The sequence below is a fragment of the Ipomoea nil genome, unplaced genomic scaffold (genome assembly GCF_001879475.1).
Source record: "Ipomoea nil cultivar Tokyo-kokei standard unplaced genomic scaffold, Asagao_1.1 scaffold0146, whole genome shotgun sequence".
Taxonomy (NCBI): Eukaryota; Viridiplantae; Streptophyta; class Magnoliopsida; order Solanales; family Convolvulaceae; genus Ipomoea; species Ipomoea nil.
In genome coordinates this window covers 3513362-3657540 of record NW_017616574.1, presented here as the reverse complement: position 1 = coordinate 3657540, position 144179 = coordinate 3513362, and the positions used below count along the sequence as shown (strand labels likewise).

The 144179-nt window shown below is 39.0% G+C and overlaps 1 protein-coding gene and 1 pseudogene across 1 annotated transcript; both read left to right on the top strand.

Annotated features, from left to right (window-relative positions):
• The first annotated feature begins 40645 nt into the window (after positions 1–40645).
• On the top strand, positions 40646–82065 carry LOC109174401 (annotated as a pseudogene).
• A 1503-nt stretch (positions 82066–83568) lies between these two features.
• Positions 83569–84186, top strand: LOC109174392 (beta-glucosidase 47-like). The gene is made up of 3 exons (XM_019323632.1): positions 83569–83817; positions 83996–84073; positions 84148–84186. Exons 1-3 carry the CDS (start codon positions 83590–83592, stop codon positions 84184–84186), a joined length of 345 nt encoding a protein of 114 aa, XP_019179177.1. The 5' UTR covers positions 83569–83589.
• Positions 84187–144179: the final 59993 nt, after the last annotated feature.

Sequence of the window (144179 nt, the reverse complement as noted above, 5' to 3'; positions counted from 1 at the left end):
TGAAGGCCGCCCAAGACCGCCAGAAGTCGTACGCCGACCTAAAAAGGAAGCGAGCCGAATTCAGCCTCGGGGACAAGATCTGGCTAAGGATCTCGCCCACTCGAGGGTAATGAGGTTCGGGAGGAAAGGAAAACTCAGCCCCCGGTTCATCGGCCCGTACGAAATCGTGGAGAGAATCGGAGACTTGGCCTACCGTCTCGCCTTACCCGCCGAGCTAGAACGAGTACACAACGTGTTCCACGTATCTCAGCTAAAGAAATACATACACGATCCAAGCCACGTACTCCAACACGAGACCGTGGACCTCGACGAGTCCCTAGTATACGAAGAGAAACCCGTAAGAATCCTGGACACCAAAACAAGAAATACCCGGAACCGAGTCGTGGAAATGGTAAAGGTTCTCTGGACCAACCATGGGACCGAGGAAGCCACATGGGAACTTAAAGACACAATGAAGGAGCGGTACCCCGAGCTGTTCACTCCAGGTAACTAAGGGAAAACTTTCCTTTCTTTTTGTCACCCAGGGCCAAGCTTCGGGGACGAAGCTTCCTATTAAGGGGGGGAGAGTGTAACACCCCGTGTTACGGACCCTAAAACCAACTGATTAATTAATTAATTAATTAATAACCCAGGAGAAAGAATAAATTATAATGGTTAATTAGGGAAAAAGGCCACCATAGCCCATGTGCCCAATTATATAAACCCAACCCCTAAACCCAATAGGAATAAACTCTAAATAAACCCTTGGATCTATAAATAGGGAACTTAGGGAGCACCTAAAACCCCCTCCCACACGCCTAGACGCCCCATCACCCCAAGAGAGCTCCAAGAATTCCCTTAGAAGAAATCAAGAAAGCAAGAAAGCTTAAAGAAAGATCCTTCATAGCCAAGGAATTAATTAAGGCTAAGAGGTAACCCATGTCTCAACAAAACCTATTTTCATAGTTATGATTCCCCCTTAGGGTTTCCCCATATTATTGTGTATTAATGATTGGTGATGATTATTATTAATGATTGATATAATGATTCCATGAGGAATCTTGATAACCTTGATATTGAGAGATTCTTGATAATTATGATGTTCTTGATGATTAATTGGGATTTTGATGATTATGTGTTGTTCTTGATGATTATGATGTTCTTGATGATTAATTGACATCCTTGATGTTTGTGTGTTATTCTTACCGAATCTTGCAATTAGAAGATGAATCGTATTCTTGTTGATATAAAAGTGATTAGAACCCTAGGTTGTATCGTATGATCTTATTCTTGGATTATCGGGAGGGAATTCGCATGTTTGGGTGTTGATTATGTTTAGAAAAGCATGATAGGTTATGTGCCGTTCGTTTCTCGTATTTGATCCGTTAATGGTCTATGTGTTGTCGTAATTGCGTTGTAAAGTGTCTAAGCATGGTTTCGGGTTCCACAAAGGTTCCCGGGACGTTATTGTGTGAAAAGAGTCAGTGGGGGGTAGGTGGGGGGTAGGGGACCCGCCACCTACCCATAGCCGTAAACCACCGCCTGGCAGCGGGTGGCCGGCGGGCGGGCAGCTGCCCGCCGGCGACCCGCTGCCCGGAACAGTAGAAACTGGCGGGTGGCCCACCACCCACCGGCTACCCGCTGGAATTTGTCCCCCCTCGGGACCCCGGCTTCCCCGTTTGATGTTTCCCCGATCCCCGTGGTGTCCCAACGGACCCCGTTTGTCGTGCCTATGTCTAGTTTGATATTTCGGGTACCGTTCGTAGGTTTATGAGTCTATTATATTGCATGCTAGTTGAATTGGTATCCCGTTGACCTAGGAGGAAGAAGTATGATCCCCTTAGGACTATTCTTAGTACGTGATGAATCACGCATAAGGTTGTTATACGCTTTATCCCCCTTCCCAATGTGTACTGTGGGTTGCATGTGCTTGCTATGTGTTATGTGTGCGTGTTGCCCCAATTCGGTTGCGATCGGATTGGTTATCCTGAGCTGCGGTTCAGAAGCCGGCTACAGTCAGATGGGAATTCCTGGCTGCAGTCGGATGACGGTATCCTGGGCTGCGGTCCAGAAGCTGGTTGTAGTCAGATGGGAATTCCTGGCTGCAATCAGATGACATTTTCCTGAGCTGCGGTTCAGAGGCTGGCTGTAGTCAGATGGGAATTCCTGGCTACAGTCAGATGACACACTCTCTTGGGCTGCGGTCCACTGTTTGGTTGCGATCAAACATTATGATGAGCTGCGGTTCATCGGTCGGTTGCGATCGACCTCCCCGTGTTGCGATACGGGGCATGGTGCTGCGGGGCTGTGTCAGAGCTATATGCGCTGACCCTCATGTATGGGCATGCGATCGGTCCTGTGGCGCCAACAATGTGCGTTATGTGTGTGATATGGGCGAGATTGTGATTATGTGTGTCTTGGGATGTGACTATGGGATTTATATTGGGGATTGTTTATGATGGGTGGTGATTATTGTTTATGCCTTGCCTTATCTGCCTTATCTATTGTGAACTGCATATGACTGTTATAACTATTGCTTGCATATGACCTTATCTGTCGAGTCATTCCCGGTTTTAAAAGCTAGAGTTCGTAGGATATATCTTCATGCTCACAATGGTTTTCGTATATCTATATATATATATCTCTATATGTATTGTATTTCAACGCGTTGGAGTGGGTTACCAGCATCTCTCGCTGAACAGATATATTTGGCTTTCAGGCACAGAGGATTAGAGCACTGGAGCGCGCTAGAACTGGAGCGTAGAAGTAGTATAGTTTCCCTTTCGGCCTGCGTGCCATGTTATGCCTTTACATTTCAGAGGATAGTAGTTAGACAGCCTGTGCACCTGGGTTCTCTAGCCCAGGTGTGGCATAGCACCCCGTACTCTTATGTTACGCTTTGGGATTTAATGAGATGCTACCTTTATTATTAAGTTTTAAATGTCTTGAAAATCAGGGGTGTTACAGCGGTCCAATGTTTGGTTGCGATCAAACATTATGATGAGCTGCGGTTCATCGGTCGGTTGCGATCGACCTCCCCGTGTTGCGATACGGGGCATGGTGCTGTGGGGCCGTGTCAGAGCTATATGCGCTGACCCGCATGTATGGGCATGCGAGTGGTCCTGTGGCGCCAACAATGTGTGTTATGTGCTGTGATATGGACGAATCGTGATTATGAGTGCTTTGAGATGTGACTATGGGTTTCATATTGGGGATTGTTCATGTTGGGTTATGATCATTGATTATGCTTTGCCTTATCTGCCTTATCTGTTGTGAACTGCATATGCTCGTTATAATTATTGCTTGTGTCTGACCTTATCTGTCGAGTCATTCCCGGTTTTAAAAGCTAGAGTTCGTAGGATATATCTTCATGCTCACAATGGTTTTCGTATATCTATATATATCTCTATATGTATTGTATTTCAACGCGTTGGAGTGGGTTACCAGCATCTCTCGCTGAACAGATATATTTGGCTTTCAGGCACAGAGGATTAGAGCACTGGAGCGCGCTAGAACTGGAGCATAGAAGTAGTATAGTTTCCCTTTCGGCCTGCGTGCCATGTTATGCATTTATATTTCAGAGGACAGTAGTTAGACAGCCTGTGCACCTGGGTTCTCTAGCCGAGGTGTGGCATAGCACCCCGTACACTTATGTTACGCTTTGGGATTTAATGAGATGTTACCTTTATTATTAAGTTTTAAATGTCTCGAAAATCAGGGGTGTTACAGTTGGTATCAGAGCTTAAGTTTGACCCTAGGATAAGACTCTTAAGACCGGACTTTAGGACACTAGGCTTGAACTCTAGGTACTTAGGAACATAGGATCCAGGAATCTTAGGACGCGCAGTGAGATTGTGAAACCTACACATAACCTCCCCTCACCTCATCCCTCTCTAACTTAAAGGAACCTCCCCCTACGCTTACCACACCAGGTAAGGGTGCGAATAGATAAATTTACTTCCACAACTGGGTAACGTACACTTACCCGATAAATCGCCTCGTCCTAACTCCCGTCAAAAGACTTGACAAAGACCTTGACCAAAGAAAAGGAAGATTTGGATGACTACTAAGAAGAGGCGTTACAGTCAGGACTGCTAAAAGGGACGGACTGCAAAACGCACCAACCCAGGATAACCACGATAACCCCCGAGTCAGACAAATGACATGCACCTTCCGACAAGTTGCCTTATCTCGGCAAACCCGGGTTGCGGCTACAACAAACAGGAAGGAGAACTAGGACACCTATTAAAGTAGCAAAGGAACGACACCATTTGTCGAATCCTTGGGTGCAAGGTAAGTACATCGCGACACCTTGCGACCCCACCACCCCAATTTAAAATATCATCCGCCCTGAAACCCCAGCATCCTGATACCCCTATTTGTTGAAAACTCCCACCCCGAATCCTTAATTACCTTAAGAGAAAATTCGCAACCGTCATGACCTTGCTCACCCTTTGTTGCGCTTAACCCAAACCCTCGGAAACCCTAAATTGTTATTGCCCTTACTCTAAGTTCATATCCCCACTCCGTTTGGAAACCCTGTTAAAAACGTAGAGCAGCATAAGGCCCTTACCCTGCCCAGGGGCGTGAAGAACCGACATTCATTGATTCCATATTAAAATAAGTTGTTAGATAGGAATCGGCGAAGTAGGTGGAGGTTACGAATACGTATCACCCCACCCTTGCACGAAAACCGTGAAGGCTTCACGAGAAACCATAGCCTGTACGTACGCCACCGAAGAACGCCATGCGTTGACAAGAGCGGGCAAACAAATACGTTCAATGTGTCAGTGGCCCTCGCTACAGAAAACATCGTCAAATAAGTGCAACAGGCCGAACCTCGAGGAGGACATAAATCCTTGCTAAGAATTTCATCCACCAAGGAAGGGATGAAACCCAATAGAACAAGAAAGACTAACCCGAAACCCCCCTTACCCTTAAGTACCCTCGGCAAGGATTAGGAGTCAAGACCTAGGGGTTTGACCCACTAAACCGACTGGGTCCAGACTCCTGGACATCCGAGGGGAACGTGCACGGAAACCATCATGAGAATTCCCCTGGAAGCCATAGAAACGAAGGGGACTTCGACACGGGAAGAGAAGATCAAACGAAAATCTTAGAATCAAACAAAGCCAAGGAAAAGGGATCACCAGTTCGACTGCACGCCACAACCAAGCCCCAAACAGGCATAATCACTCAAAGCCAAGAGTCCTTAGCCCCTTTCCCTCCCCTTGCCAATCAAGTACCATTTCGTTAAAGAACCCGTCCTATCACTCCAAACCTCGCTCTTGATCCCTCATTACAGACGAACCCGTACAAGGTGGCAACCTTCCTTCCTGTATTACGACCTTGAGACATCGACCCTACCCGCCCCTCGACTTTGAAACCTAGCCCTTGCACTCCTTACACCCCTTTAAACCCAGACCAAGAAAACATAGATATATATATGTATGTATATCTACCTCTAGAACTCGTGCTTAAGGATCAATGAACATTGTACGATGGGTCGTCCTATGTATCCAAGTCCCTTTTATTGTGCACAAGGGCATGGGACTTGTCAGGACATGAATCTGTGCATTTTTGGGGTCTTTTCCGAAGGAATTGACTATTCCTAGTCACTTTCCCGCGGGTCCCCAACGGGTCCTTGACGGGACCTTGGCGGGTCCTTGGCAGGAGCTTGGCAGGCGGACGACCGCCCACCCCGCGCCCACTGGTACAATGTGCTGATTTCTTAACCCCTCATTTTATTGATTTGTGGCGCACTTGTGTGCCTCGATTGAGGAATGTGAGTCTTGGGTAAGGAACCATGGACCACCTAAACATAGTGTCCTACGTAAAAGACCTTGACGCACGAGACACCATCGGGAAATCACAATCAATTACATTGCACGAGTAATTGAAATCGGATCCTACGATACAACCGACTAGGGATGTTTGGCGTAAGGGATTGCGCAAACCAAGGAGGCGAGTTGGGAACTCGTACTAAGAACCCACGAAAACCTTAAAAGTCAAAATGCTAAGGAGGGACCGGGACTCCTCCAAACCATGGACATCGTTCGAGCAAATCAGAGGACTCCTTACAAGTTGTATGGAATCAAGAACTACGTAGCCCATGGTGCTAAGCAAAAGGGTGAAGAACACATTCGCGCCAAAACTTCAAGGGTCATTAAGGACCTACAAGGAGATGAGGTGACTCGTAAATTCGCCGAGTCATCCCACAACGAGATTTGGTAATCGACTGCGCTTTAAAAGAAAAAGGGGACGCAAGGACACCTTCATCATTAAAAATAACACAAACAGGGCACAACAATGCCGAACCTCGGGTAAGACATGAAGTCTTACTAAGAATTTCATCCACTAAAGAGGAGATGAAATTCAATAAGAAGAGAAATTCAACCCAAAATCCATCGACTCCCAAAGACTTTGGGAAGAATTTGGGAAATGCGCCCTAAGAGATTGGCTTGGTTGACCCAACTCGGTCAAGACCTTGGGCGCATTAAAGAAGTAAGTGTTGAATCACCACGGGAAATTCCCTCAAGAAAGAAGAGAAGGATGAAACCTTAGCCTGGGAGGCAAGGTCTAACAAGGATCTTAAAGTCAAGCAAGCACCAACACCAAGGAAGGAGGATCATCAGCTCGTCGGCGCATCGTGATCAAAGCATCTAACCAGATTATTCACTTGGGATCGAGAAACCTTAATCCATCCTAGCCGAATTCCTTTCCCTCCCTCGGAAAATCGGCCCCTTCCTTATTTCAAAACCCTTTCTACCCTTCAGACCCCATTCTCAATCCCATGTTTTAACGATTCCATACAAGTGGCAACCTCACAACCTAAGTTGCAACCTCGAAAACTTGATCCTAATTCCTGAATTCACCGTGTCCTCAAGTTTGAAACCCACTCTCTTAACCCTGTAAAACCTAATCGCTCCCAAAAACCCAACACACATAGGCGTGCACGTATACAATTTCCCCGTGGAATACCTTCTCTATAGAACCACGGTTCTTCTCTTGACTTGTTAACCCTGCAATGATTTCCAAGCTTCGGGGACGAAGCTTCTCATAAGGGGGGGGGGGGGGGGGGAGAGTGTAACACCCCGTGTTACGGCCTTCAATCCCGGATTAATTATTAAATTAATCCCGTTAATAATAATTAAATATGATTTAATTCGGTTAGGTTTCCTTTAATTAATTAATAAAGGTCCACCATGAACCGTGGACCCTTGCCTAAATTAGAGTCCTAAGCCTATTAGGAATAAAGAAAGTAAACCCTTTACTATTCAGATTCTAATTAGGAATCCTAGACCTAGTTATCTATTAGGAATAAAGGAAGTAGGCCTTTTACTATTCAGACTACGATTAGGATTCCCTTTAATTAATTAATATGGTCCACTATGGACCATGGACCCTTATCCCTAAACCCAATCCTTAGTTCCAAAAGGAATAGAATTAGCAAGCCTATAATATTAGTTCCTAACCAGGACTCCTAAATATATAAATAGGGGACTTAAGAGGCACCTAGAACCCCCCACCACAATAAACGTTCCACCACCCCAAAGTGCTCCAAGAATCCCTTAGAAGAAGTCAAGAAAGCAAGAAAGCTTAAGGAAAGACCCTTCATAGCCAAGGAATTAATTAAGGCTAAGAGGTAACCCATGTCTCAACAAAACCTATTTTCATAGCTATGATTTCCCCTTAGGGTTTCCCCCATATGATTGTAAATGGCGAATTACTATGATTATTATTGATGTTGATTTAATGATTCCATGGGGAAATCTTGATAATCTTGATAATTGGGAGTTTCTTGATAATGATGATATTCTTGATGATTAATTCGGGATCCTTGATGATTACGTGTTGTTCTTGATGATTATGATGTTCTTGATGATTAATTGGCATCCTTGATGTTTATGTGTTATTCTTACCGAATCTTGCAATTAGAAGATGAATCGTATTCTTGTGATATAAAAGTGATTAGAACCCTAGGTTGTATCGTATGTTATTATTCTTGGATTATCGGGTGGGGAAATCGCATGTTTGGGTGTTGATTATGTTTAGAAAAGCATGATAGGATAAGTGTCGCTCGTTTCTCGTATTTGATCCGTTAATTGTCTACGTGTTGCCGTGAATTACGTTGTAAAGTGTCTAAGTATGGTTTCGGGTTCCACAACGGTTCCCGGGGCGAAAAGTTGATGAAAAGAGTCAGTGGGGGGTAGGTGGGGGGTAGGGGACCCGCCACCTACCCACGGCCGAGAACACTGTTCCGGCAGCGGGCAGCCGGCGGGCGGGCAGCTACCCGTCGGCGACCTGCTGCCCGGAACAGTATTGTCCGGCGGGCAGCCGGCGGGTGACCCCCACCCACCGGCTACCCGCTGGAATCTTCCCCCCCTCGGGACCCCGGCTTCCCCGTTTGATGTTTCCCCGATCCCCGTGGTGTCCCAACGGACCCCGTTTGTCGTGCCTATGTCTAGTTTGATGTTTCGGGTACCGTTCGTAGGTTTATGAGTCTATTGTATTGCATGCTAGTTGAATTGGTATCCCGTTGACCTAGGTGGAAGAAGTATGATCCCCTTAGAACTATTCTTAGTACGTGATGGATCACGCTTAAGGTTGTTATACGCTTTACTCCCCTTCCCAATATGTAATGTGGGTTGCATGTGCTTGCTACGTGTTATGTGTGCGTGTTGCCCCAATTCGGTTGCGATCGGATTGGTTATCCTGAGCTGCGGTTCAGAAGCCGGCTACAGTCAGATGGGAATTCCTGGCTGCAGTCGGATGACGGTATCCTGGGCTGCGGTCCAGAAGCTGGTTGTAGTCAGATGGGAATTCCTGGCTGCAATCAGGTGACATCTTTCCTGAGCTGCGGTTCAGAGGCTGGCTGTAGTCAGATGGGAATTCCTGGCTACAGTCAGATGACACACTCTCTTGGGCTGCGGTCCACTGTTTGGTTGCGATCAAACATTATGATGAGCTGCGGTTCATCGGTCGGTTGCGATCGACCTCCCCGTGTTGCGATACGGGGCATGGTGCTGTGGGGCCGTGTCAGAGCTATATGCGCTGACCCGCATGTATGGGCATGCGAGTGGTCCTGTGGCGCCAACAATGTGTGTTATGTGCTGTGATATGGACGAATCGTGATTATGAGTGCTTTGAGATGTGACTATGGGTTTCATATTGGGGATTGTTCATGTTGGGTTATGATCATTGATTATGCTTTGCCTTATCTGCCTTATCTGTTGTGAACTGCATATGCTCGTTATAATTATTGCTTGTGTCTGACCTTATCTGTCGAGTCATTCCCGGTTTTAAAAGCTAGAGTTCGTAGGATATATCTTCATGCTCACAATGGTTTTCGTATATCTATATATATCTCTATATGTATTGTATTTCAACGCGTTGGAGTGGGTTACCAGCATCTCTCGCTGAACAAATATATTTGGCTTTCAGGCACAGAGGATTAGAGCACTGGAGCGCGCTAGAACTGGAGCATAGAAGTAGTATAGTTTCCCTTTCGGCCTGCGTGCCATGTTATGCATTTATATTTCAGAGGACAGTAGTTAGACAGCCTGTGCACCTGGGTTCTCTAGCCCAGGTGTGGCATAGCACCCCGTACACTTATGTTACGCTTTGGGATTTAATGAGATTTTACCTTTATTATTAAGTTTTAAATGTCTCGAAAATCAGGGGTGTTACAAGAACGATAAGAATAAGAGAAGTAACAAAGAAACTTTGAGTTAGTGAATTCTAGCAGTTAGATTAAGTTTAGCGCCTTAGTTGCTTCGGTGCTTGTTTGGAACTCAGAGATTCCATTTCTTCTTTGTATTCCAAGAGAAACTTCTAAGCCAATTCTTGAGATTCTTACCATCTTTTCAAAAGCTTCCGTTTTGAGAAAATCGATCCGTTCGTTCTAATTTTTGGGACGAAACTTCTTTTAAGGGGGATAGAGTGTAACAACTCAAAATTTTATTTTATAAATCCAATTTTAAGAAATCCCAAAATAGCCTTTTTCACTCCATTAAATTTTTTTTCGATCAATTGGTGTTTGAATAAAATATTTTCGGCACATTTTAAATTAATTCGACACCAAAATTTGATTCTATTCGAAAATTCCTAAGTTTTCGGGTACTTCGCGTACCAAGATTTAAATCGAGAAATTTATCAGAGTGAGACCGGGAGAATTCAAAAAGATTTTAAACAAGTGTTCATCCAAATAGCTTTTTGAGAAAATTCATTTTCAACCCCAAAGTATTTAAAGTTAGCATTTCTAGCCTTGGTCCATGATACAAGGTGAACCATTTCATTCCAAAAGACTTTGCTGAGAAACACTTTGTATGCAAGCTTTTACCATTTTGCTCTCAACCAATCATTGGCCTTCTACCTAGGTTTTGGACCCTATATAAACTCCACTATTCCATCTTGATCCCCTGATCTCTTTCTTTGCCTCTCCACACACTTTGTCTGCCAAGAGAAAGGGATAAAACAACATCACAGTAAGCTCATTTCCTTCTTCAATCCTAGCCTTCATTTCTCTTCTAGTTTCTTTTAATCTTTGAGGTTCTAGGCTAAGGTTGTATGGTGTGTTTGGGAAGTATAGGTGGTGAATGAGGCACTAGCTAGATAGAGAGGAAGAAGAGATCCAAGCTAGAAGAAGAACAACAAGAGGTATAATCCCATGGATTCCTCTTTAAAATTGGGCTCTGTGAAGCCTTAGTATTGAGTAGAAATGAGTAGAAAATATGAGATTTGGTTTTGTTCATGCTTAGAAGTGATCTAGTATTTGTTTGTGAGTTGTTTGAGATTGTTTTGGACTTGTTTGGTTGAGTTTTGCAGATGAGAAAACCTTCTGGTGCACACATAGTGTACACCAGGTCAGACTCACGGCCCTAGCCGCGGCCCATCAAGAGGGCCGCTGGCTAGAGCCGTAGTGGCACGGGACTAGGGCACGGCCCTAGAGGAGGGCCGCCGCCTAGTCCCGGTGGAGTAGCGGGGTACATGGGGCGGACCATGAGGAGTCCCGCCCTAGGTCCCTGACTTTGATTCAAGAAGAATCTGTGCAGTGGCCGGGCCGTTGTGGCTCAGCTATGTGTCGTTTCGAGCCGAGTGTTATGGGCCCTTGTGGCTCGGCTTTTCGGAACCGTCTCGACGCACGTTTTGGCTTTGATTTCGTTGAATTTGGATTAAAAACGAGTATGTTATGAAGGTTTTATTGAAGATTTGCTACATAGAGTATATATTTGCTAGTTTACTGTGTATGAAGAATTATTTGACTATGTGATCTGATGATGTTTTTGTTGATAGAATGTATAGAATTTGCTATGTTGCAAACCGAGCATGACGTTACATTCTTAAGTATTTCATGTTATTTTATACATGGTTTAGAAGCATGTTATAGAGCATTTTGACATTTCACATGTATCATATTTCAAAAATGCATAAGGGGCCAACGTGAGCCCAAGAATACTTTCAAAAACCATAAGCATGTGGCATATCATCCTTTGATGCATTGAGAAGTAGTAGAGTTGTTGCATGCAAGAGATTGATGCATGAGAGATATTGTAACACCCCGTGTTACGGCCTCTAACCCAAACTAATTATTTAATTACTTACCCTTAAAAGAGAATAAAATTCCCTTAATTAATTAAGAAGGGTCCACCATGGATCATGGACCCTTACCCCTAAACCAAACCCTTAGTCCTATAAGGAATATGATAAGTAAATCATTACCATTCAGACCTTAGTTAGGACTCTTAAAGTATATATAAGGACCTAGGAGGCACCTAGAAATCACACCACAATAGATTCCACCACACAAGAATTCCCAAGAGTTCCCCTATCACCAAACGTAGGAGAAATCACAAAGAGAAGATCTTAGAGAAAGAACCTTAGTAGCCAAGGATTCTAATTAAGGCTAAGAGGTAACCCATGCCTCAACAAAATCTATTTTCCTTGCTATAATCTCCTCCATTGGCTCCTTCGATATATGATTCTGTGTTTGCATCTTGATAAGGCTTTTCTTGAGATAGATATGATGATTATGAGATAATCTTGATGTTTATGAGATGATCTTGATGTTTATATGCTAATCTTGATACTTAGGTGATAATCTTGATGTTCTTGATTCTAAGATAAATTATATCAATGATCTTGTGTTTTAATTATGACTAGAGCCCTAGGGTTAAAACGTGGATTTCGTATTGTGTTATTCTTGGTATGTTTGGGTGAGATTTTGCATGTTCGGGTATTGAGTCTTGATACGATTAGAAGTCAGGTTAGGATGTATTTAATGTGATTCTTGGTTTTAATCCATTACTTGATTACGTGGTGTCGTCGTTTGGGTTTAATGTGTTTGGACATGGTTTCGGGTTCCACGAGGGATCCCGTGACCGAATTATTACATAAGAGTCAGTGGGGGGTAGGTGCGGGCAGGGGTAACCGCCACCTACCCGCTGCCCCATGAGGCCACCCCGGCAGCGGGCAGCCGGCGGGCAGAGGGCACCCGCTGTCCCATGTTGTGCCGCCGGCGGGTGGCCTCCACCCGCCGGCCACCCGCTGGAATTCCAGTGTGGAACGTGGTGGTTTTCCCCGTTTGATGTTTCCCCGTGTCCCGTGGTGTCCCATTGGACCCCGTTTATCGTGCCTGAGTCTAGTTTGATGTTTCGGGTACCATTCGTAGGATAAGAGAGTCTTGTGTATTGCATGCTAGTCGAATTGGTATCCCATTGACCTAGGAGAAAGGAGCATGAACCCCTTAGGCGTATCTCTAGTAATGTGGTTGACCACGCATAGGTTATATAAGTATGATTTCCCCTTCTTATGTGTTAATGTGGGTTGCATGTGCTTGACTATGTGTTATTTGTGCATGATACCCCAATTGGTTGCGATTAATTGGCTATACAGGCAGTTGGATGGGTTGAGAACCATCGGCTGTTAACCCGGCCGGTTGCGATCGGACGGGTATATAAATATATATAGGGCTGCAGTCCATAATCTGGGTGCGATCAGATATACATACTATTCGGGCTGCGGTCCACCGTTTGGTTGCGATCAAACGTTATAAATGAGCTGCGGTTCATTGATTGGTTGTGATCAATCCCCTTGTGCTGCGGTACAAGGCAGGGTGCTTCGGGGCCGTGTCAGAGCTATATGCACTGACCCTCATGTATGGGCATGCGATTGGTCCTGCGGCACCACCAAATGTGTTTACATGTTGAGATAATGATTATATATTGATATGAATGATGTGAAATAGTCTTGTGACCTTAGGGTGTATGATAATATCTTCATATGCGTGATTATATCTGATGAATGTGCCTACCCTTACCTGTTGAGTCTATTCTCGGTTTTAAATTAGAGTTTCATAAGTATATATCTATTTCGGCTGAACAGATATATTTGGCTTTCAGGCACGGATGAGTAACTTCGGAGCGCGCTAGAGGACCCGAGGCTTAGCTAGTTAGTTCCTTATCTGACTGCGTGCCATGATGATGTACTTAACATTGATTTGAGGATTTATGATGTTTAGTTAGATTAGCCTGTGCGTCAGAGTTCTCCAGCTCAAACGTGGCATAGCACCCCAACAATTATGTTTAGTTAGCTCTGTTTTGGGATTTAATGATAGTATTACCTTTATTTCATAAGTATTCAAAGTTTTAAATTTTAGGGGTGTTACAGGTATATTTATGTATTATTTATATCGGTGAGGTTTTGGAGGATACCGTTTGGACTATGTCCTCTCGGGAGATATTTATGGACATTGCGGTCCCAGTATATGTAACGCGGCGTATTCCCACATTACGAGGTTGGAAACTGCCCGCCAAGCTTGGAATCCTGGTTAGGGGGTGTGCACACTAATAGTTCGATACCTGATTCCACAGAGATAGAACCACGAGATTGGTTCCTTCGACGGTAGGAGATATTGGGTCGGATTTATGCCGTTCCCGATGGGGTAATTCACGCGTCGGTGAAACCCTAAGCCGTCTACGAGTAAATGAAAGAATAGAGTCAAAAGAGACTCAAGAGAAAGAAAGCGAGGCAAAAAAGACTCAAGAGAAAGAAAGCAAGGCAAAAGAGACTCAAGAGAAAGAAAGCGAGTCAAAAGACACTCAAGAGAAAGAAAGTGAGTCAAGAGAAACTCAAGAGAAAGAAAGCGAGTCAAGAGAGACTCAAAAGTAATAAAGAGACCTCCACAGAAAGTACTCTATTTTTATAATGAGTGATTGAGTATATATATATATATATATATATATATATATATATATATATATATATATATATATATATATATATATATATATATATAGTATTGCACGAGATTGCATATGGGTTTGATGTATAAGTATTGCACGAGATTGCATATGGGTTTGATGTATAAGTATTGCACGAGATTGCATATGAGTATGTTATAGTATACTACGAGATTGCATATGAGTATGAGTATATTGTTGCACGAGATTGTATATGAGTATGTTTATAGTATTGCACGAGATTGCATATGAGTATGAGTATATTGTTGCACGAGATTGCATATGAGTATGTTTATAGTATTGCACGAGATTGCATATGAGTATGATGTATAAGTATTGCACGAGATTGCATATGAGTATGTTTATAGTATTGCACGAGATTGCATATGAGTATGAGTATATTGTTGCACGAGATTGCATATGAGTATGTTTATAGTATTGCACGAGATTGAATATGAGTGTGAGTATATTGTTGCACGAGATTGCATATGAGTATGTTTATAGTATTGCACGAGATTGCATATGAGTATGATGTGTAAGTATTACACGAGATTGCATATGAGTATGTTTATAGTATTGCACGAGATTGCATATGAGTATGTTTATAGTATTGCACGAGATTGCATATGAGTATGATGTATAAATATTGCACAAGATAGCATATGAGTATGATGTATAAGTGTTGCGCGAGATTGCATATGAGTATGACTATAGTATTGCACGAGATTGCATATGATTACAACTTTGCACAAGGTTGCACATGAATATGATTATAGCATTGCACAATATTGCATTTGAGTAAAGTATCGCATGGGAGTACATAATGAGAATGTTGATTTATAATCGTTATGTTGTATTAGAAGTCTTGTTTATCGAATTATGAGATGAGAATATGAAAGCATGAGAATACCTGTTATATGGTTTATTAGCATGATCCTACCTGTAAGCATGAATTGCTTGTTAAGTTATTTGATAAGTTTATATGCTGATGAATTTAAGTGAACAGTTTTATATAAATATGAGCATGCCAGATGATATAATAGGGTGCAAACATCTAGAAAGTATGTGTTAGATCTAAAGATGATTCGAGATGAGTTTATTGTTTATAAAGAAATCAAATGTTTTTCAAAGTAAATGCTAGAATGCTTTACAGGGTTGAGTGTGGTTATACTTAGCTTCGTGCTAACGAGTGTTTTCCTATTTGTCTATGTGTTGCTTGCAAAACCCCTTTCAGGTGGGCCCAGCAATGAGAAGAGATCGAGTTAGATTAGTTTCTAAGTTTGAGATGTCTAAACTCTAGTTTTATTGATGATCATGTTATGGATTTTAGACTTATTGACTCTATGTTTTTTGAGGATGATGTAGACTTTTGGGGTGACGTTTTTCCCCCTTTTGTTTCCAGTATTTTATTTTATTTATTTATTTTTTTTAAAGAAAAGGAAACTTTATTAAAAACCAACTTGCCAAGGCCCAAAAGTGACCAAAGCTACAAGATACAAATGAATAAAGTAAGGCCTAAGGCTAACTAGCAAAGGAGATTAACTGTAAACCGCAAAGTGAGCCCAACACCCATACTGCATACCATCTGTACCATATGCAAAGCTGGACAATTCCTGGGCGTCATGCCCTACACAAAGGGTAGGAACGGTGCTCCAAAGCCAACAAAGACTAGTTTCACCCTCAAGCGTCAGGTCGGTCCCCTGCGGTACAGAGCTCTGCATTTTTATCCGAGGGAACCTATATGACCATCCACAGAAGCAATGAAACCAGCCTCCAGAAACCCCACCACCCTCATGCGTTGGACAGATCCCCTCCGGTACAGATCTCTGCATTTTATCCGGAAATAGTCCGCCACATGAGCAATGGTTCTCGCCTCCACCCACCCTTGGAACCCAGGCCACCCCCGTACGTACAGAGCTCTGCATTTTATCGCAGAGGGCTTCAACGGCCCAAAGTCCCAAGCGATGGCTCCCTAACCACTGATGCCAACATATATACCACCCTTAAGCGTTAGACTAGCTCCCTCGGTACATCGTACTGTATTTTAACCCGGGGAACTTGTACGGCCATCCACAAAAGCAATAGTATATATGCTAAGCACCAGAAGCCCACCTCACACCCAGCCAGTATTTTATTTGGATGCTAGATTTTTATCTTATTTCTAGTTTTACCCCTTAGCCTGTGCAATAACCACGGAGTGGTGGTTGTGGCTGTGACACTCCCACTAATTACCTTTTTAGTTATTATTTCCGCTGCTTAGTTATGTAAATGGCTGTTTAGAATTACAATTAAGAGTTAGAAAAGTGGGGTGTTATATATATATATATATATATATATATATATATATATATATATATATATATATATATATATATATATATATATATATATATATATATATATATATATGGATGCACTCAGGTGCGAATAAGTGTCCAGGAAGGAATATGCGAACGAATCAGCGCGCGACACGTGTCCAGATCTAATAACTCAAAAAAAATACGGTGGTATTTTCGTAAATAATTGAACATCGAAGTGCAAGTAAAATCACTTACAAGTGCACCTACTTTCACCTATAAGTGCATGTAATTTTGTCTTGTTAGCATTCACTTCCCGCAAACATTCATGCACCTGGGTGTGCTTATAACTATAGATGCAACTATTTATAACTATAGGTGCAACTACTTATAACTATAGGTGCACCTACTTTCACCTATAAGTGCATGTAATTTTGCCTTGTTAACATTTATTGATCTGAGTTCAGCGGGTAATAATACCCCTGAAAACTACCCGCAAACATTCATGCATATAGGTGCAACTACTTATAACTATGTGTGCAACTACTTAGAACTATAGGTACAACTACTTATAACTACAGGTGCACTTCGTATTGATGCTCAGTGTAAATTTTTACTTGCACCTATAATACATTTTACATGCACTTGTAATACATTTTACTTGCACTTGTAATACATTTTACTTGCACTTCGATGTTCAATTATTTACGAAAATGCCACCGCGCTTTTTTAAAAAAATCAGTGTTTCTCATCCATTAGATCTGGACACGTGGACGGACAGAATCCATTCCTATTTCGCGCCGGGGCGAAGCATTCGCACCTGAGTGCGATTATATATATATATATATATATATATATATATATATATGCGCTGTGAGTTAAAGTCTCAATGCTTGGATGCTTCTCTCATTGTACCGGTCTGTAATTAACAGAGCAAGGTATGTTTACCCTCCTTCTCTTTTAGTGCTTCTTATTGATGCGGCCCAATATAATGAGGATCCATTAAGATTACAAATTGGGCCAATCACAAGATCCGAGGCTCAAATTAGCTTTATTATTTGTGGTCATCATTATTTTAAATTGTTTAGAATTAAAGAGAAAGCACTAGTTTATATTTAGAAAGGATTCCTTAAATCGCTTTCTAAATGAAACTCTATTTACTTGTTTTCTAGATTAGGTTTAGGACTCTTTTTCCCATTGTATTTAGCATTATAAATAGGGCACATCCATATCAGTTTCGATCAGGCTTTAATTCAATAAAACTCTTTAAGTTTTTCTTTACACTTGTGTAAGAAACCTTATGGCTAATTGTGGACTCAATTAGTGGCTAGTCGTGGACTCGACTAGCAAATTGATTCGTGGACTCGAATCAATCTTACTTTCTTCAACCTTAGATTTAGGTTCGTGGACTCGTTCTTGAATCGAAGGAAACTAGATCCGACTCTAGTTGATAGAAGATTGCAACATCGAGGTACTTGAAGCTACATGGGATTCTTCCAAGTCTTTGAGGATTCGAGACAAAGGGTTTCTCGTGAGGTTTAAGGTATTTTGATCCATCTCTATCTTTAGTTTTGAGAGCATTCTTGGGACAATATTTCATTTTATTTGAACCTTGGACTAGGTTCATATCAATTTGGTATTCAGAGCCTAGGTTTATCTCATTCTTATCTTACATACTACATTTTTTTTTTCGTGTCTTATTCATAAAAAACCATAAAAAAAAATTTCCTTTGCATTCTTGATTGTGTTGTTGAATCTTGATACATGTTCTTTAGTTTCTTGAAAACAATCCCGAAATAGTTTTCCATTTTTCCCGTCCAATATCAACGAGACCTCACACCTCCTAAGCACCATATTACCACATATTCTGTCAAGAAAACAACCTCATCTCACCCATACCTATATCCAACGCGCATTTACGCGCAATCACGTCGCAATCACACCCTGTCCAGATTTCCGCATTCTGTGACCAGTTTCAAAGAATGACCTATATCTCGAGATCAACTAGTTAGTTTTATCTAAATTTTGGATATGTTTTAGAACTCTTCTGGAGCGTTCTATTGATATATTATACACTTGCTAATTCCTTACTGTTATTGAGATATTGATCTTCGAAGTAAGGGCAGCGTTTCTGTTTTTCTGGGTGATTCTTGAAATTCTTTATTCTGTTTTGAAGTGCTTGTGTGGAATCACTTGGTCCGAAATTTTTGGTGATATTTACAGTAATTATTTGGAGGTTATTTATCAAAAAATCAAAAAAAAAAATAAATAAAGAAAGTTGAAAAAAGAAAAAGAAAAAAAAGGAGAAAGCAATAAAGAAGAAGAATAAGGTTGGGGAAAGAATTTGGCTGGTAGGAGAATTTTGGAGGGACAAGGAAGGGGAAAAGTATAAGGTTGGAAGGAGTTCTTAATATATTTTTATTTGGTTGTGGTACACTTGCACCCCTATTGCATTCTATTTGTGTCTATCTTCTGATATTGGTCTTGCATATCTTTCTGCCATACTTCTTTCTTTGTTTCCATTTTTTCTTTCAAATCTTGTTTAGTTTCTTTGCTTGTATTGTCCTTTTTCTTTGCTTCTTGCTCTCAATTTCATTACCGACCTCACGATGCACCTTACTCTCAAAGGCTTGTGAAGTTTTCCAAGGTACGTTTTCTTGAACTTAGAGGTTGAATCCAAATCAACTTGAGTTCCGGACTAGAATTTTCCTTTTTGTAAAAAGGCTTGTGAGAGTATTTGCCACCTTGAGCGATACACGAGTGGAGTGTGTGTTTGTAAGAGTGTGTAGTGCACCCCAGAGCCATATAATCCACCTATTACCTGCGAGCTGAGAATAGAGAGGGAGCGAGCCAACTTTTTGGTTTCACTAACATGAATACTCACATATCTTCTTGTTTTTAGTTTTTGTTTCTCATCTACAGATGGCTGAAGAGGCTCCAAACACACGTAAGAGATTAGAGCAGAAAATAGATGCTCTAGCCTTTGCCATGGAAGGTTTAAGCACTCGAATGACTAATCTGGAGCAACACCCTAAGCGAGTGCAACTTCCACTCTATACTAGGGGAAACATTCATGGAAAGGGATGCATTATCGTTATCAATTCGGATCATTGTATGAATTTAGCTAGTGCAGCCATGGTGGACTACCTTAATGATATGAACCTAGTCCAAGGTTCAAATAAGATGGAATATTGTCCCAAGAATGCTCTCAAAGTAAAGATAGAGATGGATCAAAATACCTTAAACCTCACGAGAAACCCTTTGTCTCGAATCCTCAAAGACTTGGAAGAATCCCATGTAGCTTCAAGTACCTCGATGTTGCAATCTTCAATCAACTAGAGTCGGATCTAGTTTCCTTCGATTCAAGAACGAGTCCACGAACCTAAATCTAAGGTTGAAGAAAGTAAGATTGATTCGAGTCCACGAATCAATTTGCTAGTCGAGTCCACGACTAGCCACTAATTGAGTCCACAATTAGCCATAATGTTTCTTACACAAGTGTAAAGAAAAACTTAAGAATTTTATTGAATTAAAGCCTGCCTGAAACTGATATGGATGCACCCTATTTATAGGTATAGGGGCAGCATTATAATTCTAAATACAATGGAAAAAAGAGTCCTAAACCTAATCTAGAAAACAAGTAAATAGAGTTTTATTTAGAAAAGGATTTAAGGAATCCTTTCTAAATACAACTAGTGTTTTCTCTTTAATACCAAACAATTTAAATTAATGATGACCAAAAATAATAGGGCTGATTTGGGCCTAATTTAATCACCAAAATCAGCACTTAAACAATTATAAAAAAGCCTTGAGTTCTTCTTCATATTTTGCAAATAGGCTTGACTTGGATTTCCACCATCTTTGAACATCACCAATGAAGAGTTGCCTTAATTGTTTGGACTTGGGCCTTGTGATTGACCCAATTAGTACTCTTAATGGATCTTCATATGTTGGGCCGCATCATCCTCCCCTTCTTGAAAATGATTCGACCTCGAATCTTGTAAGCATTGTCTTCGATCCATGATATCACTTGAAATTGACCACTATAATATTTTCCTCTATCGAATGGACTTATTAATGGTCTTTGTTGTTTCTTCCACCAATGATGTTTTAAGGTCGTAGTTATGGGCCTTGTGATGAGCCCACTATTTACCCTTACTGGATTCCATGAGTACTGGTTCCTATTATTCTCCCATTCTTGAAAAGGATTCGTCCTCGAATCCAAATCTTCAGTGAAAGACAAAGTAGCAAGCTCACTTTCTGTTTTATCACGCTCATGGAACTTTTTCTTGGGATGCATGACACGAGTCGTTCCAATCATCATCCTACAATCAACAAGTAAGGCAATTAAGTCTAATGACACATCATGAAATTTAAACATTCTGAACGGTAATAATTCATCAAAATGAGACATATTAAATTTAGGCATCTTGTTTGAATTGTCAACAAGCACAAAATCTTTCCTCCTAGAGCTTAAGGGTAAACCAAACACAAAATCCATGGAAATATCAAGTAATGATTTAGATGCATTGTGGTGGTAAGCAGCACAATTATGAACATAAGATTCAACATCTTTTTTCTTCTTTGGCCAATGAAAATATCCATGCAAAACATCATCACTCTTTGGAAAACCATTGCTCAAATCCAAGCAAAAAAAGCCAATCCCATTGACTTTGAACGAAAACCCCTTGAGCAAGTAGTATTTCACATAAGAAGTTTTCAAATGTGCCTTATAACTTCCTAGTGGTTCCTTATCTCTATCAAATAAAGTTTTAGTAAAATCAAAATTAAGGAATCTTGGATGTATGGAGGCAAACAAATTTCTAACACATCTAGCAAGTAGCTCATTAATAGAAACATGACAAACAAATCTAGAGAATTTTAATGCATGCTTTTGAAATAAAAATGAGTAAATAGTTACTCCCCTTTTCTCTCGCTTACTATCCTTTTTTGTTACCAAGCGAGGCTGCACTTTGATAGGTATGGCTGGTTCTTTGCACTGTACCACTGATAGCGGTTCCTTTGTTTGGCTACAAACTAAGTTAGAGGACTGGAGTGGTGACTCCAATTCTAAACGTGGAGGTTCCAGTTTGCTCTCTTTGATTTCTTCTTTCTTCAAGGCTGGTTTGAGAGCTTGCTTCGATCTCTGTTGAATTTCTTCTACTTGTTTTGGAAGTAGAGGCTTAAGCACATGTATAAATCTATTATAGGTGACATTGCATGTGTTGTTGAGTGCATTATAATAAAAATGTCTATCATGTTGCCATGACCTTCCAAGTGAAACATGTGCAGTACGCATTGGCACAATATCACATAGAACCTCATCATAATACTTGCCAATACAAAAAGGAATAAAAGCTTGTTTAGTCACTCTCACATCCCCTGAATCAATAAGATTATACGGTTGGGGGTGATTGATAAGAGGTAACTTAAGGTAGTCCACCATGGCTGTACTAGCTAAATTCATACATCGATCCGAATTGATAACGATAATGCATCCCTTTCCATGAATGTTTCCCCTAGTATAGAGTGGCGGTTGCACTTGCTTAGGGTGTTGCTCTAGATTAGTCATTCGAGTGCTTAAACCTTTCATGGCAAAGGCTAGAGCATCTATTTTCTGCTCTAACCTCCTACGTGTGTTTGGAACCTCTTCAGTCATCTGTAGATGAGAAACAAAATCTAAAAACAAGAAGATATGTGAGTATTCATGTTAGTGAAACAAAAAAGTTGGCTCGCTCCCTCACTATTCTCAGCTCGCAGGTAAGAGGTGGATTATATAGCTATGGGGGTGCACTACACACTCTTACAAACACACACTCCACTCGTGTATCGCTCAAGGTGGCAGATACTCTCACAAGCCTTTTTCCAAAAAGGAAAATTCTAGTCCGGTACTCAAGTTGATATGGATTCAACCTCAAAGTTTAAGAAAACGTACCTTGGAAGACTTCACAAGCCTGTGAGAGTAAGGGTGTATCGCGAGATAGGTAATAAAATTGAGAGCAAGAAGCAAAGAAAAAGGACAATACGAGCAAAGAAACTAAATAAGATTTGAAAGAAAAAGGAAACCAAAGAAGGAAGTATGGCAGAAAGATGTGCAAGACCAATATCAAAAGATAGAGACCAATTAGGAATCTATCCAGAACTCCTTCCAACCTTATACTTTTCCCCTTCCTTGTCCCTCCAAAATTCTCCTACCAGCCAAATTCTTTCCCCAACCTTATTCTTCTTCTTTATTGCTTTTTTTTTTTTTTCAACTTTCTTGATTTTTTTTTGATTTTTTTGATAAATATCCTCCAAATAATTACTGTAAATATCACCAAAAATTTCAGACCTAGTGGTTCCACACAAGCACTTCAAAACAGAATCAAGAATTTCAAGAATCACCCAGAAAAACAGAAACGTTGTCCTTACTTCGAAAATCAATATCTCAATGACCATAAGGAATTAGCAAGTGTATAATATATCAATAGAACGCCCTAGAAGAGATCTAAAACATATCCAAATTTCAGATAAAACTAACCAGTGGATCTCGAGATATAGGTCATTCTTTGAAACTGGTCACAGAATGTGGAAATCTGGACAGGGTGTGATTGCGACGTGATTGCGCGTAAATGCGCTTTGGATATAGGTAAGAGTGAGATGGGGTTGTTTTCTTGACAGAATATATGGTAATATGGTGCTTAGGAGGTGTGAGGTCTCGTTGATATTGGACGGGAAAAAGGGAAAACTCTTTCGGGATTGTTTTTCAAGAAACTGGAGAACATGTATAAAGATTCAAGAACACAATCAAGAATGCAAAGGAAATTTTTTTAGGGTTTTTTATGAATAAGACACGAAAAAAAAGTAGTTGTAAGATAAAAACGAGATAAACCTAGAAAAACAAAGAAACCAAATTTCTAATGATAATGAGATAAACCTAGGCTCTGAATACCAAATTGATATGAACCTAATCCAAGGTTCAAATAAGATGGAATATTGTCCCAAGATTACTCTCAATGTAAAGATAGAGATGGATCAAAATACCTTAAACCTCACGAGAAACCCTTTGTCTCGAATCCTCAAAGACTTGGAAGAATCCCATGTAGCTTCAAGTACCTCGATGTTGCAATCTTCAATCAACTAGAGTCGGATCTAGTTTCCTTCGATTCAAGAACGAGTCCACGAACCTAAATCTAAGGTTGAAGAAAGTAAGATTGATTCGAGTCCACGAATCAATTTGCTAGTCGAGTCCACGACTAGCCACTAATTGAGTCCACAATTAGCCATAAGGTTTCTTACACAAGTGTAAAGAAAAACTTAAGAATTTTATTGAATTAAAGCCTGCCTGAAACTGATATGGATGCACCCTATTTATAGGTATAGGGGCAGCATTATAATTCTAAATACAATGGAAAAAAGAGTCCTAAACCTAATCTAGAAAACAAGTAAATAGAGTTTTATTTAGAAAAGGATTTAAGGAATCCTTTCTAAATACAACTAGTGTTTTCTCTTTAATTCCAAACAATTTAAATTAATGATGACCAAAAATAATAGGGCTGATTTGGGCCTAATTTAATCACCAAAATCAGCACTTAAACAATTATAAAAAAGCCTTGAGTTCTTCTTCATATTTTGCAAATAGGCTTGACTTGGATTTCCACCATCTTTGAACATCACCAATGAATAGTTGCCTTAATTGTTTGGACTTGGGCCTTGTGATTGGCCCAATTAGTACTCTTAATGGATCTTCATATGTTGGGCCGCATCACTTAAGTTACCTCTTATCAATCACCCCCAATCATATAATCTTATTGATTCTGGGGATTTGAGAGTGACTAAACAAGTTTTTATTCCTTTTTGTATTGGCAAGTATTATGATGAGGTTCTATGCGATATTGTGCCAATGCGTACTGCACATGTTTCACTTGGAAGGTCATGGCAAAATAATAGACATTTTTATTATAATGCACTCAACAACACATGCAATGTCACCTATAATAGATTTATACATGTGCTTAAGCCTCTACTTCCAAAACAAGTAGAAGAAATTCAATTGAGATCGAAGCAAGTTCTCAAACCAGCCTTGAAGAAAGAAGAAATCAAAGAGAGCAAACTGGAACCTCCACGTTTAGAATTGGAGTCACCACTCCAGTCCTCTAACTTAGTTTGTAGCCAAACAAAGGAACCGCTATCAGTGGTACAGTGCAAAGAACCAGCCATACCTATCAAAGTGCAGCCTCGCTTGCTAACAAAAAAGGATAATAAGCAAGAGAAAAGAAGGGGAGTAACTATTTACTCACTTTTATTTCAAAAGCATGCATTAAAATTCTCTAGATTTGTTTGCCATGTTTCTATTAATGACCTACTTGCCAGATGTGTTAGAAATTTGTTTGCCTCCATACATCCAAGATTCCTTAATTTTGATTTTACTAAAACTTTATTTGATAGAGATAAGGAATCACTTGGAAGTTATAAGGCACATTTGAAAACTTCTTATGGCAAATACTACTTGCACAAGGGGTTTTGGTTCAAAGTCAACGGGATTGGCACTTTTTGCTTTGATTTGAGCAATGGTTTAACTGTTGATTCACATGAGGGACAATTTGGTTTTCCAAAGAGTGATGATGTTTTGCATGGATATTTTCATTGGCCAAAGAAGAAAAAAGATGTAGAATCTTATGTTCATAATTGTGCTACTTACCACCACAATGCATCTAAATCATTACTTGATATTTCCATGGATTTTGTGTTTGGTTTAGCCTTAAGCTCTAGAAGGAAAGATGTTGTGCTTGTTGAAAATTCAAACAAGATGGCTAAATTTAATATGTCTCGTTTTGCTGATCTATTACTATCCAGAATGTTTAAATTCCATGATGTGTCATTAGACTTAATTGCCTTACTTGTTGATTGTAGGATGATGATTGGAGCGACTCGTGTCAAGCATCCCAAGAAAAAGTTCCATGAGCGTGCTAAAACAGAAAGTGAGCTTGCTACTTTGTCTTTCATTGAAGATTTGGATTCAAGGACGAATCCTTTTCAAGAATGGGAGAATAATAGGAACCAGCACACATGGAATCCAAGGAAATCCTCAAGTGGGCTCATCACAAGGCCAAAAAGTAAATCCTTAAAGCATCATTGGTGGAAAAATCAAGGAATTCCAATAATAATTCCATTCGATAGAGGAAAGTATTATAGTGGCCCGTTTCAAGTGATGTCACGGATCGAAGACAATGTTTATAAGATTCGAGGTCGAATCATTTTTCAAGAAGGGGAGGATGATGCGGCCCAACATAATGAGGATCCATTAAGATTACAAATTGGGCCAATCACAAGATCCGAGGCTCAAATTAGCTTTATTATTTGTGGTCATCATGATTTTAAATTGTTTAGAATTAAAGAGAAAGCACTAGTTTATATTTAGAAAGGATTCCTTAAATCCCTTTCTAAATGAAACTCTATTTACTTGTTTTCTAGATTAGGTTTAGGACTCTTTTCCCCATTGTATTTAGAATTATAATGCTGCCCCTATACCTATAAATAGGGCACATCCATATCAGTTTCGATCAGGCTTTAATTCAATAAAACTCTTTAAGTTTTTCTTTACACTTGTGTAAGAAACCTTATGGCTAATTGTGGACTCAATTAGTGGCTAGTCGTGGACTCGACTAGCAAATTGATTCGTGGACTCGAATCAATCTTACTTTCTTCAACCTTAGATTTAGGTTCGTGGACTCGTTCTTGAATCGAAGGAAACTAGATCCGACTCTAGTTGATAGAAGATTGCAACATCGAGGTACTTGAAGCTACATGGGATTCTTCCAAGTCTTTGAGGATTCGAGACAAAGGGTTTCTCGTGAGGTTTAAGGTATTTTGATCCATCTCTATCTTTAGTTTTGAGAGCATTCTTGGGACAATATTCCATTTTATTTGAACCTTGGACTAGGTTCATATCAATTACGCTGCTGGATCCTTCGACATATAAGATCCACTCTTCCTACTGGTGGCAGGTGTCGCTCATCATTGTGTGGTGGTTGCACTTGCTGTGAGCGTTGCTCCAAATTATTCATTCGTTTGAGTAACCTGTCTATCTTTTGTTCTAATGTCTGGGGAAAGTTTGGAACTTGATCAGCCATCTGTATAGGAAAAAAAATATCTAAAAAAAACAAGAAGATGTGTGAGTAATCACGTTAGTGAAACCAAAAAGTTGGCTCGCTCCCTCACTATTCTCAGCTCACAGGTAAGAGGTGGATTATATGGCTCTGGGGGTGCACTACACACTCTTACAAATACACACTCCACTCGTGTATCGCTCAAGGTGGCAGATACTCTCACAAGCCTTTTTCCAAAAAGGAAAATTCATGTCCGGAACTCAAGTTGGTATGGATTAAACCTCAAAGTTCAAGAAAACGTACCTTGGAAAACTTCACAAGCCTTTGAGAGTAAGGTGTATCGCGAGGTAGGTAATAAAATTGAGAGCAAGAAGCAAAGAAAAAGGACAATACAAGCAAAAAAAACTAAGCAAGATTTGAAAGAAAAAAAAGGGAAGCAAAGAAAGAAGTATGGCAGAAAGATATGCAAGACCAATATCAGAAGATAGACACAAATAGAATGTAATAGGGGTACAAGTGTACCACAACCAAATAAGAATATATCAAGAACTCCTTCCAACCTTATACTTTTCCCCTTCCTTATCCCTCCAAATTTCTCCTACCAACCAGATTCTTTCCCCAACCTTATTCTTCTTCTTTATTGCTTTCTCATTTTTTTTGGTTTTTTTTTTCAACTTTCTTGATTTTTTTTATAAGTAACCTCCAAATAACTACTGTAAATATCAACAAAAATTTCGGACCAAGAGGATCCTCACAACCCCTTCAAAACAAAACCAAGAATTTCAAGAATCACCCAGAAAAACAGAAACGCTGCCCTTACTTCGAAGATCAATATCTCAATGACCGTAAGGAATTAGCAAGTTTATAATATATCAATAGAACGCCCCAGAAGAGATCTAAAACATATCAAAATTTCAGATAAAACTAATTAGTGGATCTCGAGATATAGGTCATTCTTTGAAACTGGTCACAGAACGCGGAAATCTGGACAGGGTGTGATTGCTACGCGATTGCGCGTAAATGCGCTTTGGATATAGGTAAGGGTGAGATGGGGTTGTTTTCCTGATAGAAGTTTTGGTAATATGGTTCTTAGGAGGTGTGAGGTCTCGTTGATATTGGATGGGAAAAAGGGAAAACACTTTCGGGATTGTTTTTCAAGAAACTGGAGAACATGTATCAAGATTCAAGAACACAATCAAGAATGCGAAGGAATTTTTTTAAGGGTTTTTTTTATGAATAAGACACGAAAAAAAAGGTTCACATAAAGATAAGAACGAGATAAACCTAGGGAACCAAAGAAACCAAATTTCTAATGATAATAAGATAAACCTAGGCTCTGAATACCAAATTGATATGAACCTAGTCCAAGATTCAAATAAGATGAGTATTGTCCCAAGAATTGCTCTCAATGTAAAAATAGAGATGGATCGAAATACCTTAAACCTCACGAGAAGCCCTTTGTCTCGAATCCTCAAAGACTTGGAAGAATCCCATTGTAGCTTCAAGTACCTCGATGATGCAATCTTCAATCAACTAGAGTCGGATCTAGTTTCCTTCGATTCAAGAACGAGTCCACGAACCTAAATCTAAGGTTGAAGAAAGTAAGATTGATTCGAGTCCACGAATCAATTTGCTCCTGCTTTCATCATTTATGGTACACTTTCGCCCTTTCTTTTCTTGTTTTTTTTTCTTCTATGTACTGTATTCGACTTCATTTATTGCTGTATTCAGGCTTCGTCTTTCTGTGGTTCAGTGATGATGTATATTAAATGCCGACGGCTTTCGCTTCGTGTCGTTAGCCTCTGTTGACATGTGTTATGCGCGTTTTCTAGGTTTGGTCGGTGGTGCATGCTGTTCGTGCTATCTCAGCATATGCCCTTACTTTGGTCGATCTCGTAAACTCTGCCGCTTGTGTTTTTTGCTCAAACATATTTGATTATCTTTTTTTACGTGCACCGCACGTTTACGTTAATCTTTCCAAACTGACCGTCACTTGTTCTGTCAGTCGGCGCCTGCTCGCTTGTTATACGGTCCGTGCTTTTCATTTCTCCTTCACGTGGCTTCTGCACGGTCGTCTATGCCATTCACGGCGTGCGTTTTTTTCCCATGTATTGTGCCTGGTACTTCGACTGTCCTTGTCTTCTCATGGACACCGTCGTTCTATTCGCATGTTGTGTTCTTTGTTCGTGATGATTCCCTTTACTCCCTTTACTTTTCGTCTTACTTTTAGTGAGTGGTTATTGTTCGGTGTTGGAGGCTGTCTGCGCGTTCTGACCCCGGTGGATGGTCGTTGCACTGTCGCTGTGAGACAAGCATGATTCGTTTATGTATACCCAGTATTTTGCATGTCGCTTGTGTACTTGTGTTTCGGTATGGTTATAGCATGCCTCATCCGGTGTGTTGTAAATGGTTTTTCGTTACTAATACATGGCTGTTTTGGGCAGCAGTTTTGTACTTATGCCGGTGCGGTTTCTACAAATGGTTCGAACTACTACGTTCCCATACTTGCGGCGAACTTTTGCTGTGCCGTTTTGGACCGGCGGGATTTCGGCCCGGCATACAGTTTGTTGTTGTCTGTTGGTTTGATCGTGTGTGCCGTCAGAATGCTTACTTTGCATGCGTTTGCGTCTTTATTTTCCGTTATTGGTTATGTTCAAATTAAATCGTTGACCAAAACGAACCCGTTGTTCTGTTTGTGCTTTTTCCAATAAATAATTGATTGGGTCTGTTTCGTGCTTGGTTGTGTAAAAATTTTGGGTGCTGTTTAATAACGTAGTTATTGCTGCCAATTGTTACTTATACGTTCAACACTGTGCAATTACGGTTTACAACATTTGTTTTTTTTTTGTTTGTTTTTTGTTTTGTTTTTTGTTTTTTTTGTTTTTTTTTTTGTTTTTTTACCTTAAATGACGACTGATTCTTGAGTGTACCGTATGTTTCTGTCATTTGTGCGGGAAATTCTACTGTTAGCCGAATCGATGTGGGTCGCTTCTGCCGTAGCATTTTTTTTATTCCGCCTTCGGTTGCTTGTTTACCTTGCCCGAATTTTTCTTTACTGCGACAAATTTATTTTGGAGCTCTTTGCTGATTGTCCGATTTCGTTTTTCGTTGGCCGCCACTTTTCGCAAGGTGTCCGCTTTACGATCGCGTTTATTTTCTACTGTTATTGATTTTCTTTTTGTCGGTTTCTTTTGACGAAGCCGGTTTTTTCTACTGAGGTCCGCTTTTTCCCATCTGCGTACGTCTCTCTTGGTGACGTCGCAGTTGACTCATTGTCGTCGTGGACTGCTAATCGATTGCTGAAAACGCCGCGAGTCTGATAACGCGTCAATTCGATTGCTCGAGCTAATGTCTTCGTTCGAAATATGGTTGCGCTGCATACATCAGTCAGTGTAATTGACCTGCACACTTGTTTCCTACGGAATATTATACGTTAAGCCATGAAAAAAAATGTCACTTTTAAATATACGTCGCTTACATGACATCAATGGACATGTGCATGACATTTATTACAAGTAAGTTTGTCTGCAACTTCAGCAACTCAGTTACTCATTTTTTTTGTTCCTTTATAATTGTGTTTCTGCTTTTGTAGGCAATGGATGGTTTGGTGTTGATACCGGATGTTACTCCTCAGCTGATGAATTGGAGATGCAAAGTTTTAGTCATGAAAAAATAACACTCGTGAATCAAAGTCAACGCCGGGAAAAAAGTACATGCCCATTATTCTTCGGGATAGTACAGTAAGCCACAATTATATTATCAAGAAAACAGTGTCCCGTTCAACAGTTCGGTTTGGCTCTTGCTTACTCAGTGAAAATATTTGATAATTATCTTGTCTTTCTGTTTGTAGGGGAATAAAGTGCAGGCAATGTCGTACGATAACGAGATTGATGTGCTTGATGAAAGGCTTAAACTGTTTGGCACCTACGTTATTTCAAACGCGTCTGTGAGGCCATCCAAAGACCTGTCGAATTTTCCTGACCTTAAATATAGCTACCTTTGGAGCATAACAAGATGTACAATGATACAAGATGTTGATCCTGCTTAAGAACTTGAAATGGACCAGGTTGTTGCGCCAAAGTTGACTCCGTTTTCGCGGTTTTTTGAGTGTTTGCTGTCTCGTGAAATGATAAGTATGGTGCAACCCTTGTTCATTTTTTCTTTGCTTTATTAGCCGTGCTTAGTTTATAGTTTCTTATTCATACTTGCTTTCTAACACGGTTATTTTAATGTCATTATTGTAACACCCCACTTTTCTAACTCTTAATTTCAATTCTAAACAGTCATTTATATCACTAAGCAGCGGAAATAAAATAACTAATTTGATAACTAGTGGGAGTGTCACCGCCACAACCACCACTCCGTGGTGATTACACAGGCTAAGGGGTAGAACTATAAATAAGATAAAAATCTAGCATCCAAATAAAATACTGGAAACATAAGGGGGAAAAACGTCACTCCAATAGTCTACATCATCCTCAAAAACATAGAGTCAAAAAGTCTAAAATCCATAACATGATCATCAATAAAACTAGAGTTTATACATCTCAAACTAAGAGACTAATCTAGCTCAATCTCTTCTCACTGCTGGGCCCACCTGAAAGGGGTTTTGCAAGCAACACATAGACAAATAGGAAAACACTCGTTAGCACGAAGCTAAGTATAACCACACTCAACCCTGTAAAGCATTCTAGCGTTTACTTTGAAAACATTTGATTTCTTTATAAACAATAAACTCATCTCAAATCATCTTTAGATCTAACACATACTTTCTAGATGCTTGCACCCTATTATATCAGCTGGCATGCTCATATATATACATATATATATATATATATATAAGACTGTTCACTTTAATGCATCAGCATATAAACTTCTCAAATAATTAACAAGCAATTCATGCTTACAGATAGGATCATGCTAATAAACCATATAACAGGTATTCTCATGGTTTCATATTCTCATATCATAATTCGATAAACAAGACTTCTAATACAACAAAATGATTATAAATCAACATTCTCATTATGTACTCTCATGCAATACTTTACTCAAATGCAATCTTGTGCAATGCTATAATCATACTCATGTGCAACCTTGTGCAAAGCTGTAATCATATGCAATCTCGTGCAATACTATAGTCATAATCATATGCAATCTCGTGCAACACTTATACATCATGCTCATATGCAATCTCGTGCAATACTATGAACATACTCATATGCAATCTCATGCAACAATATACTCTTATTCTTATGCAATCTAGTGCAATACTATAAACATACTCATATGCAATCTCGTGCAACAATATAATCTTATTCTTATGCAATCTCGGGCAATAATATACTCATACTCATATGCAATCTCATGCAATAATATACTCATACTCTTATGCAATCTCGTGCAACAATATATACTCATACTCTTATGCAATCTCATGCAATAATATACTCATACTCTTATGCAATCTCATGCAATAATATACTCATACTCTTATGCAATCTCATGCAACAATATACTCATACTCTTATGCAATCTCATGCAATAATATACTCATACTCTTATGCAATCTCGTGCAATACTATAAATACTCATACAATCTTTATAAAAATAGAGTACCTTCTGTGGAGGTCTCTTTCTTACTCTCTTGATTCTCTCTTGACTCTCTTTCTTTCTCTTGAGTCTCTTTTGACTCTCTTTCTTTCTCTTGAGTCTATTTTGACTCTCTTTCTTTTTCTTTACTCGTAGACGGCTTAGGGTTTCACCGAAGCGTGAATTACCCCATCGGGAATGGCATAAATCCGACCCAATATCTCCTACCGTCTACAGAACCAATCTCGTGGTTCAAACTCTGTGGAATCAGGTATCGAACTACTAGTGTGCACACCCCCTAACCAGGATTCCAAGCCTGGCGGGAAGTTTCCAACCTCGTAACGTGGGAATACGCCTCATTACATATACTGGGACCGCAATGTCCATACATATCTCCTGAGAGGACATAGTCCAAACGGTATCCTCCAGAACCTCACCGATATAGATAATACATAAATATATATCTCATGCATCAAACTCATACATGCAACAACTCTACTACTTCTCAATGCATCAAAGAATGATATACCACATGCTTATGATTTTTGAAAGTATTTTTGGACTCACGTTGGCCCCTTATGCATTTTTGAAATATGACACATGTAAAATGTCAAAATGCCTTATAACATGCTTCTAAACCATGTATAAAATAACATGAAATACTTAAGAATATAACGTCATGATCGGGTTGCAAAATAGCAAATCTACACATTCTATCAACAAAATATGCTTCATTTCTCATTGATCAAATATCACCTTCTAGTCATGCTTTCATAATAAATCATATTCTCAAATGATCATGCTTCTTTACTCAATAAAACATCATAAGATCACATAGTCAAATAATTCTTCATACACAGTAAACTTAGCAAATATATACTCTGTGTAGCAAATCTTCAATAAACCCTTCATAACATACTCGTTTTTAATTCAAATTTAACGAAATCAAAGCCAAAACGTGCGTCGAGACGGTCCCGAAGAGCCGAGCCATAAGGGCCCGTAACACTCGGCTCGAAACGACACGTAGCTGAGCCACAAGGGCCGGGCCATTGCACAGATTCTTCTCAGAATCAAAGTCAGGGACCTGGGGCGGGACTTCTCATGGTCCGCCCCATGTACCCCACTACTCCACCGGGACTAGGCGGCGGCCCTCCTCTAGGACCGTGCCCTAGTCCCGTGCTACTACGGCTCTAGCCGGCGTGTAACACCCCAGATTTTTGAAACTTTTAAAACTTATATAATAAAGGTAATTTCTCATTAAATCCCAAAACAGAGTATTACTAAACGTAAGTGTTCGGGGTGTTATGCCACATCTGAGCTGGAGAACTCAGATGCACAGGCTACTTAACTAAATATCCTCAAAGCAATGTCAATACATCATCATGGCACGCAGGCCGAAAGGAAAACTAACTACCTACGCTTTGGATCTCTAGCGCGCTCTTGAGTCTACTCATTTGTGCCTTAAAGCCAAATATATCTGTTCAGCGAATAATGCCGGAAACCCACTCTAACGCGTTAAAATACAATATAGGTATATATATATATATATATATATATATATATATATATATATATATATATATATATATATATATATATATATATATATATATACACATAGATATAGGAAAAATCGTTTTGAAGCAGGAAGATATATTCTTAGGAGACTCTAGCTTTAAAACCAGGAATAGACTCGACAGATAGGGATAAACACATTCAACAATGATAATCAACTATATAGAGACAACATCATATATATATATATATATATATATATATATATATATATATATATATATATATATATATATATATATGCATCTAAGGTCACAGTTTACTTTTATGTCATTCACATCATCATTCAATCCATATCTTTGTCACACAAGCATGCTTTGGTGGCACCATGGGACCAATCGCATGCCCCAAACATGAGGGTTAGCGCATATAGCGCTAACACGGCCCCGCAGCACCCTGCCTCATACCGCAGCATGAAGGAATTGGCCGCAGCCAATTGTATAGACCGTCGATGAATTCAACGGCGGACCCCAATCCTACACACCGCTGACGCGTTCAGTCGGTGGACTGTGATCTTCTTTTGGGGACTATGATCCTATACACCGCTGGCGAGCTCAGTCGGTGAATCGTAGCTGATCATAGCCCTACACACCGCTGAGGGATTTAGTCGGTGGATAATGCAACCCAAACTACTGAAGATCCACTAAGAGTACAAGTTGGGCCAATCACAAGGTCTAAGTCCAAACAATTAAGACAACTCTTTATTGGTTATGTTCAAAAATGGTGGAAATCCAATTCAAGCCCAATTGCAAATGATGGCGAAGAACTCAAGGCTTTTTATAATTGTTTAAGTGCTGATTTTGGTGATTAAATTAGGTCCAAATCAGCCCAATTATTTTTGGTCATCATTAATTTAAATTGTTTGGCATAAAAGAGAAAACACTAGTTGTATTTAGAAAGGATTCCTTAAATCCTGTTCTAAATAAAACTCTATTTACTTGTTTTCTAGATTAGGTTTAGCACTCTTTTTCCCATTGTATTTAGATTACAATGCTGCCCTATACCTATAAATAGGGCACATCCATATCAGTTTTGAGAGGCTTTAATTCAATAAAATTCTTAAGTTTTTCTTTACACTTGTGTAAGAAACCTTATGGCTAATTGTGGACTCAATTAGTGGCTAGTCGTGGACTCGACTAGAAAATTGATTCGTGGACTCGAATCAATCTTCCTTTCTTCAACCTTAGATTTAGGTTCGTGGACTCGTTCTTGAATCGAAGGAAACTAGATCCGACTCTAGTTGATTGAAGATTGCATCATCGAGGTACTTGAAGCTACATGGGATTCTTCTAAGTCTTTGAGGATTCGAGACAAAGGGTTTCTCGTGAGGTCTAAGGTATTTTGATCCATCTCTATCCTTGCATTGATAGTAATCTTGGGACAATATTCCATCTTTATTTGAACCTTGGACTAGGTTCATATCAATTTGGTATTCAGAGCCTAGGTTTGTCTCATTATCATTTGAAATTTGGTTTCTTTGGTTCCCTAGGTTTATCTCGTTATTATCTTACATACTACTTTTTTTTAAAAAAAAAAAAAACCCCAAAAAATTTTCTTTTGCATTCTTGATTGTGTTCTTGAATCTTGATACATGTTCTCCAGTTTCTTGAAAAACAATCCCGAAAGTGTTTTCCCTTTTTCCCGTCCAATATCAACGAGACCTCACACCTCCTAAGCACCATATTACCACATATTCTGTCAAGAAAACAACCCCATCTCACCCTTACCTATATCCAAAGCTCATTTACGCGCAATCACATCTCAATCACACCCTGTCTAGATTTCCGCAAACTGTGACCATTTTCAAAGAATTACCTATATCTCGAGATCCACTGGTTAGTTTTATCTGAAATTTGGATATGTTGTAGATCTCTTCTGGTGCGTTCGTTTTATATATTATACATTGTCTAATTCCTTATGGTTAGTGAGATATTGATCTTCAAAGTCAGGGCATTGTTTATATTTTTCTAGGCGATTCTTGAAATTCTTGATTCTGTTTTGAAGGGGTTGTGTGGATCCTCTTGGTCCGAAATTTTTGTTGATATTTACCGTAGTTATTTGGAGGTTACTTATCAAAAAATAAAAAGCAAAAAAAAAAAAAAAAAAAAGAGAAAGCAAAAGAAGAAGAAGAAGAAGAAGAAGGTTGGGGAAAGAATAAGGTTGGTAGGAGAATCTTGGTGGGAAAAGGAAGGGGAAAAGTATAAGGTTGGAAGGAGTTCTTGATAGATTCCTATTTAGTTGTGGTATACTTGAACCCCTCTTACATTCTATTTGTCTCTATTTGTTGATATTGGTCTTGCATATCTTTCTGCCATACTTCCTTCTTTGGTTTCCTTTTTCTTTCAAATCTTATTTAGTTTCTTTGCTCGTATTGTCCTTTTTCTTTGCTTCTTGCTCTCAATTTTATTACCTATCTCGCGATACACCCTTACTCTCAAAGGCTTGTGAAGTCTTCCAAGGTACGTTTTCTTGAACTTTGAGGTTGAATCCATATCAACCTGAGTATCGGACTAGAATTTTCCTTTTTGAAAAAAGGCTGGTGAGAGTATCTGCCACCTTGAGCGATACACGAGTGGAGTGTGTGTTTGTAAGAGTGTGTAGTGCACCCCCAGAGCTATATAATCCACCTCTTACCTGCGAGCTGAGAATAGTGAGGGAGCGAGCCAACTTTTTGGTTTCACTAACGTGTCTACTCACACATCTTTTTGTTTAGAATTTTTTTTTCCTGTACAGATGGATGAACAAGTTCCAAACCCACCCCAGACATTGGAAGAAAAAATAGATGCTCTAACCATCGCCATGGACAGGTTACTCACACGAATGACTAATCTGGAGCAACGCTCACAGCAAGTGCAACCACCACACAATGATGAGCGACACCTGCCACCAGCAGGGAGAGTGGATCCTAGATGTCAAAGGATCCAACATCCTAATGAGGAGTTAGGAAACATTAAACTTGAAATTCCTAACTTCTCTGGTGAGAAGGGACCAACAGAGTATATAGAATGGGAGAATGCTGTTGAAATACTTTTTGATTTAAAGCACTATTCTGATGTTACAAAAATTAGGCTAGTTGCTACATCTTTTAAGGGGTATGCAGTATCTTGGTGGAGAAAAAGAAATAGGGAGAGAGTTGCTGATTTTATTCCCTATGAATCTTGGGTTCAAGTAAGGGAAGATATGCGCCTAACCTTTCGCCCTAAATCTTTTTTCTATGATCTTGAAAGAAAATTGCAGGGAACTATTCAAGGATCAATGTCGGTTGATGACTATCACCGAACAATCAATATTTTGCTTGATCAAGGGGACATACATGAAGAAGAGGCAAGAACTATTGCTCGTTTCTTACATGGATTGAACAATGAAATCCGGTGGGGAATGAGTACACAAAGATATGACACCCTTGATGATGCCTTGTATGCCGCATGCGAATCTGAAGTAAAAATCAAAGAGATGAAGATGTACAAGCCCAACAATGGTGCATCAAGATGGAACAACACTCGTTCTACCCCTCAAAGGCGTGATGAACGCCCTCTTCCAAGAGATGATTCACGAGACAAAGGTAAGGAAAAGGTAAGTGAGGCAGTGAGGCCTCAACGTGATAGAGAATTGATTTGTTATAGATGTAATGGAAGAGGCCATATGGCTCGTGATTGTCTTTACAAGAGGGTAGTTAAGATAACATAACAATGTGAAAAGTTTGCCTCTTGTCTTGAATATGAGTCTGAGGATGAGGTTAGTGACCATTTGGAAACCCCCAATGAGCATGTTGAGGAGGAACCACCTTTACCTTTAGATTTTGATTATGAATATGCTGATAGTGAGTCTGTTCATACTCTTGTTGTTAAGAAGGTTTTGAATGTTCATCCTTTAAAAGAAGATGAGTCTCAAAGAGAAAATATATTTTATGCTAAAGGGTCAATTAGAGGGAATGCTTGTACTGTGATAATAGATTCTGGAAGTTGCACAAATGTGGCTAGTGCAGCTATGGTTAAATTTCTTCAATTACCTTTGCTTGATCACCCTAATCCATATCGTTTGCAATGGTTAACCGATGCAGGAGAAGTTAGAGTAACAAAGCAGGCTCTTATTCCTTTATCTATTAACAGTTACTCTGATGAAATTTTGTGTGATATTGTCCCAATGCAGGCTGCTCATGTGCTGTTAGGTAGACCGTGGCAATTTGATATAAAAATCACTTTTGATGGAATGATGAACACTTATGTGTTTCACATGGATGGAATTAGATATGTCTTGTCTCCTTTGACTCCTAAACAGGTGGAAGAAATACTATTGAAATCAAGGAAGGCATCAAAATAGGCGAAATCAGTGCCATATACCCCCTTATCCAAAATCAAAGCCTCCACCTCCTCCAATATCCCTTTCCACGCCATTTTCATCTCAAAACCCAGCAAAGGAATCACCACATCAGCCCTCTCTTCTTGCAACAAAAAATGACATTAAGAAGGCAATAAGAAGGGGAGACACGTTTAACTTACTTTTCATTCATAAGCTTACCACTTATCTTGATTCTTCTCTTGTGTTACACTCTGAATCTTGTTTTCGTAATGCCTCTATTGATGAATTGCTTGCTGATTTTTCAGATTTATTCCCTAAAGAGATGCCAAAAGGATTGCCACCACTTAGAGGGATTGAGCATCAAATCGACTTTGTCCCTGGATCTACCTTGCCAAACCGACCAGCCTACAAAACCAATCCCGTGGAAGCAAAGGAAATCCAGAAACAGGTTGAAGAGCTTCTTGAAATTGGACATATTCGAGAAAGCTTGAGTCCGTGTGCCGTTCCATTGCTCATTGTCCCAAAAAGAGACGGTACATGGAGAATGTGTGTTGATTGTCGTGCAATCAACAATATAACTATTAAGTATAGATTTTCTATTCCTCGACTTGATGATATGCATGATGAACTTTATGGAGCTAAGTACTTTAGCAAGGTGCATTTGAAACGAAGATATCATCAAATCAGGATGAAAGAAGGTGATGAGTGGAAAACAGCCTTTAAAACAAAGCATGGTTTATATGAGTGGTTAGTCATGCCTTTTGGCTTAACTAATGCCCCTAGCACACTCATGAGGCTTATGAACCATGTTTTGAGGAAATTTATTGGTAATTTTGTTGTTGTTTACTTTGATGATATTCTGATTTATAGCAAGTCACAAGAAAAACACTTGAAACACCTTCGATTAGTTTTTCTTGAACTTAGGGCTGCACAGTTGTATGTCAATCTTGAGAAGTGTTCTTTTATGTCTGAGAGTGTTGAGTTTTTAGGATTTCATGTTAGTTTAGAAGGTGTGACCATGGATTCAAAAAAGGTTGAAGCTATCACAAGTTGGCCAACGCCAACTAATGTATCTAACTTGCGTAGTTTTCTTGGACTGGCAGGTTTCTACAGAAAGTTTGTTCGTGATTTCAGCTCCATAGCAGCCCTTATGCATGAGTTGATTAAGAAAGACACCATCTTCAAATGGGGGCCTAAACAGGAACAAGCTTTTGCTACATTGAAAGAGAAACTCACCACCGCTCCTGTTCTAGTTTTGCCTTGTTTTGATAAAACTTTTGAACTAGAATGTGATGCTTCTGGCATTGGAATTGGTGCTGTACTGATGCAGGATAAACGCCCCATTGCCTATTTTAGTGAGAATTTGGGTGGCGCAACACTCAACTATCCCACATATGATAAAGAACTTTATGCCATTATAAGAGCCTTGGAAACTTGGCAACATTATTTATGGTTTAAAGACTTTATTTTACACACTGATCATGAAGCCTTAAAACATTTGAAAGGCCAAGGTAAGTTGAATAAGAGACATGCTAAATGGCTCGAGTTCATTGAAGCTTTTCCTTATAAAATTGCCTACAAGAAAGGTACGGAAAACAAAGTGGTTGATGCTTTATCTAGGAGATATACTTTACTTGCTACTTTACATGCTAAGTTTCTTGGTTTTGATTTCATTAAGTCTCTCTATGCTAGTGATTCAGTGTTTGGCGAGATCTACACCTCTTGTGTACGATCTCCTTTGGGAAAGTTTTACTTGTCAGATGGGTTTTTGGTTAAGGAAAATAAAGTGTGCATTCCTAATTGTTCCTTGCGTGTGAGTTTGATCACTGAATCACATGGAGGTGGTCTTATGGGACACTTCGGTATTTCTAAAACCTATGATGCGTTGCATGAACACTTCTATTGGCCTAGAATGAAAAAAGACGTTGAGACTTTTGTGAATTGTACTACATGTCACCATGCTAAGTCCAAATCACTTCCCCAAGGGCTTTACACACCACTTTCTGTTCCTAGCGGCCCGTGGCTTGATATTTCTATGGATTTTGTTCTAGGGTTACCTATGAGTTCTAAGAGAAAAGATTCTATTTTTGTTGTAGTTGATCGTTTTAGTAAGATGGCTAGATTTATTGCTTGCACCAAAACTGATGATGCAACTCATATTGCTAATCTTTTCTTTGCTGAGATTGTTAAATTGCATGGCATCCCTAAGACTATTGTTTCTGATAGAGATTCTAAATTTCTTAGCCACTTTTGGCGTGTTCTGTGGGCAAAAATTGGGACTAAGTTGCTATTTTCTACTACTTGTCATCCTCAAACTGATGGACAAACAGAAGTAGTTAATAGAACCTTATCCCAATTACTTGGAAGTGTGATCTCTAAAAATCTAAAATCATGGGAAGAATGTTTGCCTCATGTTGAATTCGCTTATAATCGTGTAATACATTCAACCACTAACATGTCTCCTTTTGAAGTTGTGTATGTTTTCAATCCGTTATCTCCCATAGACTTACTTGCTTTGCCTTACAATCCGCAGGATAGCTTAGATGGAGAAGAACGTGCCAAGAAGATCAAGGAGATGCATGTTAAAGTCAAAGAACAAATTGAGAAAAAGAACGAACAAATAGCTGCTCGAGTGAACAAGACAAGGAAAAAGATCACATTCGAGCCTGGAGATTGGGTGTGGATTCACTTGCGCAAAGACCGTTTTCCCTGCGAAAGAAAGTCAAAGCTGAACCAACGTGGAGATGGCCCATTTCAAGTTATATCACGGATTGGAGATAACGCATATAAGGTTGATCTTAGAGGAGAATACAATGTCTCTTCTACTTTCAATGTTTCAGACTTGTCTCCATATGATTGCACAGATTCGAGGACGAATCATTTTCAAGAAGGGGAGGATAATGCAACCCAAACTACTGAAGATCCATTAAGAGTACAAGTTAGGCCAATCACAAGGTCTAAGTCCAAACAATTAAGACAACTCTTTATTGGTTATGTTCAAAAATGGTGGAAATCCAATTCAAGCCCAATTGCAAATGATGGCGAAGAACTCAAGGCTTTTTATAATTGTTTAAGTGCTGATTTTGGTGATTAAATTAGGTCCAAATCAGCCCTATTATTTTTGGTCATCATTAATTTAAATTGTTTGGCATAAAAGAGAAAACACTAGTTGTATTTAGAAAGGATTCCTTAAATCCTTTTCTAAATAAAACTCTATTTACTTGTTTTCTAGATTAGGTTTAGGACTCTTTTTCCCATTGTATTTAGATTACAATGCTGCCCTATACCTATAAATAGGGCACATCCATATCAGTTTTGAGAGGCTTTAATTCAATAAAATTCTTAAGTTTTTCTTTACACTTGTGTAAGAAACCTTATGGCTAATTGTGGACTCAATTAGTTGCTAGTCGTGGACTCGACTAGCAAATTGATTCGTGGACTCGAATCAATCTTCCTTTCTTCAACCTTAGATTTAGGTTCGTGGACTCGTTCTTGAATCGAAGGAAACTAGATCCGACTCTAGTTGATTGAAGATTGCATCATCGAGGTACTTGAAGCTACATGGGATTCTTCTAAGTCTTTGAGGATTCGAGACAAAGGGTTTCTCGTGAGGTCTAAGGTATTTTGATCCATCTCTATCCTTGCATTGAGAGTAATCTTGGGACAATATTCCATCTTTATTTGAAACTTGGACTAGGTTCATATCAGTGGACTATGATTTTCCTTTGGGGACTACGACCCTACACACCGCTGTCAAGCTCAGTCGGTGGATCGCAGCCGACCATAGCCCTACACACCGCTGACGAGCTCAGTCGGTGGACTATGGCCTTCCTCGTGGCCTGTAGCCCTACGCACCGCTGACGCGTTTAGTCGGTGGACTACAACACACGAGGCCCACTTGGTGAACTGCAGCCCTACACACCGCTGACGAGCTCAGTCGGTGGACTGCAGCCTATGAGAACCGACTTGACCGCAGCCAAGAGTCATGCACACATATCACGTAGCAAGCACATGCAATTCACATTAACACATTGGGAAAGGGGAGAAAACGTATAAAGAAACCTATGTGGGTTCATCCACGTACTAGGAAATATCTTAAGGGTTCATGCATCTTTCGCCTAGGTCAACGGGGTACCAATTCAACTAGCATGCAATACACAAGACTCTTTTATCCTATGAACGGCACCCGAAACATCAAACTAGACTTAGGCACGATAAACGGAGTCCGTCGGGACACCACGAGGGTCGGGGAACATCAAACGGGGAAGCCAAAATCCCAAGGTGGGAAAAATCCAACGGGTGGAGGACCACCCGCCGGCGGCGAATCTCCGGGCAGCGGGTGCCCGGCGGGCAGACGTCTGCCCGCTGCCGGCGAGGCCAAATCGGGCAGCGGGTAGGTGGCGGGTCCCCCTACCCCCCCACTGACTCTTTTTCAATATTTTGGTCTTGGGATTTTCCGTGGAACCCGAAATCATATTTAGACACTTTTAAACATAAACGACAACACCACGTAGTCAAATAACGGATCAAAACCAAGAATCACAATGAACACATCCTAACATGACTTCTAAACATAATTAACACCCGAACATGCAAAATCCCACCCAATTATATTAAGAATATCACAATACGAAATCCCCAATTTAACCTAGGGCTCTAATCATATTCAAATCATCAAAGTCATAGTTTATCTTTTAAAATCAAGAACATCACACAATTATCAAGATCTTCTTGTAATTATCAAGACCAACACATAAGATCATCTCATCAATTATCAAGGACATATCATAATCATCATAAAAGATTTATCAAGACACAAGCATAGAGAGGAAGCCAAAGAAGAAGATTATAGCAAAGAAAATAGGTTTTGTTGAGACATGGGTTACCTCTTAGCCTTAATTAGATTCCTTGGCTATTAAGGTTCTTTCTCTAAGATCTCTTCTTCTTGATTTCTCCTACGTTGGTGATAAGAGAATTCTTGGAAATTCTTGTGTGGTGATATCTATTGTGGTGTGACTTCTAGGTGACTCTTATGTCCCTATTTATATATCTAAGAGTCCTAATTAGGGTTTGAATGGTATGGGTTTGCTAGTTCTATTTCTTATAGGACTAGGGGGTTGGTTTTAGGGATAAGGGTCCATGGACTATGGTGGACCATCCCCAGTTAATTAATGGATTTTAATTCTCTTTTTAGTGTAAGTAATTAAATATTTAGTTTGGGTTAGAGGCCGTAACACGGGGTGTTACACCCTCCCCCCCCCCCCCCCTTACGAGAGGCTTCGTCCCCGAAGCCGGTGCGTGGACCCGTTCTTTCACCCCTGGACGTCACGTATTTTGGCCTCCTGGTTAGGAAATGCGGCTCCACGTGTCGTTTTTGCTGGGGTAAATTGGATCTTTGGTGAGGTGGTGTTTGGAAAGTTTGGGGTCTACCTTGGTTTCCTGCTCCCGAGCTGGATGCCCCGAGTGTGCCCAACATGGCCTCGATTGCTGCCACCCTTTGATCTAACGCGTGTGTCGCGTGGATTAGGGATGAGAACCCTTCATCCATGATTTGGTTTTGCTGGGTAAGTTGCGCGAGGATGCGCTCATTCACAGATTCTTCATTTCGGCCCTCTGGGTTTCCCCTTTCTCGTGCGGGCGCAGGTGGGTTAGGTTCGCTATCCTCTTCTTGCTCCTCATGTCCTTCCAGTCCCCCACATTCTTGCATTGCCCGTTTTAGCTTTTTGTTGGAGATATCCAGTTGGTCAACCAACTCCCTTCGTTCCTCTTCGAGCTTAAGACAAACCTCCTCGAGGGTGATGTATTGTCTCTCCCCCCCCCCCCCCCCCCCGCGCGTGGGTGTAGTAGATGTCATTGCGGCGGAGGTTTTGGGCATTGAAAACCATACTGCTCACGGGCTTGATCTCCGTGTGGCTCAGGTCCACTCCCTTTTTCTCCATGATCCAACTTAGGATCATCCCGTAAGGTAGACTAAGCCGGTTGCTAGTCTTGTAAAACTCCATGTGTTTCAACATAAGGGCCGGTAGGTTGAACTTGATTTTGTGTTTTAGGAAGTAGGCAAATGTGCACTCTAGGCTTCCCACATCTTTGCTTTTGTTGTTCGTGGGCAACAGGCTATCAGTCACAATCATAACTAGTATCTTTTGTTTAGTGGTTAGCCATTTCCTGTTTGGCCAGGTGGCCGAGGTGAAGCCTTCTTCCTTCCCGAGTAGGTACCCGAGGTAATTCTTATACCCCGTGTCTTGGGTACCGATCCACCCTTTTCGGTCGTAATCTGACACACCCGTGGTGGTCAGTTTCAAGAGTTTGGCCAAGCGGCCTTCGGAGAGTATGATCTCCTTGCCTCGGACCTTGGCGGTGATTTCCAATTTATCACCCCGCTTGACCGTTACCAAATGGTGATAGAATTCTTTCACCAATTCGGGGTATGTATCCCCCTTGATTGCGAGATAGGCATCCAGGAGCCCTTGAAATTTAAGCATATCGACCAACTCCGGAGAGACTTGGTCGGGTTCGAGGGCTTTACCTCCGATTACCGTGTAATCGGCGTTGTTCCATTCCGGGATTCGAGTACCAACGGGCTTTTTAAGCATTTTGAGGTCTCCCTAGGTGGTGGTGTTTCTTTTCTCGGTGATGATTTTCCGGCGAAGCTCCGGCGAAGGGTTCCGGTGACGAGGCTTCTCCGGCGGTGAAGGGGGCGGCGTGGCTCGTCGTTCCGGAGTCGATGACAGGGTGTGTTGGCCTGGGCAGAGCAGGTGGTGCTGGCAGCGGGTGGAGGCCGGGCGCGGCAGTGGGCGAATGACGGGCGGCAACCGGGTTGTGGCGGCAGTGTGCGGTTTGTTGGCCGACTGTGGTGGCGGTCCGTCGGCGGGGAGCGGACGGCGAGCGTGGGCGGTGAATGGTGGTGCGGCGGCAGTTTTCTTTTGTGGAGGTGAGGGGGTGATGGCGGTTTGAGGGGGAAGGGAGAGAGAGAGTGTGTGTGAGGGGGGAGGAAGAAGAAAGAGGGTTTTTGATTTGGGGATTTTGTGGATTTTGGGGATTTGCAGTGTTTTAAGAAAGGAGTGTTCCCTTAAGGTTTCAAGAAACACTCATAGTCTAGTGGTTAAGACTTTGATCTTATATGTGAGAGGTCCAAGGTTCCATTCCTGGCAAATTATGCCATGGAAACGTGTTCACCATTAGCCCTGTTTTTACGTAAAAACAAAAATTCGCGAATTTGGTATTAACGGCGCACATTTGGTCAGATTATGAATTTTCTGTTATGAGATTATGAATGTACTGTAAATTCATAATCGCATAAAAGAAAAACATTTATTAAATTATGAATTTTCTGTTATTAGATTATGAATTTACTGTAAATTCATAATCTCATAACAAAAAATTCATAATTTCATTACAGAAAATTCATAATTTCATAACAGAAAATTCATAATTTATGAATGTTGAAGAAGCTTGCTCTACAGAGGAGCAGCCATGGTTTCGGACGAGAATGTGTAGGCATGGTTCCAAAGTGAATGTGCATGCATGGATTCATAATTTATGAATGTCCGAAATCATTGCTCACCTCAAATTAAAGTAAAACCGCGAAATGTGAAAATGAAGAAGAAAAGTCACGTGATTAATTAAGGAAAAAAAAAGATAACGGTGCACTAACACCGTTGGGACCGTGTTCACCATGGATGCTCTCAAAGTAAAGATAGAGATGGATCAAAATACCTTAAACCTCACGAGAAACCCATTGTCTCGAATCCTCAAAGACTTGGAAGAATCCCATGTAGCTTCAAGTACCTTGATATTGCAATCTTCAATCAACTAGAGTCGGATCTAGTTTCCTTCGATTCAAGAACGAGTCCACGAACCTAAATCTAAGGTTGAAGAAAGTAAGATTGATTCGAGTCCACGAATCAATTTGCTAGTCGAGTCCACGACTAGCCACTAATTGAGTCCACAATTAGCCATAAGGTTTCTTACACAAGTGTAAAGAAAAACTTAAGAATTTTATTGAATTGAAGCCTCCCTCAAAACTGATATGGATGTGCCCTATTTATAGGTATAGGGGCAGCATTATAATTCTAAATACAATGGGAAAAAGAGTCCTAACCTAATCTAGAAAACAAGTAAATAGAGTTTCATTTAGAAAGGGATTTAAGGAATCCTTTCTAAATACAAACTAGTGTTTTCTCTTTTATGTCAAACAATTTAAATTAATGATGACAAAAAATAATAGGGCTGATTTGGGCCTAATTTAATCACCAAAATCAACACTTAAAAAATTATAAAAAGCCTTGAACTCTTCTTCATCTTTTGCAAATGGGCTTGACTTGGATTTCCACCATCTTTAAATATCACCAATGAAGAGTTGTCTTAATCGTTTGGACTTGGGCCTTGTGATTGGCCCAATTGGTACTCTTGGTGGATCTTCATTATGTTGGGCCGCATCATCCTCACCTTCTTGAAAATGATTCGACCTCGAATCTTGTAAGCATTGTCTTCGATCCATGATATCACTTGAAATGGGCCACTGTAATACTTTCCTCTATCGAATGGAATTATTATTGGGCCTTCTTGTTTCTTCCACCAATGATTCTTTAAGGATGTAGTTATGGGCCTTGTGATGAGCCCACTATAGACCCTTATTGGATTCCATGTGTACTGGTTCTTATTATTCTCCCCTTCTTGAAAAGGATTCGTCCTCGAATCCAAATAAGCATTGTCTTCGATCCATGATATCACTTGAAATGGGCCACTATAATACTTTCCTCTATCGAATGGAATTATTATTGGGACTTCTTGTTTCTTCCACCAATGATTTCTTAAGGATGTAGTTATGGGCCTTGTGATGAGCCCACTATAGACCCTTATTGGATTCCATGTGTACTGGTTCTTATTACTAGTACACATGGAATCCAATAAGGGTCTATAGGGAGCATTATGCCATGGAACCGTGTTCACCATTCATGGTGAACACGGTTCCAACGGTGTTAGTACACCGTTATTTTTTTTCTTAATTAATTGCGTGACTTTTCTTCTTCATTTTCACATTTTGCGGTTTCACTTTAATTTGAGGTGAACAATGATTTCGGACATTCATAAATTATGAATTCATGCCTGCACATTCACTTTGGAACCATGCCTACACATTCCCGTCCGAAATCACGGACATTCATAAATTATGAATCCATGCCTGCACATTCACTTTGGAACCATGAGATTATTAATTTTTTGTTATAAGATTATGAAGTTTTCAGTTATGAGATTATGAATTTTCTGTTATGAAATTACGAATTTTCTGTTATGAGATTATAAATTTTCTGTTATGCGATTATGAATTTTCTGTTATGAGATTATGAATTTTCTGTTATGCGATTATGAATTTTCTGTTATGAGATTATGAATTTTATGAAAATTCATAATCTCATAACAGAAAATTCATAATTTGATCAACGCGCGCCGTTAACTCCACATCCGCGATTTTTTTTTTTTGCCTAAAAACGACGTCGTTTGGCCTTGTGTTCACCATTCTCGGTGAACACGTTTCCAGGGCATAATTTGCCGGTCTATAGTGGGTTCACCACAAGGCCCATAACTACATCCTTAAAGAATCATTGGTGGAAGAAACAAGAAGGCCCAATAATAATTCCATTCGATAGAGGAAAGTATTATAGTGGCCCATTTCAAGTGATATCATGGATCGAAGACAATGCTTACAAAATTCGAGGTCGAATCATTTTCAAGAAGGTGAGGATGATGCGGCCCAACATAATGAAGATCCATCAAGAGTACCAATTGGGCCAATCACAAGGCCCAAGTCCAAACGATTAAGACAACTCTTCATTGGTGATATTCAAAGATGGTGGAAATCCAAGTCAAGTCCATTTGCAAAAGATGAAGAATATTTCAAGGCTTTTTATAATTGTTTAAGTGATGATTTTGGTGATTAAATTAGGCCCAAATCAGCCCTATTATTTTTGGTCATCATTAATTTAAATTGTTTGGCATAAAATAGAAAACACTAGTTGTATTTAGAAAGGATTCCTTAAATCCTTTTCTAAATAAAACTCTATTTACTTGTTTTCTAGATTAGGTTTAGGACTCTTTTTCCCATTGTATTTAGATTACAATGCTGCCCTATACCTATAAATAGGGCACATCCATATCAGTTTGAGAAAGGCTTTAATTCAATAAAACTCTTAGGTTTTTCTTTACACTTGTGTAAGAAACCTTATGGCTAATTGTGGACTCAATTAGTGGCTAGTCGTGGACTCGACTAGCAAATTGATTCGTGGACTCGGATCAATCTTACTTTCTTCAACCTTAGATTTAGGTTCGTGGACTCGTTCTTGAATCGAAGGAAACTAGATCCGACTCTAGTTGATTGAAGATTGCAACATCGAGGTACTTGAAGCTACAATGGGATTCTTCCATGTCTTTGAGGATTCGGGACTAAGGGTTTCTCGTGAGGTTTAAGGTATTTTGATCCATCTCTATCTTTACTTTTGAGAGCATTCTTGAGACAATATTCCATCTTTATTTGAACCTTGGACTAGGTTCATATCAGGAGGTTCCTATACCTTGATTCTGACGTGTTCTAACGCTAAGATCTTTATCGGACCCTCTTCATGAGCTGAGATCACAAACATCTTCACCCCAAACCCTTCTTCAAACACTGGTTTCTTCTTCAACCTCGTTACAGCCGAGCGAAACTCACACGGACCAAGCAACTGTGAGTTGACTTGCTTCCCTTATCAGTTTTCATCATTGTGTCCGAAACGAAACTCTTGGCAAACTTCCCCGATCTTCTTAAAGATTCGACTTGTTGTCCGTCCTTGCTAAAACATTATCGGTTAGAGCACTGACCAACTCTTTCCTCTTTCTTTAAGCGCACCCGGTTGTCTGTTCTTGTCATCCAATGACTTTGGTAATTACAAACCAAACTTCCTTCTTTATTGCACCTGAAGAGCATCGAGGTCTAAGCACCCGCGGATCCTTTGTACCTTCCTTAGCATTGTGAACTTTGGCATCTAAGTCTCACAAAATCTTGTAAGGAGTCCTTTGAATGTTTGACAATAACCATCACTGTAAGGGAAACTTGATCCATCATAAGAGCACCATCCACGACCTTCATAAACCCATAGCGCAAGTTCCCAACTTGTCTTCTTGATCTGTATGATTCTTTCCCGTTAACCATCCAAAGCTGGTCGGATCGTAGAGCTCAACTGCAACCTTAATCCAAACGCAAACGGTAGAACTTTTTCATAATCTGAAGTCTTTACCAAAGTCACATCTGGAGACCTTACACGGTTCCTTGCCCAAAGATTTGTTCCTGTCCTTACTAGAAGCTCAGTAGGTCGAGTCTTGTTCACCGTTGATAACCTTGCAATCTTCATAAGGTAGTCGGTTACAAACCACCTTTGTCTTTTCTTGTCTTGATTTACGGTAAGTCTTCCCTGAAAACTTCGTTGCCGCACGAGCATGTCTTACTTATGAAGGTCCAACAGTAGAATTGGTCTTTAAGTTCATTCCTGACTGTCCTTCCGTTTACTGTTCAATCTTCCCATACAAGATTAGCTACTTCTCGTTCCTTCTTGGTTTTAGGTAGATCTCTTACCTGGAATCATCGGCACAGAGTCTCACTTGCAACTTAGGAACACTCGATGATCAAATCCGTCTTTTGATTCGCTCCTGTTGGTTAAGTCTTCTGACAGTCCCAACGATTGATTGCAACTCGATTACGTCTTCTTTTCTTCTTGTTGCAAAACCTTCTTACCAAAAGTCTTCATGTTAACCATAACTTTCCAGGTGTGCCGACAAGGATGAACGTTGCCCTCATATACTAACTACTACTCACCCTCTTCACGTTTCACCGGGTCAGACGACTTGCTAGCAACATGGTTCCTCTTCTCCGTGCACTATAAAGGTCCAAGCTTTTCCTGTATCGCCATCTTGATCTTTATTACTTCTAAGTTCATTGCTTCGAGCTTGCCCACTCCCGGCTTCTTCGAAGGTATGTAGAACTACTTCTGATGTGGATCTTTGGGGGATGAACTCAAGATTCGATTCACCAAAGATTCCTCCGGTTGCCCGATCTTTTCCTCACCAAAACAGCAGGAACAACAATTACGGTTTGAGGGTGTTGGAGATGGAATTGGTTGATGTAGGGGTTGGTTTGGGGGATTATTTTTGTGTTTTTCTATAAAGATATTTCCGCCACACCTTGGTCCTAGGTGATAAGGAATGGATGGCACCACAAGATTGGTATTATCTTGATAAGCCTAGAATAACATCTCTCAACACACAAGAGAGACAACAAAATGCCTAAGCATTTCTTTCATTCAACTTCATTCATCTCTCTTGAACTAGTAACATAGAAATAAAGAAAACAAAAGGTCACTAATTAAATTTAACATAAATGCATTTTAATTAACTAAAATAACTACATTTTAATTATATGACTTCATTTCAATGATGATCAAGTTCAATGAGCCTTCTAGGACCTTCTTTTTATATTTTTGGACCTACATAGTGATATTTTAATTTACTTGGGCCGTGTCCTCATCATTCCCTCACTCTTCGAGATGATTCGTCCTCGAATCACACTTGCCTCGGTCAAATGGAAATGAGTAATTATCCGACCATATGACTTTAATACCTTCACCAAGGAGAGTGACTGATCCCGCGCTTTGTAGATCATGGCATAACAATACCATTCCTTCCAATTGGTTTTCAACCCTTGTATCACATTCATTAACCTGCAAAGAACTTAAAATAAAGTTTATGGAGTTCTCAAAATCTTCTCCCTCATTCTTTTTCTCACAAAGTTCAAAAGACAATTCTTCTTCCTCACGTTCAGTTTTTTTCTCAATCTCTCCTTGTCAACACTAACTTATCCCACCATAAAGTGGCATAATCAGTGAATTCCAAGGATGCCAATTTCACCTTCTTCCTCTCCGAATAATTGTGACAATCAAACACCCTCTCTACCTTACTCTCCCACTCTAGATAGGCATCTGGATCACTCTTAAAGAAATGCTTGGGGGATGAACTCAAGATTCGATTCCAAACCTGGCTCTGATACCAAACTGATGTGGATCTTTGGGGGATGAACTCAAGATTCGATTCACCAAAGATTCCTCCGGTTGCCCGATCTTTTCCTCACCAAAACAGCAGGAACAACAATTACGGTTTGAGGGTGTTGGAGATGGAATTGGTTGATGTAGGGGTTGGTTTGGGGGATTATTTTTGTGTTTTTCTATAAAGATATTTCCGCCACACCTTGGTCCTAGGTGATAAGGAATGGATGGCACCACAAGATTGGTATTATCTTGATAAGCCTAGAATAACATCTCTCAACACACAAGAGAGACAACAAAATGCCTAAGCATTTCTTTCATTCAACTTCATTCATCTCTCTTGAACTAGTAACATAGAAATAAAGAAAACAAAAGGTCACTAATTAAATTTAACATAAATGCATTTTAATTAACTAAAATAACTACATTTTAATTATATGACTTCATTTCAATGATGATCAAGTTCAATGAGCCTTCTAGGACCTTCTTTTTATATTTTTGGACCTACATAGTGATATTTTAATTTACTTGGGCCGTGTCCTCATCAACTTCCATGTTGGATGCCTCGAACTTACACCTCAACTCCTTGTACTTGTAAAGGTCCAAGGTTGACTTGTAGCTCTTGAACTCTGGGAGGCTTTTATCGCATGGACCCACGAACGACCTCTTGGCATGAGTTGACCTCTTCTTAGAGCGTTTGCGACCGCTCTTGACTCCCCTCGAGAGTGAGGGTCTTCAAGTCTTGATCTTCGAACTTCAACGGACGTCTTGCTTCTTAACGGACTTCAGCTGCACGAGACTGAGACTTCAACTCTAGGATTAGCGTAGAACGGATGACGATGTCGTACGAGAGTCGGCGTCACTTGCTTGAACGAGGTTGGATGTAGCTGGCTCCAAGTTGCGAGTAGGGTAGTCCAACTTCTTTGTGTTGACCACGTGCCCAGCTGCAACCACCACGACTTGACTAACTTGTGTCAGCAGATCTTCTGTCTTCTTACTCTTGGACACAGTCTTCGTAAAGACTTTAACGAACCCAGAACAAGGTGACTTACCGGGAAGGTGCACACCAACCGAGAACAACAGCTACAACTACTAAAGCTAACAACAGAACAAGATAAAAGAACTACACAGATAACAAAAGCTAGCTCACAACCTCACCGCGCGTCCTAAGGATCCTATACTTAGGTACTTAAACACTTAAAGGCTTCACTAAGCAACTTAAAGTCTACACTTAGAGCACTAACCTAAGCTCAACTTAGGTTCTTAAAGTCCAACTCTTAACGTCCTAGGCTCAAACCTAGGCTCTGATACCAACTGTAACACCCCGTTTTTCATGCCAATTTAAAGCTTAATTATGCAAGGCAAACTAACCAACATAACATAAAAATGTAAACACAGCGGAAGTCTAATATTAAAAACCGGGAAAAAGGGAGTGTTATGCCACGTTCACACCGATGTGAACGCACGGGCAAGGTCACAAACCAACATTTAATGTATGTCTAACAACAGTGTCGCACAAGCCAAAACACTAATGAAACTCTCCAGGGGATCTAGTCTAACCATGTCTAACGCTCTCGCCGTCTACTCAGGACCTGTAAAGCACATAAAGAAATGGGACGACGCCCGGTCAGCGAATATTGCTGGTAACCCATCAATACGCGTTCAATAGCATATGTATAGATAGTTTAATACAAAACCATTTTCGAAATGGAATACGGTATATATCAGTTCAAAATCGTAAAGAGAGAAGTCAAGTGCAAAGACTCTATTTCACTCTCAAAAGAACAAGGGAATCAACATCCCAAGACAACATCAAGACAAGAACAACAACAGAACAACTCAACACCGCTCAAGATGTAATCTACTAATCACAAAGCAGAAACATCACGGCAAAGACAACAACCATAACAAGTACAACTCGAGGTGTATTCTACTGATCACAAAGTAGAATACCACCCGACACGCTCAACAGAAGAGGATAAACAATCACACATTAGCACGCATGCCACCGTGCCACCACATGTCACATATTACACATTCCAGCCTTATGCCCGGTTCCAACCTTATGGCTACCCCCAACCTTATAACTAGTTCCAACCTTTACCTCCAAGACCCCTGTACTCCAAAGTCCAACCTTATGCCTCCGAGGACCGTCGTCCCCACTCCGACAATCTCCAACAAGTCCACCTATTCATAGTACACGAGGGTAAAGTTCATTTCACGGCCTGAAGCCACCCAACACATGAGCCTGAAGCCCAAATCACATGAGCTTGAAGCCCAATTACAACTCCATAATCACATCATGGTCACCACGAGGACTGATGCGGCCCAACATAATGAAGATCCAACAAGAGTACCAATTGGGCCAATCACAAGGCCCAAGTCCAAACGATTAAGACAACTCTTCATTGGTGATATTCAAAGATGGTGGAAATCCAAGTGAAGCCCATTTGCAAAAGATGAAGAAGAATTCAAGGCTTTTTATAATTGTTTTAAGTGCTGATTTTGGTGATTAAATTAGGCCCAAATCAGCCCTATTATTTTTGGTCATCATTAATTTAAATTGTTTGGGATAAAAGAGAAAACACTAGTTGTATTTAGAAAGGATTCCTTAAATCCTTTTCTAAATAAAACTCTATTTACTTGTTTTCTAGATTAGGTTTAGGACTCTTTTTTCCATTGTATTTAGAATTATAATGCTGCCCCTATACTTATAAATAGGGCACATCCATATCAGTTTCAAGGAGGCTTTAATTCAATAAAATTATTAAGTTTTTCTTTACACTTGTGTAAGAAATCTTATGGCTAATTGTGGACTCAATTAGTGGCTAGTCGTGGACTCGACTAGCAAATTGATTGTGGACTCGAATCAATCTTCCTTTCTTCAACCTTAGATTTAGGTTCGTGGACTCGCTCTTGAATCAAAGGAAACTAGATCCGACTCTAGTTGATTGAAGATTGCATCATCGAGGTACTTGAAGCTACAATGAGATTCTTCCAAGTGTTTGAGGATTCGAGACAAGGGGTTTCTCGTGTGGTCTAAGGTACTTTGATCGATCTCTATCTTTGGATTGAGAGAAATCTTGGGACAGTACTCCATCTTATTTGAATCTTGGACTAGATTCATATCAATTTGGTATTCAGAGCCTAGGTTTATCTCGTGCTTATCTTACATACTATTTTTTCGTGTCTTATTTATTAAAAAAACCCCAAAAAAAATTCTTTTGCATTCTTGATTGTGTTCTTGAATCTTGATACATGTTCTCCAGTTTCTTGAAAAACAATCTCGAAAGAGTTTTCCCTTTTTCCCGTCGAATATCAACGAGACCTCACACCTCCTAAGCACCATATTACCACACATTCTGTCAAGAAAACAACCCCATCTCACCCTTACCTATATCCAAAGCGTATTTACGCGCAATTACGTCGCAATCACACCCTGTCCAGATTTTCGCGTTCTGTGACCAGTTTCAAAGAATGACCTATATCTCGAGATCTACTAGTTAGTTTTGATATGTTGTAGATCTCATCTGGGGCGTTCTTTTGATATATTATACACTTGCTAATTTCTTACGTTCATTGAGATATTGATCTTCGAAGTAAGGGGAGAGTTTCTGTTTTTTCTGGATGATTCTTGAAATTCTTGATTCTGTTTTGAAGGGGTTGTGTGGATCCTCTTGGTCCGAAATTTTTGTTGATATTTACAGTAGTTATTTGGAGGTTACATATAAAAAAAAAAATCAAGAAAGTCAAAAAAAGAAAAAAAGAAAAAAAAAGAGAAAGCAATGAAGAAGAAAAATAAGGTTGCGGAAAGAATTTGGCTGGTAGGAGAATTTTGGAGGGACAAGGAAGGGGAAAAGTATAAGGTTGGAAGCAGTTATTGATAGATTCCTAATTGGTCTCTATCTTTTGATATTGGTCTTGCACATCTTTCTGCCATACTTCCTTTTTTGGTTTCCTTTTTCTTTCAAATCTTATTTAGTTTCTTTGCTCGTATTGTCCTTTTTCTTTGCTTCTTGCTCTCAATTTTATTACCTATCTCCCGATACACCCTTACTCTCAAAGGCTTGTGAAGTCTTCCAAGGTACGTTTTCTTAAACTTTGAGGTTGAATCCATATCAACTTGAGTACCAGACTAGAATTTTCCTTTTTGGAAAAAGGCTTGTGAGAGTATCTGCCACCTTGAGCGATACACGAGTGGAGTGTGTGTTTTTAAGAGTCTGTAGTGCACCCCCATAGCTATATAATCCACCTCTTACCTGCGAGCTGAGAATAGTGAGGGAGCGAGCCAACTTTTTGGTTTCACTAACATGAATACTCACATATCTTCTTGTTTTTAGATTTTGTTTCTCATCTACAGATGGCTGAAGAGGTTCCAAACACACGTAGGAGGTTTGAGCAGAAAATAGATGCTCTAGCCTTTGCCATGAAAGGTTTAAGCACTCGAATGACTAATCTAGAGCAACACCCTAAGCAAGTGCAACTGCCACTCTATACTAGGGGAAACATTCATGGAAAGGGATGCATTATCGTTATCAATTCGGATCGTTGTATGAATTTAGCTAGTGCAGCCATGGGGGACTACCTTAAGTTACCTCTTATCAATCACCCCCAACCATACAATCTTATTGATTGAGGGGATGTGAAAGTGACTAAACAAGTTTTTATTCCTTTTTGTATTGGCAAGTATTATGATGAGGTTCTATGTGATATTGTGCCAATGCGTACTGCACATGTTTCACTTGGAAGGTCATGGCAACATGATAGACATTTTTATTATAATGCACTCAACAACACATGCAATGTCACCTATAATATATTTATACATGTGCTTAAGCCTCTACTTCCAAAACAAGTAGAAGAAATTCAACTGAGATCGAAGCAAGCTCTCAAACCAGACTTGAAGAAAGAAGAAATCAAAGAGAGAAAACTGGAACCTCCAAGTTTAGAATTGGATTCACCACTCCAGTCCTCTAACTTAGATTGTAGCCAAACAAAGGAACCGCTATCAGTGGTACAGTGGAAAGAACCAGCCAGAGCTATCAAAGTGCAGCCTCGCTTGCTAACAAAAAGGGATAATAAGCAAGAGAAAAGAAGGGGAGTAACTATTTACTCACTTTTATTTCAAAAGCATACATTAAAATTCTCTATATTTGTTTGCCATGTAACTATTAATGACCTACTTGCTAGATGTGTTAGAAATTTGTTTGCCTCCATACATCCAAGATTCCTTAATTTTGATTTTACTAAAACTTTATTTGATAGAGATAAGGAATCAGTTGGAAGTTATAAGGCACATTTGAAAACTTCTTATGGCAAATACTACTTGCACAAGGGGTTTTGGTTCAAAGTTGATATGAATCTATTCCAAGATTCAAATAAGATGAGTATTGTCCCAAGAATTGCTCTCAATGTAAAGATAGAGATGGATCGAAATACCTTAAACCTCACGAGAAACCCTTTGTCTCGAATCCTCAAAGACTTGGAAGAATCCCATTGTAGCTTCAAGTACCTCGATGATGCAATCTTCAATCAACTAGAGTTGGATCTAGTTTCCTTCGATTCAAGAACGAGTCCACGAACCTAAATCTAAGGTTGAAGAAAGTAAGATTGATTCGAGTCCACGAATCAATTTGCTAGTCGAGTCCACGACTAGTCACTAATTGAGTCCACAATTAGCTATAAGGTTTCTTACACAAGTGTAAAGAAAAACTTAAGAATTTTATTGAATTAAAGTCTCTTTGAAACTGATATGGATGTGCCCTATTTATAGGTATAGGGGCAGCATTATAATTCTAAATACAATGGGGAAAAGAGTCCTAAACCTAATCTAGAAAACAAGTAAATAGAGTTTTATTTAGAAAAGGATTTAAGGAATCCTTTCTAAATACAACTAGTGCTTTCTCTTTAATTCCAAACAATTTAAATTAATGATGACCAAAAATAATAGGGCTGATTTGGGCCTAATTTAATCACCAAATTCAGCACTTAAACAATTATAAAAAAGCCTTGAGTTCTTCTTCATATTTTGCAAATGGGCTTGACTTGGATTTCCACCATCTTTGAACATCACCAATGAAGAGTTGCCTTAATTGTTTGGACTTGGGCCTTGTGATTGGCCCAATTAGTACTCTTAATGGATCTTCATATGTTGGGCCGCATCATCCTCCCCTTCTTGAAAATGATTCGACCTCGAATCTTGTAAGCATTGTCTTCGATCCATGATATCACTTGAAATTGGTCACTATAATATTTTCCTCTATCGAATGGACTTATTATTGGTCTTTGTTGTTTCTTCCACCAATGATGTTTTAAGGTCGTAGTTATGGGCCTTGTGATGAGCCCACTATTTACCCTTACTGGATTCCATGTGTACTGGTTCCTATTATTCTCCCATTCTTGAAAAGGATTCGTCCTCGAATCCAAATCTTCAGTGAAAGACAAAGTAGCAAGCTCACTTTCTGTTTTATCACGCTCATGAAACTTTTTCTTGGGATGCTTGACACGAGTCGCTCCAATCATCATCCTACAATCAACAAGTAAGGCAATTAAGTGTAATGACACATCAGGGAATTTAAACATTCTGGATGGTAATAATTCAACAAAATGAGACTTATTAAATTTATGCATCTTGTTTGAATTGTCAACAAGCATAAAATCTTTCCTCCTAGAGCTTAAGGTAAAATCAAACAGAAAATTCATGGAAATATCAATTAATGATTTAGATGTATTATGGTGGTAAGTAGCACAATTCTGAACATAAGATTCTACATCTTTTTTCTTCTTTGGCCAATGAAAATATCCATGCAAAACATCATCAGTCTTTGGAAAATCAAAATGTCCCTTATGTAAATCAACAATTAAATCATTGTCCAAAACAAAGCAAAAAGTGCCAATCCCATTGATTTTGAACCAAAACCCCTTGTGCAAGTAGTATTTGCCATAAGAAGTTTTCAAAAGTGCCTTATAACTTCCAAGTGATTCCTTATCTCTATCAAATAAAGTTTTAGTAAAATCAAAATTAAGGAATCTTGGATGTATGGAGGCAAACAAATTTCTAACACATCTAGCAAGTAAGGCATTAATAGAAATATGGCAAAGAAATCTAGAGAATTTTAATGCATCCTTTTGAAATAAAAGTGAGTAGAAAGTGACTCCCCTTCTTTTCTCTTGCTTACTATCCTTTTTAGTTACCAAGAGAGGTTGTACTTTGACACCATGGGCTGGTCCTTTCCACTGTATCACTGACTGTGGTCCTTTTGTTTGGCTACAAACTGAGTTAGAGGATTGGAGTGGTGATTTCAATTCCAAACATGGAAGTTCCACTTTTCTCTCTTTGATTTCTTCTTTCTTCGAGGCTGGTTTGAGAGCTTGCGTCAACCTCAATTGAATTTCTTCTACTTGTTTAGGAGACAAAGAAGACAAGACATATCTAACTCCGTTCATGTGAAACACATATGTGTTCCTCATTCCATTAGAACTTATTTTTCTATCAAATTGCCATGGTCTACCTAACAAGATATGAGCAGCCTGCATTGGGATATTATCACACAAGATTTCATCAGAGTAACTATTAATAGATAAAGGAATAAGAACCTGTTTGATTACTCTAACTTCTCCTGCATCAGTTAACCATTGAAAATGATAAGGAAATCGAACAAAGGTGCCTGAAGAAATTTAACCATAGCTGCACTAGCCACATTGCAACTTCCAGAATCTATTACCACAGTACAAGCATTCCCTCTAATTGACTCTTTAGCACAAATTATATTTTCAGTTTGAGACTCATCTTCTTTTATAGGGTGAACATTCAAAACCTCCTTAACAACAAGAGTTTGACTAGACTCATTATCAGCATATTCATAATCAAAATCTAAAGGTATGCATGGTTCTCCCTCAACATGTTCACTGGGGGTTTCAAAATGGTCACATACCTTATCCTCAGATTTATATTCAAGACAAGAAGTAAAATTTTCAGATTGTGTTGTTATCTTAATTACCCTCTTGTTAGGGCAATCACAAGCTATGTGGCCTCTCCCATTACATCTATAACAAATCAATTCTCTATCATGTTGAGGCCTCATTGCCTCACTTACCTTTTCCTTACCTTTGTCTCGTGAATCATCTTTTGGAGGAGGATGTTCATCACGCCTTTGAGGGGTGGAACAAGTGTTGTTCCATCTTGATGCACCATTGTTGGACTTGTACATTTTCATCTCTTTGATTTTTGCCTCAGATTCACGTGCAGCATACAGGGCTTCATAAAGGGTGTCATATCTCTGAAAACTCATTCCACATCGAATTTCTAAGTTCAATCCCTGTACGAAACGAGCAACAGTTTTTGTCTCTTCTTCAAGTATGTCTCCCTGTTTAAGCAAAATACTTATAGTTTGGTAGTACTCATCAACTGACTTTTTTCCTTGCACTGTTTCCTGCAATTTTCTTTCAAAATCATAGAAAAAAGATTTAGGACAAAAGGTTAGGCGCATATCTTCCCTCACTTGAACCCAAGATTCATAGGGAATAAAATTAGCAACTCTCTCTCTATTTCTTTTTCGCCACCAAGATAATGCATATCCCGTAAAAGATGTAGCAACTATCCTAATTTTTGTAAGATCAGAATAGTGCTTTAAATAAAAAAGAGTTTCAATAGCATTCTCCCATTCTATGTATTCGGTAGGTCCTTTCTCACCGGTGAAGTTAGGAATTTCAAGTTTAATGTTTCCTAACTCCGCATTACGCGATTGGATCCTTTGACAAGTAGGATCCACTCTTCCTGCCGGTGGCAAATATTGCTGATCATTGTGTATCGATTGCACTTGCTGAGGGTGTTGCTCCAGATTATTTATTCGTTTGAGTAACCTGTCTATCTTTTGTTCTAATGTCTGGGGCAGGTTTGGAACTTGTTCAGCCATCTGTATAGGAAAAAAAAAATCTAAAAACAAGAAGATATGTGAGTATTTATGTTAGTGAAACCAAAAAGTTGGCTCGCTCCCTCGCTATTCTCAGCTCGCAGGTAAGAGGTGGATTATATGGCTCTAGGGGTGCACTACACACTCTTACAAACACACACTCCACTCGTGTATCGCTCAAGGTGGCAGATACTCTCACAAGCCTTTTTCCAAAAAGGAAAATTCTAGTCCGGAACTCAAGTTGATATGGATTCAACCTCAAAGTTCATGAAAACGTACCTTGGAAAACTTCACAAGCCTTTGAGAGTAAGGTGTATCGCGAGGTAGGTAATAAAATTGAGAGCAAGAAGCAAAGAAAAAGGACAATACAAGCAAAGAAACTAAACAAGATTTGAAAGAAAAAGGAAACCAAAGAAGGAAGTATGGCAGAAAGATATGCAAGACCAATATCAAAAGATAGAGACAAATAGCATATAAAAGGGGTTCACGTGTACCACAACCAATTAGGAATCTATCAAGAACTCCTTCCAACCTTATACTTTTCCCCCTTCCTTGTCCCTCCAAAATTCTCCTACCAGCCAAATTCTTTCCCCAACCTTATTCTTCTTCTTTATTGCTTTCTCTTTTCTTTTTTTATTTTTTTCAACTTTCTTGATTTTTTAAAACTTTTTTTGATAGGTAACCTCCAAATAACTACTGTAAATATCAACAAAAATTTCGGACCAAGAGGAACCACACAACCCCTTCAAAAGAGAATCAAGAATTTCAAGAATCGCCCAGAAAAACAGAAACAATGCTCTGACTTTGAAGATCAATAACTCACTAACCAGAACGAATTAGACAGTGTATAATATATCAAAAGAACGCCCCAGAAGAGATCTAAAACATATCAAAATTTCAGACAAAACTAACCGGTGGATCTCAAGATATAGGTAATTCTTTGAAACTGGTCACAGCTCGCGGAAATCTGGACAGGGTGTGATTGAGATGTGATTGCGCGTAAATGCGCTTTGGATATAGGTAAGAGTGAGATTGGGTTGTTTTCTTGACAGAATATGTGGTAATATGGTGCTTAGGACGTGTGAGGTCTCGTTGATATTGGACGGGAAAAAGGGAAAACACTTTCGGGATTGTTTTTCAAGAAACTGGAGAACATGTATCAAGATTCAAGAACACAATCAAGAATGCAAAAGAAAATTTTTGGGGTTTTTTTTTTAATGAATAAGACACGAAAAAAGTAGTATGTAAGATAAGAACGATAAACCTAGGGAACCAAAGAAACCAAATTTCAAATGATAATGAGACAAACCTAGGCTCTGAATACCAAATTGATATGAATCTATTTCAAGATTCAAATAAGATGAGTATTGTCCCAAGAATTGCTCTCAATGTAAAGATAGAGATGGATCGAAATACCTTAAACCTCACGAGAAACCCTTTGTCTCGAATCCTCAAAGACTTGGAAGAATCCCATTGTAGCTTCAAGTACCTCGATGATGCAATCTTCAATCAACTAGAGTCGGATCTAGTTTCCTTCGATTCAAGAACGAGTCCACGAACCTAAATCTAAGGTTGAAGAAAGTAAGATTGATTCGAGTCCACGAATCAATTTGCTAGTCGAGTCCACGACTAGTCACTAATTGAGTCCACAATTAGCTATAAGGTTTCTTACACAAGTGTAAAGAAAAACTTAAGAATTTTATTGAATTAAAGTCTCTTTGAAACTGATATGGATGTGCCCTATTTATAGGTATAGGGGCAGCATTATAATTCTAAATACAATGGAAAAAAGAGTCCTAAACCTAATCTAGAAAACAAGTAAATAGAGTTTTATTTAGAAAAGGATTTAAGGAATCCTTTCTAAATACAACTAGTGTTTTCTCTTTAATTCCAAACAATTTAAATTAATGATGACCAAAAATAATAGGGCTGATTTGGGCCTAATTTAATCACCAAAATCAGCACTTAAACAATTATAAAAAAGCCTTGAGTTCTTCTTCATATTTTGCAAATGGGCTTGACTTGGATTTCCACCATCTTTGAACATCACCAATGAAGAGTTGCCTTAATTGTTTGGACTTGGGCCTTGTGATTGGCCCAATTAGTACTCTTAATGGATCTTCATATGTTGGGCCGCATCAAAAGTCAATGGGATTGACACTTTTTGCTTTGATTTGGGCAATGATTTAATTGTTGATTCACATAAGGGTCATTTAGATTTTCCAAAGAGTGATGATGTTTTGCATGAATATTTTCATTGGCCAAAGAGGAAAAAAGATGTAGAATCTTATGTTCAGAGTTGTGCTACTTACCACCATAATACATCTAAATCATTGCTTGATATTTCCATGAATTTTCTGTTTGATTTTACCTTAAGCTCTAGGAGGAAAGATTTTGTGCTTGTTGACAATTCAAACAGGATGCCTAAATTTAATATGTCTCATTTTGTTGAATTTTTACCATCCAGAATGTTTATATTCCATGATGTGTCATTAGACTTAATTGTCTTACTTGTTGATTGTAGGATGATAATTGCAGCTACTCGTGTCAAGCATCCCAAGAAAAAGTTCCATGAACATGATAAAACACAAAGTGAGCTTGCTAATTTATCTTTCATTGAAGATTTGGATTCGAGGACGAATCCTTTTCAAGAAGGGGAGAATAATAAGAACCAGTACACATGGAATCCAATAAGGGTCTATAGTGGGCTCATCACAAGGCCCATAACTACATCCTTAAAGAATCATTGGTGGAAGAAACAAGAAGGCCCAATAATAATACCATTCGATAGAGGAAAGTATTATAGTGGCCCATTTCAAGTGATATCACGGATCGAAGACAATGCTTACAAGATTCGAGGTCGAATCATTTTCAAGAAGGGGAGGATGATGCGGCCCAACATAATGAAGATCCATCAAGAGTACCAATTGGGCCAATCACAAGGCTCAAGTCCAAACGATTAAGACAACTCTTCATTGGTGATATTCAAAGATGGTGGAAATCCAAGTCAAGCCCATTTGCAAAAGATGAAGAAGAATTCAAGGCTTTTTATAATTGTTTAAGTGCTAATTTTTGTGATTAAATTAGGCCCAAATCAGCCCTATTATTTTTGGTCATCATTAATTTAAATTGTTTGGCATAAAAGAGACAACACTAGTTGTATTTAGAAAGGATTCCTTCAATCCTTTTCTAAATAAACCTCTATTTTACTTGTTTTCTAGATTAGGTTTAGTACTCTTTTTTCCATTGTATTTAGAATTATAATGCTGCCCCTATACTTATAAATAGGGCACATCCATATCAGTTTCAAGGTGGCTTTAATTCAATAAAATTCTTAAGTTTTTCTTTACACTTGTGTAAGAAACCTTATGGCTAATTGTGGACTCATTTAGTGGCTAGTCGGGGACTCGACTAGCAAATTGATTCGTGGAATCGAATCAATCTTCCTTTCTTCAACCTTAGATTTAGGTTCGTGGACTCGTTCTTGAATCGAAGGAAACTAGATCCGACTCTAGTTGATTGATGATTGCAACATCGAGGTACTTAAAGCTACAATGGGATTCTTCCAAGTCTTTGAGGATTCGAGACAAAGGGTTTCTCGTGAGATTTAAGGTATTTTGATCCATCTCTATCTTTACTTTTGAGAGCATTCTTGGGACAATATTCCATCTTTATTTGAACGTTGGACTAGGTCCATATCAAGGACCACATATGTACCTTGGTGAATAATTTCCCATACCATTAATCGTGCAATCCAGGTACAGCCAATACTCACACATCATCATAGGAATCAATCAATGGATCACAACGAAGATATGAAACCATACTCAATCAAGGAAGGATCACAATCCGACTCCAACGATGATCAACACAAGTTATCATCCACAAGAGGAAAGAACAAACCACACACACACTAGCATTTCAACATCAAACTAGCATGCTTATCAAACGGCTAAACCAAACATAGTTCCGAAGAACATACAAGACTCATCATGGTTCAACGAATCACAAGGTTGAACACTTAGCACGATTCAAGACACCAAAACCTACACGGATTCCTACCATCATGTTCTAGACATACAAAACATCAAGAAGACACTCAAATAGCCCAACAAAAGAACATCGGGAAGTCAAAACATCAATTACCAAGTCAAAAGAATCATGGGGAACAAATCCCCAAACATCACCATTAGTGTACCCCGCGGGTGGGGCCACGGGTGGACCTCCACCCGTGGTTCCGCCCGCGGGAACCACCCCACAAGGTACATGTACCCCGCGGGTGGGGCGGCGGGTGGTGCATTACCCGCCTTTCCGCCCGCGGGTACAATGCTGTACCAAAAATAATCCCTTCGGGGATTTTCAACACCAAGCTCAAATTCAAGTCCAAACACCCAAAATCTAACAAAATACAACAACATGACTCGAATCAAAGGAATAGCCAAGCAATGGCATACAAGAACCCTAATAACAAGCTCTAGATATGTATTCTTACAAGACAATGCATCAAAACTCATATTTCATAGCAAAAATCATAAGTAGAAGTCAAGAAATCATCATATAGGTAAGAAAATAGATTTTGTAAAGCATGGGTTACCTCTTGTAGCCTAAAACTTCACTTATCACACCTTTACAAGCTTCTATCACGGCTCTCCTTCAACTTCTACTTCTCAAACACACCAAAAGGTAACAAAGATTTCAGCTTTAGAAAAAGACACCTTAAAAGGTACTAAAACCACTAAAGGACCAAAGATCTTACCCTCCTATATGCTCAAGAGTAAGAAAGGTTGAATCTTGGAGACCAACTTGAAGAATCTTGGAATGCCCAAACTTGGCTTGAAGAAGAAGCTAGCTAAATTCTAGAGAGAAGGAGGAGCTTTTCTTTTTAGAGTGTTAGGAAAAAGAATGAAAGATGACTCTAGGTTAGCTTGGAATACAATCATGAGGTGAAAGGTCTTTTTTACCCTTACTAAGATGGAAAAGTGTAAGGAGACAAGGGAACAATTCACAGAGCTTAAAGTACAACTCCTTGACTTGGGTTGACTAGTCAATTACTAGTCCCCGACTATTGAATTTTTAGGATTTTAGGGATAAACTATCAATTAAGCTAGGATTAATTACTTAATTAATCCTTAAATAGAATTTGGATTTACGGAGTGTCACATAGTGCTCTCCGAGGGCCGCCTGGCTAAGCTCCTAAAACTGACCACTACGGGTGTATCAGACTATGACCGGAAGGCTTGGGTTAGTACCCGAGACACGGGGTATACAGACTACCTCGGGTATTTGTTGGGAAGAGAAGGCAGTTTCACCTCGGCCACAAGGCCAAACAAGAAGTTTCTAACCGCCGAGCAGAAATTGCTGGTTATGATTGTGTCCGACAGCTTGTTGCCCACTAACAACAAAAGCAAGGATGTGGGAAGCTTGGAATGCACCTTTGCCTATTTTCTTAAGCATAAGGTCACGTTCAACTTACCCGCCCTTATGTTGAAACACATGGAGTTCTGTAAATCCAGCAACCGGCTCAGCTTACCCTACAGGATGATCCTAAGTTGGATCATGGAGAGAAAGGGAGTAGACCTTAGCCGGTCTGAAGCCAGGCCCATGGGTGGAATGGTTTTCAATGCCCAAAACCTCCGCCGCAATGACATCTACTATGTCGGAGAGGGACAATACATCACCCTCGAGGGGGTTTGCCTGAAATCCCCCGACGAACGACGAGTACTAGTAGATCAATTGGAGATCTCCAACAAGAAAATGAGGCGAGCAATGCAAGAAAGCGAAGAGCAGGAGGAGGAACAGGAAGAAGAAAGCGAGCCCAGCCAACCTGAACCCGCACAAAGAAGGGGAAACGCGGAAGCCCAAGACGAAAGAACCACCAATGAGCGCATCCTTGCGTAGCTCACAAGGCAGAATCGGATCATGGATGACGGATTCTCGTCCTTGATTCTCACAAAAAGTTCATTGGACCGGAGGGTGGCTGCAATCGCGGCCATATTAGGCACACGTGGAGCTTCAGGCTCAAGAGTAGGAAACCAAGGTATACCCAAAATCTCAAACACCACTTGACACAAACCCAGCCAAACCCCACTCTACCCTCTGCGGAAATGACACGTTTGAGACACATTTCCTTAACCAGAAGGCCAAATGCGTGACATCTAGGGGTGAAAGAGTAAATCTGTAACACCCCGTGTTACGGCCTCTAAATCAATTAATTATTTAATCATGTACCCAAAAGAAAGAATTAAATTTCATTAATTAATTAGGAAGAGTCCACCATAAGCCCATGGACCCTTATCCCTAAAACCAATCCCTTAGTCCTGATATGAACCTAGTCCAAGGTTCAAATAAAGATGAAATATTGTCTCAAGAATGCTCTCAAAAGTAAAGATAGAGATGGATCAAAATACCTTACACCTCACGAGAAACCCTTTGTCTCGAATCCTCAAAGACTTGGAAGAATCCCATGTAGCTTCAAGTACCTTGATGTTGCAATCTTCAATCAACTAGAGTCGGATTTAGTTTCCTTCGATTCAAGAACGAGTCCACGAACCTAAATCTAAAGTTGAATAAAGTAAGATTGATTCGAGTCCACGAATCAATTTTACTAGTCGAGTCCACGACTAGCCACTAATTGAGTCCACAATTAGCCATAAGGTTTCTTACACAAGTGTAAAGAAAAACTTAAGAATTTTATTGAATTTAAGCCTCCCTCAAAACTGATATGGATGTGCCCTATTTATAGGTATAGGGGCAGCATTATAATTCGAAATACAATGGGGAAAAGAGTCCTAAACCTAATCTAGGAAACAAGTAAATAGAGTTTTATTTAGAAATGGATTTAAGGAATCCTTTCTAAATACAAACTAGTGTTTTCTCTTTTATGCCAAACAATTTAAATTAATGATGACAAAAAATAATAGGGCTGATTTGGGCCTAATTTAATCACCAAAATCAGCGCTTAAACAATTATAAAAAAGCCTTCAGTTCTTCTTCATATTTTGCAAATGGGCTTGACTTGGATTTCCACCATCCGTGAACATCACCAATGAAGAGTTGCCTTAATTGTTTGGACTTGGGCCTTGTGATTGGCCCAATTAGTACTCTTAATGGATCTTCATATGTTGGGCTGCATCATCCTCCCCTTCTTGAAAATGATTCGACTTCGAATCTTGTAAGCATTGTCTTCGATCCATGATATCAATGAAATTGGCCACTATAATATTTTCCTCTATCGTATGGACTTATTATTGGTCTTTGTTGTTTCTTCCACTAATGATGTTTTAAGGTCGTAGTTATGGGCCTTGTGATGAGCCCACTATTTACCTTTACTGGATTTCATGTGTACTGGTTCCTATTATTCTCCCATTCTTGAAAAGGATTCGTCCTCGAATCCAAATCTTCAGTGACAGACAAAGTAGCAAGCTCACTTTCTGTTTTTATCACACTCATGGAACTTTTTCTTGGGATGCTTGACACGAGTCGCTCTAATCATCAACCTACAATCAACAAGGCAATTAAGTCTAATGACACATCAGGGAATTTAAACATTCTGGATGGTAATAATTCAACAAAATGAGACATATTAAATTTATGCATCTTATTTGAATTGTCAACAAGCACAAAATCTTTCCTCCTAGAGCTTAAGGTAAAATCAAACAGAAAATTCATGGAAATATCAAGTAATGATTTAGATGTATTATGGCGGTAAGTAGCACAATTCTGAACATAAGATTCTACTTCTTTTTTCTTCTTTGGCCAATGAAAATATTCATGCAAAACATAATTACTCTTTAGAAAATCAAAATGTCCCTTATGTGAATAAACAATTAAATCTTTGCCCAAAACAAAGCAAAAAGTGCCAATCCCATTGACTTTGAACCAAAACCCCTTGTGCAAGTAGTATTTGCCATAAGAACTTTTTAAATGTGCCTTATAACTTCCAAGTGATTCCTTATCTCTATCAAATAAAATTTTAGTAAAATCAAAATTAAGGAATGTTGGATGTATGGAGGCACACAAATTTCTAACACATCTAGCAAGTAGGTCATTAATCGAAACATGGCAAACAAATCTAGAGAATTTTAATGCATGCTTTTGAAATAAAAGGGAGTAAATAGTTACTCCCCTTCTTTTCTTTTGCTTATTATCCTTTTTTGTTAGCAAGCGAGACTGCACTTTGATAGCACTGGCTGGTTCTTTCCACTGTACCACTGATAGCGGTTCCTTTGTTTTGGCTACAATCTAAGTTAGAAGACTGGAGTAGTGACTCCAATTCTAAACGTGGAGGTTCCAGTTTGCTCTCTTTAATTTCTTCTTTCTTCAAGGCTGGTTTGAGAGCTTGCTTCGATCTCAGTTGAATTTCTTCTACTTGTTTTGGAAGTAGAGGCTTAAGCACATGTATAAATCTATTATAGGTGACATTGCATGTGTTGTTGAGTGCATTATAATAAAAATGTCTATCATGTTGCCATGACCTTCCAAGTGAAACATGTGCAGTACGCATTGGCACAATATCACATAGAACCTTATCATAATACTTGCCAATACAAAAAGGAATAAAAACTTGTTTAGTCACTCTCACATCCACTGAATCAATAAATTGTATGGTTGGGGGTGATTGATAAGAGGTAACTTAAGGTAGTCCACCATGGCTGCACTAGCTAAATTCATACAACGATCCGAATTGATAACGATAATGCATCCCTTTCCATGAATGTTTCCCCTAGTATAGAGTGGCAGTTGCACTCGCTTAGGGTGTTGCTCTAGATTAGTCATTCGAGTGCTTAAACCTTCCATGGCAAAGGCTAGAGCATCTATTTTCTGCTCTAATCTCTTACGTGTGTTTGGAACCTCTTCAGCCATCTGTAGATGAGAAACAAAATCTAAAAATAAGAAGATATGTGAGTAATCACGTTAGTGAAACCAAAAAGTTGGCTCGCTCCCTCACTATTCTCAGCTCGCAGGTAATAGGTGGATTATATGGCTCTGGGGATGCACTTCACACTCTTACAAACACACACTCCACTCGTGTATCACTCCAAGTGGCAGATACTCTCACAAGCCTTTTTCCAAAAAGGAAAATTCTAGTCCGGAACTCAAGTTGATATGGATTCAACCTCAAAGTTCAAGAAAACGTACCTTGTAAAACTTCACAAGCCTTTGAGAGTAAGGTGTATCGCAAGGTAGGTAATAAAATTGAGAGCAAGAAGCAAAGAAAAAGGACAATACGAGCAAAGAAACTAAACAAGATTTGAAAGAAAAAGGGTAGCAAAGAAAGAAGTATGGCCGAAAGATATGCAGGACCAATATCATAAGATAGACACAAATAGAATGTAATAGGGGTGCAAGTGTACCACAACCAAATAAGAATATATCAAGAACTCCTTCCAACCTTATACTTTTCCCCTTCCTTATCTATCCAAAATTCTCCTACCAACCAGATTCTTTCCCCAACCTTATTCTTCTTCTTTATTGCTCTCTATTTTTTTTCAACTTTCTTGATTTTTTTTTTGATTTTTTTTTTGATAACCTCCAAATAACTACTGTAAATATCAACAAAAATTTCGGACCAAGGGGATCCACACAATCTCTTCAAAACAGAACCAAGAATTTCAAGAATCACCCAGAAAAACAGAAACCCTGCCCATACTTCGAAGATCAATATCTCAATGACCGTAGGGAATTAGCAAGTGTATAATATATAAATAGAACTCCCCAGAAGATATCTAAAACATATCAAAATTTCAGATAAAACTAACCATTGGATCTCGAGATATAGGTCATTCTTTGAAACTGGTCACAGAACGCGGAAATCTGGATAGGGTGTGATTGCGACGTGATTGCGCGTATATGCGCTTTGGATATAGGTAAGGGTGAGATGGGGTTGTTTTTGTGACAGAATGTGTGGTAATATGGTGCTTAGGAGGTGTGAGGTCTCGTTGATATAGGACGGGAAAAAGGGAAAACTCTTTCGGGATTGTTTTTCAAGAAACTGGAGAACATGTATCAAGATTCAAGAGCACAATCAAGAATGCAAAGGAAATTCTTTTTAGGGTTTTTTAATGAATAAGACACGAAAAAAAAAGTAGTATGTAAGATAAGAATGAGATAAACCTAGGCTCTGAATACCAAATTGATATGAACCTAGTCCAAGATTCAAATAAGATGGAGTATTGTCCCAAGAATGCTCTCAAAAGTAAAGATAGAGATGGATCAAAATACCTTACACCTCACGAGAAACCCTTTGTCTCGAATCCTCAAAGACTTGGAAGAATCCCATGTAGCTTCAAGTACCTTGATGTTGCAATCTTCAATCAACTAGAGTCGGATCTAGTTTCCTTCGATTCAAGAACGAGTCTACGGACCTAAATCTAAGGTTGAAGAAAGTAAGATTGATTCGAGTCCACGAATCAATTTGCTAGTCAAGTCCACGACTAGCCACTAATTGAGTCCACAATTAGCCATAAGGTAAACTTAAGAATTTTATTGAATTTAAGCCTCCCTCAAAACTGATATGGATGTGCCCTATTTATAGGTATAGGGGCAGCATTATAATTCTAAATACAATGGGGAAAAGAGTCTTAAACCTAATCTAGGAAATAAGTAAATAGAGTTTTATTTAGAAAGGGATTTAAGGAATCCTTTCTAAATACAAACTAGTGTTTTCTCTTTTATGCCAAACAATTTAAATTAATGATGACAAAAAATAATAGGGCTGATTTGGGCCTAATTTAATCACCAAAATCAGCACTTAAACAATTATAAAAAAGCCTTCAGTTCTTCTTCATATTTTGCAAATGGGCTTGACTTGGATTTCCACCATCTGTGAACATCACCAATGAAGAGTTGCCTTAATTGTTTGGACTTGGGCCTTGTGATTGGCCCAATTAGTACTCTTAATGGATCTTCATATGTTGGGCCGCATCATCCTCCCCTTCTTGAAAATGATTCGACCTCGAATCTTGTAAGCATTATCTTCGATCCATGATATCACTTGAAATTGGCCACTATAATATTTTCCTCTATCGAATGGACTTATTATTGGTCTTTGTTGTTTCTTCCACCAATGATGTTTTAAGGTCGTAGTTATGGGCCTTGTGATGAGCTCACTATTTACCCTTACTGGATTCCATGTGTACTGGTTCCTATTAAGTCCTATAAGAAATAGAATTAGCAAACCCATACCATTTAGACCCTAATTGGGACTCTTAGATATAGATATATATATATATATATAGGACCACACCACAATAACTTTCACCACACAAGAATTCCCAAGAATTCCCATAGGAGAAATCAAGAAAGAAGAGATCTTATTTTAATTAAGACTAAGAGGTAACCCATGTCTCAACAAAACCTATTTTCCTTTCTATAATCTTCTTCTTTGGCTCCTTCTATATGCTTGTGTCTTGATGAAATCTTCTATGATAATTGTGATATGATCTTGATAATTTATGAGATGATTTTATGTGTGATCTTGATGATCTTGATGTTGATAAGAGGATCTTGATGATTGTGTGATGTTCTTGATAAATCTTGATGTTTCTTGATATTAAAGATGAACTATGATCTTGATGATTTAAATATGATTAGAGCCCTAGGTTGAATCTTGAATTTCGTATTGGGTTATTCTTGGTATATTTGGGTGGGAATTCACATGTTCGGGTGTTGATTATGTTTAGAAGCCATGATAGGATGTGTTCTATGTGATTCTTGCTTTTGATCCGTTAATTGTCTACGTGGTGTCATTAATTGCGTTTAAAAGTGTCTAAGCATGGTTCCGGGTTCCACGGAGGATCCCGGGACGTATATTTTGGAAAAGAGTCAGTGGGGGGTAGGTGGGGGTAGGGGGACCCGCCACCTACCCGCTGCCCGAAGTAACGCCACCGGCAGTGAGCAGCCGGCGGGCAGACGACTGCCCGCCGGGCACCCGTTGCCCGGAGGACTATCGCCGGCGGGCAGCCGGCTGGTGGCCCTCCACCCGCCGGCCACCCGCTGGAATTTGCCCACTTTGGGACTTCGGCTTCCCCGTTTGATGTTCCCCCAACCCCCGTGGTGTCCCAACGGACCCCGTTTATCGTGCATGAGTCTAGTTGATGTTTCGGGTACCGTTCATAGGATAAAAGAGTCTCGTATATTGCATGCTAGTTGAATCGGTAACCCGTTGGCGTAGGAGGAAGATGTATGAACCCCTCAGGACTATTCTTAGTATGTGGATAATCACGCATAAGTTTATTTATACGCTTTCCCCCTTCCCAATGTGCTAATATGTTGATATGAACCTAGTCCAAGGTTCAAAAAAAGATGGAATATTGTCCCAAGAATGCTCTCAAAACTAAAGATAGAGATGGATCAAAATACCTTAAACCTCACGAGAAAACCCTTTGTCTCGAATCCTCAAAGACTTGGAAGAATCCCATGTAGCTTCAAGTACCTCGATGTTGCAATCTTCAATCAACTAGAGTCGGATCTAGTTTCCTTCGATTCAAGAACGAGTCCACGAACCTAAATCTAAGGTTGAAGAAAGTAAGATTGATTCGAGTCCACGAATCAATTTGCTAGTCGAGTCCACGACTAGCCACTAATTGAGTCCACAATTAGCCATAAGGTTTCTTACACAAGTGTAAAGAAAGACTTAAGAATTTTATTGAATTAAAGCCTGTCTAAAACTGATATGGATGTGCCCTATTTATAGGTATAGGGCAGCATTGTAATCTAAATACAATGGGAAAAAGAGTCCTAAACCTAATCTAGAAAACAAGTAAATAGAGTTTTATTTAGAAAAGGATTTAAGGAATCCTTTCTAAATACAACTAGTGTTTTATGCCAAACAATTTAAATTAATGATGACCAAAAATAATAGGGCTGATTTGGGCCTAATTTAATCACCAAAATCAGCACTTAAACAATTATAAAAAAGCCTTGAGTTATTCTTCATATTTTGCAAATGGGCTTGACTTGGATTTCCACCATCTTTGAACATCACCAATGAAGAGTTGCCTTAATTGTTTGGACTTGGGCCTTGTGATTGGCCCAATTAGTATTCTTAATGGATCTTCATATGTTGGGCCGCATCATCCTCCCCTTCTTGAAAATGATTCGACCTCGAATCTTGTAAGCATTGTCTTCGATCCATGATATCACTTGAAATTGGCCACTATAACATTTTCCTCTATCGAATGGACTTATTATTGGTCTTTGTTGTTTCTTCCACCAATGATGTTTTAAGGTCGTCGTTATGGGCCTTGTGATGAGCCCACTATTTACCCTTTCTGGATTCCATGTGTATTGGTTCCTATTATATGTGTTACTATGTGTTATGTGAGCATGATACCCCAATTTGGTTGCGATCAAATTGGTTATACATGAGCTGCGGTTCATTCTCTTGGCTACGGTCAGTGACTCACTTCTTGGGCTGCGGTCCACATGGGCCTCGTGTGCTATGGTCCACCGACTGGAGGCGGTGTCTAGGGCCACTAGCCACATGGGCCTCATGTGCTATAGTCCACCGAATGAGTGATCAGGCGGTGTGTAAGGCTATGGTCGGCTGCGATCCACCGAGTGTATGTGCCAGCAGTGTGTAGGGTCGTAGTCCCCAAAGATCATCGCCCACCGAGTTTTGCTGCACAGACATATTGGTTTGAACCAGTAAACAACTCCACAGAATACAAGTTAGCAGCAGATAGAGGTCAAGCCTTCTTTTCAAACTGGTAAATTATAAACCCAAACTTTTGCATGGAAATTGAGAATTGAAAGCACATGTACTATGTTGATTAAAAACGCAACAAATACTCCTCAGCCGAAAAGAATTCGGCAATAATCACCTTTAGCCGAAACAAAATTTCCTATCAGAAGATAGAGTGAAGAATGACCGTCCGGTAAACTTTCAAGCGATAAATAATGGCTTTTATAAATCAAAACCTTCGGTAAACATCTTTACGGAAGATTTGATTTAAACTTCCAATATTTATCATTCGTAATTTTTCATTTCCGTAATTTTTTCAGACTTTCCGAAACAATATTATTGTGACACCCCGAAAATGTCATCCTTGTGGACTTTCTTATCAATTTCCAAATTGATAGTCGGAGGACTTAAATTGACCAACTCCTTGGTCAATTGATTTAAGTCAAAAAGGGGTACCTTTGGCTTTGATGGTTGTACCTAACTCTTTGGGGTCTTTCTAGGCTTTTCTAGGGAAAGTAAGGGCATTATGGTCTTTTCCCACTTGCTTGGTCTTGAATCCTTACCCTATCATGCCTGAATCTCAATTCCCCACTTTGGCAAGAAAACCTTTCTCTACCTTCTCTCTAAGAGAACTTGGCTTCTTCCCCAAGCCAAGAAGAATCTCCTCCATCCTTGCTAGGAATCATTCCAAGATTCCACCTTTCCATCTCTCAAGTTTAAGGAAGGGTAAGATCTAGGATTAGTTGGTGTTTTTAGTTAGCTTTACCTAGTCTTTATCTAAGATTAGTGTTTTTCTTGTGGTTTTGGTTGTGTAAGAGTTTTTGTTGAAGATGAGCTTCAAGGAGAAGCTTAGGAGGGAAAAGGAAGAAGTCTTTTGGTCTACAAAACCTATTTTCTACTTGCTATTGATGATTCTTGACTTCTATTGATGATTCTTAGTGTTAATGTGAGATTTGATGCATAATCTTGTGATAATGCATGTTTAGAGCTTGTATCTAGGTTTCTTAAATGCTATCTTTTGATCTATTCATGGGTTCAAGTCATTTCCTTGTTGTATGTGAGATTTGAGGTGTTTTGGACTTGAACTTGACCTTGGAGATGAAATTCCCCGAAGGGAATCGTTCTGTGCACAGGATGTTCCCCGCGGGTGGAACGGCAGGCACTTGTCCACCCGCCGCCCCACCCGCGGGTGGAGAGGTGTACCCGGCGCGCAGAGCCGCGGGTAGGGACCCACTCGCGGTTCCACCCGCGGGGTACACAGGTGGGGTCATGACGGGTGTTGTTTTCCTGTGGTTCCACCCTTTGGTTTGTGATGTTTTGGCCTCCCTTTGTTGGATTGTTGAGCTTTTGTGTGTCTCTTTGATGTTTCGTATGTCTAGAATGATGTCCTAAGTATCTATGTTAGGATTTGGCGTCTTGAATCGTGCTAATAGTCCAACTTTGTGATTCGTTGGATTTATGTGAGTCTTTGAGGTTTGTTGGAACCATTTTGGTTTACCCGTTTGATGAGCATGCTAGATTTGATATCGTTGATGCTAGTATGTGTTGGTTGTCAATTGAGGATTGGCAACTTGTGTTGCCAATCATGTTGATATTGGATTGAAGTCCATTGTTGTTGTTGAGTATCGTTTCATGTCTATCATTGAAACCTCTTGATTGATTTCTATGATGTGATATTGTACATTTGTTGTACCCGTTGTTGATACTTGATTGGGCTATTGATGAGCCTCAATCCTCTTGATGATGACTATGTGTAACTATGAATGAGATTGGTGGTATTGTGACTTGAGTTTTGCTCATGGGTTCGACGGTATGTGACTATGATATTTAATGGTACCCTCGTGTACTGATAGTGTTGTGGACAACCAAAGGCTTGGAGACCCACTTCAAATAAGAGAAGGTCCAATTACTCGTTCAAGAGCCAAAAACTTGCAAGAGGCCATGAATGGACTGATCCATACACTTTGGCAAGAAGATGGCACCAAGATACTTGATGGACTTAACATGGAAGATACCAAGTGGGTCAATATCTTAACCATGCATTTGGAGGCCTTAGAAGCTGCCATTTAAATACCAACAAAGAATCAAGGCCCAACTAGAATTTGAAGACCAAATTGTTGAAGAAATGTGCCAAGCTGGTTGTGCTGAATTGAAACAATAAGTTGGGCATAAAATAAGTGGGGAAATCCTTTAAGAGTGGTCCAATTTCGTGGCTTAAGCTTAGGAGAAGACAAAAGGAGCTAAACTCAAGTCACATGGAAGAATTAAGTGTCATTTACTTCAAAATTCAATAGTAGTAATTTTTGAATTTAAGTATTTTTATGTTACAAGCTAAGGAGTAAATGCATCTTCTTTGAACGTGTATAGCCCTTTTTAAAGGGCTAAAGAACTCATTTTTGGGTAGATTATTGAAGTTGAATTCATTTGGATATGTGCTTTGCACTTCCATTTCCTTTCTAGCATTCTAGGAAGAATTTCTGACTTATCAAGGATATTACCCTCCTTGTGGCGTCTCAATTGGCCTTATCACCCTTCAACCCGGTGTGGCGGCTTCCCAATTCATCCATACACATCCTCAACCATTTCCCATACCCCACATCAACCACAATCCACAAAAACAACCCCTACACTTCAAAATCAGTACACAGAAATTGAGAAAGCGGATCGTGACTTGAGCTGTGGAGTTCTAGGCCTTTAAATCCAATATCAAGCCGGTGGAATCCACATCATCTTGGTATCAGAGCCTTGGTTGTCATCCTCATCAAAATCAGGTCACGAAATACTTGTTCTCTTTAGTTTCTTGTGTCAATTTGTTCCATGTCAAAATCTGTGAATTGAATGCAAGTTTGCATGAAAAACTTTCTTTTCATGGTTTGTTGTCAATTTTTCTATATATATATTGCTTCCCCTATATGTCTTTTAGGTGTCTAAACTCATTCAAAAAGAGCCATATATGTTGATAGACACTGAAAGTCACATCAAACCATCCTATAGTCTAAATCTGCCAGGATTTTCCTATTTGTGCTGCTAGAAAAAAAAATCTGAAAAAATAGTTCCTCTTGTTTATTTGATCTGAATTTTTTTGTGGTAATAGATAACTCATCAATATTCCCTTCCACAAAAAAATTTTGCCGAAATAATCCATACACAAACACAGAAAATTCTGAGAAATACACTGGCAGAATCTTGTTTTCTGGGGATTATCATCTTCTAGTTCTGTCTTTTGAGTTTTGTTCATTTTTTTTTGTTGCCACACATAAAATATACTTTGTATATCCTCTATTTTTCATTCATATCCTTTCTTATTCTTATCATCCTACGTCTTTGTGTGTGGTATCTCCTTGTTTGAGTTGAAATTGTTCTTAGAATTCCAAGAAAGGTCCTTGAATTCAACTTGTGTGTGATTTGAACTTGTGAGCATAATAGAGTGTTCATACATGAGTGGTAAAATTTGAGTGATCACCCCCTAAATAGAGTGAGTGTGAGGGAGAGAAGTGAGGTCCAACTTAATCTTTTATCTTGTTGTTGCACTTTTGTTTCTATTGCAGCTCAATATGTCGGGGTCTGGCCAATCTAATAATGAGTCAAGCATGAGTCCAAATACCAAGTTTATGGTGGATGCTATGAAAGGGGAGTTTACTAGGCTTGGTAATCTAATGAGTGGGCTGGCTGACCGTTTGGAGAGGTTAGAATTGGAGAGGGAACAAAATAGAAATGAGGGAGGAAATGATCAAAGGGCACAAGGGAATGAGGGAGAACGGAGGAGAAATAATTTGAGAGCCCAAGGGAATGTGAGAGAGGGAGTTGAGTCTTCTACGGGCTATGATAGTGAGGAGATTGAGGATAGTGAGATAGAAATGGGAAGGAGAGAAAGAGGGAGAAGAAGGGCAGCAAGAAGGGATGTAGACGATGATTTGGGCAACATTAAAATGAGTATGCCTAATTTCCAGGGGAAGAGTGATCCAGATGCCTATCTAGAGTGGGAGAGTAAGGTAGAGAGGGTGTTTGATTGTCACAATTATTCGGAGAGGAAGAAGGTGAAATTGGCATCCTTGGAATTCACTGATTATGCCACTTTATGGTGGGATAAGTTAGTGTTGACAAGGAGAAGAAGTGGAGACCGTCCTATTGAATCATGGAGAGAAATGAAGATAGCCATGCGCAAGAAGTTCATTCCAACTTGGTACTACCGTGAGCTCTATCAACAACTCCAAGATTTGGTGCAAGGGAGGCTGTCCATAGCTGAATATGACCATGAAAATGAGAAGTTGATGACAAAGCTGGGTTTGGAGGAGGATCCACAAAGCACCATTGCCCGTTTCATCAAGGGGCTAAATTGGGACATCCGTGAGGAGATGGAAATGCATGATTTTGTGGACTATGAAGAGATGGTTCAAAAGGCTGTCCAAATTGAGAAAAAGCTCATGAAGAGGAAAAAGAGGGCCCAATCCAACACTTCAAATTGGAAAGCTAGCAAGGGACAAAAGGAATGGAAAAATGACTCCAAAGGAGAAGCTAGCAAACCGAAAGAAGCTGTTGATAAAGGTAAAGGTAAAGTTGAATTTTCTTCAACTAAACCAAGTGGTGTTCGTTGTTTTAGGTGCCAAGGAAGAGGACACATTGCTAAAGACTGTCCTAATAAGAAAACAATGATAATTAATAATTTTGGTGATATTCAAACTGAATCTGACCAAGATCAAGAGATGAGCAATGAGGATTCACAAGGGGAAAGTGCTGAAATTCAAGAAGCTGTAGAAGGGGAGTTCTTGATGGTGAGGAGAATGTTGAATGCTCAAGCCAAAGAAGATGAGGCACAAAGGGAGAACATCTTCCACACGCGTTGTCATGTTCATGGGAAGGTTTGCAAGGTGATCATTGATGGTGGAAGTTGTGCTAATGTTGCTAGCACTGAATTGGCAAATAAGCTTGGCTTGCAAACTAGATCACACCCTACCCCGTATTCTTTGCAATGGTTAAACAAAACTGGGGAGATTAAAGTGGACAAGCAAGTGATGGTGCCCATGTCTATTGGAAAATATGAAGATAGCATTTTGTGTGATGTGGTGCCTATGCAAGCTGCTCATGTGTTGTTGGGGCGTCCCTGGCAGTTTGACAAGAAGACAACTCACGAAGGACACACCAACGGATATTCTTTCTTTCATAATGGTAGAAAAATTGTACTTGTACCTTTATCTCCAAAACAGATTTTTGAGGATGAAAAGAAAGAGAGAGAAAAAGAAAAAAGAATGGAAAAGAAAGAATGAGTGAAATAGAAAAATTGAGTGAAAAGGAATTGAGTGGAAAACAAGGAGAGATAAAAGAAATGAGTGCACAAAAAAGAGAGGAGCAAAAGAAGAAACAAAATTTCTTTTGTACTGGAAAAACCGTGGAAAAAGTTTTGAGAGAGGGGAGACCTATTTACTTGATACTTTTTAAAGAGGCTAACCTTGAAAATACTAGCCTTGAACATATGCCCAAGGAAATATCTTCTCTTTTGCAGGAATTTGGTGATGTTTTTCCAAAGTAACTTCCTAAGGGATTGCCCCCTTTGAGAGGAATCGAGCACCATATTGATTTGGTACCCGGGGCACCAATTCCAAACCGTCCAGCCTATAGATGTAGTCCTGAGGAGACTAAGGAGATTCAAAGGCAAGTGGAGGAACTTTTAGCTAAGGGGCAAATTCGAGAAAGCCTTAGTCCATGTGCAGTGCCCGTGCTACTAGTGCCAAAGAAGGATGGAACATGGAGGATGTGTGTTGATTGTCGAGCAATCAACAAGATTACGGTGAAATATAGATTTCCCATCCCCCGTTTAGATGATATGCTTGATGAACTTTGTGGTGCTTGCGTGTTTTCTAAAGTGGACTTAAAATCTGGTTATCACCAAATTAGAATCCGTGAGGGTGATGAATGGAAGACAGCATTCAAGACCAAACAAGGTCTATATGAATGGCTTGTCATGCCATTTGGACTCACAAATGCTCCTAGCACTTTCATGAGGCTCATGAATCATGTGCTACGGGAGTATATTGGTGAGTTTGTGGTGGTTTACTTTGATGATATTCTTATTTACAGCCATGATTTGAATGAACATGTCACACACTTGCACAAAATATTCACCATTTTAAGGAAGCATAAACTATATGCCAACCTTGAAAAGTGTGAATTTTGTACATCTTCAATTCACTTTCTTGGCTATATTGTGAGTGCAAATGGAATTGAGGTTGATGGAGCTAAAGTTAAGGCTATCCTTGAATGGCCAACACCGAGGACAGTTAGTGAGGTACGAAGCTTTCACGGCCTAGCTAGTTTCTATCGTCGTTTTGTGAAAGACTTTAGTACTATTGCTGCTCCACTAACTGAGGTGATAAAAAAGAATGTTGGGTTTATTTGGGGAGAGAGGCAAGATGAAGCTTTTAAAATTTTAAAAGAAAAATTGAGTTCTTCTCCTATTCTTGCTCTTCCAAATTTTGAAGCAGCCTTTGAGATTGATTGTGATGCTTCCGGAGTTGGTATTGGGGCCGTCCTCATGCAAGGTGGCAAACCAATTGCCTATTTTAGTGAAAAACTAAATGGGGCAAGCCTAAATTATCCAACTTATGATAAGGAGTTCCTTGCTCTAGTTAGAGCATTGGAACATTGGGAGCACTATTTGAAACCTAAAGAGTTTGTCATTCATACTGACCATGAGTCTTTGAAATATTTGCGAGGTCAAGGCAAACTCAATAGGCGCCATGCTAAGTGGGTTGAATATATTGAATCTTTTCCTTATGTGATCCAATATAAGCATGGTAGGGATAATGTGGTTGCTGATGCACTTTCCCGTAGATACTCCTTACTTACCTCTTTGCATACACGATTTATGGGTTTTGAGCATATTAAAGACTTGTATGCAAATGATCATTACTTTGCCAATATCTTTCATGCATGCAAAAATAGTTCTCATGACAAATTCTATGTGCATGAAGGGTTTTTGTTTAAGGCTGATAGACTATGCATTCCTATGTGCTCTTTAAGGGAATTGCTAGTCAAGGAAGCCCATGGAGGAGGCCTTATGGGGCATTATGGGATCCATAAGACTTATGATGTCTTATGTGAACATTTTTATTGGCCTAAAATGAAACGAGACGTTCATAGGGTTTGTTCTAGATGCATAGTGTGTAGGCAAGCTAAGTCTAAAAGCATGCCTCATGGACTTTATCAACCCTTACCTGTGGCTGAACATCCTTGGATTGATATCTCAATGGATTTTGTCCTTGGGCTGCCTAGAACACAAAAGGGACATGATTCTATATATGTTGTGGTGGACCGCTTTTCAAAAATGGCACACTTTGTTCCTTGCCATAAAACTGATGATGCTAAATATGTGGCTGATATTTTCTTTAGAGAAATTGTGCGTTTGCATGGCATGCCTAAGTCAATTGTTTCAGATCGTGATGTGAAGTTTCTTAGCTACTTTTGGAAAACCCTATGGGGAAAACTAGGAACTAAACTCTTATTTTCTACTACTAGTCACCCTCAAACTGATGGGCAAACTGAAGTAGTAAATAGGACTTTAGGAACCTTACTAAGGGTTTTAGTTAAGAAAAATTTAAAGACTTGGGAAAATTGCTTGCCATTTGCTGAATTTGCTTACAATCGCCATGTTAATAGCACCACTGGGTTATCTCCTTTTGAAATTGTTTATGGATTTCAACCACTAACCCCATTGGATTTAATTCCTTTGCCTATTAAGGAAGTGTTGAATACAGATGGAGCAAAGAGGGCGGAGGCAGTCAAGACAACCCATGAAAAAGTGACACGCCAAATTGCAAGGAAAAATGAGCAAATTGCAAAGTTTGTCAATAAGGGGCGTAAACCAATGATCTTTAAACCTGGAGATTGGGTTTGGGTGCATTTGAGAAAAGAACGTTTTCCTGCCCAAAGGAAGTCTAAGTTGCTGCCTAGGGGAGATGGACCATTCCAAGTGCTTTCAAGAGTGAATGACAATGCATATGTCCTAGAGTTACCCGGTGAGTATAATGTGAGCACAACATTCAACGTAGCTGATTTGTCTCCCTTTGATGTTGGTGATGAAGATTCGTGGGCGAATCCTTTTGAAGAGGGGAGAAATGTTGTGGACAACCAAAGGCTTGGAGACCCACTTCAAATAAGAGAAGGTCCAATTACTCGTTCAAGAGCCAAAAACTTGCAAGAGGCCATGAATGGACTGATCCATACACTTTGGCAAGAAGATGGCACCAAGATACTTGATGGACTTAACATGGAAGATACCAAGTGGGTCAATATCTTAACCTTGCATTTGGAGGCCTTAGAAGCTGCCATTTAAATACCAACAAAGAATCAAGGCCCAACTAGAATTTGAAGACCAAATTGTTGAAGAAATGTGCCAAGCTGGTTGTGCTGAATTGAAACAATAAGTTGGGCATAAAATAAGTGGGGAAATCCTTTAAGAGTGGTCCAATTTCGTGGCTTAAGCTTAGGAGAAGACAAAAGGAGCTAAACTCAAGTCACATGGAAGAATTAAGTGTCATTTACTTCAAAATTCAATAGTAGTAATTTCTGAATTTAAGTATTTTTATGTTACAAGCTAAGGAGTAAATGCATCTTCTTTGAACGTGTATAGCCCTTTTTAAAGGGCTAAAGAACTCATTTTTGGGTAGATTATTGAAGTTGAATTCATTTGGATATGTGCTTTGCACTTCCATTTCCTTTCTAGCATTCTAGGAAGAATTTCTGACTTATCAAGGATATTACCCTCCTTGTGGCGTCTCAATTGGCCTTATCACCCTTCAACCCGGTGTGGCGGCTTCCCAATTCATCCATACACGTCCTCAACCATTTCCCATACCCCACATCAACCACAATCCACAAAAACAACCCCTACACTTCAAAATCAGTACACAGAAATTGAGAAAGCGGATCGTGACTTGAGCTGTGGAGTTCTAGGCCTTTAAATCCAATATCAAGCCGGTGGAATCCACATCAGATAGTTCGACGGTATTGTTTGGCGGCAGTTTGGCCGGGGACGACGGTCCCAGGCAGAATAAGGTTGGACTCAGAAGTACAGGGTGGCACACGGAGGTACAGGTTGGAACTGAGATAAGGCCGGGGGTAGCCATAAGGGTGGAACAGGGCATAAAGTTGGAACTTGATATTTGTCATTATGTGATTTATTGTATTCATTGCTTATGAGCATGACTATCGGGAACTCTACCTTGATTATGGTAGGTTGCGTCTATTGTTGAGTATGTTGCTTGTTGTCCTTATTGACTTGTTGATTGTTGTTGATGGTTGGTCTTTGTTGAGAGTGTTCTGTTGAGTCTCTTGATGTTCCCCCTCTTGGTTTTAAATGATATATACTGTATTCCTCTGTCTCAAATGGTTTTATAATATCTAGATTTTATGTACTTAACGCGTATTGGTGGGTTACCAGCATCTTTCGCTGACGGGTGTTATCCCTATGTTTTTACAGGTTATGAGTAGCTTTGGAGAGCGCGCTAGTGGATCGTTAGATAGCGTAGTTCTTCGTGTTTTCCCTTTGTTTAGACTTAGGGCCTGTGTGCCTTATTTCCTATGACCTTGTTGTTGACTTTTGGTTTAGATTTAGCATGTGCACCTATGTTGAGATAGGTGTGGCATAGCACCTCCGTATTTAGTCTTTGCTTCCGCTTTACCGTAATGGATAATTAGTTTGCTTTTCCTTTAATTTAAGCTTTTAAATTTTAGTAAAATCGGGGGTGTTACAATTATGTTTTCAAATCTCTCCATATTTCTTTTTTTGAGACTTATTTCCAAGAAACAGCTAACTAAGTTCTCATGTACAAAGGTAGGTTCTTGGACCCAATCATATATGGGAGATATCATGAAAGACATTTTGGGATCGCTTTTACCAGAATTCTCATCAGAAGACTTGGAAAAGCTAAAAACAGGATTGAATTTTATCGCAATCAACCTCTACACCAGTTTCTATGTGCAGGATTGCATGTATTCTGCTTGTGGACCTGTAGATGGTAACACCAGAATAGAAGGTTTCATTGGAAAAAGTTCAATCAAGAATGGAATTCCTATTAGGGAATCTGTAAGTACTGCGATCCTAATTGCTCTCTGCATTACTTTTTTATGGTTGCTTTTCGTCAACTTTGGAACTGCCTCCTTTATATTTGGTTAGCATTTGGCTTATTCTACGCACGGGGATTCTTTGTATCTGACTTAGGCTTTGAACATTTTATGGAAGAATATTTTAATCGTGGTTGCAGCTGATGCCATATTGCTTGAGTTTCAGCACTACATTGCTCATCCCCACCACTCTGGTTCCTCAAATGGGAGGAGGAAAGGTGAGGTTTGGATTTTATTTTTTTTTAAAAAAAAAAAAGAAAAAAGAAACGATTATTGTTGTAATGGTTAAGAGGATGGGTTTCCCAATTATTCTGGTGTTTCATCTGCCTGATTTCGGTGTTCTGATTTATTTTCCACTTATGTATAGAATTTCAGAATGCATTTGGAAGCAAAGGGAATTATGTATATTCCAATTTCAACACCACATGTTCTTTCTCCTTTACAACACCATGGTTGCATAATCTATCCTGCTATCCTAATCTCCTTATTCTATCTTTAACTAATACTTCTATTTTTTATTTGAAAACTATCACTTGATTATGACTTTACTGAGAAAATGATTTTCTTGATTTTCTTTTACCAGGTTCTGCAGAAGAATCATTATGGATCTCTTCACAAAAATAAACTTACAAGAAAAAATAGACATGAATGTATTTCAATTATTGAGGATGGCTCTAGCATGCTAGTGAAAGAGGCCTCATCATAAATCCTTGGAGTACACTCTTATGACTAGCCCCACTCTTTGATGCCCCTACAGTTTTAAAACCACCAGAGGTATCGGCGAGAGTAGGATGAACATCACCACCGCCACCACCACCAGGCCCCAACCGCCCCCATCTCTATCTTTATCTCTCTTATATCTCTTGCTGCCGTACCGCACTTCTCTTACTTCAATTTGTTGCTCTCGAGCTTGGCTACTGCATGGATTAGAATTCAAATTTGATTCATTAGTTGTAACAGAAGCGATTACAAAGCATTAAAAGATAATTAACGAACTATAGGCCCGGATGCCCACGGTGATGCATCTTGCGGTGTAGACGGGGCGGGTATTTCCGTAGCAAACGGGAATACTGTCTCGTCGAACCGGACATGACGACAGATATAAACTTTCCCAGACGACCGATCCATGCATCTATATCCCCTAAAGGATGGGGGGTAACCTAAGAAGACACAGGGTGCCGAGCGGTATTCTATCTTGTGGCGATTATAAGGCCGTAGATAAGGATAACACCGGCACCCAAATATTCGAAGAAACGTGTATGAAGGAGACACTTTGTATAGACGCGAGTAGGGACTTTCAAAGTTTAACACCGGAGTTGGGAGATAGTTAATGAGACATGTTGCAGTCTCGAAGGCAAAATCCCAATATTCCATCGGTACCGATCCTTCGGCGAGTAAAGCAAGACCCGTTTCGACGGTGTGTCTGTTACGGCGCTCTACTCGTCCATTTTGCTCATGTGTGTAAGCACATGATTGTCGGTGATTAATACCTAGGGTTTGAAACATTTTGTGTAGTTTTTGATACTCACCCCTAGATCGGATTGTATATTTTTGATAGAGCGCGAGAATTGTCGCTCTACCAGCACACGAAACAACTCAAAACTTTTATAAATGTCTGATTTTACCCGTAACGCATAAAACCAGCAGAACCGGGAGTAATCGTCTACAAACAATAAGAAATAGCGAAAACCAGTACTAGAGACTACTGGAGCCGGGCCCATACATCAGTAAAGATCAAATCTAAGACATTTGTACTGGAATTATAAACCCTATCTAATTTAAAACGCGACGCCTTGCCGAGGTGACAAGCTGTGCAAGATTGGGACGACTTTTGGTTATTTGGTGACACTGGACAGTTCTTGAGAATGTGACTCTGAACGACACCGTGCGGATGACCTAGCCTGCGGTGCCAAATATCTGAAGTGGCCCGGGAACTGACGAACGCAAACTGAGTACGGGAAAGTGGAAGCTTGTACAATCCCCCGGAGGTTGGCCCTTTAAGCAGAGTTGCCCTGGTTTTGGAATCCTTCACAATAAAACAGTCGTTATGAAATTCAAAGTAAACGCTGTTTTCTTTAGTGAATTTATTTACAGAAAGTAACGGGACAGGCAAACTCGGGACATGCAATACATTAGACAAATTTAGGGGTTTTGACACGGACGGGATCGATGCATGACCGACGCGTGAGATAGCCAAACCTGCGCCGTTCCCGACTCGTAGGACATCGGGGCCGGTATATTCATCGGAGTGGGACATCATGGTAGCATCTGGCGTGGCGTGGGCGGTGGCGCCGGTGTCGGGGTACCACCCGTCCGGTGAGGCTGCCGACGGTGTCATAGGGAGCTCGCCGGTGGCAGTGGCGACATGTGCTTCCGCCGGGGGTTGCGTCGTATATCGCTTAAAGCAATAAACCGCCGTGTGTCCTTGAGCGCGACAAATTTGACATCTCGGAGGACCGCGGCTATTCCGACCGCCTCTGCCCCGTCCATTGCGGCCGTTACTATTCCGGCCTCCTCTCCAGTGCTGCCCACTGCCGGACTGCCGACCACCGTCGTTGTTGGAGCCCCGTCCTCGGCCAGCGTACATCACCGTATGCTGCCCGCCATTGTCGCCAACGGAGTATTCATCGGAGATTATGAACTCCTGGGCACTCAGGAAATCTGCGAGCTGCGGCAGAGACACCGTGTTGGTGGTAGCGGTTAAGGATGCCGCCATGACGCGCAGATCCTGTCTCAGGCCTCTCAGAACGTACAGCATCTGCTCCGATGAAGAAAGGGGACGACCAGTTGAGCTAACGCCTCCACGAGCACCTCTGCCCGCCCCAAGTACTCGGCGGTGGAGAGATTCCCTTGCCTTAGCGACTGGAATTGGCCGAGTAGACTAAGGCACCTTGCTTGCGTGGAGGAGCCGAGCGCCGTGACGATGGACGACCACACCTCGGCTGCAGTTTCCCGTCCGACGGCCAAGTGTAACACCTCGTCGGACATGGACGAAATAAGCATCGATAAAATCGATTGGTCTTGGAGCACCCAAGCCTTATGCGCTGGGTTCGGAACCATCCCTGTCGCCGGCGTTGTGCCTGAGCCGGAATCCGAGGCTGCTGCGACTGTCGCCGGTGGATATGGCGTTGAACCATCCACATACCCCAGCAGGTCCTGCCCCCTCAAGAAAGGGACCAACTGAGTCTTCCAGAAGAGGAAGTTGCGGCTATTAAGTTTCATGGAAACATGGTGATGGGCGCCAGCCAATGGATTGGCGGTCGCCGGTGAGGGAGAGCCGCCGGCGGAGACGGTGCGTTTCGATGACTGCGACATGGCTTCGACGTTTTGTTTTCCAGTGGAGATTGTTTAGGTAAGGTAGAGAGAAACAAGGTGATCGTAACCTATCTACTGATACCAGATTAGAATTCAAATTTGATTCATTAGTTGTAACAGAAACGATTACAAAGCATTAAAAGATAATTAACGAAAGACTCTCCTGTCTAATAGAGAATCCTAAGTCAATTAAACCTGAGCCACATAATATAACTATATACTATAGAAAATAATAACACTCACTAACAGCATGGAGGTCACATGTTGAACCCGGTCTCGCAAAAGAAATGTCACATGTGTCGTTACCTTCTTCCAAAATGGAAGAAGCAACGTTTACCGTTGCCTTCTTTCGGATTAGAAGAAGGCAAAGTTTGTTGTTGCCTTCTTCCAGAACGGAAGAGGCAACGTTTGCGGTTGCCTTCATCCAGAACGGAAGAGGCAACATTTGCGGTTGCCTTCTTCCGGGAGAAGGCAACGACAAACGTGGCCTCCTTCCGGAACTTTAGATTTTTTTTTTTTTTTTTTTTAAATAGCCATTGGAGGTTGAAGGCAATTGTTTTATATTTATGGAACCGTGGGTAGAGTCGGGGGTAGGGGAGGGATTCTCATCGGTGGCCATAGGATCGAAACTGTGCTCTGATACCAAATTGATGAATAGAACTGTACGTTCGTATATCTATTTTGCAGAGGAATACATAGGCCTATTTATACACAGAAGACTAACAGATAAATAGGCAACAGCTACATAAAAGGCTCTAACATACTCTGTATTATCTAACTGACTAACATTTTTAAATAATATAAATTTCTTGGTTTATGTAAATCAATTGTTTTATATTTTGTTATTTCATTTTGTAAATTTTATGCAATAATGTAATCTCTTTATTTAATCAATAATTATTTTTTTTGAACAAGAGCATAGTATGTGAAAAATAAAAATAATTACTATTATTTTATACTCTATAGTTGGAAAAATTGTTTTTCATTAACGGAACTTTAAATTTCAGTCGAGTTGTGCGCAATGTTAAAGAGTTCTAGACATGTTATGTAATATCATTTTTATGTAATATATTATTTTAATAACATATTATAATAATTAAACTTTTATAATTATCAATTAACTTAAATCTTGACATGTTAAATTTAAACTTGTAAAGTTAATTAAATCATCAATGAATACGCATAAAAGCTTAGTTATTTTTGCCCATTACATTTTCAGACATAATTTTTTGTATTTTGTGCACTGATGGTTGTTCCTTGAAACTTTTTTTTTTTTGTCTATTTTGGCCTTCTTGACTGAAATTTGATGCATACTTTTGCTCATATCATAATACACTGATGAAGGTGCTGTTTTATACGAAGTAGATGTGGGATGATGATAAAATATGGAGAATATGGAAAATCCTCATACTAAATAGAAAAGCACGGAAGTAATGTTATTTGAGAAAAAAACTTGATTACTGCCTTTTAAGTTAAAAATAGTAACTGAGCTTAAGTCCTTACTAGGCTGTATGGTTAAGGGGATTATGAAACACTACACTAACCAAATACTCATGAATTTGATCCTCATCAAGTTAAAAATAGTGATTGAGCTTAAGTCCTTACAAGTAGATGTAATTGATCCTCATCAAGTTAAAAATAGTGACCGAGCTTAAGTCCTTACAAGCAAATTCATAAGTACTTAATTGATTATGGTAATTATTTTAATAAAAGAAAATAATTATCATTATACTATATTAAGATTATTATAATTTGCATAAAACGGTTCAGTAAAAGTTGACTTTACAATTTAATGAGGTGGCGTGTTCTTGTTCACCGCCGTTGTATAGCACTTATACAACGTCGGCAGTGCATCAAATCTTTTATGATATAAAGTAGATTTCGGCAAGACTAAAAGTCACAAAGTTTTTGGGTTAGGTGGCTTGGTATGACTTTTTACTATTGTGCATTGTTGCTTCTGAGGCTGCCATACTGTACTCTATAGACTTCACCATTTCATTTGTACTTCTTGCAATTTGTTTATCATTTTATGTCTATTCTTTGTACAAAGTTTTCAGAGATTGCACATGCCTTGTATTGGTACTCCCCATTTTACTCCCTCAAGTCATACTCTGATATGAACCTAGTCCAAGGTTCAAATAAAATGGAATATTGTCCCAAGAATGCTCTCAAAACTAAAGGTAGAGATGGATCAAAATACCTTAAACCTCACGAGAAACCCTTTGTCTCGAATCCTCAAAGACTTGGAAGAATCCCATGTAGCTTCAAGTACCTCGATGTTGCAATCTTCTATCATCTAGTTTCCTTCGATTCAAGAACGAGTCCACGAACCTAAATCTAAGGTTGAAGAAAGTAAGATTGATTCGAGTCCACGAATCAATTTGCTAGTCGAGTCCACAACTAGCCACTAATTGAGTCCACAATTAGCCATAACGTTTCTTACACAAGTGTAAAGAAAAACTTAAAGAGTTTTATTGAATTAAAGCCTCTCTCAAACTGATATAGATGTGCCCTATTTATAAGTATAGGGCAGCATTGTAATATAAATACAATGGGAAAAAGAGTCCTAAACCTAATCTAGAAAACAAGTAAATAGAGTTTTATTTAGAAAAGGATTTAAGGAATCCTTTCTAAATACGACTAGTGTTTTCTCCTTTATGCCAAAGAATTTAAATTAATGATGACCAAAAATAATAGGGCTGATTTGGGCCTAATTTAATCACCAAAATCAGCACTTAAACAATTATAAAAAGCCTTGAAATCTTCTTCATCTTTTGCAAATGGGCTTGACTTGGATTTCCACCATCTTTGAATATCACCAATGAAGAGTTGTCTTAATCGTTTGGACTTGGGCCTTGTGATTGGCCCAATTGGTACTCTTGATGGATCTTCATTATGTTGGGCCGCATCATCCTCACCTTCTTGAAAATGATTCAACCTCGAATCTTGTAAGCATTGACTTCGATCCATGATATCACTTGAAATGGGCCACTATAATACTTTCCTCTATCGAATGGAATTATTATTGGGCCTTCTTGTTTCTTCCACCAATGATTCTTTAAGGATGTAGTTATGGGCCTTGTGATGAGCCCACTATAGACCCTTATTGGATTCCATGTGTACTGGTTCTTATTATACTCCCTAAACATTTTTTATATTTTAGATAATGGTGTACTTGGGGTAAAACTTTTCTGATGCTTAATTTAATTTTCATGTTCAAACACATTTCATGAGGTGAAGAGACAAAGAGATTGAAACAAAGAGGCATTGAATGTGCCAAAAGTTAATATTCAGGTTTGTGCTCTGACAGCAATTTGGTGCAAAATTTCACCTCTGTATATTCACACATGGACAATAACGGGACTTTTAGTTTTCTACCGTAGTATGTTGAGTGCATGTACATTTTTTTAGAAGAATAATGTCTGATCATATTTACATAAGTTGCCTGCGAATCTGAAATGAATTATTATGTGATAGAAGAAGATGAAATCAACAATTCTTGTGTTTCTGTTAAAAACATACAATGATTGCATATACAGAGTGAGTTCATATTAATTGCAAGTTTTTCATTTCTAACTTTTATAGTGTTAATTAACAGAGTTGAGGGCTTTTGCACATTAAAGTTTCTGTGTTTGGGATTTTAAGAGGATGTTTATCCAAGCAATTTTGGTTTCTAAAAGGACAAACCTTTGGTTATATTTTGTTATTTTCCTTTACTGAACTAGAGGTTTGAACCGTTAAAGTTTAATAGACTTGGCTTGTTTATTGTGTTGGAAATTTATATAGTAATGGAGAATAATGGTTCAGATGGGTTACCATGAAAGCTTAAATAATATTTGGAGTTGTGTAGTTATAAATATTATTTTAGTTTCGTAGAGAATTATTTGGGAATACAAAGTATGGAGAGATGTTATTTCGGAAGGTCTGAAAAAGTTCGAAAAGGATAATTGCAGACGATAAACTTTCGGAAATTTTTAAAACATGTCTCCCGGAAGGATCGTAATTCACCGTTCTTCAATTAAGCTTCCGATTGGAATTTTTACGGCTTATGTGATGAGAGTTATGTTTGCCGAATTGGTTTCGGCTAATTATTGGCGAATTGCTTTCGGCTAATTATTTGCCAAATTGATTTCTTCACTTTAATTCATAAACAACACGTGAGCTATTAATTCCAAAGTCCCAAACATCCATGCACATTTATGCTTAGCAAAATTAATATATATATATATATATATATATATATATATATATATATATATATACATATATTGCTAAGTTATTTTGCATGCGGTTCACCTTACAAAGGTTTATATTACGTAAGTATATTCATGATCAACATGATTTACGTAATTAATTTTTCCATGATAAATATATAATTTAAGATATATCTTATGGAAGTTGAGTTTTAAACTATCGATAACTTCCATGTAACGTCTCCTAACAGTTAGATTTTACATCTATAAATATTTGAAGAGACATCTAAAAGAGAGACAATTTTACATGCAATTAATTTGCAAGAAACCAAGATATTTCACAGTCTTATAAATCTACAGGAAATTCTCAAACAAAGCAACTTGAGAATTTCATTAATCTTCTTGTATCCCATGAGATTAAATCTTGAACCTTTGCTTTTATAGAGGAAGATTTAAAGCTTATAGGAAAGTGATTGCACGCTTGAAGATATCAAATGATCCAGTTTTTGTTCCCTGATCTATTCTGTATTTTTGTTGTATCTCAAGTGTATTACAGAATACAAGCACTTTTTCCAACATATTGTAGAGGAGATAGCAAAGTTGTTTACTTGCGTATTTGGACAACCATCAGCAGCATTGGTGCCGGATGACTCAGGTTATGTTGCAAGGGGTTAGAGCTTGAAGATTGGGGTGGTTTTATCTGGAGGCCAAGCTCCTGGAGGACATAATGTTTTCTCTGAAAATTTTGGTTAGATATTGGTTTGTACTTAAGTTTAATTGTATTTGAGGTTTTTTCCATTAGAGTTATATCCGCCTTACCTGCACGATCTTGCCTGGTCGAGTGTTACATCTATCCTGCTTCTTAGTGATGATGCCTCTTGCAGGTCGTTAAATAACAATTGGAGGTAGGATTGTTTGCCATATTTTTCTCCCTACAAGGTGGCTTTTTTGGGAAGAACAAAGGAAAAGGTGTGTTGTAACATGCCCATACTGATCGGGTGTTTTTTGCTTCGACAACCAACTCAAAATTGTTTTATATTTATGTTTTTTTTTAATAACACAAATTTGTTGGGTTATGCAAATCAAATGTTTTTTTTATTTTTTCCATTTCTTTTAATATAATTTTGTTATTTAATCTTTAATGTTATGCAATACTGTAATTTTTTATGTAAGAAATACTTTTAATAACATATTATAATAATTAAAAATTTTGAATTATCAATTAATTTAAATGTTGACATGTTTAATTTAAACTTGTAAAGTTAATTCAATTAGACTTTTACCAATTGTTGTTACTTTAAAAATAATAATAATAATGATACGACATCAGTTATTCCAAAAAACTAACGTCGTAATAAATGAAATGCATGAATGGTTCTATATTTCCCGCTTCTCAGTGATGAGACCTTTAGCTGATCGAAAAAAAAAATGAAAAACTCATGGGTGGCTGTTTGAGGTTTTGTCCGTTAGAGTTATATCCGCCTTACCTACACGACCTTACCCAGTCGAGTGTTACATCTATCCGGCTTCTTAGTGATGAAGCCTCTTGCAAGTCGTTAAATAACAATTGGAGGTAGATGTTAGATATATTAAATTGTTATTAGTCTTTGTATTAGTCTAAGTCAGTTATCTATTCATTAGCCTAGTTTATAGGACTTCTTCTATTATCTTTATTGTATTGTTATCCTTCAGTTAATTGATTCACATAATTATTATCTCATTTGGTATCATAGTGATAGGTTTTCCCCGCTTTACACTCCCTCTCTATCGATGGCAACCAACAACAATTCCTCAGAACACACTGTTTCCGCCACCGCCACCGGTCAACTTCCGGCCGCCGGGCCTAACCATCTCAACTCCGCTCACCATTTCGTGTCGATCAAATTGACGACACATAATTATTTGTTTTGGCGGACGCAACTAATTCCCTTCTTCCGTGGCCAGGGGTTGCTTGGCTATGTTGATGGCACCACTCCTGTCCTAATGCAACCCAAACTACTGAAGATCCATTAAGAGTACCAGTTGGGCCAATCACAAGGTCTAACTCCAAACAATTAAGACAACTCTTTATTGGTTATGTTCAAAAATGGTGGAAATCCAATTCAAGCCCAATTGCAAATGATGGCGAAGAACTCAAGGCTTTTTATAATTGTTTAAGTGCTGATTTTGGTGATTAAATTAGGCCCAAATCAGCCCTATTATTTTTGGTCATCATTAATTTAAATTGTTTGGCATAAAAGAGAAAACACTAGTTGTATTTAGAAAGGATTCCTTAAATCCTTTTCTAAATAAAACTCTATTTACTTGTTTTCTAGATTAGGTTTAGGACTCTTTTTCCCATTGTATTTAGATTACAATGCTGCCCTATACCTATAAATAGGGCACATCCATATCAGTTTTGGGCAGACTTTAATTCAATGAAATTCTTAAGTTTTTCTTTACACTTGTGTAAGAAACCTTATATAGCTAATTGTGGACTCAATTAGTGACTAGTCGTGGACTCGACTAGCAAATTGATTCGTGGACTCGAATCAATCTTACTTTCTTCAACCTTAGATTTAGGTTCGTGGACTCGTTCTTGAATCGAAGGAAACTAGATCCGACTCTAGTTGATTGAAGATTGCATCATCGAGGTACTTGAAGCTACAATGGGATTCTTCCAAATCTTTGAGGATTCGAGACAAAGGGTTTCTCGTGAGGTTTAAGGTATTTCGATCCATCTCTATCTTTACATTGAGAGCAATTCTTGGGACAATACCCATCTTATTTGAATCTTGGACTAGATTCATATCAATTTGGTATTCAGAGCCTAGGTTTGTCTCGTTATCATTGGAAATTTGGTTTCTTTGGTTCCCTAGGTTTATCTCGTTCTTATCTTACATACTACATTTATTCGTGTCTTATTCACTAAAAAAACCCCAAAAAAATTTCCTTTTGCATTCTTGATTGTGTTCTTGAATCTTGATAAATGTTCTCCAGTTTCTTGAAAAACAATCCCGAAAGTGTTTTCCCTTTTTCCCGTCCAATATCAATGAGATCTCACACCTCCTAAGCACCATATTACCACATATTCTGTCAAGAAAACAACCCCATCTTACCCTTACCTATACCCAAAGCGCATTTACGCGCAATCACGTCTCAATCACACCCTGTCCAGATTTCCGCGAGCTGTGACCAGTTTCAAAGAATTACCTATATCTCGAGATCCACTGGTTAGTTTTATCTGAAATTTGGATATGTTGTAGATCTCTTCTGGGGCGTTCTTTTGATATATTATACACTGTCTAATTCCTTCTGGTTAGTGACATATTGATCTTCAAAGTCAGGGCATTGTTTCTGTTTTTCTAGGCGATTCTTGAAATTCTTGATTCTGTTTTGAAGGGGTTGTGTGGATCCTCTTGGTCCGAAATTTTTGTTGATATTTACAGTGGTTATTTGGAGGTTTCTTATTAAAAAAAAAAAAAAAAAAAAAAAAAAAGATAAAGCAAAAGAAGAAGAAGAAGAATAAGGTTGGGGAAAGAATAAGGTTGGTAGGAGAATCTTGGTGGGAAAAGGAAGGGGAAAAGTATAAGGTTGGAAGGAGTTCTTGATAGATTCCTAATTAGCTGTGGTACACGTGAACCCCTTTTATATTCTATTTGTCTCTATCTTTTGATATTGGTCTTGCATATCTTTCTGCCATACTTCCTTCTTTGGTTTCCTTTTTCTTTCAAATCTTATTTAGTTTCTTTGCTCGTATTGTCCTTTTTCTTTGCTTCTTGCTCTCAATTTTATTACCGATCTCGCGATACACCCTTACCCTCAAAGGCTTGTGAAGTCTTCCAAGGTACGCTTTCTTGAACTTTGAGGTTGAATCCATATCAACTTGAGTACCGGACTAGAATTTTCCTTTTTGGAAAAAGGCTGGTGAGAGTATCTGCCACCTTGAGCGATACACGAGTGGAGTGTGTGTTTGTAAGAGTGTGTAGTGCACCCCCAGAGCTATATAATCCACCTCTTACCTGCGAGCTGAGAATAAGTGAGGGAGCGAGCCAACTTTTTGGTTTCACTAACGTGTCTACTCACACATCTTTTTGTTTAGAATTTTTTTTTCCTCTACAGATGGATGAACAAGTTCCAAACCCACCCCAGACATTGGAAGAAAAAATAGATGCTCTAACCTTCGCCATGGACGGGTTACTCACACGAATGACTAATCTGGAGCAACGCTCACAGCAAGTGCCACCAGCAGGGAGAGTGGATCCTAGATGTCAAAGGATCCAACAGCCTAATGAGGAGTTAGGAAACATTAAACTTGAAATTCCTAACTTCTCTGGTGAGAAGGGACCAACAGAGTATATAGAATGGGAGAATGCTGTTGAAACACTTTTTGATTTAAAGCACTATTCTGATGTTACAAAAATTAGGCTAGTTGCTACATCTTTTAAGGGGTATGCAGTATCTTGGTGGAGAAAAAGAAATAGGGAGAGAGTTGCTGATTTTATTCCCTATGAATCTTGGGTTCAAGTAAGGGAAGATATGCGCCTAACCTTTCGCCCTAAATCTTTTTTCTATGATCTTGAAAGAAAATTGCAGGGAACTGTTCAGGGATCAATGTCGGTTGATGACTATCACCGAACAATCAATATTTTGCTTGAGCAAGGGGACATACATGAAGAAGAGGCAAGAACTATTGCTCGTTTCTTACATGGATTGAACAAAGAAATCCGGTGGGGAATGAGTACACAAAGATATGACACCCTTGATGATGCCTTGTATGCTGCACGCGAATCTGAAGTAAAAATCAAAGAGATGAAGATGTACAAGTAATAGGAACCAGCACACATGGAATCCAATAAGGGTCTATAGTGGGCTCATCACAAGGCCAAAAAGTACATCCTTAAATCATCATTGGTGGAAAAATCAAGGAATTCCAATAATAATTCCATTCGATAGAGGAAAGTATTATAGTGGCCCGTTTCAAGTGATGTCACGGATCGAAGACAATGTTTATAAGATTCGAGTTCGAATCATTTTTCAAGAAGGGGAGGATGATGCGGCCCAACATAATGAAGATCCATTAAGATTACAAATTGGGCCAATCACAAGATCCGAGGCCCAAATCAGCTTTATTATTTGTGGTCATCATTTATTTTAAATTGTTTAGAATTAAAGAGAAAACACTAGTTGTATTTAGAAAGGATTCCTTAAATCCTTTTCTAAATAAAACTCTATTTACTTGTTTTCTAGATTAGGTTTAGGACTCTTTTTCCCATTGTATTTAGATTACAATGCTGCCCTATACCTATAAATAGGGCACATCCATATCAGTTTTGAGGAGGCTTTAATTCAATAAAATTCTTAAGTTTTTCTTTACACTTGTGTAAGAAACCTTATGGCTAATTGTGGACTCAATTAGTGGCTAGTCGTGGACTCGACTAGCAAATTGATTCGTGGACTCGAATCAATCTTACTTTCTTCAACCTTAGATTTAGGTTCGTGGACTCGTTCTTGAATCGAAGGAAACTAGATCCGACTCTAGTTGATTGAAGATTGCAACAACGAGGTACTTGAAGCTACATGGGATTCTTCCAAGTCTTTGAGGATTCGAGACAAAGGGTTTCTCGTGAGGTTTAAGGTATTTCGATCCATCTCTATCTTTAGTTTTGAGAGCATTCTTGGGACAATATTCCATTTTATTTGAACCTTGGACTAGATTCATATCAACAAGCCCAACAATGGTGCATCAAGATGGAACAACACTCGTTCTACCCCTCAAAGGCGTGATGAACGCCCTCTTCCAAGAGATGATTCACGAGACAAAGGTAAGGAAAAGGTAAGTGAGGCAGTGAGGCCTCAACGTGATAGAGAATTGATTTGTTATAGATGTAATGGAAGAGGTCATATGGCTCGTGATTGTCCTAACAAGAGGGTAGTTAAGATAACAAAACAATGTGAAAAATTTGCCTCTTGTCTTGAATATGAGTCTGAGGATGAGGTTAGTGACCATTTGGAAACCCCCAATGAGCATGTTGAGGAAGAACCACCTTTACCTTTAGATTTTGATTATGAATATGCTGATAGTGAGTCTGTTCATACTCTTGTTGTTAAGAAGGTTTTGAATGTTCATCCTTTAAAAGAAGATGAGTCTCAAAGAGAAAATATATTTTATGCTAAAGGGTCAATTAGAGGGAATGCTTGTACTGTGATAATAGATTCTGGAAGTTGCACAAATGTGGCTAGTGCAGCTACGGTTAAATTTCTTCAATTACCTTTGCTTGATCACCCTAATCCATATCGTTTGCAATGGTTAACCGATGCAGGAGAAGTTAGAGTAACAAAGCAGGCTCTTATTCCTTTATCTATTAACAATTTCTCTGATGAAATTTTGTGTGATATTGTCCCAATGCAGGCTGCTCATGTGCTGTTAGGTAGACCGTGGCAATTTGATAGAAAAATAACTTTTGATGGAATGATGAACACTTCTGTGTTTCACATGGATGGAGTTAGATATGTCTTGTCTCCTTTGACTCCTAAACAGGTGGAAGAAATACTATTGAAATCAAGGAAGGCATCAAAAGAGGCGAAATCAGTGCCATATTCCCCCTATCCAAAATCAAAGCCTCCACCTCCTCCAATATCCCTTTCCACGCCATTTTCATCTCAAAACCCAGCAAAGGAATCACCACATCAGCCCTCTCTTCTTGCAACAAAAAATGACATTAAGAAGGCAATAAGAAGGGGAGACACGTTTAACTTACTTTTCATTCATAAGCTTACCACTGATCTTGATTCTTCTCTTGTGTTACACTCTGAATCTTGTTTTCGTAATGCCTCTATTGATGAATTGCTTGCTGATTTTTCAGATTTATTCCCTAAAGAGATGCCAAAAGGATTGCCACCACTTAGAGGGATTGAGCATCAAATCGACTTTGTCCCTGGATCTACCTTGCCAAACCGACCAGCCTACAAAACCAATCCCGTGGAAGCAAAGGAAATCCAGAAACAGGTTGAAGAGCTTCTTGAAATTGGACATATTCGAGAAAGCTTGAGTCCGTGTGCCGTTCCAGTGCTCATTGTCCCAAAAAAAAGACGGTACATGGAGAATGTGTGTTGATTGTCGTGCAATCAACAATATAACTATTAAGTATAGATTTCCTATTCCTCGACTTGATGATATGCTTGATGAACTTTATGGAGCTAAGTACTTTAGCAAGGTGGATTTGAAACGAGGATATCATCAAATCAGGATGAAAGAAGGTGATGAGTGGAAAACAGCCTTTAAAACAAAGCATGGTTTATATGAGTGGTTAGTCATGCCTTTTGGCTTAACTAATGCCCCTAGCACATTCATGAGGCTTATGAACCATGTTTTGAGGAAATTTATTGGTAATTTTGTTGTTGTTTACTTTGATGATATTCTGATTTATAGCAAGTCACAAGAAAAACACTTGAAACACCTTCGATTAGTTTTTCTTGAACTTAGGGCTGCACAGTTGTATGTCAATCTTGAGAAGTGTTCTTTTATGTCTGAGAGTGTTGAGTTTTTAGGATTTCATGTTAGTATAGAAGGTGTGACCATGGATTCAAAAAAGGTTGAAGCTATCACAAGTTGGCCAACGCCAACTAATGTATCTAACTTGCGTAGTTTTCTTGGACTGGCAGGTTTCTACAGAAAGTTTGTTCGTGATTTCAGCTCCATAGCAGCCCCTATGCATGAGTTGATTAAGAAAGACATCATCTTCAAATGGGGGCCTAAACAGGAACAAGATTTTGCTACATTGAAAGAGAAACTCACCACCGCTCCTGTTCTAGTTTTACCTTGTTTTGATAAAACTTTTGAACTAGAATGTGATGCTTCTGGCATTGGAATTGGTGCTGTACTGATGCAGGATAAACGCCCCATTGCCTATTTTAGTGAGAAGTTGGGTGGCGCAACACTCAACTATCCCACATATGATAAAGAACTTTATGCCATTATAAGAGCCTTGGAAACTTGGCAACATTATTTATGGTTTAAAGACTTTATTTTACACACTGATCATGAAGCCTTAAAACATTTGAAAGGCCAAGGTAAGTTGAATAAGAGACATGCTAAATGGCTTGAGTTCATTGAAGCTTTTCCTTATAAAATTGCCTACAAGAGAGGTACGGAAAACAAAGTGGCTGATGCTTTATCTAGGAGATATACTTTACTTGCTACTTTACATGCTAAGTTTCTTGGTTTTGATTTCATTAAGTCTCTCTATGCTAGTGATTCAGTGTTTGGCGAGATCTACACCTCTTGTGTACGATCTCCTTTGGGAAAGTTTTACTTGTCAGATGGGTTTTTGTTTAAGGAAAATAAAGTGTGCATTCCTAATTGTTCCTTGCGTGTGAGTTTGATCACTGAATCACATGGAGGTGGTCTTATGGGACACTTCGGTATTTCTAAAACCTATGATGCATTGCATGAACACTTCTATTGGCCTAGAATGAAAAAAGACATTGAGACTTTTGTGAATAATTGTACTACATGTCACCATGCTAAGTCCAAATCACTTCCCCAAGGACTTTACACACCACTTTCTGTTCCTAGCGGCCCGTGGCTTGATATTTCTATGGATTTTGTTCTAGGGTTACCTATGAGTTCTAAGAGAAAAGATTCTATTTTTGTTGTAGTTGATCGTTTTAGTAAGATGGCTAGATTTATTGCTTGCACCAAAACTGATGATGCAACCCATATTGCTAATCTTTTCTTTGCTGAGATTGTTAAATTGCATGGCATCCCTAAGACTATTGTTTCTGATAGAGATTCTAAATTTCTTAGCCACTTTTGGCGTGTTCTGTGGGCTAAAATTGGGACTAAGTTGCTATTTTCTACTACTTGTCATCCTCAAACTGATGGACAAACAGAAGTAGTTAATAGAACCTTATCCCAATTACTTAGAAGTGTGATCTCTAAAAATCTAAAATCATGGGAAGAATGTTTGCCTCATGTTGAATTCGCTTATAATCGTGCAATACATTCAACCACTAACATGTCTCCTTTTGAAGTTGTGTATGGTTTCAATCTGTTATCTCCCATAGACTTACTTGCTTTGCCTTACAATCCGCAGGATAGCTTAGATGGAGAAGAACGTGCCAAGAAGATCAAGGAGATGCATGTTAAAGTCAAAGAACAAATTGAGAAAAGGAACGAACAAATAGCTGCTCGAGTGAACAAGACAAGGAAAAAGATCACATTCGAGCCTGGAGATTGGGTGTGGATTCACTTGCGCAAAGACCGTTTTCCCCGCGAAAGAAAGTCAAAGCTGAACCAACGTGGAGATGTAATAGGAACCAGTACACATGGAATTCAGAAAGGGTAAATAGTGGGCTCATCACAAGGCCCATAACGACGACCTTAAAACATCATTGGTGTAAGAAACAACAAAGACCAATAATAAGTCCATTCTATAGAGGAAAATATTATAGTGGCCAATTTCAAGTGATATCATGGATCGAAGACAATGCTTACAAGATTCGAGGTCGAATCATTTTCAACAAGGGGAGGATGATGCGGCCCAACATATGAAGATCCATTAAGAATACTAATTGGGCCAATCACAAGGCCCAAGTCCAAACAATTAAGGCAACTCTTCATTGGTGATGTTCAAAGATGGTGGAAATCCAAGTCAAGCCCATTTGCAAAATATGAAGAATAACTCAAGGCTTTTTTATAATTGTTTAAGTGCTGATTTTGGTGATTAAATTAGGCCCAAATCAGCCCTATTATTTTTGGTCATCATTAATTTAAATTGTTTGGCATAAAAGAGAAAACACTAGTTGTATTTAGAAAGGATTCCTTAAATCCTATTCTAAATAAAACTCTATTTACTTGTTTTCTAGATTAGGTTTAGGACTCTTTTTCCCATTGTATTTAGATTACAATGCTGCCCTATACCTATAAATAGGGCACATCCATATCAGTTTTAGACAGGCTTTAATTCAATAAAATTCTTAAGTTTTTCTTTACACTTGTGTAAGAAACCTTATGGCTAATTGTGGACTCAATTAGTGGCTAGTCGTGGACTCGACTAGCAAATTGATTCGTGGACTCGAATCAATCTTACTTTCTTCAACCTTAGATTTAGGTTCGTGGACTCGTTCTTGAATCGAAGGAAACTAGATCCGACTCTAGTTGATTGAAGATTGCAACATCGAGGTACTTGAAGCTACATGGGATTCTTCCAAGTCTTTGAGGATTCGAGACAAAGGGTTTCTCGTGAGGTTTAAGGTATTTTGATCCATCTCTATCTTTGCTTTGAGAGCATTCTTGGGACAATATTCCATCTTATTTGAACCTTGGACTAGATTCATATCAATTTGGTATTCAGAGCCTAGGTTTATCTCATTTTTATCTTACATACTACTTTTTTTTTCGTGTCTTATTCATAAAAAACCCTAAAAAAATTTCCTTTACATTCTTGATTGTGTTCTTGAATCTTGATACATGTTCTCCAGTTTCTTGAAAAACAATCCCGAAAGAGTTTTTCCCTTTTTCCCGTCCAATATCAATGAGACCTCACACCTCCTAAGCACCATATTACCATATATTCTGTCAAGAAAACAACCCATCTCACTCTTACCTATATCCAAAGCGCATTTATGCGCAATCACGTCGCAATCACACCCTGTCCAGATTTCCGCATTCTGTGACCAGTTTCAAAGAATGACCTATATCTCGAGATCCACCAGTTAGTTTTATCTGAAATTTGGATATGTTTTAGATATCTTCTGGGGCGTTCTATTGATATATTATACACTTGCTAATTCCTTACGGTCATTGAGATATTGATCTTCGAAGTAAGGGCAGCGTTTCTGTTTTTCTGGGTGATTCTTGAAATTCTTGATTCTGTTTTGAAGTGCTTGTGTGGAACCACTTGGTCTGAAATTTTTGGTGATATTTACAGTAATTATTTGGAGGTTATTTATCAAAAAAATCAAAAAAAAATCAAGAATGTTGAAAAAAAAAAAAGCAAAAAAGAGAAAGCAATAAAGAAGAAGAATAAGGTTGGGGAAAGAATTTGGCTGGTAGGAGAATTTTGGAGGGACAAGGAAGGGGAAAAGTATAAGGTTGGAAGGAGTTTTTTAATGATTCCTAATTGGTTGTGGTACACGTGAACCCATTTTATATTCTATTTGTCTCTATCTTTTGATATTGGTCTTGCATATCTTTCTTCCATACTTCCTTCTTTAGTTTCATTTTTCTTTCAAATCTTATTTAGTTTCTTTGCTCGTATTGTCCTTTTTCTTTGCTTCTTGCTCTCAATTTTATTATCTATCTCACGATACACCCTTACTCTCAAAGGCTTGTGAAGTCTTCCAAGGTACGTTTTCTTGAACTTTGAGGTTGAATCCATATCAACTTGAGTACCGGACTAGAATTTTCCTTTTTAGAAAAAGGTTTGTGAGAGTATCTGCCACCTTGAGCGATACACGAGTGGAGTGTGTGTTTGTAAGAGTGTGTAGTACACCACCAGAGCCATATAATCCACCTCTTACCTGCGAGCTGAGAATAGTGAGGGAGCGAGCCAACTTTTTGGTTTCACTAACGTGATTACTCACACATCTTTTTTTTTTTTTTAGATATTTTTTTTCCTATACAGATGGCTGATCAAGTTCCAAACTTTCCCCAGACATTAGAACAAAAGATAGACAGGTTACTCAAACGAATGAATAATTTGGAGCAACGCTCACAGCAAGTGCAACCACCACACAATGATGAGCGACACCTGCCATCAGTAGGAAGAGTGGATCCTATATGTCAAAGGATCCAGCAGCGTAATGCGGAGTTAGAAAACATTAAACATGAAATTCCTAACTTCACCGGTGAGAAAGGACCTACCGAATACATAGAATGGGAGAATACTGTTGAAACTCTTTTTTATTTAAAGCAATATTCTGATCTTACAAAAATTAGGATAGTTGCTACATCTTTTAAGGGGTATGCATTATCTTGGTGGCGAAAAAGAAATATAGAAAGAGTTGCTAATTTTATTCCCTATGAATCTTGGGTTCAAGTGAGGGAAGATATGCGCCTAACCTTTCGTCCTAAATCTTTTTTCAATGATCTTGAAAGAAAATTGCAGGGAACGGTGCAAGGAAAAAAGTCAGTTGATGAGTACTACCAAACTACAAATATTTTGCTTAAACAGGGAGACATACATGAAGAAGAGACAAAAACTGTTGCTCGTTTCGTACATGGATTGAACTTAGAAATTCGGTGTGGAATGAGTATTCAGAGATATGACACCCTTTATGATGCCCTGTATGCTGCACGTGAATCTGAGGCAAAAATCAAAGAGATGAAAATGTACAAGTCCAAAAATGGTGCATCAAGATGGAACAACACTTGTTCCACCCCTCAAAGGCGTGATGAACATCCTCCTCCAAGAGATGATTCACGAGACAAAGGTAAGGAAAAGGTAAGTGAGGCAGTAAGGCCTCAACATGATAGAGAATTGATTTGTTATAGATGTAATGGGAGAGGCCACATAGCTCGTGATTGCCCTAACAAGAGGGTAGTTAAGATAACAACACAATCTGAAAATTTTACTTCTTGTCTTGAATATAAATCTGAGGATGAGGTTTGTGACCATTTTGAAACCCCAATGAACATGTTGAGAGAGAACTATCCATACCTTTAGATTCTGATTCTAAATATGTTGATAGTGAGTCTAGTCATATTGTTGTTGTTAAGGAGGTTTTGAATGTTCACCCTTTAAAAGAAGATAAGTCTCAAAGAGAAAATATATTTTGTGCTAAAGGGTCAATTAGAGAGAATGTGTGTGCTATGGTAATAGATTCTAGAAGTTGCACAAATGTGGCTAGTGCAACTATGGTTAAATTTCTTCAGTTACGTTTGCTTAATCATCTAAATCTTTATTGTTTGCAATGGTTAACTGATGTAGGAGAAGCTAGAGTAACCAAACAGGCTCTTATTCCTTTATCTATTAACAGTTACTCTGATGAAATCTTGTGTGATAATATCCCAATGCAGGATGCTCATATCTTGTTAGGTAGACCATGGTAATTTGACAGAAAAATAAGTTATGATGGAATGAGGAACACTTATGTGTTTCACATGAATGGAGTTACATATGTCTTGCCTCGTTTGTATCTTAAACAAGTAGAAGAAATTCAATTGACATTGATGCAAGCTCTCAAACCAGCATCAAAGGAAGAAATCAAAGAGAGAAAAGTGGAACCTCCATGTTTGGAATTGCAATCACCACTCCAATCTTCTATTTCGGTTTGTAGCCAAACAAAGGGACCACAATCAGTGATACAGTGGAAAGGACCAGCCCAAGGTGTCAAAGTGCAACCTCTCTTTGTAACTACAAAGGATATTAAGCAAGAGAAAAGAAGGGGAGTAACTATTTACTCATTTTTATTTCAAAAGCATGCATTAAAATTCCCTAGATTTGTTTGTCATGTTTCTATTAATGAGCTCCTTGCTAGATGTGTTAGAAATTTGTTTGCGCCCATACATCCGAGATTCCTTAATTTTGATTTTACTAAAACTTTATTTGATAGAGATAAGGAATCACTGGGAAGTTATAAGGCACATTTGAAAACTTCTTATGTGAAATACTACTTGCTCAAGGGGTTTTCGTTCAAAGTCAATGGGATTGGCACTTTTTGCTTGGATTTGAGCAATGATTTAATTATTGATTCACATAAGGGACAATTTGATTTTCCAAAGAGTGATAATGTTTTGCATGGATATTTTCATTGGCCAAAGAAGAAAAAAGATGTAGAATCTTATGTTCATAATTGTGCTACTTACCACCACAATGCATCTAAATCATTACTTGATATTTTCATGGATTTTGTGTTTGGTTTAGCCTTAAGCTCTAGGCGGAAAGATTTTGTGCTTATTGACAATTCAAACAAGATGCATAAATTTAATATGTCTCATTTTGTTGAATTATTACCATCCAGAATGTTTAAATTCCCTGATGTGTCATTAGACTTAATTGCCTTACTTGTTGATTGTAGGATGATGATTGGAGCGACTCATGTCAAGCATCCCAAGAAAAAGTTCCATGAGCGTGATAAAACAGAAAGTGAGCTTGCTACTTTGTCTTTCACTGAAGATTTGGATTCGAGGACGAATCCTTTTCAAGAATGGGAGAATAATAGGAACCAGTACACATGGAATCCAGAAAGGGTAAATAGTGGGCTCATCACAAGGCCCATAACGACGGCCTTAAAACATCATTGGTGGAAGAAACAACAAAGACCAATAATAAGTCCATTCGATAGAGGAAAATATTATAGTGGCCAATTTCAAGTGATATCATGGATCGAAGACAATGCTTACAAGATTCGAGGTCGAATCATTTTCAAGAAGGGGAGGATGATGCGGCCCAACATATGAAGATCCATTAAGAATACTAATTGGGCCAATCACAAGGCCCAAGTCCAAACAATTAAGGCAACTCTTCATTGGTGATGTTCAAAGATGGTGGAAATCCAAGTCAAGCCCATTTGCAAAATATGAAGAATAACTCAAGGCTTTTTTATAATTGTTTAAGTGCTGATTTTGGTGATTAAATTAGGCCCAAATCAGCCCTATTATTTTTGGTCATCATTAATTTAAATTGTTTGGCATAAAAGAGAAAACACTAGTTGTATTTAGAAAGGATTCCTTAAATCCTATTCTAAATAAAACTCTATTTACTTATTTTCTAGATTAGGTTTAGGACTCTTTTTCCCATTGTATTTAGATTACAATGCTACCCTATACCTATAAATAGGGCACATCCATATCAGTTTTAGACAGGCTTTAATTCAATAAAATTCTTAAGTTTTTCTTTACACTTGTGTAAGAAACCTTATGGCTAATTGTGGACTCAATTAGTGGCTAGTCGTGGACTCGACTAGCAAATTGATTCGTGGACTCGAATCAATCTTACTTTCTTCAACCTTAGATTTAGGTTCGTGGACTCGTTCTTGAATCGAAGGAAACTAGATCCGACTCTAGTTGACTGAAGAAATAATAGGAACCGGTACACATGGAATCCAGAAAGGGTAAATAGTGGGCTCATCACAAGGCCCATAACGACGACTTTAAAACATCATTGGTGTAAGAAACAACAAAGACCAATAATAAGTCCATTCTATAGAGGAAAATATTATAGTGGCCAATTTCAAGTGATATCATGGATCGAAGACAATGCTTACAAGATTCGAGGTCGAATCATTTTCAAGAAGGGGAGGATGATGCGGCCCAACATATGAAGATCCATTAAGAATACTAATTGGGCCAATCACAAGGCCCAAGTCCAAACAATTAAGGCAACTCTTCATTGGTGATGTTCAAAGATGGTGGAAATCCAAGTCAAGCCCATTTGCAAAATATGAAGAATAACTCAAGGCTTTTTTATAATTGTTTAAGTGCTGATTTTGGTGATTAAATTAGACCCAAATCAGCCCTATTATTTTTGGTCATCATTAATTTAAATTGTTTGGCATAAAAGAGAAAACACTAGTTGTATTTAGAAAGGATTCCTTAAATCCTATTCTAAATAAAACTCTATTTACTTGTTTTCTAGATTAGGTTTAGGACTCTTTTTCCCATTGTATTTAGATTACAATGCTGATATGAACCTAGTCCAAGGCTCAAATAAAGATGGAATATTGTCCCAAGAATGCTCTCAAAACTAAAGATAGAGATGGATCAAAATACCTTAAACCTCACGAGAAACCCTTTGTCTCGAATCCTCAAAGACTTGGAAGAATCCCATTGTAGCTTCAAGTACCTCGATGATGCAATCTTCAATCAACTAGAGTCGGATCTAGTTTCCTTCGATTCAAGAACGAGTCCACAACCCTAAATCTAAGGCTGAAGAAAGGAAGATTGATTCGAGTCCACGAATCAATTTGCTAGTCGAGTCCACGACTAGCCACTAATTGAGTCCACAATTAGCCATAAGGTTTCTTACACAAGTGTAAAGAAAAACTTAAGAATTTTATTGAATTAAAGCCTGTTTAAAACTGATATGGATGTGCCCTATTTATAGGTATAGGGCAGCATTGTAATCTAAATACAATGGGAAAAAGAGTCCTAAACCTAATCTAGAAAACAAGTAAATAGAGTTTTATTTAGAAAAGGATTTAAGGAATCATTTCTAAATACAACTAGTGTTTTCTCTTTTATGCCAAACAATTTAAATTAATGATGACCACAAATAATAAAGCTGATTTGGGCCTCGGATCTTGTGATTGGCCCAATTTGTAATCTTAATGGATCTTCATTATGTTGGGCCGCATCATCCTCCCCTTCTTGAAAAATGATTCGACCTCGAATCTTATAAACATTGTCTTCGATCCGTGACATCACTTGAAACGGGCCACTATAATACTTTCCTCTATCGAATGAAATTATTATTGGAATTCCTTGATTTTTCCACCAATGATGCTTTAAGGATGTACTTTTTGGCCTTGTGATGAGCCCACTGTAGACCCTTATTGGATTCCATGTGTGCTGGTTCCTATTATTCTCCCATTCTTGAAAAGGATTCGTCCTCGAATCCAAATCTTCAATGAAATACAAAGTAGCAAGCTCACTTTCTGTTTTATCACACTCATGGAACTTTTTCTTGGGGTGCTTGACACGAGTCGCTCCAATCATCATCCTACAATCAACAAGTAAGGCAATTAAGTCTAATGACACATCATGGAATTTAAACATTCTGGATAGTAATAGATCAGCAAAACGAGACATATTAAATTTAGCCATCTTTTTTGAATTTTCAACAAGCACAACATCTTTCCTTCTAGAGCTTAAGGCTAAACCAAACACAAAATCCATGGAAATATCAAGTAATGTTTTAGATGTATTGTGGTGGTAAGTAGCACAATTATGAACATAAGATTCTACATCTTTTTTCTTCTTTGGCCAATGAAAATATCCATGCAAAACATCATCACTCTTTGGAAAACCAAAGTGTCCTTTATGTGAATCAACAATTAAACCATTGCCCAAAACAAAGCAAAAAGTGAAAATCCCATTGACTTTGAACCAAAACCCCTTGAGCAAGTAGTGTTTCACATAAGAAGTTTTCAAATGTGCCTTATAACTTTCCAGTGATTCCTTATCTCTATCAAATAAAGTTTTAGTAAAATCAAAATTAAGGAATCTTGGATGTATGGAGGCAAACAAATTTCTAACACATCTAGCAAGTACGTCATTAATAGAAACATGGTAAAGAAATCTAGAGAATAATAATGCATGCTTTTGGAATAAAAGTGAGTATAAAGTGACTCCCCTTCCTTTCTCTTGCATACTATCCTTTTTAGTTACCAAGAGATGTTGCACTTTGACACCTTGGGCTGGTCCTTTCCACTGTATCACTGATTGTGGTCCCTTTGTTTGGCTACAAACTGAGTTAGAGGATTGGAGTGGTGATTGCAATTCCAAACATGGAGGTTCCACTTTTCTCTCTATGATTTCTTCATTCTTTGAGGCTGGTTTGAGAGCTTGCATCAATGTCAATTGAATTTCTTCTACTTGTTTAGGATACAAACGAGACAAGAAATATGTAACTCCATTCATGTGAAACACATAAGTGTTCCTCATTCCATCAGAACTTATTTTTCTGTCAAATTGCAATGGTCTACCTAACAAGATATGAGCAGCCTGCATTGGGATATTATCACACAAGATTTCATCAGAGTAACTGTTAATAGATAAAGGAATAAGATCCTGTTTGGTTACTCTAGCTTCTCCTACATCAGTTAACCATTGCAAACAATAAGGATTTGGATGATTAAGCAAAGGTAACTGGGGAAATTTAACCATAGCTGCACTAGCCACATTTGTGCAACTTCTAGAATCTATTACCATAGCACAAGCATTCTCTTTAATTGACCCTTTAGTACAAAATATATTTTCTCTTTGAGACTCATCTTCTTTTAAAGGGTGAACATTCAAAACCTCCTTAACAACAACAGTATGACTAGACTCACTAGCAACATATTTAGAATCAGAATCTAAAGGTATGAATGGTTCTTCCTCAACATGTTCATTGAGAGTTTCAAAATGGTCACATACCTCATCCTTAGACTTATATTCAAGACAAGAAGCAAAACTTTCAGATTGTTTTGTTATCTTAACTACCCTTTTGTTAGGGCAATCACGAGCTATGTGGCCTCTCCCATTACATCTATAACAAATCAATTCTCTATCATGTTGAGGCCTCACTGCCTCACTTACCTTTTTCTTGTGAATCATCTCTTGGAGGGGGATGTTCATCACGCCTTTTAGGGGTGGAACTTGTGTTGTTCCATCTTGATGCACCATTGTTGGACTTGTACAATTTCATCTCTTTGATTTTTGCCTCAGATTCACGTGCAGCATACAAGGCATCATAAAGGGTGTCATATCTCTGAATACTCATTCCACATCTAATTTCTAAGTTCAATCCATGTACGAAACGAGCAACAGTTTTTGTCTCTTCTTCATGTATGTCTCCCTGTTTAAGCAAAATATTTGTAGTTTGGTAGTACTCATCAACTGACTTTTTTCCTTGCACCGTTCCCTGCAATTTTCTTTCAAGATCATAGAAAAAAGATTTAGGACGAAAAGTTAGGCGCATATCTTCCCTCACTTGAACCCAAGATTCATAGGGAATAAAATTAGCAACTCTTTCTATATTTCTTTTTCGCCACCAAGATAATGCATACCCCTTAAAAGATGTAGCAACTATCCTAATTTTTGTAAGATCAGAATATTGCTTTAAATAAAAAAGAGTTTCAACAGCATTCTCCCATTCTATGTATTCGGTGGGTCCTTTCTCACCGGTGAAGTTAGGAATTTCATGTTTAATGTTTCCCAACTCCGCATTACGCTGCTGGATCCTTTGACATATAGGATCCACTCTTCCTACTGGTGGCAGGTGTCGCTCATCATTGTGTGGTGGTTGCACTTGCTGTGAGCGTTGCTCCAAATTATTCATTCGTTTGAGTAACCTGTCTATCTTTTGTTCTAATGTCTGGGGAAAGTTTGGAACTTGATCAGCCATCTGTATAGCAAACAAAATATCTAAAAAAAAAAAAAAACAAGAAGATGTGTGAGTAATCACGTTAGTGAAGCCAAAAAGTTGGCTCGCTCCCTCACTATTCTCAGCTCGCAGGTAAGAGGTGGATTATATGGCTCCGGGGGTGCACTACACACTCTTACAAATACACACTCCACTCGTGTATTGCTCAAGGTGGCAGATACTCTCACAAGCCTTTTTCCAAAAAGGAAAATTCTAGTCCGGAACTCAAGTTGGTATGGATTCAACCTCAAAGTTCAAGAAAACGTACCTTGGAAAACTTCAGAAGCCTTTGAGAGTAAGGTGTATCGCGAGGTAGGTAATAAAATTGAGAGCAAGAAGCAAAGAAAAAGGACAATACAAGCAAAGAAACTAAGCAAGATTTGAAAGAAAAAAAGGAAACCAAAGAAGGAAGTATGGCAGAAAGATATGCAAGACCAATATCAAAAGATAGAGACAAATAGAATATAAAAAGGGTTCACGCGTACCACAACCAATTACGAATCTATCAAGAACTCCCTCCAACCCTATACTTTTCCCCTTCCTTGTCTCTCCAAAATTCTCCTACCAGCCAAATTCTTTCCCCAACCTTATTCTTCTTCTTTACTGCTTTCTCTTTTCTTTTTTTTCTTTTTTTTTTCAACTTTCTTGAATTTTTTTTTATGATTTTTTTGATAAGTAACCTCCAAATAACTACTGTAAATATCAACAAAAATTTCGGACCAAGAGGATCCACACAACACCTTCAAAACATAATCAAGAATTTCAAGAATCACCCAGAAAAACAGAAACGCTATCCTTACTTCGAAGATGAATATCTCAATGACCGTAAGGAATTAGCACGTGTATAATATATCAAAAGAACGCCCCAGAAGAGATCTAAAACATATCAAAATTTCAGATGAAACTAACCAGTGGATCTCGAGATATAGGTCATTCTTTGAAACTGGTCACAGAACGCGGAAATCAGGACAGGGTGTGATTGCGACGTTATTGCGCGTAAATGCGCTTTGGATATAGGTAAGGGTGATATGGGGTTGTTTTCTAGACAGAATTTTTGGTAATATGGTGCTTAGGAAGTGTGAGGTATCGTTGATATTGTACGGGAAAAAGGGAAAAATCTTTCGGGATTGTTTTTCAAGAAACTGGAAAACATGTATCAAGATTCAAGAACACAATCAAGAATGCAAAGGAAATTTTTTTTTAGGGTTTTTTAATGAATAAGACACGAATAAAAGTAGTATGTAAGATAAGAACGAGATAAACCTAGGGAACCAAAGAAACCAAATTTCTAATGATAATGAGATAAACCTAGGGAACCAAAGAAATCAAATTTCTAACGATAATGAGATAAACCTAGGCTCTGATACCAAATTGATATGAACCTAGTCCAAGGCTCAAATAAAGATGGAATATTGTCCCAAGAATGCTCTCAAAACTAAAGATAGAGATGGATCAAAATACCTTAAACCTCACGAGAAACCCTTTGTCTCGAATCCTCAAAGACTTGGAAGAATCCCATTGTAGCTTCAAGTACCTCGATGATGCAATCTTCAATCAACTAGAGTCGGATCTAGTTTCCTTCGATTCAAGAACGAGTCCACAACCCTAAATCTAAGGCTGAAGAAAGGAAGATTGATTCGAGTCCACGAATCAATTTGCTAGTCGAGTCCACGACTAGCCACTAATTGAGTCCACAATTAGCCATAAGGTTTCTTACACAAGTGTAAAGAAAAACTTAAGAATTTTATTGAATTAAAGCCTCCCCAAAACTGATATGGATGTGCCCTATTTATAGGTATAGGGCAGCATTGTAATCTAAATACAATGGGAAAAAGAGTCCTAAACCTAATCTAGAAAACAAGTAAATAGAGTTTTATTTAGAAAAGGATTTAAGGAATCCTTTCTAAATACAACTAGTGTTTTCTTTTTAATTCTAAACAATTTAAAATAAATGATGACCACAAATAATAAAGCTGATTTGGGCCTCGGATCTTGTGATTGGCCCAATTTGTAATCTTAATGGATCTTCATTATGTTGGGCCGCATCAAATGCTGCCCTATATGATGCGGCCCAACATATGAAGATCCATTAAGAATACTAATTGGGCCAATCACAAGGCCCAAGTCCAAACAATTAAGGCAACTCTTCATTGGTGATGTTCAAAGATGGTGGAAATCCAAGTCAAGCCCATTTGCAAAATATGAAGAATAACTCAAGGCTTTTTTATAATTGTTTAAGTGCTGATTTTGGTGATTAAATTAGGCCCAAATCAGCCCTATTATTTTTGGTCATCATTAATTTAAATTATTTGGCATAAAAGAGAAAACACTAGTTGTATTTAGAAAGGATTCCTTAAATCCTATTCTAAATAAAACTCTATTTACTTGTTTTCTAGATTAGGTTTAGGACTCTTTTTCCCATTGTATTTAGATTACAATGCTGCCCTATACCTATAAATAGGGCACATCCATATCAGTTTTAGACAGGCTTTAATTCAATAAAATTCTTAAGTTTTTCTTTACACTTGTGTAAGAAACCTTATGGCTAATTGTGGACTCAATTAGTGGCTAGTCGTGGACTCGACTAGCAAATTGATTCGTGGACTCGAATCAATCTTACTTTCTTCAACCTTAGATTTAGGTTCGTGGACTCGTTCTTGAATCGAAGGAAACTAGATCCGACTCTAGTTGATTGAAGATTGCAACATCGAGGTACTTGAAGCTACATGGGATTCTTCCAAGTCTTTGAGGATTCGAGACAAAGGGTTTCTCGTGAGGTTTAAGGTATTTTGATCCATCTCTATCTTTACTTTGAGAGCATTCTTGGGACAATATTCCATCTTATTTGAACCTTGGACTAGATTCATATCACTATACCTATAAATAGGGCACATCCATATCAGTTTTAGACAGGCTTTAATTCAATAAAATTCTTAAGTTTTTCTTTACACTTGTGTAAGAAACCTTATGGCTAATTGTGGACTCAATTAGTGGCTAGTCGTGGACTCGACTAGCAAATTGATTCGTGGACTCGAATCAATCTGACTTTCTTCAACCTTAGATTTAGGTTCGTGGACTCGTTCTTGAATCGAAGGAAACTAGATCCGACTCTAGTTGATTGAAGATTGCAACATCGAGGTACTTGAAGCTACATGGGATTCTTCCAAGTCTTTGAGGATTCGAGACAAAGGGTTTCTCGTGAGGTTTAAGGTATTTTGATCCATCTCTATCTTTACTTTGAGAGCATTCTTGGGACAATATTTCATCTTATTTGAACCTTGGACTAGATTCATATCAAGATGACCCATTTCAAGTTATATCACGTATCGGAGATAACGCATATAAGGTTGCTCTTAGAGGAGAATACAATGTCTCTTCTACTTTCAATGTTTCAGACTTGTCTCCATATGATTGCACAGATTCGAGGACGAATCATTTTCAAGAAGGGGAGAATAATGCAACCCAAACTACTGAAGATCCATTAAGAGTACCAGTTGGGCCAATCACAAGGTCTAAGTCCAAACAATTAAGATAACTCTTTATTGGTTATGTTCAAAAATGGTGGAAATCCAATTCAAGCCCAATTGCAAATGATGGCGAAGAACTCAAGGCTTTTTATAATTGTTTAAGTGCTGATTTTGGTGATTAAATTAGGCCCAAATCAGCCCTATTATTTTTGGTCATCATTAATTTAAATTGTTTGGCATAAAAGAGAAAACACTAGTTGTATTTAGAAAGGATTCCTTAAATCCTTTTCTAAATAAAACTCTATTTACTTGTTTTCTAGATTAGGTTTAGGACTCTTTTTCCCATTGTATTTAGATTACAATGCTGCCCTATACCTATAAATAGGGCACATCCATATCAGTTTTGGGCAGACTTTAATTCAATAAAATTCTTAAGTTTTTCTTTACACTTGTGTAAGAAACCTTATAGCTAATTGTGGACTCAATTAGTGACTAGTTGTGGACTCGACTAGCAAATTGATTCGTGGACTCGAATCAATCTTACTTTCTTCAACCTTAGATTTAGGTTCGTGGACTCGTTCTTGAATCGAAGGAAACTAGATCCGACTCTAGTTGATTGAAGATTGCATCATCGAGGTACTTGAAGCTACAATGGGATTCTTCCAAGTCTTTGAGGATTCGAGACAAAAGGTTTCTCGTGAGGTTTAAGGTATTTCGATCCATCTCTATCTTTACATTGAGAGCAATTCTTGGGACAATACCCGTCTTATTTGAATCTTGGACTAGATTCATATCATGTCCACCACCAATGCTCACGGCTTCCACCACCGGCACTCCATCGGACGAAGCCACCTCCACCACTTCCAATCTGGCATACAGGATGTGGATTCAACAAGATCAAAGCATTCTTTCGTTGCTGATCTCGTCATTATTGGAGGAGCTGATGTACCTCGCCGATGGCCGGACCACCGCCCGTGATGTTTGGACCTCCATCGAGTCGGCGTTGGGCTTCTCCACTCGCGCTCGTTGTTTGAATCTGCTCGGCAGGTTCCAGGCACTCCGTCAAGGTGACATGACTCCGACCGAATAGCTCGGCAAGGCTCAACTGATAGTGGAAGATCTTGCTCAAGTTGGACGCCCCATCTCGTTAGACGAACAGAACATGTACGTCTTCCGAGGACTCAGGCCTGAGTTTCGAGCCATGACCGGTTCGCTAGCTGTCTCCGACACGCCAGTATCCCTGCTGCAGCTATCGGACTACCTCCAGGCGCAAGAGTTCAGTTACTCGGATGATTATCCGTCGGGTGGTCAGCCGGCTCTCGGTGGTGCGGCAACTGCGATGGTGGCAAACCGAGGACGCCGGAATGGTGCTGATCACGGCGGCCAGCAGAACTGAGGCGGCCATCGAGGTGAAAATCATCGCAGATGCAATCCGTGCAGAGCCCGCGGTGGTGGATCACGCCGTTGCCAGATCTGCCATTCGCACGGCCACACGACGGTGTATTGCTTCTGCCGTTATTCTGACCAGCCACCGCCGCCGCAAGCTCACGTCGCGGTGAATGGAGAAGTAGCTGCTGCGGAGGTCTCGGCGTGGTACCCGAACACCGGGTGTAACGACCCGTGTTACGGCCTTTAATCTCGGATTAATTATTTAATTAATTCAGTTAATAATAATTAAAAAGGATTTAATTTGGTTAGGATTCCCTTTAATTAATTAATGTGGTCCACCATGGAACGTGGACCCTTGCCTAAACTAGAGTCTTAAGCCTATTAGGAAAAAAGAGAGTAGACCTTTTACTACTCAGATTCTAATTAGGAATCCTAGACCTATATACCTGTTAGGAATAGAAAGTAGGTCTTTACTATTCAAACTCTGACTGGGATTCCTAACTCTATAAATAGGGGATTAGAAGGCATTAGAAGGCAATTAAAAACCTTACCACCCATAGTTATATTACACGAAATTATTCCCAAGAGATTCCTCACCGCCAAGACTAGGGAGATCAATCGGATGGAAATCTTAGAGAAGAACCTTAATAGCCAAGGGATGATTAATTAAGGCTAAGAGGTAACCCATGTCTCGACAAAACCAATTTTCCTTGCTATATCTTATTCATTGGCTCCTTTGATAATCGTATGTGTAATAAAGTGATTGAGTCTTGATAGAGCCTTGCTTAGGGTTTATGTTGTGTTTATGTGATAATCTTGATGTTCTTGATATTATGATTGATTATATGGATGATCTTGTATTTTGATTATGTCTAGAGCCTTAGGGTTTTTATCGCGGATTTCGTATTAAGATGCCCAAATCAGCCCTATTATTTTTGGTCATCATTAATTTAAATTGTTTGGCATAAAAGAGAAAACACTAGTTGTATTTAGAAAGGATTCCTTAAATCCTTTTCTAAATAAAACTCTATTTACTTGTTTTCTAGATTAGGTTTAGGACTCTTTTTCCCATTGTATTTAGATTACAATGCTGCCCTATACCTATAAATAGGGCACATCCATATCAGTTTTGGGGAGGCTTCAATTCAATAAAACTCTTAAGTTTTTCTTTACACTTGTGTACGAAACCTTATGGCTAATTGTGGACTCAATTAGTGGCTAGTCGTGGACTCGACTAGCAAATTGATTCGTGGACTCGAATCAATCTTACTTTCTTTAACCTTAGATTTAGGTTCGTGGACTCGTTCTTGAATCGAAGGAAACTAGATCCGACTCTAGTTGATTGAAGATTGCAACATCGAGGTACTTGAAGCTACATGGGATTCTTCCAAGTCTCTGAGGATTCGAGACAGGGTTTCTCGTGAGGTTTAAGGTATTTTGATCCATCTCTATCTTTAGTTTTGAGAGCATTCTTGGGACAATACTCCATCTTAATTGAACCTTGGACTAGGTTCATATCAATTTGGTATTCAGAGCCTAGGTTTATCTCATTATCATTAGAAATTTGGTTTCTTTGGTTCCCTAGGTTTATCTCATTATCTTTAGAAATTTGGTTTCTTCGGTTCCTTAGGTTTATCTCGTTCTTATCTTACAGACTAATTTTTTTTCGTGTCTTATTCATTAAAAACTCCCAAAAAAAATTTCTTTTGCATTCTTGATTATTTTCTTGAATCTTGGTACATGTTCTTTAGTTTCTTGAAAACCTATCCCGAAAGTGTTTTCCCTTTTTCCTATTCAATATCAACGATAACTCACACCCCCTAAGCACCATATTACCAAAAATTCAGTCAAGAAAACAATCCCATCTCACCCTTACATATATCCGAAGCCCATTTACGCGCAATCACATCGCAATCACACCCTGTCCAGATTTCTGCGTTCTGTGACCAATTTCAAAGAATGACCTATATCTCAAGATCTACTAGTTAGATTTATCTGAAATTTTGATATGTTGTAGATATCTTCTGGGGAGTTCTATGGATATATTATACACATGCTAATTCCTTACGGTCATTGAGATATTGATCTTCGAAGTAAGGGCAACGTTTCTGTTTTCTGCGTTATTCTTGAAATTCTTGGTTCTGTTTTGAAGGGGTTGTGTGGATCCTCTTGGTCCGAAATTTTTGTTGTTATTTACAGTAGTTATTTGGAGGTTACTTATCAAAAAAAATCAAGAAAGTTGAAAAAAAAAGAGCAAAAAAAGAGAAATCTATAAAGAAGAAGAATAAGGTTGGGGAAAGAATTTGGCTGGTAGGAGAATTTTGGAGGGACAAGGAAGGGGAAAAGTATAAGGTTGGAAGGAGTTCTTGATAGATTCCTAATTGGTTGTGGTACACGTGAACCCCTTTTATATTCTATTTGTCTCTATCTTTTGATATTTGTCTTGCATATCTTTCTGCCATACTTCTTTCTTTGCCTCCCTTTTTCTTTCAAATCTTGCTTAGTTTCTTTGCTTGTATTGTCCTTTTTCTTTGCTTCTTGCTCTCAATTTTATTACTTACCTCGCGATACACCCTTACTCTCAAAGGCTTGTGAAGTATTCCAAGGTACGTTTTTCTTGAACTTTGAGGTCGAATCCATATCAACCTGAGCTTCGGACTAGAATTTTCCTTTTCGGAAAAAGGCTTGTGAGAGTATCTGCCACCTTGAGCGATACACAAGTGGAGTGTGTGTTTGTAAGAGTGTGTAGTACACCCCTAGAGCCATATAATCCACCTCTTACCTGTGAGCTGAGAATAGAGAGGGAGCGAGCCAACTTTTTGGTTTCACTAACATGAATACTCACATATCTTCTTGTTTTTAGATTTTGTTTCTCATCTACAGATGACTGAACAGGTTCCAAACACACGTAAGAGATTAGAGCAGAAAATAGATGCTCTAGCCTTTGCCATGGAAGGTTTAAGCACTCGAATGACTAATCTAGAGCAACACCCTAAGCGAGTGCAACTGCCACTCTATACTAGGGGAAACATTCATGGAAAGGGATGCATTATCGTTATCAATTCGGATCGTTGTATGAATTTAGCTAGTGCAGCCATGGTGGACTACCTTAAGTTACCTCTTATCAATCACCCCCAACCATACAATCTTATTGATTCAGGGGATGTGAGAGTGACTAAACAAGTTTTTATTCCTTTTTGTATTGGCAAGTATTATGATGAGGTTCTATGCGATATTGTGCCAATGCGTACTGCACATGTTTCACTTGGAAGGTCATGGCAACATGATAGACATTTTTATTATAATGCACTCAACAACACATGCAATGTCACCTATAATAGATTTATACATGTGCTTAAGCCTCTACTTCCAAAACAAGTAGAAGAAATTCAATTGAGATCGAAGCAAGTTCTCAAACCAGCATTGAAGAAAGAAGAAATCAAAGAGAGCAAACTGGAACCTCCACGTTTAGAATTGGAGTCACCACTCCAGTCCTCTAACTTAGATTGTAGCCAAACAAAGGAACCGCTATCAGTGGTACAGTGGAAAGAACCAGTCAGAGCTATCAAAGTGCAGCCTCGCTTGATAACAAAAAAGGATAATAAGCAAGAGAAAAGAAGGGGAGTAACTATTTACTCACTTTTATTTCAAAAGCATGCATTAAAATCCTCTAGATTTGTTTGCCATGTTTCTATTAATGACCTACTTGCCAGATGTTCTAGAAATTTGTTTGCCTCAATACATCCAAGATTTCTTAATTTTGATTTTACTAAAACTTTATTTGATAGAGATAAGGAATCACTTGGAAGTTATAAGGCACATTTGAAAACTTCTTATGGCAAATACCACTTGCACAAGGGGTTTTGGTTCAAAGTCAATGGGATTGACACTTTTTGCTTTGTTTTTGGCAATGATTTAATTGTTGATTCACATAAGGGACATTTTGATTTTCTAAAGAGTAATGATCTTTTGCATGAATCTTTTCATTGGCCAAAGAAGAAAAAAGATGTAGAATCTTATGTTCAGAATTGTGCTACTTACCACCATAATACATCTAAATCATTACTTGATATTTCCATGAATTTTCTTTTTGATTTTACCTTAATCTCTAGGAGGAAAGGTTTTGTGCTTGTTGACAATTCAAACAAGATGCATAAATTTAATATATCTCATTTTGTTGAATTATTACCATCCAGAATGTTTAAATTCCCTGATGTGTCATTAGACTTAATTGCCTTACTTATTGATTGTAGGATGATGATTGGAGCGACTCGTGTCAAGCATCCCAAGAAAAAGTTCCATGAGCGTGATAAAACAGAAAGTGAGCTTGCTACTTTGTCTTTCACTGAAGATTTGGATTCGAGGACGAATCCTTTTCAAGAATGGGAGAATAATAGGAACCAGTACACATGGAATCCAGTATGGGTAAATAGTGGGCTCATCACAAGGCCCATAACTACGACCTTAAAACATCATTGGTGGAACAAACAACAAAGACCAATAATAAGTCCATTCGATAGAGGAAAATATTATAGTGGCCAATTTCAAGTGATATCATGGATCGAAGACAATGCTTACAAGATTCGAGGTCGAATCATTTTCAAGAAGGGGAGGATGATGCGGCCCAACATATGAAGATCCATTAAGAGTACTAATTGGGCCAATCACAAGGCCCAAGACAAACAATTAAGGCAACTCCTCATTGGTGATGTTCAAAGATGGTGGAAATCCAAGTCAAGCCCATTTGCAAAATATGAAGAAGAACTCAAGGCCTTTTTATAATTATTTAAGTGCTGATTTTGGTGATTCAATTAGGCCCAAATCAGCACTATTATTTTTGGTCATCATTAATTTAAATTGTTTGGCATAAAAGAGAAAACACTAGTTGTATTTAGAAAGGATTCCTTAAATCCTTTTCTAAATAAAACTCTATTTACTTGTTTTCTAGATTAGGTTTAGGACTCTTTTTCCCATTGTATTTAGATTACAATGCTGCCCTATACCTATAAATAGGGCACATCCATATCATTTTTAGGGAGGCTTCAATTCAATAAAACTCTTAAGTTTTTCTTTACACTTGTGTAAGAAACCTTATGGCTAATTGTGGACTCAATTAGTGGCTAGTCGTGGACTCGACTAGCAAATTGATTCGTGGACTCGAATCAATCTTACTTTCTTCAACCTTAGATTTAGGTTCGTGGACTCGTTCTTGAATCGAAGGAAACTAGATCCGACTCTTGTTGATTGAAGATTGCAACATCGAGGTACTTGAAGCTACATGGGATTCTTCCAAGTCTCTGAGGATTCGAGACAGGGTTTCTCGTGAGGTTTAAGGTATTTTGATCCATCTCTATCTTTAGTTTTGAGAGCATTCCTGGGACAATACTCCATCTTAATTGAACCTTGGACTAGGTTCGTATCAATTTGGGTGGGATTATGCATGATCGAGTGTTGAGTCTAGCCTAGGACTTGTATTTAGGACTTTGCATATAGATTTCTTGATGTCTTGTGGTTCCGGATGCTCCTGGACCGTTATATGATTTATGTTGGGTCTTGGTATGTTTAGGAATCATGTTAGAACGTATTTGGTGTGATTCTTGGTTTAATTCTGTTAATTGAATATGTGGTGTTGTCATTATGTGTTTGAATGTGTTTGGACACGATTTCGGGTTCCACGAGAGATCCCGGGACTCAAAGTTGCCTGTGTATCAGTGGGGGGACTGACCACCGGCCACCTACTCGCTGCCCGTGTCACTGTTCCAGCGGGCAGCCGGCGGGCGGTGGTCTGCCCGCCGGCCACCCGCTGGAATAGCGAGTGGCCGCCAGCGGGTGTCTGGCGGGTGGTCCTCCACCCGCCACCTACCCGCTGGAAACCGGTCGAGGTTCGTGATGTTTTCCCCCGTTTGTTATTTCCCTGTGTCTCGTTGTACCCCGTTTGTCGTGTATGAGTCTCGTTTGGCGTTTTAGGTATCGTTCTAGGAATTTATGTGTAATACATGTCGTTGTTTTTGTGTCTTGATTGTTATTTGATTATGTGTTAATTGATTGAATGATGATGAGTATCGTGGTCATCGCGCAATGGCCGGTGTGAGTAATGATGATGATGAGATTGTGATTGGTGGAAATGAATTGTTGGCGGTTGGCACCACTTGTGCCCGGTCATTGTACTAAAGGTACAGGCCATAGCGGTGACTGTGCTGAAGGTATATGCGCTAACCCCTTGATATTGGCACTAGAGGTGCGGATCATTGAATGGCACTGCGCCACCATCTTGATATGTTGGTGGTTGATAGGTGGTTTGTCGATGGGGGCATGTAGTTGCCCGGAGGGATAAGGGGTGGTGGTATAAGGGTGGCCTGGAGGTATAGTTTGGAACTGATATAAGGACGGAGGGGAGCTACGAGGTTGGAACTTGGTATAAGGTTGGAGGATGAATTGTGTGCTTTGATGACTACTTGCTAATTGACTGCCTTGAATGCCTTTGTTGTCTCTATTTGCTATTTATAGGCTTATCTGCCTATTATGTCTTGTATCGTGTTCTTAAGAACACATTCTAGTCTTTATGATTATATTCTCGAGTCTATTGTTGTGTCTTGAGTCTTGATCTTGGATTTAAATTAGAGTCTCGTAGGTTATATATGTATTCCTTTTTCAAAATGATTTTCCTATATCTACCTATATTGTACTTAATGCGTTGGAGTGGGTTACCATCATTATTTGCTGACGGTTGTTACATCGCATGTTTTTCAGGTACAGAATAGTAGATTGGAGTGCGCTAGTTAGATTCCTCGGATCTAGTTTGGATAGTCTTAGATTTAGTTAGACGGCCTGCGAGCCTTGATTTATATGTAATTATGGATTTATGGATTGATGTTCAGATTAGTTAGTTTAGCCTGTGCATCTAAGTTCTCCAGCTTAGATGTGGCATAGCACCCCGACTATTATGTTCCGTTTATGCTCTGTTTGGGGATTTATCAATAGATTTGCCTTTATTTCATAAGCTTAAAAGTTTTAAAAATTAGGGGTGTTACACCGGGGCTTCATCCCATGTAATGCCGGACGCCGGCATGTTGGCTCAGTCCGAAGATTACTCGGGCAATGATGTTCTCTGCGTCAGAAATGGGTCAGGTTTGGGTATCTCGCGAATTGGTTATGCTTCAATACCCTCCGTTTCTAAACACTTGCATCTTTCTAAAATTTTACATGTGCCCGAATTGTCTGTTCCGTTATTATCTGTTAATAGATTTACAATTGATAATAATGTCTTTTTCGAGTTTCACCCTGATTTTTTGGTTGTGAAGGATTGCATCACCAAGGCGGTGCTCCTTATAGGTCCGGCTTCGGGTGGCTTATACACACTCACGGTTCCCCCGTGTCATCAAGCCTTTATGTCCGCTAGAGCGTCGTTTGAAATCTGCCATCGGCGTCTAGGCCACCCGCATGCACGAGTCCTCCGGCAAGTCCTCCAGTCATGTCCCGTTGAACCAAAGAAAACGAGCCTTCCGCGTCTTTGTTTTGCTTGCCAATTAGGCAAATCTAGTCGGTTTCCCCTAGATAGAATAAACTACTCAAGTAATAATATCTTAGATCTTGTGTATTAAGATATTTGGGGTCCTACCCCCGTTGTTTCGGCAGATGGTTTTAGATATTTTGCATTATTTGTGGATGATCATTCCCGTTTCTGTTGTTATTATCCACTGCATGTAAAAACTGATATATACAAAGCCTTTAATCTTTTCCGGGTCATGGTGGAACGGTTGTTTTCCCGTTCTACCAAAGCTATTCAGTCTGATTTAAGGGGTGAATACCGTCGTCTGCATAGTCTGTTTGAGTCTCTCGGGATTGTACACAGACAATCATGTGCCTAACACACGAGCAAAACGGGCGTGTCGAGCGCCGGCATCGTCACATTGTCGGAATTGGCCTCACACTTCTTGCCCAAGGGTCGGTTCCATTAAAATATTGGGACGCCGCGTTTGAAACTGCCACATATCTTATAAACCGTTTGCCTTCATCGGTTTTGTAGTTAAATCACCTTATTTCGTCCTCCATAAATCTCCACCCACATATAATTTCCTACGAGTCTTTGGGTGCCTATGTTACCCATACCTCCGGCCTTATAACCGTCACAAAATTGAGTATCGGTCTGCCCCATGTGTTTTCCTAGGGTTTCCTATGTCGTTCCGAGGGTATCGTTGCTTAAATATCAATACCGGGAAGACGTTTATTTGTCGCCAAGTACAGTTTGACGAAACTGTATTCCCTTTTGCCACATCTTTGCAGGGTACATATTCACCATAGCAGTTCACTACATCGTGGGCTGCAAGCCCCGTTGTTCTAGTAGTTGAGCCCACACCGCTTGCGACAAAACCTCTGCTCCCGGACCCTGGCCCACTACTAGCCATTGAGGGCCCAACAGCGGGGCCTACGAGGAGACGTAGGCGTGAAGAACCACAACCGCGGGGTCACGTTATGCGCCTTCGGCATATGACTAGAGGCACTGACGAGTAGTTCCATGCTGTATCTGCATCTAGTACACCCGCAGACCCGACATGCTACACATAGGCAGTTGCACACCCGCATTGGCGGGATGCCATGGACCAGGAATTCAATGCCCTGTTGCATAACAACAATTGGACTCTCGTGCCTCCGAAACCGGGCATGAACATCATAGGCTGCAAATGGGTGTTCCGTACCAAACGGAAGGCCGACGGTACCATTGAACGCCACAAGGCTCGTCTTGTAGCTAAAGGGTTCAATCAGGTGGCCGGAGAAGACTTCTTCGACACATTCAGTCCCGTTGTTAAGACAACAATGGTACGCTTACTCTTTTCTTTTGCAGTCTCTCTCGGTTGGACACTTCATCAGCTGGATGTCCATAATGCCTTCCTTAATGGGCGCCTAGCTGAGACTGTCTTCATGAGGCATCCTGATCGTGTATGCCATTTACAGCGGTCGCTCTATGGCTTGAAACAGGCTCTGAGGGCCTGGTTCAAACGTCTACATGACTTTCTTCTTACTACTGGTTTTTCTACTTCCAAGACAGATGTTTCCCTGTTCCACTACACTGTGGGCTCATCTCGGGTTTTCTTACTCGTGTATGTGGACGACATCATAATGCTTGGTGATGATCCCGGACTGGTAGACACTTTGTTGCACAGACTTGCGTCTGTATTCAAGATACGAGACCTCGGCACACCGAGTTTTTTCTTCGGTATTAAACTTTATCTGCAGATGGGAATCTTTTGCTGTCTCAGTGCAGGTATATGACCGATCTACTAAACTGCGCTGGGATGTCTGACTGCAAACCTCTTGCCACACCCGCTTATGTTTCAAAGTCTGTTACTCCCTCCGATGAGCACTTTGATAATCCTACCCATTATCGGCGACTAGCAGGTGCACTATAGTACTTAATGATCACCAGGCCGGATCTCTCCTACTCGGTCAACCGGTTGTGTCAATTTATGCACTCACCTACAGTAGAGTAGTGGGGTCTACTGAAACGGGTTCTACGGTGATATGAACCTAGTCCAAGGTTCAAATAAATATGGAATATTGTCCCAAGATTACTCTCAGTGCAAGATAGAGATGGATCAAAATACCTTAAACCTCACGAGAAACCCTTTGTCTCGAATCCTCAAAGACTTGGAAGAATCCCATTGTAGCTTCAAGTACCTCGATGATGCAATCTTCAATCAACTAGAGTCGGATCTAGTTTCCTTCGATTCAAGAACGAGTCCACAACCCTAAATCTAAGGCTGAAGAAAGGAAGATTGATTCGAGTCCACGAATCAATTTGCTAGTCGAGTCCACGACTAGCCACTAATTGAGTCCACAATTAGCCATAAGGTTTCTTACACAAGTGTAAAGAAAAACTTAAGAATTTTATTGAATTAAAGCCTGTTTAAAACTGATATGGATGTGCCCTATTTATAGGTATAGGGCAGCATTGTAATCTAAATACAATGGGAAAAAGAGTCCTAAACCTAATCTAGAAAACAAGTAAATAGAGTTTTATTTAGAAAAGGATTTAAGGAATCCTTTCTAAATACAACTAGTGTTTTCTCTTTTATGCCAAAAAATTTAAATTAATGATGACCAAAAATAATAGGGCTGATTTGGGCCTAATTTAATCACCAAAATCAGCACTTAAACAATTATAAAAAAGCCTTGAGTTCTTCTTCATATTTTGCAAATGGGCTTGACTTGGATTTCCACAATCTTTGAACATCACCAATGAAGAGTTGCCTTAATTGTTTGGACTTGGGCCTTGTGATTGGCCCAATTAGTACTCTAAATGGATCTTCATATGTTGGGCCGCATCATCCTCCCCTTCTTGAAAATGATTCGACCTCGAATCTTGTAAGCATTGTCTTCGATCCATGATATCACTTGAAATTGGCCACTATAATATTTTCCTCTATCGAATGGACTTATTATTGGTCTTTGTTGTTTGTTCCACCAATGATGTTTTAAGGTCGTAGTTATGGGCCTTGTGATGAGCCCACTATTTACCCATACTGGATTCCATGTGTACTGGTTCCTATTATTCTCCCATTCTTGAAAAGGATTCGTCCTCGAATCCAAATCTTCAGTGAAAGACAAGGTAGCAAGCTCACTTTCTGTTTTATCACGCTCATGGAACTTTTTCTTGGGATGCTTGACACGAGTCGCTCCAATCATCATCCTACAATCAACAAGTAAGGCAATTAAGTCTAATGACACATCAGGGAATTTAAACATTCTGGATGGTAATAATTCAACAAAATGAGACATATTAAATTTATGCATCTTATTTGAATTGTCAACAAGCACAAAATCTTTCCTCCTAGAGCTTAAGGTAAAATCAAACAGAAAATTCATGGAAATATCAAGTAATGATTTAGATGTATTATGGTGGTAAGTAGCACAATTCTGAACATAAGATTCTACATCTTTTTTCTTCTTTGGCCAATGAAAATATTCATGCAAAAGATCATTACTCTTTAGAAAATCAAAATGTCCCGTATGTGAATCAACAATTAAATCATTGCCCAAAACAAAGCAAAAAGTGTCAATCCCATTGACTTTGAACCAAAACCCCTTGTGCAAGTGGTATTTGCCATAAGAAGTTTTCAAATGTGCCTTATAACTTCCAAGTGATTCCTTATCTCTATCAAATAAAGTTTTAGTAAAATCAAAATTAAGGAATCTTGGATGTATTGATGCAAACAAATTTCTAGCACATCTGGCAAGTAGGTCATTAATAGATACATGGCAAACAAATCTAGAGAATTTTAATGCATGCTTTTGAAATAAAAGTGAGTAAATAGTTACTCCCCTTCTTTTCTCTTGCTTATTATCTTTTTTTGTTAGCAAGCGAGGCTGCACTTTGATAGCTCTCGCTGGTTCTTTCCACTGTACCACTGATAGCGGTTCCTTTGTTTGGCTACAATCTAAGTTAGAGGACTGGAGTGGTGACTCCAATTCTAAACGTGGAGGTTCCAGTTTGCTCTCTTTGATTTCTTCTTTCTTCAAGGCTGGTTTGAGAACTTGCTTCGATCTCAATTGAATTTCTTCTACTTGTTTTGGAAGTAGAGGCTTAAGCACATGTATAAATCTATTATAGGTGACATTGCATGTGTTGTTGAGTGCATTATAATAAAAATGTCTATCATGTTGCCATGACCTTCCAAGTGAAACATGTGCAGTACGCATTGGCACAATATCGCATAGAACCTCATCATAATACTTGCCAATACAAAAAGAAATAAAAACTTGTTTAGTCACTCTCACATCCCCAGAATCAATAAGATTGTATGGTTGGGGGTGATTGATAAGAGGTAACTTAAGGTAGTCCACCATGGCTGCACTAGCTAAATTCATACAACGATCCGAATTGATAACGATAATGCATCACTTTCCATGAATGTTTCCCCTAGTATAGAGTGGCAGTTGCACTCGCTTAGGGTGTTGCTCTAGATTAGTCATTCGAGTGCTTAAACCTTCCATGGCAAAGGCTAGAGCATCTATTTTATGCTCTAATCTCTTACGTGTGTTTGGAACCTCTTCAGCCATCTGTAGATGAGAAACAAAATCTAAAAACAAGAAGATATGTGAGTATTCATGTTAGTGAAACCAAAAAGTTGGCTCGCTCCCTCTCTATTCTCAGCTCACAGGTAAGAGGTGGATTATATGGCTCGGGGGTGCACTACACACTCTTACAAACACACACTCCACTCGTGTATCGCTCAAGGTGGCAGATACTCTCACAAGCCTTTTTCCAAAAAGGAAAATTCTAGTCCACAACTCAAGTTGATATGGATTCAACCTCAAAGTTCAAGAAAACGTACCTTGGAAAACTTCACAAGCCTTTGAGAGTAAGGTGTATCGCGAGGTAGGTAATAAAATTGAGAGCAAGAAGCAAAGAAAAAGGACAATACGAGCAAAGAAACTAAATAAGATTTGAAAGAAAAAGGAAACCAAAGAAGGAAGTATGGCAGAAAGATATGCAAGACCAATATCAAAAGATAGAGACAAATAGACTATAAAAGGGGTTCACGTGTACCACAACCAATTAGGAATCTATCAAGAACTCCTTCCAACCTTATACTTTTCCCCTTCCTTGTCCCTCCAAAATTCTCCTACCAGTCAAATTCTTTCCCCAACCTTATTCTTCTTCTTTATTGCTTTCTCTCTTTTTTTTTTTTTTTCAACTTTCTTGATTTTTTTTATTTTTTTTTGATAGGTAACCTCCAAATAACTACTGTAAATAACAACAAAAATTTCGGACCAAGAGGAACCACACAACCCCTTCAAAACAGAATCAAGAATTTCAAGAATCGCCCAGAAAAACAGAAACAATGTTCTTACTTCGAAGATCAATATCTCAATGACCGTAAGGAATTAGCAAGTGTATAATATATCAATAGAACGCCCCAGAAGAGATCTAAAACATATCAAAATATCAGATAAAACTAACCAGTGGATCTTGAGATATAGGTAATTCTTTGAAACTGGTCACAGCTCGCGGAAATCTGGACAGGGTGTGATTGAGACGTGATTGCGCGTAAATGCGCTTTGGATATAGGTAAGGGTGAGATGGGGTTGTTTTCTTTACAGAATATGTAGTAATATGGTGCTTAGGAGGTGTGAGGTCTCGTTGATATTGGACGAGAAAAAGGAAAAACTCTTTCGGGATAGGTTTTCAGGAAACTAAAGAACATGTATCAAGAGTCAAGAAAATAATCAAGAATGCTAAGGAAAATTTTTTTGGGGGTTTTTTAATGAATAAGACACGAAAAAAGTAGTATATAAGATAAGAACGAGATAAACCTAGGGAACCAAAGAAATCAAATTTCTAACGATAATGAGATAAACCTAGGCTCTGAATACCAAATTGATATGAACCTAGTCCAAGGTTCAAATAAATATGGAATATTGTCCCAAGATTACTCTCAGTGCAAGATAGAGATGGATCAAAATACCTTAAACCTCACGAGAAACCCTTTGTCTCGAATCCTCAAAGACTTGGAAGAATCCCATTGTAGCTTCAAGTACCTCGATGATGCAATCTTCAATCAACTAGAGTCGGATCTAGTTTCCTTCGATTCAAGAACGAGTCCACGACCCTAAATCTAAGGCTGAAGAAAGGAAGATTGATTCGAGTCCACGAATCAATTTGCTAGTCGAGTCCACGACTAGCCACTAATTGAGTCCACAATTAGCCATAAGGTTTCTTACACAAGTGTAAAGAAAAACTTAAGAATTTTATTGAATTAAAGCCTGTTTAAAACTGATATGGATGTGCCCTATTTATAGGTATAGGGCAGCATTGTAATCTAAATACAATGGAAAAAAGAGTCCTAAACCTAATCTAGAAAACAAGTATATAGAGTTTTATTTAGAAAAGGATTTAAGGAATCCTTTCTAAATACAACTAGTGTTTTCTCTTTTATGCCAAACAATTTAAATTAATGATGACCAAAAATAATAGGGCTGATTTGGGCCTAATTTAATCACCAAAATCAGCACTTAAACAATTATAAAAAAGCCTTGAGTTCTTCTTCATATTTTGCAAATGGGCTTGACTTGGATTTCCACCATCTTTGAACATCACCAATGAAGAGTTGCCTTAATTGTTTGGACTTGGGCCTTGTGATTGGCCCAATTAGTACTCTTAATGGATCTTCATATGTTGGGCCGCATCATACGGTCTGTGGTTGTCTCCGTCGTCGTCCACTGATATTCATGCCTACTCTGACTCCGACTGGCTGGGTGTCCGATTGACCGCAAATCTACCAACGGGTATGCTGTGTTTCTAGGGGCTAACTTTGTTTCATGGGTATCTCGGAAACAGCGGACTGTCGCTTGATCCTCTACTGAAACGGAGTACAATGGTCTTGCGGATGTAGCTGTTGAAGTCACGTGGGTTGTGCCCTTACTAAAGGAGTTAGGCCTGTACTCGGGTCGCCCGACCACTCTTTGGTGTGACAATCTTGGGGCCACATATGTCTGCGCTAACTCTATCTTTCATGCCAGGACCAAACACGTGAAAATCAATTATCACTTTGTTTGTGATAAAGTTGCGTGCGGGGATTTCTAAGTTAATTTTGTAGCTAAAAAGGAACAGCTTGTTGATATCTTTACGAAGCCTGTACCTGCTTCTCGCTTCACTACTCTTCGTGACAAGCTCAATGTTGTTCCACACCAACCTTATGCTTGAGGGGTTGTGTTAGATATATTAAATTGTTATTAGTCTTTGTATTAGTCTAAGTCTGTTATCTTTATTGTATTGTTATCCTTCAGTTAATTGATTCACAGAATTATTATCTCATTGTAGAATTATTTGTCATATTTTTCTCCATACAAGATGGCTTTTTTGGGAAGAACAAAAAAACAACATGGTGTGTTGTAACATGCCCATGCTGAGTGGGTGTTTTTTGCTTCGGCAGCCAACTCAAAATTGGTTTATATTTATGTTTTATATATATATATAAATAACACGAATTTGTTAGTTTTTGCAAATCAAATATTTTTTCTTTTATTTGAATTTTTCCATTTTTTATTTAATTTTGTCATTTAATCTTTTATATGTTATGCAATCGTGTAATTTTGTATGTAATCAAATTAGAATTTTATCAATTGTTGTTACTTTAAAAATAATAATAATAATAATAATAATAATAATAATAATAATAATAATAATAATAATAATAATAATAATAATAATAATAATAATAATAATAATAATAATAATAATAATAATGATGATACGACATTGGTTATTCCAAAAAACAAATGTCGTATATAAATGAAACGTTGGAACAGCTCCATATATCCTACTTCTCAACGATGAGGCCTTTTGATGATCGAAAAAAAAAATGAAAAACTCATGGGCGGCTGTTTGAGGTTTTGTCCCTTAGAGTTATATCCGCCTTACCTGCACGATCTTGCCCGGTCGCGTGTTACATCTATCCCGCTTCTGAGTGATGAGGCCTCTTGCAGGTCGTTAAATATCAATTGGAGGTAAAATTGTTTGTCATGTTTTTCTCCCTACAAGATGGCTTTTTGGGGAAGAACAAAAAAAAAAAAAAAAAAAAGAAAATGGTGTGCTTAACATGCCCATGTTGAGCGGGTGTTTTTTGCTTCGCCAGCAAACTCAAAATTGTTTTACGTTTTATGTTTTTTTTTTTTTAAATAACCCGAATTTATTTGTGCAAATCAAATGTTTTTTTCTTTTATTTGAACTTTTCTATTTTTATTTAATTTTTTTATTTAATCTTTTATATGTTATGCAATAGTGTAATTTTTTATGTAATAAATACTTTTTAATAACATATTATAATAATTACACTTTTTGAATTATCAATTAATTTAAAACAAGAATACCCTTTGATTATGCTAACCCAATTATATATTTACTCCACCACCTATTAAATGACCTTTTTACCCTTTACAAAAGCTGAAAAGAACATTTTCAACACAACCCCACCCCAAAAAATTGTTGATGTGTAAGAAAAGACAGATCAAACCCTACTTCGCCTTAAATCACCTTTGAATAAATTTATTTGTACTAAACATTGCAAATGAAACCACAAAACTTTCATGTCTTTGTAATCCATAACAATTTACTTCTACCTCTATTGGTGATGCGGCCCAACATAATGAAGATCCATCAAGAGTACCAATTGGGCTAATCACAAGGCCCAAGTCCAAACGATTAAGACAACTCTTCATTGGTGATATTCAAAGATGGTGGAAATCCAAGTCAAGCCCATTTGCAAAAGATGAAGAAGATTACAAGACTTTTTATAATTGTTTAAGTGCTGATTTTGGTAATTAAATTAGGCCCAAATCAGCCCTATTATTTTTGGTCATCATTAATTTAAATTGTTTGGCATAAAAGAGAAAACACTAGTTGTATTTAGAAAGGATTCCTTAAATCCTTTTCTAAATAAAACTCTATTTACTTGTTTTCTAGATTAGGTTTAGGACTCTTTTTCCCATTGTATTTAGATTACAATCCTGCCCTATACCTATAAATAGGGCACATCCATATCAGTTTGAAACAGGCTTTAATTCAATAAAATTCTTAAGTTTTTCTTTACACTTGTGTAAGAAACCTTATGGCTAATTGTGGACTCAATTAGTGGCTAGTCGTGGACTCGACTAGCAAATTGATTCGTGGACTCGAATCAATCTTACTTTCTTCAACCTTAGATTTAGGTTCGTGGACTCGTTCTTGAATCGAAGGAAACTAGATCCGACTCTAGTTGATTGAAGATTGCAACAACGAGGTACTTGAAGCTACATGGGATTCTTCCAAGTCTTTGAGGATTCGAGACAAAGGGTTTCTCGTGAGGTTTAAGGTATTTTGATCCATCTCTATCATTGCATTGAGAGTAATCTTGGGACAATACTCCATCTTATTTGAATCTTGGATTAGGTTCATATCAATTGGGCATCAATTATAATCATTGCACAACACGCAATTTCCTGTCTTTGTAATCCATGACAATTTACTTCTACCTCTATTGGACATCATTTATAGTCATTGCACAACGCGTAACGCGCGTATCACTGCTAGTATATATATATATATATATATATATATATATATATATATATATATATATATATATATATATATATATATATATATATATGTGTGTGTGTGTGTGTGTGTGTGTGTGTGTGTGTGTGTGTGTGTGTGTGTGTGTGTGTGTGACCGCACAGGGCCCCCAATTTTTGGGGGCCTCATATTTTAAAAAAAATATTATATGTATATATAGTATACAGGATTTTAGGCAAATTATTTAATTACTTACCCTAAAAAGAGAATTAAAATCCATTAATTAACTAAGAAGGGTCCACCATAGTCGATGGATCCTTATCCTTAAAACCAACCCCTTAGTCCTATAAGGAATAGAATTAGGCAAGGCCATACCATTTAGACCCTAATTGGGACTCTTGAATATATAAATAGGGGCATAGGAGGCACTTAGAACCCACACCACAATAACTTTCACCACACAAGAATTCCCATATGAGAAATCAAGAAAGAAGAGATCTTAAAGAAAGACCCTTCATAGCCAAGGAATTTAATTAAGGCTAAGAGGTAACCCATGTCTCAACAAAACCTATTTTCCTTGCTATAATCTTCTTCTTTGGCTCCTTCTATATGCTTGTGTCTTGATGAAATCTTCTATGATAATTATGATATGATCTTGATAATTGATGAGATAATTTTATGTGTGATCTTGATGATTTTGATGATGATAAGAGGATCTTGATGATTGGGTGATGTTCTTGATAAATCTTGATGTTTCTTGATATTAAAGATGAACTATGATCTTGATGATTTAAATATGATTAGAGCCCTAGGTTGAATCGTGAATTTCGTATTGGGATATTCTTGGTATATTTGGGTGGGAATTCTCATGTTCGGGTGTTGATTATGTTTAGAAGTCATGATAGGTTGTGTTCTATGTGATTCTTGCTTTTGATCTGTTAATTGTCTACATGGTGTCGTCATTTGCGTTTAAAAGTGTCTAAGCATGGTTTCGGGTTCCACGGAGGATCCCGGGACTTATATTTTGGAAAAGGAGTCAGTGGGGGGTAGGTGGGGGTAGGGGGACCCGCTGCCCGAAGTAACGCCATCGGTGGGCAGACGACTGCCCGCCAGGCACCCGCTGCCCGGAGGTTCTTCGCCGGCGGGCAGCCGGCGAGTGGAGGGTGGCCCTCCACCCGCTGGATTTTTCCCACTTTGGGACTTTGGCTTCCCCATTTGATGTTACCCAACCCCCGTGGTGTCCCAACAAACTCCGTTTATCGTGGATAAGTCTAGTTTGATGTTTCGGGTACCGTTCATAGGATAAAAGAGTCTCGTGTGTTGCATGCTAGTTGAATCGGTAACCCGCTGTCCTAGGAGGAAGATGTATGAACCCCTTAGGACTATTCTTAGTATGTGGATAATCACGCATAAGTTTTATTTATACGTTTTCCCCCTCCCTATGTGTGATATGAACCTAGTCCAAGATTCAAATAAGATGGAGTATTGTCCCAAGAATGCTCTCAAAATAAAGATAGAGATGGATCAAAATACCTTAAACCTAACGAGAAACCCTTTGTCTTGAATCCTCAAAGACTTGGAAGAATCCCATGTAGCTTCAAGTACCTTGATGTTGCAATCTTCAATCAACTAGAGTTGATGCGGCCCAACATATGAAGATCCATTAAGAGGTAAATTGGGCCAATCACAAGGCCCAAGTCCAAACAATTAAGGCAACTCTTCATTGGTGATGTTCAAAGATGGTGGAAATCCAAGTCAAGCCCATTTGCAAAATATGAAGAAGAACTCGAGGCTTTTTTATAATTGTTTAAGTGCTGATTTTGGTGATTAAATTAGGCCCAAATCAGCCCTATTATTTGTGGTCATCATTAATTTAAATTGTTTGGCATAAAAGAGAAAACACTAGTTTGTATTTAAAAAGGATTCCTTAAATCCCTTTCTAAATAAAACTCTATTTACTTGTTTTCTAGATTAGGTTTAGGACTCTTTTCCCCATTGTATTTAGAATTATAATGCTGTGCCCCTATAACTATAAATAGGGCACATCCATATCAGTTTCGATCAGGCTTTAATTCAATAAAATTCTTAAGTTTTTCTTTACACTTGTGTAAGAAATCTTATGGCTAATTGTTGACTCAATTAGTGGCTAGTCGTGGACTCGACTAACAAATTGATTCGTGGACTCGAATCAATCTTACTTTCTTCAACCTTAGATTTAGGTTCGTGGACTCGTTCTTGAATCGAAGGAAACTAGATCCGACTCTAGTTGATTGAAGATTGCAACATCGAGGTACTTGAAGCTGCAATGGGATTCTTCCAAGTCTTTGAGGATTCGAGACAAAGGGTTTCTCGTGAGGTTTAAGGTATTTTGATCCATCTCTGTCTTTGCATTGAGAGCATTCTTGGGACAATATTCCATCTTTATTTGAACCTTGGACTAGGTTCATATCAATTTGGTATTCAGAGCCTAGGTTTATCTCATTATCATTAGAAATTTGGTTTCTTTGGTTCCCTAGGTTTATCTCGTTCTTATCTTACATACTACTTTTATTCGTGTCTTATTCATTAAAAAACCCCAAAAAATTTTCTTTTGCATTCTAGATTATTTTCTTGAATCTTGATGATACATGTTCTTTAGTTTCTTGAAAACCTATCCCGAAAGTGTTTTCTCTTTTTCCTATTCAATATCAACGATACCTCACACCCCCTAAGCACCATATTACCAAAAATTCAGTCAAGAAAACAATCCAATCTCACCCTTACCTATATCCGAAGCGCATTTACGCGCAATAACGTCGCAATCACACCCTGTCCAGATTTCCGCGTTCTGTGACCAGTTTCAAAGAATGACCTATATCTAGAGATCTACTGGTTAGATTTATCTGAAAGTTTGATATGTTTTAGATATCTTCTGGGGCGTTCTTTTGATATATTATACACTTGCTAAGTCCTTACGGTCATTAAGATATTGATCTTCGAAGTAAGGGCAGCGTTTCTATTTTTCTGGGTGATTCTTGCAATTCTTGATTCTATTTTGAAGGGTTTATGTGGATCATCTTGGTATGAAACTTTTGTTGATATTTACAGAAGTTATTAGGAGGTTACTTACCAAAAAAATCAAAAAAAAAATCAAGAAAGTTGAAAAAAAAAAAAAAAAGAGAAAGCAAAAGAAGAAGAAGGATAAGGTTGGGGAAAGAATAAGGTTGGTAGGAGAATCTTGGAGGGAAAAGGAAGAGGAAAAGTATAAGGTTGGAAGGATTTCTTGAGAGATTCCTATTTTGTTGTGGTATACTTGAACCCCTCTTACATTCTATTTGTCTCTATCTGTTGATATTGGTCTTGCATATCTTTTTGCCATACTTCTTTCTTTGGTTTCCTTTTTCTTTCAAATCTTATTTAGTTTCTTTGCTTGTATTGTCCTTTTTCTTTGCTTCTTGCTCTCAATTTTATTACCTATCTCGCGATACACCCTTACTCTCAAAGGCTTGTGAAGTCTTCCAAGGTACGTTTTCTTGAACTTTGTGGTTGGATCCATATCAACTTAAGTACCGGACTAGAATTTTCTTTTTTTAGAAAAAGGCTTGTGAGAGTATCTGCCACCTGGAGCGATACACGAGTGGAGTGTGTGTTTGTAAGAGTGTGTAGTGCACCCCCAGAGCTATATAATCCACCTCTTACCTGCGAGCTAAGAATAGTGAGGGAGCGAGCCAACTTTTTTGTTTCACTAACGTGACTACTCACACATCTTATTGTCTTTTAGATATTTTTTCCTCTACAGATGGCTGAACAAGTTCCAGACCTACCCCAGACATTAGAACAAAAGATAGACAGGTTACTCAAACGAATGAATAATTTGGAGCAACGCTCACAGCAAGTGCAACCACCACACAATGATGAGCAACACCTGCCACCAGCAGGAAGAGTGGATCCTAGATGTCAAAGGATCCAGCAGCGTAATGCGGAGTTAGGAAACATTAAACATGAAATTCCTAACTTCACTGGTGAGAAAGGACCTACTGAATACATAGAATGGGAGAATGCTATTGAAACTCTTTTCTATTTAAAGCATTATTCTGATCTTACAAAAATTAGGCTAGTTGCTACATCTTTTAAGGGGTCTGCTTTATCTTGGTGGCAAAAAAGAAATAGAGAGAGAGTTGCTAATTTTATTCCTTATGAATCTTGGGTTCAAGTGAGGGATGATATGCGTATAAACTTTCGCGCTAAATCTTTTTTCTATGATCTTGAAAGAAAATTGCAAGGAACCGTGCAAGGAACAATGTCAGTTGATGAGTACCACCAAACTATAAATATTTTGCTTGAACAGGGAAACATACATGAAGAAGAGACAAAAACTGTTGCTCGTTTCGTACATGGATTGAACTTAGAAATTCGATGTGGAATGAGTATTCAGAGATATGACACCCTTTATGATGTCTTGTATGATGCACGTGAATCTGAGGCAAAAATCAAAGAGATGAAAATGTACAAGTCCAACAACGGTGCATCAAGATGGAACACATGTTCCACCCCTCAAAGGCGTGATGAACATCCTCCTCCAAGAGATGATTCACGAGACAAAGGTAAGGAAAAGGTAAGTGAGGTAGCGAGGCCTCAACATGATAGAGAATTGATTTGTTATAGATGTAATGAGAGAGGCCACATAGCTCGTGATTGCCCTAACAAAAGGGTAGTTAAGATAACAACACAATCTGAAAAATTTACTTCTTGTCTTGAATCTGAGGATGAGGTATGTGACCATTTTGAAACCCCCAATGAACATGTTGAGGGAGAAGCTTTCATACCTTTAGATTTTGATTCTAAATATGCTGATAGTGAGTCTAGTCATACTCTTGTTGTTAAGGAGGTTTTGAATGTTCAACCTTTAAAAGAAGATGAGTCTCAAAGAGAAAATATATTTTGTGCTAAAGGGTCAATTAGAGAGAATGCTTGTGCTATGTAATAGATTCTAGAAGTTGCACAAATGTGGCTAGTGCATCTATGGTTAAATTTCCCCAGTTACCTTTGCTTAATCATCCAAATCCTTATTGTTTGCAATGGTTAACTAATGCAGGAGAAGCTAGAGTAACCAAACAGGATCTTATTCCTTTATCTATTAACAGTTACTCTGATAAAATCTTGTGTGATAATATCCCAATGCAGGCTGCTCATATCTTGTTAGGAAGATCATTGCAATTTGACAGAAAAATAAGTTCTGATGGAATGAGGAACACTTATGTGTTTCACATGAATGGAGTTACATATGTCTTGCCTCGTTTGTATCCTAAACAAGTAGAAGAAATTCAATGGACATTGATGCAAGCTCTCAAACCAGCGTCAAAGAAGGAAGAAATCAAAGAGAGAAAAGTGGAACCTCCATGTTTGGAATTGCAATCACCACTCCAATCCTCTAACTCAGTTTGTAGCCAAACAAAGGGACCACAATCAGTGATACAGTGGAAAGGACCGGCCCAAGGTGTCAAAGTGCAACCTCTCTTGGTAACTAAAAAAGATAGTATGCAAGGGAAAGGAAGGGGAGTCACTTTCTACTCACTTTTATTCCAAAAGCATGCATTAATATTCTCTAGATTTCTTTGCCATGTTTCAATCAATGACATACTTGCTAGATGTGTTAGAAATTTGTTTGCCTCCATACATCCAAGATTCCTTAATTTTAATTTTACTAAAACTTTGTTTGATAGAGATAAGGAATCACTGGAAAGTTATAAGGCACATTTGAAAACTTCTTATGTGAAACACTACTTGCTCAAGGGGTTTTGGTTCAAAGTCAATGGGATTGGCACTTTTTGCTTTGTTTTGGGCAATGCTTTAGTTGTTGATTCACATAAGGGACATCTTGATTTTCCAAAGAGTGATGATGTTTTGCATGGATATTTTCGGCCAATGAAGAAAAAAGATGTAGAATCTTATGTTCAGAATTGTGCTACTTACCACCATAATACATCTAAATCACTACTTGATATTTTCATGAATTTTCTGTTTGATTTTACCTTAAGCTCTAGGAGGAAAGATTTTCTGCTTGTTGACAATTCAAAGAAGATGCCTAAATTTAATGTCTCTTTTTGTTGAATTATTACAATCCATAATGTTTAAATTCCATGATGAGTCATTAGACTTAATTGCCTTACTTGTTGGCGCATATAGCTCTGACACGGCCCCTCAGCACCCTGCCCCGTATCGCAACACGGAGGGGTCGATCGCAACTGACCGATGAACCGCAGCTCATCATAGTGTTTGATCGCAACGACCGCAGCCCAAGAGAATGTCATCTGACCGCAGCCAGGAAAAAGGACGAACCGCAGCTCGTATAGAAATGTTTGATCGCAACCAAACGGTGGACCGCAGCCCAAGAGTATCAATCTGACCGCAGCCAGCTTCTGAACCGCAGCTTAGGATAACCAATCCGATCGCAACCGAATTGGGGTAACACACACACATAACACATAGCAAGCACATGCAACCCACATTACACATTGGGAAGGGGGAGAAAACGTATAACAAAACCTATGCGTGACTCATCACATACTAGGAATAGTCCTAAGGGGTTCATACTTCTACCACCTAGGTCAACGGGATACCAATTCAACTAGCATGCAATATAATGGACTCGTAAACCTACGAACGGCACCCGAAATATCAAACTAGACATAGGCACGATGAACGGAGTCCGTTGGGACACCACGGGGATCGGGGGAACATCAAACGGGGAAGCCGGGATCCCGAATTGGGATAATTTCCAGCGGGTAGCCGGTGGGTGGGGGGCCACCCGCCGGCTGCCCGCCGGATTTTACTGTTCCGGGCAGCGGGTCGCCGGCGGGCAGCTGCCCGCCCGCCGGCTGCCCGCTACCGGGAAGGTGTTCTCGGCCGTGGGTAGGTGGCGGGTCCCCTACCCCCCACTGACTCTTATCACACAATACGCCCCGGGAACCGTTGTGGAACCCGAAACCATGCTTAGACACCCTACAACGCAACTAACGACAACACGTAGACAGTTAACGGATCAAATACGAGGAACGAACGGCACATAACCTATCATGCTTTTCTAGACATAATCAACACCCAAACATGCGATTTCCCCACCCCACAATCCAAGAATCATAACATACGATACAACCTAGGGTTCTAATCACTTTTATATCAACAAGGATACGATTCGTCTTCTAATTGCAAGATTCGGTAAGAATAACACATAACCATCAAGAGCATCACACAATTATCAAGAACAACACATAATCATCAAGAACTCCATATAATCATCAAGAATTCCATAATTATCAAGAATCTCCCAATATCAAGATTATCAAGATCTCTCATGGGATCATCACATCAAACATCAATAATTATCATCATATCTCGCCAATCACAATAATATGGGGGAAACCCTAAGGGGGAATCATAGCTATGAAAATAGGTTTTGTTGAGACATGGGTTACCTCTTAGCCTTAATTAATTCCTTGGGTATGAAGGATCTTTCTTTAAGCTTTCTTGATTTCTTGATTTCTCCTAAGGGGATTCTTGGAACTCTTTGGGTGGTGAGAGATTATTGTGGTGGGGATTCTAGGTGCCTCCTAAGTTCCCTATTTATATATTTAAGACTCCTAGTTAGCGCCTGAATGGTATGGGTTTACTAATTCTATTCCTTATAGGGCTAGGGCTTGTTTTAGGGATAAGGGTCCATGGTCCATAGTGGAACATATTAATTAAAGAGGATCCTAATCATAATCTGAATAGTAAAAGGCCTACTTCCTTTATTCCTAACAGGCTTAAGATTCTTATTCGGGCAAGGGTCCATGGTTCATGGTGGACCTTACTAATTAATTAAAGGTAAACCTAACATAATTAAATCATATTTAATTATTATTAACGGGATTAATTAAATAATTAATCCGGGATTGAAGGCCGTAACACGGGGTGTTACACTCTCCCCCCCTTACGAGAAGCTTCGTCCCCGAAGCTTGGAAATCATTGCAGGGTTAACGAGTCAAGAGAAGAACCGTGGTCCTATAGAGAAGGTATTCCACGGAGAAATTGTATACTTGCACGCCTATGTGTGTTGGGTTTTTGGGAACGATTAGGTTTACAGGGCTAAGAGAGTGGGTTTCAAACTTGAGGACACGGTGAAATCAGGAATTTGGATCAAGTTTTCGAGGTTGCAACTTAGGTTGTGAGGTTGCCACTTGTATGGAATCGTTAAAACATGGGATTGAGAATGGGGTCTGAAGGGTAGAAATGGTTTTGAAATAAGGAAGGGGCCGATTTTCCTAGGGAGGGAAAGGAATTCGGCTAGGATGGGTTAAGGTTTCTCGATCCCAAGTGAATAATCTGGTTAGATGCTTTGATCACGATGCGCCGACGAGCTGATGATCCTCTTTCCTTGGTGTTGGTGCTTGCTTGACTTTAAGATCCTTGTTAGACCTTGCTTCCCAGGCTAAGGTTTCATCCTTCTCTTCTTTCTTGAGGGAATTTCCCGTGGTGATTCAACACTTACTTCTTTAATGCGCCCAAGGTCTTGACCGAGTTGGGTCAACCAAGCCAATCTCTTAGGGCGCACTTCCCAAATTCTTCCCAAAGTCTCTTGGGAGTCGATGGACTTTGGGTTGAATTTCTCTTCTTATTGAATTTCATCTCCTCTTTAGTGGATGAAATTCTTAGTAAGACTTCATGTCTTACCCGAGGTTCGGCATTGTTGTGCCTTGTTTGTGTTATTTTTAATGATGAAGGTGTCCTTGCGTGACCATTTTCTTTTAAAGCGCAGTCGGTTACCAAATCTCGTTGTGGGATGACTCGGCGACTTTACGAGTCACCTCATTTCCTTGTGGGTCCTTAATGACCCTTGAAGTCTTGGCGCGAATGTGTTCTTCACCCTTTTGCTTAGCACCATGGGCTACGTAGTTCTTGATTCCATACAACTTGTAAGGAGTCCTCTGATTTGCTCGAACGATGTCCATGGTTTGGAGGAGTCCCGGTCCCTCCTTAGCATTTTGACTTTTAAGGTTTTCGTGGGTTCTTAGTACGAGTTCCCAACTCGCCTCCTTGGTTTGCGCAATCCTTTACGCCAAACATCCCTAGTCGGTTGTATCGTAAGATCCGATTTCAATTACTCGTGCAATGTAATTGATTGTGATTTCCCGATGGTGTCTCGTGCGTCAAGGTCTTTTACATAGGACACTATGTTTGGGTGGTCCATGGTTCCTTACCCAAGACTCACATTCCTCAATCGAGGCACACAAGTGCGCCACAAATCAATAAAATGAGGGGTTAAGAAATCAGCACATTGTACCAGTGGGCGCGAGGTGGGCGGTCGTCCGCCTGCCAAGCTCCTGCCAAGGACCCGCCAAGGTCCCGTCAAGGACCCGTTGGGGACCCGCGGGAAAGTGACTAGGAATAGTCAATTCCTTCGGGAAAGACCCAAAAAATGCACAGATTCATGTCCTGACAAGTCCCATGCCCTTGTGCACAATAAAAGGGACTTGGATACATAGGATGACCCATCGTACAATGTTCATTGATCCTTAAGCACGAGTTCTAGAGGTAGATATACATACATACATATATATATATATATATATATATATATATATATATATATATATATATATATATATATATATATATATATATATATATATATATATATATATATATATATATATATATATATATATATATATATATATATATATATATATATATATATATATATATATATATATATATATATATATATATATATATATATCTATGTTTTCTTGGTCTGGGTTTAAAGGGGTGTAAGAAGTGCAAGGGCTAGGTTTCAAAGTCGAGGGGCGGATAGGGTCGATGTCTCAAGGTCGTAATACAGGAAGGAAGGTTGCCACCTTATACGGGTTTGTCTGTAATGAGGGATCAAGAGCGAGGTTTGGAGTGATAGGACGGATTCTTTAACAAAATGGTACTTGATTGGCAAGGGGAGGGAAAGGGGCTAAGGACTCTTGGCTTCGAGTGATTACGCCTGTTTGGGGCTTGGTTGTGGCGTGCAGTCGAACTGGTGATCCCTTTTCCTTGGCTTTGTTTGATTCTAAGATTTTCGTTTGATCTTCTCTTCCCGTGTCGAAGTCCCCTTCGTCTCTATGGCTTCCAGGGGAATTCTCGTGATGGTTTCCGTGCACGTTCCCCTCGGATGTCCAGAAGTCTGGACCCAGTCGGTTTAGTGGGTCAAACCCCTAGGTCTTGACTCCTAATCCTTGCCGAGGGTTCTTAAGGGTAAGGGGGTTTCGGGTTAGTCTTTCTTGTCCTATTGGGTTTCATCCCTTCCTTGGTGGATGAAATTCTTAGTAAGGCTTTATGTTCTCCTTGAGGTTCGGCCTGTTGCACCTATTTGACGATGTTTTCTGTAGCGAGGGCCCCTGACACATTGAACGTATTTGTTTGCCCGCTCTTGTCAACGCATGGCGTTCTTCGGTGACGTACGTACAGGCTATGGTTTCTCGTGAAGCCTTCACGGTTTTCGTGTAAGGGTGGGGTGATACGTATTCGTAACCTCCACCTACTTCGCCGATTCCTATCTAACAACTTATTTTAATATTGAATCAATGAATGTCGGTTCTTCACGCCCTTGGGCAGGGTAAGGGCCTTATGCTGCTCTACGGTTTTTAACAGGGTTTCCAAATGGAGTGGGGATATGAACTTAGAGTAAGGGCAATAACAATTTAGGGTTTCCGAGGGTTTGGGTTAAGCGCAACAAAGGGTGAGCAAGGTCATGACAGTTGCGAATTTGCTCTTAAGGTAATTAAGGATTCGGGTGGGAGTTTTCAACAAATAGGGGTACCAAGATGCTGGGGTTTCAGGGCGGATGATATTTTAAATTGGGGTGGTGGGGTCGCAAGGTGTCGCGATATATTTACCTTGCACCCAAGGATTCGACTAATGGTGTCGTTCCTTCGCTACTTTAATAGGTGTCCTAGTTCTCCTTCCTGTTTGTTGTAGCCGCAACCCGGGTTTGCCGAGATAAGGCAACTTGTCGGAAGGTGCATGTCATTTGTCTGACTCGGGGGTTATCGTGGTTACCCTGGGTTGGGGCGTATTGCAGTCCGTCCCTTTTAGCAGTCCTGACTGTAACGCCTCTTCTTAGTAGTCATCCAAATCTTCCTTTTCTTTGGTCAGGGTCCTTGTCAAGTCTTTTGACGGGAGTTAGGACGAGGCGATTTATCGGGTAAGTGTACGTTACCCAGTTGTGGAAGTAAACTTATCTATTCGCACCCTTACCTGGTGTGGTAAGCAAAGGGGGAGGTTCCTTTAAGTTAGAGAGGGATGAAGTGAGGGGAGGTTATGTGTAGGTTTCACAATCTCACTGCACGTCCTAAGATTCCTGGATCCTATGTTCCTAAGTACCTAGAGTTCAAGCCTAGTGTCCTAAAGTCCGGTCTTAAGAGTCTTATCCTAGGGTCAAACTTAAGCTCTGATACCAACTGTAACACCCCAGATTTTCAAGACATTTAAAACTTATAATAAAGGTAGAATCTTATTAAATCCCAAGATATAAATACAAGCGTTCGGGGTGCTATGCCACACCTGGGCTAGAGAACCCAAGTGCACAGGCTAACTAACTAATATCCTCAAAGCGTAAATACGTAAACGTGGACGCAGGCCAAAAGGGAAACTATCTACTTCTAAGTTCTAGCGCACTCCAGTGACTTAATCTTCTGTGCCTGAAAGCCAAATATATCTGTTCAGCGAGAGATGCCGGTAACCCACTCCAACGCGTTGAAATACAATACATATAGAGATATATATAGATATACGAAAACCATTTTGAGCATGAAGATATATCCTACGAACTCTAGCTTTAAAACCGG

Bases quoted from the DNA above. Each gene is read 5' to 3' on its own strand.
- LOC109174392 (XM_019323632.1), top strand. From the start codon at position 83,590: ATGGGAGATATCATGAAAGACATTTTGGGATCGCTTTTACCAGAATTC. The intron at 83,818-83,995 runs GTAAGTACTGCG...TCGTGGTTGCAG, and splicing joins GAATTCCTATTAGGGAATCT to CTGATGCCATATTGCTTGAG. The intron at 84,074-84,147 runs GTGAGGTTTGGA...AATGGTTAAGAG, and splicing joins CTCAAATGGGAGGAGGAAAG to GATGGGTTTCCCAATTATTC.